Here is a 144,179-nt window from a genome sequence, read left to right on the forward strand (position 1 = left end):
CAAGATTAATCCAGTCTCTACCATCATACCCCACCTCCCTCAAATCCATTTTAATATTATCCTCCCATCCACGTCTCGACCTCCCAATACGTCTTTTTCCATCCGACCTTCCAACTGACACTCTATATGCATTTCTGGGTTCGTCGATACGTGCTATATACCCTGCCCATCTCAAACGTCTGGATTTAATTTTCCTAATTATGTCAGGTGAAGAATACAATGCGTGCAGTTCTGTGTTGTGTAACTTTCTCCATTCTCCTGTAACTTCATTCCTTTTAGCCTCAAATATCTTTAAGCTCTGTTCGTCTCTCAAAGTCTTTTATAAATTCTAGCTTTCAGTTCTTTAAAGAGCAGACTGGATGACAAAAGCTTCTCAGCCGAATAATAACAGGCAGTTCCCATATTTATTCTGCGTTTAATTTCCTCCCGAGTGTCAATTATATTTGTTACTGTTGCTCCAAGATATTTGAATTTTTCTGCCTTTTAAACGATACTTTTTCCAATTTGTATATTTCCATTTCGCACTATGTTCTGGTCACGAGACAGAATCATATACTTTGTCTTTTCGGGATTTACTTTCAAACATATATCTCTTTACTTGCTTCAAGTAAAATTCCTGTGTTTTTCTTAACTGTTTGTGTATTTTCTCCAAAATATTCAAATATATAATAAGCACAATGAGTCTCATTCATTTATTCATTCATAGTGTTCTGCCCAAGGACAGGTCTTTCACTGCAAACCCAGCTTTCTCCAATCTTTCCTATTTTCTGCCTTCCTCTTTGTCTCCTCATATAATCCATATATCTTAATGTTGTCTATCATCTGATATCTTCTTCTGCCCCGAACTCTTCTCCCATTCACCATTCCTTCCAGCGCATCCTTCAGTAGATAGTTTCTTCTCAGCCAGTGACCCAACCAATTCGTTTTCCTGATCAGTTTCAGCATTATTCTTTCTACACTCACTCTTTCCAACACAGCTTCATTTCTTAATGTCTGTTCATTTCACACATTCCATTATTCTTCATATCCACATTTCAAATGCTTCTAGTTGCTTCTCTTCATTTCGTCATAATGCCCATATTTCTGCTTCATACAATGCCATACTCCACACAAAGCACTGCACTAGTCTCTTCCTTAGTTAATTTTCCAGAGGTCCGCAAAATGTGCCCCTTTTTCTATTATAAGCTTCCTTGACCATAGCTATCCTCCTTTTGACTTCCTGGCAGCAGCTCATGTTACTGCTTATAGTAGTCTACACCCCAAGTATTTGAAGCTGTTCACTTGCTCTACTGCCTCATTTAAAATTAGCAAGTTTACCTTCTTTATTTTTCTTTGTTAGACCATGATCTTCGTCTTATTTGCATTTATCTTCATCCCATACTGCTCACAGCTGTCATTTAACTAAGTAGCAAATCCCTTAGTATCATCTCCTCTTCTGCTAACAACACCATATCAGCAAATCTTAGTAGTAGCATAGTCTAGCATATACAGCCACGACACTTAAGTTGTTGACGGTACTGGAAACAATAGACTGTGCCGGTACTATTTCGTATTGTCTCTGATGAGACGATAGTAGCGATCCTAGTGGTTAGCAACTACCTATAAAGGCATATTCCCTATGTATCGAGCTTCGTGAATGTATATACACTAGACCGTGGTAGTAGTTAATAATAATAATAATAATAATAATAATAATAATAATAATAATAATAATTATTATTATTATTATTATTATTATTATTATTATTATTATTATTATTTATTTCATCTGGTTGAACCAAGGCCAGCATCCCATCCCTTACATCCAGCCAGTCTCTAATTGATTGAAACTACATCCATTACATCGATTGATTGTTTCATATTGTTTGAGCTATAATAATATTAATTACAATAATATCTAGGACGTACTACAATAACATAACAGTGAGTAATAATAGGAAATAAGAGTAAAAGTAAATAATAAGAATGTAAAACTACATTTACTGATTGTTTCATATTGTTTGAGCTATAATAATATTAATTACAATAATATATAGGACGTACTACAATAACATAACAGTGAGTAATAATAGTAAATAAGAGTAAAAGTAAATAATAAGAAGCTAGCCTGGGCAGAAGAAGATATCAGATGATAGACAACATTAATGCCCAGTTTCTGGTACACCTCAGTTAACTCTCAGTTTCTTAACTGCTCTTATAAATTTAACTACACTGATAACTTTCATGAGTTTCCGGAAAGAAATATGTAAATTTATCAGCGCTTGTGCTTAACATTTGAGGTAACTTCAAGTTTAGTATCTATTGTCGTCCATAGATGTCTCCATAGTATTTTGGTTGTGATTTTTTTGTTATTTAATTTTCGTTTCCAGCTTTGAGTAGTAGTATGGCTATACGCTCTGTTCTAGTAGGTGCAGAACCATAAACGAACAATGTACATTTACACTTCCATCTCAATTGTCATATTATTAAGAAAAGCAATAATAATTGTTGGTATTTGGCGTGAACATCGAGGTAAATAATGCTAGTGGAGAGAGGGCTAGATGTAACTACAGTCTACTCTAGTACAGAGTGATTTATATAGAACTGACACATTTCTTTCATTAATTGTTTCAAAACGAATTGTGCTAGCGACAACTTATTATACCTAAAATGTAGAGGAATTTTGGGAGATTATTTACCTGTATAGCAAATGTTGTCAAATCCGGAGATCTCGGTCGCCACAGGTTCCTGGAAATTATTCGGTCGTCACATAACCGGATAAATGGAACCATGTGATGGACAATATGGCAGGATTTTGCACAATGAACGTCTGAAACCAACGACAATAATTCAATCTTTTATCCTTATCTGGTTCCTGTAGCTGATGAACAACCGTAACCCTATATGGCTTTAGGCTCTCTGACACATTGAGTAGGTGTACCCTGTCTCCTGCGACAAACGTCTTAATTATTTTTTGGGTGACTGCTCCAGTCGTGCTCTTACGTCAACAACAACCGTGGGAAGCCTAGATGAACGATGCTTGCCCTTTTCACTCATCAGAGATCCAGTTGTTTCCAATTTGTTTACCAGTCCCAGTATTGTGTTTCTTTTGGGAGGATTGCGAATACCAAATTCTCTCTGGTATGCCCTTTGGGTAGCTGTAATTGAATTCGTAATCCAGTATTGCTTCACAATAAACAAATTGGAAACAACTGGATCTCTGGTGAGTGAAAAGGGCAAGCATCGTTCATCTAGGCTTCCCACGGTTGTTGTTGACGTAAGAGCACGACTGGAGCAGTCACCCAAAAAATCATTAAGACGTTTGTCGCAGGAGACAGGGTACACCTACTCAATGTGTCAGAGAGCCTAAAGCCATATAGGGTTACGGTTGTTCATCAGCTACAGGAACCAGATAAGGATAAAAGATTGAATTATTGTCGTTGGTTTCAGACGTTCATTGTGCAAAATCCTGCCATATTGTACATCACATGGTTCACAGATGAAGCATGGTTCCATTTATCCGGTTATGTGACGACCGAATAATTTCCAGGAACCTGTGGCCACCGAGATCTCCGGATTTGACAACGCCGGACAACATTTGCTATAGAGGTAAATAATCTCCCAAAATTCCTCTACATTTTAGGTATAATAAGTTGTCGCTAGCACAATTTGTTTTGAAACAATTAATGAAAGAAATGTGTCAGTTCTATATAAATCACTCTGTATATACAGTCACGAAGCTTGAGTTTTCTTTCTGAAAAGGAATCTTACAAAGTTATTCGGATCAAATTTCTGCATATTTAAAGAACAAAATTAATTTTTTTTTTTTTTCATTTATTTACTATCACAATACACTGCTCTCTTAAATTGACTGAGCATATCGGGAAGTAAATCAATGGCTTTCCTAAAACACGCCATGAAATATTTCATATAAAACAACTAGGACCACCCAGATCTGAAGATAGCCCACAACAGGCAGAAAATAGTCAACATGCGAAACCAATAAACTACATATTCCGAAGTGATATACTGGGTGTTCAGTTCAAAGTGTGTCATGGCTCGCTGTATGCCGTCATATGGCTAGTCGATGAGCCTAGAGAATTCCATCTTCCTACACTTCCGCAGAGGTGTATTACCTATGTGTCAGAGAAGTCGCATAGCAAGTACGGCGTTCATTCTGATATGTACGGTAACGCCGGTAGTGGCAGGAATGTGAACTGTTTGGAAACATGTACTGAGGTGGGTTTTTTCTTACTGTCGGGATATGGGGAGAGGGTTAAGACGATTTCTTACTTATTTGTTGACATTAACTTCGATGGTCAACATGGACACGGAGCATTTGATTTGTATTGTGGAATGTTGTCGTACGCAACCGATGATAACAAATACCCTGCGTACGACTTGGCCGCGCAAAACACAGTTCGAAAGAGGTTATGGTAGCACACAGACAGTACAGACCGCCATCTGTTGCTACGACGTTCAAGTTATACCGTATACGTTCTCAAGTTCAGATTGAACGCCTTGGTTAATAGGTAACTTCTCTGACATAATAGCTGAAACTCGCTTCAAATCGCTGACTCACAATAGTGACGTCATGACACACTTTGAAATGAACACCCAGTAGTGTTAGTCTTGTGTAATCAAGATGTATTACTTTTCTTTCTACTCCCAGATTTATAGGACGTTTCTTCATTGTCACATTCACAGGACACCAATATGATACGTCTCACGAACGAAAAGAGTCGTATGAAGAAGTTTCCCTTCTTGTTTGTCGGAAATCGACGCCCACGTATACAACCAGCATGGCGCAGCGATAAAGTACCGAGAAATGTCGGTATTTATAACTGTGTGTGTGCGTGTTTACAAATCTAAGTTTAGGAGGAAAATCAAGCCGCCCTCTACTGATAGATCACGCGGGAGGAGGGGAATAGTTGTCTTAAAGAGCTCTCCCGATGCTACCTTTCCTTTCCTTACTCCACAAATTTTACAGCCGTACTGTGTGTATGTAAATTTCAAACATCAGACACACAGAAGTAGTACTATTCTAATGGGACATTATTTTATTTTTACTTGCATTTTTATTAAACGACGACTTACAACTTTACATTCATTCCCGAACTTGTACAATCAATGACTCTGTGACCAGAATTAATGAAGATCTAGCATCTGTAGCTCAATGGGCGCAAAAATTTGGACTCAGACTAAACCCAGACAAATCACAAGCTATAATAATGGGCTACCAACGAGCATTAAACAAAATAGATCTAGCCACTGTATCAAATACAAAAATAAATAATACTACAATTACATATAGTAAGACAGTAAAAAATTTAGGGGTATATTTAGATTCAAATTTAAATTTTTCAAAGTCAAGTGACCTACATATGTAAGAAAACTTTTTCCATAATTCATTCCCTCAAACACTTAACCAACGTTTTATCTCTCAGCCTTAAAAAGAACCTGATCCAAACTTTAGTGATTCCCCACTTCGATTATTGCGATTCTTTATTCACGAATTTAAATACTGATCTTGCCCATAGACTACAGCGTGTTCACAATATCTGCGTTCGTTTCGTTTGTAACATTAGAAAATTCGATCATGTAACACCGTCACTAGAATTGTTGTCTTGGAGTCCACTTAAAGAAAGAAGATTCTTCAACTCTCTCTTATTACTATTTAAAATCATCCACACCTCCACACCCTCTTGCCTAGCACCTCGTTTTGTTTACCTTTCACTACCTCGAACCCGGAACATGTACCTTCTCTCTATTCCTCTGCACAGAACATCCTTCTACTCATCATCTTTCAGCATATCTATTCCACGCCTCTGGAATTCTCTCCCTGACCACGTCAGAGACTGTCGGACAATATCAAAATTCAAATTTAAATTAAAAAATCACATTCTAGTTCGTGGAATTGCTTGTTGAACACATGTCAGGTTGCGCAACTTCACCTTAACCCATGACATATAGTAAATATTGTAACTATGCTGTTGTAAAATTGAAAATTAATATGTAATGTATTTATTATTATTATTATTATTATTATTATTATTATTATTATTATTATTATTATTATTATTGTCAGTTATCAATATCATCATTGCTATCTCTGTTTTCTTTCTTTTTGTTGTATTAGCTCGATGAGAGCTCTATAATGTACTTTTGACTCTGTTGACCCTCTATAGGGCTTTAACTTAATTTGTATCATTTTCATCAGTGTTTGTATTTCTTTTTTGTATTTATATGTGCTATCTGGTAGGATGGAAGAGAAGGCCTTATGGCCTTAATCCTGTCAGATTAAATAAATTATTATTATTATTATTATTATTATTATTATTATTATTATTATTATTATTATTGTACCTGCATTTCTGAATGTACTTCACTCTCACCCCTTCACTAATGTCCTTGCTCCCGTCAGACACACAAACTTACGGCCGCTGTTGCATTCGAAGTCTTCAAACAGTGAAGTAAACACTGCAGTGTATAGTGTGTTTCATAAATATGATTGCGTTTTCTATAGAAGAAAGAATCTATATTAATAATATCGTACTAAAAAATTATATTCAAGAAACGATAAATTCAATTTCAGAGAATATGCTTCAAAATGTTTTTAATAATATGCGTATTGAATTGAAGCCTGCATTGTAATGAACGGCAACCAGTTTCAGCAACTTGTTTAAAAATTCAGATTAGCTTATTTTGAATTGAGGTGGCTACAAGCAAAGGAATGCTAGTGACATTTGTAATAACATGAGTTAAGTGCATCCAGTGTAAGCAAAGGTATCTAAAATTTTAGTGGAAAAAAGATATTTTAATCGCATCACACATTAAAATTTAAATAAACAATTTCACCGATTATACGAAAGCTTAAATATTTAAACCCCATTTTCTCAAAAGTAACTTAAGTGCACTTACAGCCCTTTACTTATGACCCCCTCAATTTAAATGCACTCTCTATATTGTATGATAACATCAATAATTAATATGCTAAATAAAGTAGACATTACATAACGAACATAGCCGCCTGAAAAGTTGAGTTTTTGAAAAAAAAAATGCTACTACTCTACTGTATTTTCATAAATTCCGTAAAAGTGATGATCAAACTGAAAATCGTAATATCGTATTTCCCTACAACATAAATGGATACACTACTTTTTTCTCTTCCTATACCTAGTAAAATGATTTGTTTACATATTGCACTAGTAACATCAAACTCCTGTAATGGAAGGGGGGAACAGTGTTTCCGAGTATAGCCAGGTTAATGTTAAAAATGTTCGTAAAAATAAAGTGATGTCCCTGTATAAGGCAGCGTTTCTCAAACTTTTTTTGAAGTGGGGACCACTTTTTTAAGTCACAACAGTTCCACGGACCACCTTACTCTTGTTCCCTTCGAAAGAAAATTTATCATTTTTGTAGTATATTTTAATATCAATATACTTGTATTTTAAAATAGAATTAAGCATTTAAAATTAATTAAATTAAATTAATTTTATATTAGTATTAACCAATTAAGCCAGGGCTGGGCACATTACGTGATTCTGAGAAATGAGCGCTATGTGCTTTTAAGAGCGGGTCTTGCGAGCGCTATGACGTATGCATACTGTACGTCATTCAGTGTCGGTGCAGTGGTGACTCTGCAGTATGATGGCGAACTTTGAAGACGGAGCTTCCGCTCATACACTAAAGCGTCCCGCTACTCCCAATGCTTTTAATGTATTATGGGAGGAGGAGTTCTTTTTGGTAGAGAGCAGTGGATTAGCAAAGTGTTTAATTTGGCATAAAACACTCCAGCTGATTAAGAGGTTCAATATCCAACGACATTATTCTTTACAACATGCTACTGAATATGACAAATATGTTGGTAATGATCGCCAACATACAACTTAAAGAAAATGTTTCTCAGGTGCATTATATTAGAGTATCTATTTGATGTTTACATTGCATTGTAAGTTATTATACATTTAGTAATATATAATTTTAAATTATACAAGTAGGCCCATTATGATATATCATAATATTTGTATAATTGAAAATTATATATTACTAAATGTTGCCAAACTTTCAGAACGGCCCCAAGGTTCACTCAGCCTTCTATAAAATTGAGCACCGGGTCTTTCCCGGGGGTAAAAGGCGGTCAGAGCGTGGTGCCGACCACACCACCTCATTATAGTGCCGAGGTCATGGAAAGCATGGGGCTCTACCTCCATGCCCCCCAAGTGCCTTCATGGCATGTTACGGGGATACCTTTACCTTTTACCTTTACCTGAGAAACATTTTCTTTAAATTGTATTAATTTATGGTCATATCATATTATATTATATTATATTATATTATATTATATTATATATATTATATTATATTATATTATATTATATTATATTATATTATATTATATTATATTATATTATATTATATTATATTATATTATATTACATTATATTATATTATATTTTAACAGGATGACAATAATGCACTTACTGAATCGGCTATGAGAATTAGCTACAAAATTTGCCACGAAATTGCAAAGGAATTGAAAACATTCAACGAAGGTGAATTCATCAAGCGATGTTTAATTATATTGGCAGATGAACTCTGTCCACAGCAAGTAGGGAAGTGGAAGCCATACGCCTGTCTCGTAGAACATTGGTGAGGAGATTGCAGTCTGTGCGTAGGTTTATATAAATAAGCCTAATGATTTGTGTGTGTGCATAGAGCGAAGTTTATTCCATTAAATTAATAAGAGTGTTATAAATCTTGTACTGCACAATGGATTGATGTAATATCCTTATAAACTATTATGCACTGACAGACTGCATGACTAGAACAACCGTGGCTCTTGTTATATTAAGGGGACACCAAATTATATTTTGGAACTTATTTCCTATTTGACCAATCTTTTTCAAATTTGGAGAAAAAGTTTAATATACACATGGAAAGTAACATACAAAATCTCAGCTCATTAGATCCAATACGTTTCAAAATAAAAAATATTTCAATTTTTAATCAATCATTAATTGAAATATCACTTTTAATTATCATTTTTTTATTTTTTGGCTTTGTGCATTTGACTGTGACTTCTCAATGAATAGGGGAAGAATTCTGCGTATTGATTTAGTTCTGTCACGTAAATTAGCGTAGAAATTAAATTTTTCATTTCTATGACACTTTTTCTCCAATTTTTAAGTTGAGTGTCCCCTTAATGCAGGGAAGGTAGCTGTAATGCGAGTCCGCCACTGCGTGAGCGTTCTGCTCCGGCTTGGAATTGAAGTGCCTTGCGGAGCGAGAGCAGCTCTGGCCGACTAAATGGAGCCGCTCTAATGCCCGGCCCTGAATTAAGCTGATGTTAATAGTTAGAAGTAAATTCATTTTTGTTTCTTTAATAATTCAAGGCTATTAGAGTTTGGATAATCTTTAACATATTAACTAAAAAAAATGTTGGTACTCACATTAATGAGCCTGCCGATTCTTGCACAGTTGTTCTATATTTTGACGTATGCTGGTAAGCTTAAGTCGGAGATCGTCACATACATCGAGTCGATTTCGGTAGCCTACTTTGTTCTTATTAGAGTTAGTGATGAAAACCTTTTCTCACACAGATACGTAGAAGCAAACTGAATTATAACCTCTAAAGCACCATTGTACAGTTCACCATGTTCTCTTTTCACTTGTGATGAGGTCCAGAAATTAACCATACCTTCCGCTTGGAATTTCATTTTAAGTCCGGTGTCATTCGAGAGTTCAGTTAACTGTTCTCTTTCACTCAATGAAAGTTTGTTAGTTTCAATATCGCAATGAAAGTGATCACGATCCGATGAAAATTCGTCATATTTACTTGAAAAATAAGTTTGTCAAATTGTGATCTCAGAGTTGTATTATTGGTGTAAGTGCCCATTTCAATGTGCAGACTGGGTATCGGCAAAACTATTAAGAAAGTCATAAATACATAAAAAGTTTCGTTCCTCTGTTATGAATTCGGGTGATCCCTGTCTGGGTTACAGGGGCGGCGCCAGATGTGTAGGGAAAAGATGGCGAGAAACACCATGTTCATAGTGCTTTAAATCCCTTGTTTGTTGTTGAGAGTAGAGTGGGAAGTCAGTAGACGGAAAGGGTAATAAATTTCATAAAATGTCAGTACTGGGAGAAAAAGTGAAAGGGGATTGCCATGTGTCATTTCCAAACTCAGAGTGGTACACAATTCGTTTGAATTTTATTTTTTCTTCTGCCTTTTTTGAAGGACCACAAGGGCAGATCTCGAGGACCATAGGTGGTCCGCGGACCATAGTTTGAGAAAAACGCTGCATAAGGCAACTATAGTCGCATGCACTGTTCTTTCAGACTAATTTATATTGCCGTAATTCAAAATTGTGTGATAAGTATCCTGTTTTTTTATTGATTTATTTTACGACACTTTATCAACTGCATTGGTTATCTAGCTCTGAGTGAAATGAAGGTGATAATGCCGGCGAAAGTAAGCGCCGAAAGTTACCCAGCATTTGCTCTTCCTGGGTTGAGAGAAAACCCCGAAAGAAACCTCAACCAGGTAACTTGTCCCAACCCGGGTCACTTGTTCCACGGTCTGGCATGCTAACCGTTATTCCACAGTGGTAGACATATACGAGTTCCCTTGAAATATTCAAATATAGCGTTGTCCTTTTTCCTGTGTTTTTGTGTAACCGAAGACATTCTTCTCTTTGAACTTTATATACAGTCTTGTAAGAATACTTACAGAATACTTTACACGTGAGTTATGTGGTACTACGTCATACTATTAACAGAGAACTCCTTCATTGTTATTTTAAGGTGCATTAATTGTAAATAGAAAATATACCTAATTTCCCCGATGTCTTTCTTCATCTTCGTACAAAATGTTTGGTTCTATATTTGGCCTCCGATTTCTAGGAAGCTCGTAGGAAAACTGTCTTGTAAGATTAATTCCACAGCGGTCGAATGATATCATGTTGGTACGCTGTGAACAGAAGAATGTGCAATGAATAAGAGAGGAAAATCTACTTAAAATGTACTCTCAAATCTAATTTTTTCTGTTAAGAAGGGAGATGGTGAAATTTCTACTACTATGTCTGGTCAAAAATCACTTTTTCGTTTTACTGTAAAACATACATGGGCACAGTTTTCGGTTACGTGAGGCACTCGATTTGAAATAGTTTGTTTACTAGGAGAGGAGACTGCAGAGTAGGATGGGGAATATAAACTGCTGTGACCTGCGTCACCTTATCGTAATCGCTAAGGCGGTCAGTGGCGAATTATTAGGAAAGCGCTTGGTTAACGTGAGATACTCGAAAACTTTTATTCAATTTGGCAAATTAATTCGGCAGCTTTAATCATAAACCTCTTTACTATTTCTCCATCATTGAATTGATTTAAATCACAGGCGAGAAATTGCGTAACTAGCCAATAATATTCCATCACGTTGTCTACGTTTATTTTATCGAATATTCTGGCGTTTCTCAAGATTACTTAATAGATTTGCATGTTCTCGACCTAAAGAATTTGAGAAAATCATATTTCGTTTTCTACGCACATTTGATATATTTTTTTTATAAATTTCTTTTGGAAATAATACGTACAAACAACATTTAATTCCTCGTACCTTTTAATGCAGCGTGATTAAGGTATAATGTCATATTTATTATACTATGCAAATGTTAAGATCATAAATTTTCTTCGGAAAAGTACGAAAAATAACATTTAATTTGTCTTACCTTCTAATTCAGCAAGTTCTTTATGACATAAGGAGTAATGTCGTTGTATATTAAATTTATTAATGCCTAATAGGATGTTCTCCCCTTCTAGACAGGAAAAAATCTCTTCCTCCCATTTCTCATGAAATAATCGTTTTCTAACGCGTACACACTGCTTTGATAATGCCATTATGCCACCACTGATATTGCTTATGAAACTGATATAGAACCTGCCCACGCCTAGGAGCTACGTGAGGGAAGAACGGGGTCTGTGAAGATGATGTCACTCAGAGCGATAAGCTCTGTGGAGCTCAGTGAGGCTAAAATGCTCAAGTGAGGCACGATGCCCAAGTATGCTGTAAAAGATAACCTTACAGACCCTAACCTATATATCACCGAAGTTTCAGGATCTCACCACACTTGGAATTGTCAGTAATGACGTCATATTTTAAATAATTCGTTATATATTTTGAAAATGATCTTTCGAATCTTTCATCTTTAGCACAATCGTATATATTGAAGGGTTCTGTAATAATTTTGAAGCCATCAAGCTGATTTTTTCCTGCATACTGTCTGTATAAAGTATAGTTAAGGGGAAATGGACGTTATCGCATGCAAATTAATGGTAAAAATAGCCTATCTTCAAGCGGTCAGAATTGTAATACTATTTATCACAGCTCTTTCATTTTTTTAGTGATATATGTATACACATTAAGCTTTAAAATGAAAGAAGAATGGTTAATCTAGTGTAAATCGTACCCTTAAATTAATTTTTGAATTTAATCATATTTTTTATATAAATTCACTACATACCTGTGATTAGGTACACTCTATTCACTTATCATAGCACACATTGAATTAAAATTTTGACCACTTACTGCTAATAGATACTAAAACATACCCTACTAAAATTATTAAAATATCTGTAATATTATGGGCATACGGCTTATACTAATCTTCAATTCCTTTTTAATTTATTGACGGTGATGATTGCTATAAGCCCTATGCCCATAATATTACAGATATATGAATAATTTTAGTAGGATATGTTTTAGTATCTATTAGCAGTAAGTGGTCAAATTTTCAATTCAATATGTGCTATAATAAGTGAATAGAATGTACCTAATCACAGACATGTAGTGGATTTATAAAAAAATTGTGCTTAATTAAAAAATTAATTTAAGGATAAACATTTACTCTAGAGTAACCATTCTTTTTCATTTCAAAGCTTAATGTGTATACATATATCACTAAAAAAATGAAAGAGCTGTGATAAATAGTATTATATTTATGACTGCTTGAAGAGAGGCTATTTTTACCATTATTTTGCATGCGATAATGACCAACTCCCCTTAATTAAAGACAGTATCGATTTTTTTATATTTCAATAACTTTTTAAAATAAATAAAGAAATAAGTAAATAATAATAATAATAATAATAATAATAATAATAATACCTATACAATTCTTCAAATACGGCATGCGCCAAACAAACAACACCGAAATTCTCGCACTGATACTGCGTATGTACGTATCATATCCATGGCCTAGATCACATATACCCAGATTGCTCGGTCTTATAGGCTTTGACGATAACAACATTTGTCAGGTTTACTATGCTGCCATCTAGTTGTTACATAAGGAGTCACGTCTTAACTCCCATTTGAATTACATTGGCGATTGTACTGCCATCTCGTATTCGATTACGGCGGACGGGTGGCGATCCTGGCGGTTGTACTCTTCAAGATGCTACCGATTTTAACATTGGGATGATCTATCTGTTATATATATATGATCTAGGTCCATGGTTGAAATGTTTAATGTTGTTTTGTTTAACGACGCTTGCAACTGCCGAAGTTACATCAGCGTCGCCGGTGTGCCGGAATTTTGTCCCGCAGGAGTTTTTTACATGCCAGTAAATCTCTTACTAAGTTACTCTTCAAGGAACGACCACTCACATAAATTGAGGGAAAAGAGACAGAGGACGGACGCTGGAAAGTTTTCTTTTCTCAATCGTACTATCAGGGACTGGAATGCTCTACCTGCAGATTTACTAAAGACTTTACCAATAACCAAAATGTATTTAAAAATAGGCTTAAGGACTTTACTAATAGACGGTAATATATTATACACACTATTTAAAGAGTGTAATTGATATTTTGTTATATGAAGTGTTGTATCAGTGAAGAAGTGTGTTGTATCAGTGAAGTGTGTTTCTGTCAGTGAAGCTTCATAGTTTATAGTGGCAGTGCAAAGTATTTCAACAGTGAAATGTTTTTGAAATGTTAGTGAAATCAGGATAGAATCAGTGAAATGTGTCGTAGTTCCAGTGCAGTGATTGAGTTGGCAGCGAAATAAGTGTAGTGCCGAAAGGTACTTGTGCAGGTATGAACCTGTCACACTCGTGGGTCTTAGTTCGAACTTAGGGTTAAGATACAAATTAGATTTACTTTAAATGTTATTTTAAGTGCTCGTGCTTCATTTAATTTAGGGTGTTCCTTGTTATTGTTATTATTATTATTATTATTATTATTATTATTATTATTATTATTATTTATTACTAGTGTTTATTATTAATTGTCTTATTGAGTGTAATTAGTTACCACTTCCACCGGGTATATGCCCATTTGCAGTGTGAATAAATACATACATACATACATACATACATACATACATACATACATACATAACATACATACATACATACATACATACATACATACATACATACATACATACATACATACATACATACATACATACATACATACATACATACATACATCTGGCATAGAAGGCTCGTATCCATGGTGAAGTTTATCAGTGCGGTTTTAGGCGTAATAGATCGACTTTTGATCAGATATTTTGTATTCGACAGATAATGGAGAAAAAATGGGAGTATAAGGGTACAGTACATCAGTTATTCATAGATTTCAAAAAGGCATATGACTCGGTTAAGAGGTAAGTATTATATGATATTCATATTGAATTTGGTATTCCCAAGAAACTAGTTCGATTAATTAAAATGTGTCTCAGTGAAACATACAGCAGAGTCCGTATAGGTCAGTTTCTATCTGATGCTTTTCCAATTCACTACGGGCTAAAGCAGGGAGATGCACTATCAACTTTACTTTTTAACTTCGCTTTAGAATATGCCATTAGGAAAGTTCAGGATAACACAGAGGGTTTGGAATTGAACGTGTTACATCAGCTTCTTGTCTATGCGGATGACGTGAATATGTTAGGAGAAAATCCACAAACGATTAGAGAAAACACGGAAATTTTACTTGAAGCAAATAAAGCGATCGGTTTGGAAGTAAATCCCGAAAAGACAAAGTATATGATTATGTCTCGTGACGAGAATATTGTACGAAATGGAAATATAAAAATTGGAGATTTATCCTTCGAAGGGGTGGAAAAATTCAAATATCTTGGAGCAACAGTAACAAATATAAATGACACTCGGGAGGAAATTAAACGCAGAATAAATATGGGAAATGCGTGTTATTATTCGGTTGAGAAGCTTTTATCATCTAGTCTGCTGTCAAAAAATCTGAAAGTTAGAATTTATGAAACAGTTATATTACCGGTTGTTCTGTATGGTTGTGAAACTTGGACTCTCTCTCTGAAAGAGGAACATAGGTTAAGGGTGTTTGAGAATAAGGTGCTTAGGAAAACATTTGGGCCTAAGCGGGATGAAGTTACAGGAAAATGGAGAAAGTTACACAATGCAGAACTGCACGCATTGTATTCTTCACCTGACATAATTAGGAACATTAAATCCAGACGTTTGAGGTGGGCAGGGCATGTAGCACGTATAGGCGAATCCAGAAATGCATATAGAGTGTTAGTTGGGAGACCAGAGGGAAAAAGACCTTTAGGGAGGTCGAGATGTAGATGGGAGGATAATATTAAAATGGATTTGAGGGAGGTGGGATATGATGATAGAGACTGGATTAATCTTGCGCAGGATAGGGACCGATGGCGGGCTTATGTGAGGGCGGCAATGAACCTTCGGGTTCCTTAAAAGCCATTTGTAAGTAAGTGTAATAATAATAATAATAATAATAATAATAATAATAATAAATACATTACATATTAATTGTCAATTTTACAACAGCATAGTTACAATATTTACTATATGTCATGGGTTAAGCCGAAGTTGCGCAACCTGACAGGTGTTCAACAAGCAATTCCGTGAACTAGAATGTGATTTTTTAATTTAAATTTGAATTTTGATACTGTCCGACATGGCCAGAGAGAGAAATGAGGGACATGCAATCGATATGCTGAAAGATATTGAGTGTTTTTTTTTGCAGTCAGCAGAAGGGGATGAAATACTGAATTCTATAGTGTAGATATATTTATGTACGATTGGCTACACTGACTGTTATCTTCGCCATCTATTCGTAGAAGTAATAATTAAAGAAACCACACATACAGTGACAAATTATCGATCACTATCGATTAGTAATGACAGGTATCTTTCAACGTCCGTATAAAAATTCAAACATGTAAAATGGATAATTAATACATTTATAGAAAAATATATTTGATGAAAATAATGTCGGCTTGATGAGAATATTACTTTAAGTTTTTTTTTTTCATTTATTTTATACTAGCCGTACCCGTGCGCTCCGCTGCACCTGTTAGGAATAAATATAAAGTAATTACATAATTAAAATAGGACATTTGATCCAGGGAACATTCGTGTTTGATAGAAGGATAAATCGTTTAATATGTTACTTAATTTAAATTGCATCCAAATAATTAAAATGCGATCATTTTGGTCCAGAGACACTCGTTTGGTGCAATGACAATTCCTTTAACATGTTTCTAATTTTTATTACATGTAACCATAGTTCAATGAACATCGACATCATTTAGATTTAATGTGTATACTTTATTTTACTTGTTATAGGTTTCCATTGAATTATGGTAATAACTTAATTTTAATCCTTGTTTTCTGCGTATTCAGTAAATGGCGTTTGGCCCACTATGGTTCTGAACCCTTCAAATAACTTAAATTATATTATATAATATTACATTACATATATTATATTATATTATATTATATTATATTATATTATATTATATTATATTATATTATGTTATATTATATTATATTATATCAGAAGTTACTGTAATATTATTATAGCATTATGTCCATCTAGAGAAACTACACTTTCCAATGGTGAAATAATAATTAATTATACAAATCGGTTAATTTAGCTTCCGATATTACTTCATACAATCACAGAAACATTCTCTTAGGCTATCTTTCATAGTTTCGATTGTTGCTGTCCAAGGCCCCTTATAGACGAAGTCATTTGTTTTTTATTTCATTATACGGCCTTAAGATGGCAGTTATTTTAATTTTAAAACTCATTTATCGCATTAAATATCAGTCCTATCAAAATTTTTCATGGAATAAAACTTATCGCAAATTATTTGTAAAGAAACTTTTGTTATGTAACATTTTTCACAAAAATCAATAATAAGCGAGATATTTCGATTTTTTAAATTCAGGCCCCCTTATAACACCCCTTTTTAAATAATGTATTTTGAATGCCATATAACCTAAAATCTAAGTTACAATGAACATAATTTTTATTCCAATTTTAATCGAAATCCGTTCATCCATTATCGCTTGAAAAGGTAACAAACATACAGACAGACAGACATACAAAGAAAAATGTCAAAAAAGCGATTTTCGGTTTCAGGGTGGTTAATTATATATGCTAGGACCAATTGTTTTTGGAAAATCGAAAATTAACAGAAAAATTTCGGCTACAGATTTATTATTAGTATAGATTAAACCAAATAAACCTTAAAAGTGTATTTTTACTGCATATATTTTAATTTTAGCGCATATTTCAACAGTTGTTACTACATAGCCGCATGCATATTTTCAGGTTTTTCAGTGTTTAAAGCCCCGTGGTGTAGTAAACACACTACAGCCCTGCTGTAACGGTTGGCAGCACTAGAATGCTTCACCAAGTTACTTACCTTCTCTCTACACACACGCTTGGAGCAGACAACTCTCTGCGACAAACAGCTGCTTCTGCGTTGAATCAATTCCGACTGAGCATCAACACAGATGACGTCACAGCACGTTCGTGCGCTTCCTCCTCTATTGCGTAACACAGATACAGACGAAAATAAACTGCTTTATAAGCAAAACAAACACAGAGTGGCTGCAATGCGAGTTAAATTAAACCTGGCCTTCCGACAGCCATGTTTCCCTTCGATTGTAGATCCGGGAGGAATCTTTCATCAAACTAACCACATTTTCATTCCCACATTTTTAACCCTTAAAATGACAAAACTTCATTTCTCACACTAGTTTATTAAACCGTCACGGACCGTAAAGAAAACAACTATCGCAATGTCCATATTTTATATGTTGTACAATATTATAGTATTGTTAAATGTTAATTTTCCTATCAATTTTTTTCTATTCTATTAAAATTGTAGCATTCTAGTGGCTTGTGCTGCAAATTCTGCAAACTAAATATTCATTAGACGTTCAAATAAACATTTTTCAGATTTATTTTCAATGAAGGATCCCAGACATTCTGAACGTATTTGCTCCCATAATAATGAAAAATACTCTCTCGAGCCAATACTGAAGAGAACTATGCATATAAATATCTACACCACACCGCCATTAAATATATGAAAAAGACCAAACCCCACTTGATTAATAACTATAAAAATATTTGATTTTTAATAATATTATTATCTTACGTAAGTTTTATAGCTATACTATACAGCCGCCACTCAGTAAAATATAGAAATCAAAATCTAATTTAAGTTATTCTCTACATTTACTTACATAACCCCAAAACTTTTCACTTTCATATCCTCAATATAGCATTAATATGTATAATTAATAAAAAAATACTCACATCACGGCATTAACTACAATAATATTTCATTTCTAATAGTAATAATGCCATCAAACCACCTCAAGTTTTGTAGTTTTTAATATCCAATAGACAGCTGTACCCAGAAAATTACACACCACAGAATCGAACCTGTAAATTATTTTTAGTAAGTTAAGTTTTTAATAACAAAATTAATTTGGGCTCTAAATATGTCAGCATTCTTGCAGATCATGGCCTTCGTGTAATATTGTTTACTGTAGTGTGTGTTTTGTTTTATACTGAAATGCAACATGGCCGACTTGATGCTCACTTCGCTTCTCCTGAATGCAATTAGCTAGTTCTCAAAACTGACGAGAGATGGATTTTGGAAAATAGGAAAATTATGTAGGAAAATTGACATTTCACTGAAAACTACTACTTTTCCGAAAAACTTTGGGTTCCAAGCTTCAAAATGAGGGGACATTTATTAAAATCCGTTCAGCCGTTTTCCCGTAATTTCCATTACCAGTTCAAATTATATATATAGATAACCTATTAACCTGTTGTATCCTATAGGATACATTGCGAATTTAAGGGTTAACGATGCAATACAATGTAAGTTACTTAGAACGTCATTCAGGACTCGAAGTGGATCGAAGCGTGAATTTCAGGAACCTTTCCGTTCCGTTTTAAGAAATGGCTACGGTCCATTCCAGATCCTTTTAATTTGGTATTAATTTATACAGGGTGGTTCACGAAAAGTTACCGCCACTTACGGATATTAAAAGTATTTATTTCAGTCACTGACTTCACAGCATGTGTTTAAGGTGTTAAACCTTTGCATTACATGTTTAAAAGACGTATGAACGTTTTCGTTGGACTTCGCCAACATCATCAGATACGACGTGCATTTCAGCAATATCAATAATCTCTAGATAATCTCTACAAATACAAAACATATTTAGTGGCATGCAAAATAAAATATACTAAAAACCAACATGGTTATGATACGCATTGACTGCCCTTATATGATATAAAAGGAATAAAAAATAATAAAATATAAAACTACTTCATTATTCCATGTCTGAAGACTTGCAAACATATATTTTGTAACCTACACGTGTATTTTACTTAATTGACAATAAGGACAGTCATACAAGAATGTCAATGCGTATCATAACCATGTTGGTTTTTAGTATGTTTTATTTTGCATGCCACTAAATATGTTTTGTACTTGTAGAGATTATTGATATTGCTGAAATGTACGTCGAATCTGATGATGTTGGCGTAGTCGAACGAAAACGTTCATACGTCTTTTAAACATGTAATGCAAAGGTTTAACACCTTAAACACATGCTGTGAAGTCAGTGACTGAAATAAATACTTTTAATATACAATACAGACTTCTCTGAAAACTATAAAAATGAATTGCAAAATGCCACTTACGGAGTTAATTTCCGAAAACATTCTGGCGAAAAATGTCATGTAAACATGGGTCCTATTCACAATATTTTCATAATTACACTAATTTGAAGTTGTTCGTAAAATACGTTCTTTTTTCTTTAGTTTTAAGGGTATAAGAATATTACAAATAGAGAATGAAGTATCCAGAACTATAATTTCTTAAATTTATTTAATTGGCTAGTGTTCTGAAGCTAAAAATGTGTTGTTAATTACTTAGTTCCTTAGTACAGATTATCTTCTTCAATTTGTAACTAAAAATTGAAGCGGTGAGATCAATAACCATTCAAGTCCATTTACACAAGTTTCGAGAAAAATGAAAAGAAAAAAAAAACTCTTTTTATTTCTTATTTAATTATTATTTTTTTGCACATAATATTTCTGGTTGTTTTCGAGATCAAGACAAAGTAGTATACCAACTTTCAAAGTCGTAACACTTGTGAAAATATCCAAAATTTAATTTCAAATTTGCAAAACATAAATGGCCAGAAGTGAACTTGAATGATAATTGATCTCACCGCTTCAATTACATTAATCTTACGCATTTATCACAACAATTGTTACAAATTACACGACTTCTAGCAACTTTATTCTTTAGAGTTCAATTTTGCATCCCATTGTACAGTCATAAAGAGTTTATAAGAGTGGCATATCACCTTCATTTCACTAAGACTAAATAACCATTGATAAAGTGTTGTGAATTTTTAAATTTTATTGGGTTATTTTACGAACGCTGTATAAACATCTCAGGTTATTTAGCGTCTGAATGAAATGAAGGTGATAATGCCGGTGAAATGAGTCCGGGGTCCAACACCGAAAGTTACCCAGCATTTGCTCTTATTGGGTTGAGGGAAAACCCCGGAAAAACCTCAACCAGATAACTTGCTCTAACCGGGATTCGAACCCGGGCCACCTGGTTTCACGGCCAGACGCGCTGACCGTTACTCCACAGGTGTGGACTGTGTCGTGAAGTAACCAATTGAAAATAGAACAGTGATAGCTCTAAAATTGAATCTTCGTCAGAACGACTAAATTTTTATATATTTCTTACTTATTACATTGTAGGTATTATCTCTAAATAAGACGAAGAACATGGTTATAGGAAGAAAAATAAAGAAGGTAAACTTGCGAATTCTAAATGAGGCAGTAGAGCAAGTGAACAGCTTCAAATACTTGGGGTGTAGACTACTATAAGCAGTAACATGAGCTGCTGCCAGGAAGTCAAAAGGAGGATAGCAATGGCCAAGGAAGCTTTTAATAGAAAAAGGACCATCTTCTACGGACCTCTGGTAAAAGAACTGACGAAGAGAGTAGTGAAGTGCTTCGTGTAGAATGTAGCACTATATCGGGAACAAACGTGGACATCACGACTAAGTGAAGAGAAATGATTAGAAACTCTTTAAATGTGGATATGAAGAATGGAGTGTGTGAAATGGACAGACGGAATAAGAAATGAAGCTGTGTTTGAAAGTAGCAGTAATAGTAGTAGTTGTTTTATTTTGCCTGGCAGAGTTAAGGCTATAAGGCCTTCTCTTCCACTCAACCAGGTTTCAATAATATACATGAAATACAAAATTACGTGATAGATTACAAAACAACACAAAAAATATACCTTAGAAATTACATAAAATATAGAAGAAAATTACAAATAGTCAAGATCAGTTACATAATATAAGGACAATATAAAATAAAGTAGAAAATTGCACATAATCAAGATCAGTTACATAACATAAGGACAATATAAAATAAAGTAGAAAATTGCACATAATCAAGATCAGTTACATAATATAAGGACAATATAAAATAAAGTAGAAAATTGCACATAATCAAGATCATTTACATAACATAAGGACAATATAAAATAAAGTACAAAATTGCACATAATCAAGATCAGTTACATAATATAAGGACAATATAAAATAAAGTAGAAAATTGCACATAATCAAGATCAGTTACATAACATAAGGACAATATAAAATAAAGTAGAAAATTGCACATAATCAAGATCAGTTACATAACATAAGGACAATATAAAATAAAGTAGAAAATTGCACATAATCAAGATCAGTCACATAACATAAGGACAATATAAAATAAAGTAGAAAATTGCACATAATCAAGATCAGTTACATAATATAAGGACAATATAAAATAAAATAGAAAATTGCACATAATCAAGATCAGTTACATAACATAAGGACAATATAAAATAAAGTAGAAAATTGCACATAATCAAGATCAGTTACATAATATAAGGACAATATAAAATAAAGTAGAAAATTGCACATAATCAAGATCAGTTACATAATATAAGGATAATATAAAATAAAGTAGAAAATTGCACATAATCAAGATCAGTTACATAATATAAGGACAATATAAAATAAAGTAGAAAATTGCACATAATCAAGATCAGTTACATAACATAAGGACAATATAAAATAAAGTAGAAAATTGCACATAATCAAGATCAGTTACATAATATAAGGACAATATAAAATAAAGTAGAAAATTGCACATAATCAAGATCAGTTACATAATATAAGGACAATATAAAATAAAGTAGAAAATTGCACATAATCAAGATAAGTTACATAACTTAAGGGGTATATATATATATATATATATATATATATATATATATATATATATACACACACACACACACACACACGGACAATTTATAAGACCTAAAATGCTCGAGATAAATTCGACGATTAATTCACTTGAGATATAGTATACAGTTAATATAGTAATAGGAAAATACATGTGGGTTACAAGACATGAAATGTTGAATAGCAAAAACGTACTAATTGGCATATGAATACAAATGATTAATATACCAAGATAATAAAAAAGGAAAAGAAAAAAAAGAAGAGAGAGGAGAAAAAATAACAACTTGGTCATTTAAGACTATTTAGAAACTTCCGCAAGAGTCTAGTTCTATTCAATAAAAACATTTCTAAGAGTGAGTGAAGAAAGAATAATACAGAAACTGATCAGGAAGAGGGAAAGAAATTGATTGAATCACTGGCTAAGAAGAAACTGCCTACTATGGGCTGCACTGGAAGGAATGGTGAACGGGAGAAGAGTTCGGGGCAGAAGAAGATATAAGATGTTAGACGACATTAAGATAAATTGATCTATGGGAGATCAGACGCAGGAAAGATTGGAGAATGCTGGGTTTGCCGTGAAAGACCTCCCCTTGGACAGAACACTATGAATGAATGAATTAATTAATTAATATCAATTCTTCTTATGCTCCCTGCTGAGGTGAGACAATAGACTGCTCCTTGTACAATGTAGCTTTGTTTTCTGATACTTCCTGCAATTTTAGATCTCATTGTCTGAGGCCTGCAAGAACCAACGTCGTAAGCAAATATTTCTATCTCTGAGACAACGGGAATTGTCCTTAGACACAACTCGTACTGGAGATGCGTTGCATACCTTCTTTAATTCCTTCTCTCCATTCCGAAACGGAAAGTTCTTCATGCTGCCAAGTCCATTTATTTGTAGGCGTGTACTCTTTATGTAAAACGACTCATTTACCCTTATGTCGAAATACACACCAAGAATCAATTTCACAATTTGGTAATATCACAGTCTACTATATACAGTCGCGAAGCTCAATATGTAGTAAAAATGCAAACATGGATAGTTGCCCACCACTAGGATCGCTACTATCGCCTCGTCATCGCAGATCCCTCTCCTAGCAGCCGACAAAATATGTTACACTTTCGTTGTGTTGTTTTGGAAAAATTAACACCTTCCTTCCATTATTGAAATATTAAATAAATAAAGTTAATTTGTTATTTTAATAAAGTATATTAAATTCCACCATAAACTCGAAGATGCCTGCAAGAAATAGATTAATATTATTTTTGTTTGCGCAAAACGAACTGAAATTTACTATAATCGCTTCACTCATTCAAGATTATAGCGATAATTAACTCTGAAACCAATAAATATTAATTTGCATTTCCCTTTACAACAATAATGATGGAAATATGAATTAATGGAGTAACTTACGTGTACCGGTACTTGTAGTGTAGGCTTACGTAGTTGAGGTTAAGCAATAATAATCACACCGGAATTGGAAATAAAACGTGATTAATAAATTTTATTGTAACAGACTTTTCTACATCTCTAGTAAAGTATCAAAAATAAAAATAACAACAAAATTAACAGCTATAATTAAAAACATATCCTTTGAAAAAAAAAAGTAGGCCTAAGCAATAATAATCCCACCAGAATTGAAAATAAAACGTTATCAATAAATTTCATTAAAGCAAACTTAATTTTTCTATGTCACTAGTAAAATATTATTATTCCAATTATTGTATTTTAGCCATTAACATTTTCATTACAACCAATAACGAACATTTCACAACCATCAATGTGAAATACGCAACGAGCTAGCACTCGATGGAAATACGATTCAGTCCAAAGTCGACCGTGGACAGTCTATTGTTTCTAGTTGCTAACCGCTTGGAGCGCTTTATCACGAGATTTGCAAAAAATCACCTCAAGCTTCGCGACTGTATATAGTAGTCTGTGGTAATATACATAGATATAATTTTTCTAGTTTTAAAATTGTTACCTTTAGTAATGTCAGACCTCGAGTGACATTTATTAGGACTATTTCGTTAATAAAATAAAAATGTAAATAATATATCCCTAAAATCGCTTACAAAATGTTAATAATTGTATATTTACGAATACTTAACCTATTCAGACATTGTGAAGTTGAAATAGATGAATCTCGATTATTGCAATAAAGTAACTCGATGTTATTATTCAGTAATGCCAATTACGAAAAGTAAAATACAGGTTTAACAATGTTAATTGCATGTACTGCACTTTTCTCTTATTGTTATAACAGAAATACATTTTCATTATTTGCTGAAATCATGATTTAATTTAAACATTTTATAATATAATTGCAAGTAATCTGATTAATACTTACTTACTTACTAGAAAATCTGAAAAAGTACAAGTCTCCAGGTATTGATCAAATTCCAGCAGAATTAATACAAGAGGGTGGAAGCGCATTATCTAGCGAAATCTATAAACTTGTACTTGCAATTTGGGTAAAGGAAGTTGTACCATCTTTTAATAAATGTGGGAAATGCCTGTTATTATTCGGTTGAGAAGCTTTTGTCATCTAGTCTGTCCCGTTCACCATTCAGGTTCATTGCCGGCCTCATATAAGCCCGCCATTGGTCCCTATCCTGAGCAAGATTAATCCAGTCCCTACCATCATATCCCACCTCCCTCAAATCCATTTTAATATTATCTTCCCATCTACGTCTCGGCCTTCCCAAAGGTCTTTTCCCCTCTGGCCTCCCAACTAACACTCTATATGCATTTCTGGATTCGCCCATACGTGCTACATGCCCAGCCCATCTCAAACGTCTGGATTTAATGTTCCTAATTATGTCAGGTGAAGGATACAATGCGTGCAGCTCTGCGTTGTGTAACTTTCTCCATTCTCCTGTAACTTCATCCCTCTTAGCACCAAATATTTTCCTAAAAACCTTATTCTCAAAAACCCTCAATCTCTGTTCCTCTCTCAAAGTGAGAGTCCAAGTTTCACAGCCATACAGAACAACCGGTAATATAACTGTTTTATAAATTCTAACTTTCAGATTTTTTGACAGCAGAGTAGATGACAAAAGCTTCTCAACCGAATAATAACAGTCATTTCCCACATTTATTAAAAGATGGTGCAACTTCCTTTACCCAAACTGCAAGTACAAGTTTATAAATTTCGCTAGATAATACGCTTCCACCCTCTTGTATTAATTCTGCTGGAATTTGATCAATACCTGGAGACTTGTACTTTTTCAGATTTTCTATCGCAATTTCGACTTCAGAAAGTGTGGGTTCCGGTATAAATGGCTCAACCTGATTAATACATTAATTAAATGAATTTCTGAAAAAAAAAACAGTTATCAAATCTGAATGAAGGAATGTAGACCTAATTTTCTTCAGATAGCCTACAATGGACATGGAATTTGAACATCTGACTTTGTATTAATTGTTTAATTTCATTGACGTTATACAAATTTGACAGGCTAAATTAGGTTAGGTTATCTGTGGGAGCGGGACCAATGTCAACCATGCCTTATTTCAACCGTTACTCCGTGCTACAGGAAAGCATTTTCCATAGATCGACAAACACATTCTCGCTGTAGTGTGTAACGGAACTAAAGCTGCATCTACACAGTTCAATATTCCAATCGCGTATGCGTGCAATCTGGGAAGAATATTGAAAGAATCAAGTTTAAAACGTACGTTCAATTAAGATGCATGAAGATTTTATGTCTACATGGTGCGCCGTTTTGAACGTCGTCTTCACTGCGTAAATATATTAATTAATATTAAATATCAATCTTGCAGTCATTGCTTTAAAGTTGAAAGAAAAGTTTAACCGTGTAGTTGCATCTTAATATATTCATGATCATCAATTTACGGGGAAACAGTTGGCGACGACTAAACAAAAGAACGACCATGCGATAAATTGATAGCGATAAATCTAGCTGCAAAAATTATCGCGATGTCTGACTGTGATTGGTTGGAATTCAAAATTTCATTACACTTCATTGGTCGAAAATGGTCGGAAATAGTTATTTTCAGTTTTGTATGCATTTACCGCTCTTATAATCTACACTGCATTTTCTAACGGCTGAAATGATTAAAATTCCAATTAAAGAAATGTGATCTCAAAAACTTTCTCAGTCTATGTGGTCATAATTTATACATAAGAGTACAAAATATGTATTTGTTTAAGCCTCTATCATATTTTAAGCTTTTTTTCTTCGAAAACAACGCCAATCCTTGTCTAAAAATTTGTGTCATTATGCACGTCACTTCAAAACTCGCAAAGTCCGTAGATCTGTGTATAAACAATTAGTCCAGTCCATTCATAAAAATTGACTTAACGGATTTTGGGATAGCACTCTTCATTTGTGATTATTAGAGGAAGGCTAAATGAGTAGACATACAATAGCAGAATAATAACAATAAGAATAACAGAGTGAAGAAACAGAAAATATATTGTTGTAATTTTATATACATTTAATGCATATGGTACAACTTATCAAAAGCGTGATCATTTGCATACGTTTTATATTTGATACCTGCAATTGTTGTCAATTCGCAGTGATGGGATTCAAAGACGTTTCCTTTCATGTGTGCTCACGATGTGGCGAAAACTAAGAGTGCCGTCGAATCGATCGGTGCCCTAGACCGTAGCAGAGGCATGAACTGGGCGCCGCTGGTCTTAAGACACTGCGCAGACTCTGGTCTGCTCTTAACCCTTTGATGCACGCATTTGGGAAGGGAATAAAAAATTGTGTTTGCAGTGAAATTAAACTTTTACTTGTCTAAGAGAAGCGCCGCAAATTTTAAAAATCTTAAAAACTCCATTTTTACACAGAAAATGGGTTGTTTCACGGTAAAACCACTATGCAATACTGCAGAACACGATGTCTTCAGACTTAATGCGAATGATACAAAAGGAAACAGTTTCTGGTTTCATTAAGGCAAGGTGCCTCTTCACATGTGTTACGTGGTAATTAGAAAGGAAAAGAATGGATCTTCTATCCTTCCACTTGAGCCAGGACACTCCAGCATAAATGACGTACGGCTATCACTGTCACCACGTTTCATGTCGCGGTCTCTTGTTTCGTTCGTATGGTAAACCAATACGCCCATGTCTATCTGTACCACATGCATAGATATTTTGCTGCCTTAGAGATCATCAGATTCAAACTTGTGAAAAAGTTGTCAAAAACAGTTTGTGATTGTCACCAACCATCTCATCCTTGTAGCCATGATGAATTAACTGACACGAAAATGGAACATTTTATTGGATATGGTGAGCATAACTACCCTGTTTGCGTAGTGGTTACGTTTTGAAACCACCACATTATTTCTATATTGATGCCAAATGTGTCGAAGAAATTACAATCTTGTTACTGAACTATGTTCTGAAAGCCCGAAAAACAAATAATCTATACTAATAATAAATCTGTAGCCGAAATTTTTCTGGTAATTTTCGATTTTCTAAAAATAATTGATCCTAACATATACAATTAACCACCCTGAAACCGAAAATCGCTTTTTTGACATTTTTGTTTGTATGTCTGTCTGTCTGTATGTATGTTTGTTACCTTTTCACGCGATAATGGCTGAACGGATTTCGATGAAAATTGGAATATAAATTAAGTTCGTTGTAACTTAGATTTTAGGCTATATGGCATTCAAAATACATTATTTAAAAGGGGGGTTATAAGGGGGCCTGAATTAAATAAATCGAAATATCTCGCTTATTATTGATTTTTGTGAAAAATGTTACATGACAAAAGTTTCTTTAAAAATAATTTCCGATAAGTTGTATTCCTTGAAAAATTTTGATAGGACTGATATTTAATGAGATAAATGAGTTTTAAAATTAAAATAACTGCCATCTAAGGCCGTGTAATGAATTAAAAAACAAATGACTTCGTCTATAAGGGGCCTTGGACAGCAACAATCGAAAGCTATGAAAGATAGCTTACAGATAATGTTTCTGTGTTTGTATGAAGTAATATCGGAAGCTAAATTAACCGATTTGTATAATTAATTATTAATTCACCACTGCAAAGTGTAGTTTCTCTAGATGGACATAATGCTATAATGTTATTACAGTAACTTCTGAGTAAATCGAGGACAGGTAAGATTAAAATAGCTTCTTATGCACAGAAAACTTGATAGGCTATTCTGTACATTCGTTTCGTGTATTTCCTAAAATAATTTTAATGACCAAATGAGTGGTCTCTGGATCAAAATGATCGCATTTTAATTATGCAAATACAATTTAAATTAAGTAACATAATAAACGATTTATCCTTATATCAAACACGAATGTTCCCTGGATCAAATGTCCTATTTTAATTATGTAATTATTTTATATTTATTTCTAACGGGTGCAGCGGAGCGCACGGGTACGACTAGTAGTAAATATAAACTTACGTAACTGTGATATTTTAGCATACAACTGAAATAGAAACACGTAGCAGTCTTCCACACCCCAACTATACACAACAACATCTGTCATCTTAGTGGAGCAACACAAATATAGGGAAAATAAAATTCTTCTACAGTTACTAGGGATCAGTGAACGCAGCACAGTAGTTTTGAAATAAAAATCACACTGTGAGTAGGCAGGAAACTCAAATTTAAAATGTGGTTATGTACTGTAACCACTGCGCTTCAAAGGGTTAAATAGCACGAAAGCAAACAACGGTTCGTACTTCCACATAATTGTCATTACGGCAGATAGTCGACGAGAGAGAGACTTTATAAATCATCAGCATTCTTTCACGATGTACATTTTAATCTCATATGATTATCCGTAGTCCTTTTCTATAAATATTTCAGATGTCTAGGAAGCCAGTTTTAGTTTGAACCTGGCCAGTCACCATAATAGGTAATACTGTTATCAATTACTTGTTATAAACTTTTTAAAATAAATATAACTACAGAAAACAAGCTAAGAATGTAAGCTATGCACATAAAATTAAAAATATAAACAGAGGGAACTACTGACATATAATATTATAATAAAGTATGATGTAAATACAGTAAGGCCAAGTAAAAAGAACTATGAAAAAAATGCAGAAACATACCTTTAACGTAATATGTAACAAAACAAATCATGATCTACTGGGTGTTCATTTCAAAGCGTGTCATGACGTCACTGTTGATGAGTCAGCGATTTGAAGCGAGTTTCAGCTTTTGTGTCAGAGAAGTTGCCTATTAATCAAGGCGTTCAATCTGAACTTGAGAACGTGTACGGTATAACTTGAACGTCGTAGCAACAGATGGCGGTCTGTACGGTCTGTGTGCTACCATAACCTCTTTCGAACTGTGTTTTGCGCGGGAAAGTCGTACGCAGGGTATTTGTTATCATCGGTTGCGTACGGCAACATTCCACAACACAAATCAAATGCTCCGTGTCCATGTTGACCGTCGAAATTAATGTCAACAAATACGTAAGTAATCGTCTTAACCCTCTCCCCATATCCCGACAGTAAGAAAAAAAACCCACCTCAGTACATGTTTCGAAACAGTTCACATTCCTGCCACTACCGGCGTTACTGTACGTATCGGTAAGTACTCTTCTGAATGAACGCCGTACTTGCTAGGCAACTTCTCTGGCACATAAGTAATACACCTCTGCGGAAGTGTAGGAAGATTGAATTTTCTAGGCTCATCGACTAGCCACATGACGGCATACAGCGAGCCATGACACACTTTGAACTGAACAACCAGTATTAAGTATGTGTCAATTAGCGTAAACTCTATGAAGTTTATATCCTGTAAATACTAAGTGAAAAGAAACGTGTTTATAACTAATTATAAAAAAATAAAATTAATAAACAGACCTTGAAAACCAAAAAACCGAGTAAGTGCATCTACAAATTATAGATTAGTTCTGGCGTATAGCAGGCATTCCGAATCTTCAACAAAACTGCAACATTTATGGGATCACAAATTAGCTGTTTACAATGAACTTGAAAGTCAACGAACGGAGTATTGACATAGCCTATGAGCCGTTCAGAGCAAAAGTGGTGTAAGTAAAAATTGGATAATGAGGTTTAAAGTAAAAATTCTGTAAAATACAGCACAAAGTAGCAATTAATATGTCCTTCCTGCTATCCACCGACTACTAATAGTTTAAATAAATTCAATATTAATTGCTACTTTGCGCTGTATTTTACAGAATGTTTACTTTAACCCTCATTACCCTATTTTGACTTACACCACTTCTGCTCTCAATGGCTCATATATAGCAGGTGAGACCCCCACAATTTGGCTAGAAAAATAATTCTTGAATTCTGATACACCACAAACCACAAGTATGACTTTAAAAATATAGTTTATAAAATATTTAATATGTGGAAGAATTGTCAATGACTCTGTCATTATTAAATTATCGGTGATTATGAATGATACATAGAAATTACATTTTAACCACGGTTACTGTTTAACCGTCGTTTCGTAACCTTGATTACTGCGTTTTTAAACGAGGTTGATGCACTTCGTCATTTGTCAACAAAACCTGTTCAGTTGGAGTTAATGGACAGCTTCTTCGGGTAGCTGACAATAAATCAATATCTGCACTGGAAACTACGTCATTCACAATAGCTTCCATGAGACGGAATCTCTCTTGAAATTCTTTTTCACTACATAGCTTTATAAAATCGGTTCACCTTCGAAGGAGTCTTGGTCTACTGATATCAATGACCATATATAAAATTTCTTTATCTGAGGATGACGATGAAGTAATTTTTCGGCTAATAACTTATCACAAAAACTAAAAAGATACTTCACATTTGACAGCTCATATTTTCATCCGCCATTTTATGTCATACTGAGCATGTGTTAAGCCATATCCTCTCGTTCACATAGGGATGAGTTAAGTAGAGATTTATAGTTAAGCGTTCCAAAAATCCAATTCTAATACTTATTGATTCAGCAAGACATTTGGATACATACGGGCTATTCCATATCAAATCGATCAGTAAAAACCTCGCATTTTTTATACTCTAATTTTTTCCCTACTTATACAAGGTGCTGAGGAGAGTGCATTTTCAAAAATATACTATCGAAAGTCAAACGGTTTTCGTATTATTGAGCGACAAATTTAGCGTATTTTATAAAAACAAGCCTCTTTCAGCGCTCAGAACTCTGGAACTATTTACTGCAGAACATTGAACGAGAGCTTATTTTGAAGCTGGCATTTGGTAGGTTATGTTAAGAAGTAATTCTTATTTTTATTATACACGGAGAGACAGATAATCTGATTTTACTTGCTTTTAGGCTTTTTGATCATTTGTAAAAACGTAAAAAAATATTGAAAAAAAAACCTTGCATTATTAAGAGGGATTCGGCATTATTTGCTTAGTGGTTCGGCAATAAGTTTCGAGGGTATTAAATATATTATTTTCACACGCCTAGACTTGAAGGGTGCAGTACCGCTCGCACTGACCGAGAGCTGAAGATAAGGTAGCGTTGGGCGTCATTTTACTCCTGTGTTTATGAAAACCTGTGATAAAGCTAGCACAGCCATGACTGCTAGACGACACATCACGTGTTTATGTCTCCTGGCCTTGCTTGTCTCGGCTAAGCTCCCGTCTCACAGTCAGCTGGTTAGTTCACGCGTGTACTATTTATTTTCTTTATTTGACATTTTCAATACTTTCTTATCAACGTGCCATCAGTAAAAAATGTGTTTATTTGTACTTTCAATGCGGAATCTAACTATGTAGTTTTAAAATATTTTTTCCTAGCCAAAGGCGTCTTAATGAGGAAAAATCTAATTTTCTCCATTTCCATAAAAAGTAAGAAAAACTGTTTACATGTCAATATAAACTTTAAATTCTCAGCATCAAAATAAACCATGATTTTGATCATTCGGTGAAAGGGTTTCGGAGCTACAACAGTTTAAAGTTCCTAATTTTATGAAACTACGATAAATTTAAATATTTTTAATTTAAACACTATGAAGTTCTGATGCCTCAACCTTTGCACAAAGCATTGTATCACAGTTGTCAACGGACAGAAAACGTTTCATTGTATTTAGAAATTGTAAGGTCAATTTTCTCTATATTTCGGTCGATTTGAGATGGAATAGCTCATACCTATCTTTAAAAAAAATAGGCCATAAGTAAAATAAGTAAGCAATTAATATTAAAACTTAAAAATAATTCAATTAATTACAAATATCAAATAATCATTAGTTCCATTATATCGAAAAAATAATAATACAGTCGTAAGTACATCCAGTTTGTACACACACTGTAAGAAAACTGTTCTCTTTCATCTGAAAGAGTAGTGGTCATATTTTCTGCTGTACATGGTCCTGTAACGAAAAAGCTAAATTAGAAACATGGTTGATATAAACTAAATCTAACACAAAACAGTACACTGTGGTCTGTTGTGACGAGAATCCAAGCCCCCGCATACCGGTAAGGCATAATGTCACAAACACGTTCACGTCTGAGTATTTCTGACGAAGTAAATATTATTCAACGCCTTGAAAACGGTGTGAATATTAAATATATTGCTGGAGAGTTTAAGGTAGTATTTATTTAATTTGTTGTTCCTTATTTATTTATTTATTTATTTATTTATTTATTTATTTATTTATTCATTTATTTATGTTTTATGTAATTTATTCACTTATTTATTAAATTATATATTTTAAACTTGTTTATTTTCTTACTTGCATATTTATTTATTTATGTTTACGTAATTTATTCTCTTATTTAATTAATTATATATTTTTAATTTTTTTATTTTCTTACTTGCATATTTATTTATTTATTTATGTTTTACGTCAATTATTCACTTATTCACTTAATTATATATTTTTATCTTGTTTATTTTCTTACTTGCATATTTATTTATTTATTTATTTGTTTATGTTTTACGTAATTTATTCACTTATTTACTTTATCATATATTTCTAACTTGCGTATTTTCTTACTTGCATATTAATTAATTAATTTATTTATTTATTTATTTGTTTATTATTTATTTATGTTTTACGTAATTTATTCACTTATTTCCTTAATTATACATTTTTAACTTGTTTATTTTCTTACTTGCATATTTACATAATTTATTTACTTATTTACTTAATTATATATTTTAACTTGTTTATTTTCTTACTTGCATATTTATTTATTTATTTATTTGATTAATTAATTAATTTATTTATTTGTTTTACGTAAGTTATTCACTTATTTACTTAATTATATATATTTTAACTTGTTTATTTTCTTACTTGCTTATTTATTTATTTATTTGATTAATTAATTTATTTATTTATTTGTTTTACGTAAGTTATTCATTTATTTACTTAATTATATATATTTTTAACCTGTTTATTTTCTTACTTGCTTATTTATTTATTTACTTATTTACTTAATTACATATTTTTACTTATTTATTTATTTAATATATTCTATAGGTGGATATATTTTATAAAATAAAATTAATTTGTATTAACGTTGTATCAGATTCGCTTTTTATAAAGGATTAACAAATCTCAAATAGGCCTACCCACTCCCATATAATCGACTTTTTACTGTCCATAATATTCCTTGACGTTCATGCTCTACCTAAACATGATGCTTGCCGATTGCAGAGGAATTGCTCCGCGTGTTATATCTAAGTAGGTAAACATTGGCTTTCTACTACATCGACGGAGAAGTGTAATTCATGTCCAGTGTAATATGGATATGAAATATACATTTTATCATAAAAGTGATAAGAATTTTATCAGAATTTCCATCCTATCAAGGTTTTCGCGTCTGCATAAACAAGCAGCAAATATCTTGTACATGTTTGGCACCACATACGTGGCGTCAAGAATAATTCTTTTTCTTTATAAACATGCCCAAATATGGCCCGAAGACGAGCACTGAATATTAAAATCAGAACAAATAACAATCACAAGTTGAACATTTAGTTCGGGATATAATGAAACATTAAAATATGAATAGTTGAGAAAGAACTGAATCCAAATTGAGTGTTAAGATCCTTGCAGAAAAGTACATCTTTAGCTTAAAAAAAAAAAAAAAAAAAAAAAAAAACCTAGAACTTAACTTATGAGGATATGTGCTTCAAATGAATAGTAATACTAGTTTTATTGAATACTTTCCATTAAAAATGTCCTTAATGTATGATATAATTTCTTACCTTCAACTTCAAAATACTCCATGTTAAAAAATTGTACAACGCGTGCCACAGAAGGGATGAGTACGCAAGGGTTGGTAGAGACTGCAAAGAAACTCATCATTAAATACAATCTACTATTCTTAATATAACCTAGAACATTAGCATTTACGAACTCTTTTCAAATTTATCTATCCTTGAATTTCAAATAAACGTAGAGTGTAAAGTTGTTTATAGTTGTTTAATTCTATAACATAATCTTACGTTTATCATTTTTGCTTATAAACGTGTTTTCTTGTTCTAAAAAATAAGTGGCGTTAATACCTTCACTGCAGGTAATAGCATCAGTATGCTTCATACTTTTATTTACTTGTATTGTTGTAAAACCTTGTCACAATTACAACTTTTGGAACGTATATTTCATAGGAAAGGTTAGAAATGATCAAGATCTAAAACAGTGATGTCAAAGCAAGTGTATTTTTCTGACCTTGACGTCGTGCGCGGGCAGCAAGCGCTAAGTATGGAAAGAGGAAGGGTTGTGTATATGAATAAGCAACCTGTTGGATTAAGAAAACAGTGGTGCACAAACTTCAGACGGAACGTGAAATTTTATGTCGTTATTTTTATATGGCTTCTTTCTGTTTAATATTATCTATATTTTCTGTAAAACAAAAGTACTAACACTGATTTCTTAATATTGCAGTTGTGTTTTAAATCTTAATAACATAATAGAGAGTTAAGAAGGAATATTCACTAAAATTCCATAGTAGTAGAATATTATACTGTATTAAGTGGATGAAATACATCATTCATAAAGAAAGTGATAATCCAAAGAAAGAGATTGAGTATGACATGATAAGTTGGAATTTATATTGATGGTATCTTTAGCCTTACAGAAATAATCAATAAACTAATCAAAACAATATTACAGTACAAAGCAAAGTTACCTAGATACTGTAACTGTTTTAAGTGTAACTAATATTACATAACAAAACTCTTATCGCATTATGCTTTTAAGTTGATATTTGTGAGCAACTTCCTATCATCAGAATATTAAATTATTTTCTCGAAATCTGCTGAAGGTATAGAGCTGACATTTTTACAACACATTGGCACGTATCTTTTGCTTATGATGTAACAGTAGTTGTTTTGTTAATTCATTTCCTTACGAACAATTTCCATGCGAATATTTTCAAAATTTTCAATACACTATCTTCAGTAATACGTATATACGGTATATTAGATTTACGAAAACATTCTGTAAGGCTACTAAATAAATAGGCCTATACCTGAAAATTTCACTTTTCTATAGAAAAAGTTGAGAAAATATTTCTTTTGAATAAAAATTCAAACTTGTGAAAAATGAGCATTAAAATTAAACCTTACATTCTTATAATGCACTTATACTTCTCAGGAAAATATAAAAATTAACACGGATACAGTTTTAATAAGTTATCTTCCCTTTATCTATTGAATCAGTGCTGGCCATCCCTGAAAATAGCTCGACCAAGCGGCATATACCAGCTCTTTCGTCTGTCTCTTTCCTTTCCGCTGTAAAGCTCTCAGGCTCTCCTGGGCTCTAACGCGCGCTTGCTCCTGTAGGCATCAATTGACATTCCTGATCTAAAAGACCAATATTATTGTCAGTATTTCTGGTCAGTTGTAACCCACTTTTTTTAATTGTTGGCGTTAATACCTTCACTTACCCTAAATAACATTTATATCTGGAGTAGTTCACAGTTGATTCATAGAAAAATAAATTATGAAAATATTACCAATAACTACTTACGAATTTCTAGACCTATTTCTTCCTACTTCTATGCTTCTCCATCTGGTTCTAAAGAGTTCATCACAATAATTCGAACACAGCTCAGAAGACACTTTGACACCGTGAAACGAGAGAAACGTCTCTGTAAGGTACAGAAAATTACTTCCGAACACTTTGATGATTCGCAGTTTCGTGCAATGCCATTCGAAATTCCTCACCACTGGCACGAGAATGTCTTCGACAGTACTTGCAATAAACAAAACCTCCAAATTCTTCAACGAATTTGACTGAAATAGTGCACCTTGAATATCTGTGTACTCCCTGAGGTTTGCGGTCAACTTAAGAAATGTCAAGTTATTACACATTGACAGTAACGCAGTAGGCGAACACCCCGATATTACTAAGTTCAGGCTTCGAAGTGATGGAAACTGCGTCACTGTTGGATCGAATTCTTTGGTTAGTTGATCTGTTCTCAAAGAAAGGCTCAATAGAACAGGACAACTTCTGGCGAGATGGCTAATATCCATTTTCTTCGCCTCCAGCACCAAACTCAGTAGAAAACCTCCAAAGTATTTAACATGTAACTCAGGACCGAAACGTGAAAACCGGCTTCTTCGATATATTTCTAATGTTTGTAAGCTTTGTAACAACGTCCTATTTGAAGTAGTTTCTTCATGAGAATCTGAGTTCAGACTTATCAAATCATGGAAGAAATTTGACGATAGCGATGAACTTTTGTCTTCAACGAAATCACAGTTCGTAGATAAACTTCTCAGATTTGGAAATTGAGCCAACATGAGTAATATATCCTGCGTTAGTTCCGAACAACCGAAGGAGTTCAATTTATACTTCTTGCAAGCTAGCAATCCCCGCAGAATGGACTTTGTACCTTTAATTGTGATAGACGTGTTTTTTATTAACAGCTTATTTAGATTTTCAAGTTCGATTACTGGCTCGACAACTGCGTCCGTTACGAACCCAGAGCCAGTTACATCCAGAGTCTGAAGGCTTCTACACCTCTTACAGACAATTGAAAGAATTCGATCAGAGCAAATATCATGTAGAATTAGTTCGCATAAGTCTGAAATGTTGTTAAAAAGTTGTTTGTTGACATTAGGGGTATATTGAAACATACATTCTGCTCTAGACCTATAAGCAAAAGATCTTCTTAAGACTTGTAATATATTTATTCCCCGTAAGCATGTATTTCCCTTCAGAAGAATCTCGCCAATGTGATACCAGTGCCAATCAATACGTAGTTCTGAAATTCCTGATGGCAGAAAAATGTGGACTATATCTTCCAGGACGTCTGTGAACTCATCTAAATCTGTTCTGTAGTCCACTTCTTGAAGATATTTATACGCTATCGCGTTGGCTACAGTAGTAGGTATATTTTTGCGTCTAATTCCCTTCTGCTTGTGACGAATTATGGAAACCTTTTTGTGATTTTCAAGTTTTGCCTCTTTACACAGTTCAGCAACTGTGTCCGTGAGATGTTTTACAGTTTTCTGCAGGGACAGAAGGAACAAGCTGTCAGGCTCAACCTGTAGAGGCATCTTGGGTACCAGTTAGTGGATTTTTTATCTGCAATGACATTCGTAAAACAAACATTACAAATAATTCTTCATAGCAATCGATTTCTTGGCTTTCAGTGCACAAAAAATGTACAAACTCAATAGAGAAATATTAACTTGAGCACGCGGAATTCGGATGAATTTATCAATATAAATGATTGGAATGATCTTTATAAATGATTGGAATGACCTTATAAATGATTGGAATGACCTTTATAAATGACTGGAATGACCTTTATAAATGATTGGAATGATCTTTATAAATGATTGGAATGACCTTATAAATGATTGGAATGACCTTTATAAATGATTGGAATGGCCTTATAAATGATTGGAATGACCTTTATAAATGATTGGAATGACCTTTATAAATGATTGGAATGACCTTATAAATGGTTGGAATGACCTTTATAAATGATTGGAATGACCTTATAAATGATTGGAATGACCTTATAAATGATTGGAATGACCTTTATGAATGATTGGAATGACCTTATAAATGATTGGAATGACCTTTATAAATGATTGGAATGACCTTTATAATTGATTGGATTGACCTTTATAAATGATTGGAATGATCTTTATAAATGATTGGAATGACCTACCTGCAGCGGTCTTTGAGGGCTGTCCTTCCTTAAGGAGATTCAAGAATAACTTAGAAAGTTGTGTATAAAGTGCAAATTAAAATTAAGGTGACATATAACATCTAATTTTTTAAGGTGACATGTATTTATTTAGCCTCACGAGTTACTCCCTTGGTTTGAATTGTAAATTATTTAAAAATAGCGTGTAAGAGGGCCTTAGACTAGAAATGTTTAGCTTAAATGTAGTTATGTTTATAAGTATGCATAAGGGTGTAATTATTTGTCTTATTTGAACTGTTGTATCAGTGAAGCGAGGTGATTCAGTGAAGTTATGGTTTTACAATGCAGTGAATAGTTCCGATCAGTGATAATTTATAGCGTCAATGAAATGTGTTTTATAGTGTCAGTGAAATGTGTTCTATAGTGTCAGTGAAATGTGTCCTAAAGTGTCAGTGAAATGCGTCATAGTGCCACTACAGTGAGTGAGATGAGAGTAAAGTGAAAGACTATTGAAACTTATGTAGGGCCTATACATATGTAGGTTGTATTGTAAAATTAGGTTATTTTATGTTTTATTATTAATTGTAATTATTATGTTAAATTTTATTGTATTGTGTATATAATTGTATTGTGTATTGTAATTTTATTGCGTATTGTTTATATTGTGAATACTACTTCCATCGGGTGCTTGCCCATTTGCAGTGTAAATGAATACATACATATTCCCAATACAGTGAAGTCTAAATGAGGTGGTAGAGCAAGTAGACAGTTTCAACTACCTTGGGATGTACTATTACCAGTAACATGAGCTGCTGCCAGGAAATCAAAAGGAGAATATCAATGGCAAAGGAAGCTTTTAATAGAAAAGGAACGTCATCTGCGGATCTCTGGAAAAACAACTAAAGAAGAGGCTAGTGAAGTGCTTTCTGTGGACTGTGGTATTGTATGGAGCAGAAACATTGACATTACAACGAAGTGAATATAGAGGAGGATGAAGCGTGTGAAATGGACAGACAGAATAAGAAATGAAACTGTGTTGCAAAAAGTAGGTGAAGAAAGGATTATACTGAAATAGATCAGAAAGAGAAAAGGAATTGGCTGGGTCACTGGTTGAAAAGAAACTGACTTCTGAAGGATGCACTGGAAGGAATGGTGAACGGCAAAAAAAGTTCGGGACAGAAGAAGATATCAGATGATAGACGACATTAAGATATATGGATCATATGCGGAGACTAAGAGGAAGGTAGAAAATAGGAAAGACTGCAGAATGTTGGATTTGCAGTGAAAGATCTGTACTTGGGTACAACACTATTAATGAATGAGTTATCAATATATTTTCGTGCATAATAAGAACTTGGAGGAAAGAATAATTATTGAGATTTTTCGGTCTCTGATCGAGTCAAAAACCCTGGTACAACTGATATTTAACCCTTGCGGTAAATGTTGATGAAGTTCTGAGGATAAAAAGTAGTCAAATCCACTCTCCTCACCTCCATGTTAGTATCCCCTGGGATCTTTTAAGATGCGAAAGAGAGAGTGGTGTGCGGAAAGGAATTGGAAGCTACCGCATTTATCTTTTTCAAGAAAAACTGCAAATGTGGCAAGATAAGTCCTTTCACGGTAAAAGATTCCGAAAGTAAACCTGCACCACATTCGGATGTCCAGGAGTGTGATAGTGTGAAAGGACTCATGACGCAACCCGACCGAGAGAAGAAAAGAAGATCGAGAACTGATACGTGGTTCATATACGGCATGAAACATTCATTATTTAAACTCTAGAGAATTGCTGAATACGACATTTTTTTTACTACAACAAAAAAATATTCAACAAAATATGTCTAAAATATGCAATCTTTATATTGAAATGGGAAAATATGCATGCAATGCCACAACACAAGAAGATACAATATTTCGCTCCCCCTCATTGAAGCAAAATGTAAGACTAAAGCAAGTCTAAGGCACAGTTCTAACTACGGTCCAAGATTATATAATGATTTTATAAAGAGGAATCTTAAACTGAAATTATTAAACAATACATTAGTCAAAAAACAAGTGCTTGAACTGTTTCTAAAATTATAATCATGTAAATTCTTATTCTTTATTTTTTTCTGTCACTCTTAACTTAGTATGTTTATGTATAAGCTATGGTACCGTTTTGTTTGTTTGTTTTTTTTTTCTTATTCTTTTTAAACTTTATGTGTAATTACATTTAATAGTTTTAATCAGATTATTATTATTATTATTATTATATATTATTTTATTATTATTTTTTCTTCTATCCAGTTTTCATTATTGGTCACACCCGACCTCAAGCATCTTGCTTTTATACAATAAATTGTAATATGTAGACTATTTGACTATGAGATTTGTAATCAATTTCGAATTTTGAAGAATAATCATATACGAGTATTACAATAGTATTGTAAAATCTTTGTTATTGTATGTAATTTTTGCTTGCAATAAAAATCTTGTAATCTTATAAAAAAAAAAGTATTTAAATCTTAAAATACGCAATTGTATACATTAACAAGTATGTACAAGTGTTTACTATTGTCATGATAATCAAAGAAAATCACGTTTCCATATGCTAAATTAGTTTGAAAGCAATATGCATTTTGTATACAAATCCGTGCTGTAATTTTCAGCGAATTCGAGATAGCAATAATTAATATTCACAGAGTTGTATTTTCTGGGGCAATCAGTTATGTTTCTTCCATCTTGTTCAACGTGTATAAAAGTGGATATCAGTATTTAAAGTATAGGGTTATAAAAATAAATTATATTTTGACGTCACCATAACCCTTTTTTTTTAGAATTAGGATACACCTAAACCAAGAACACACAAACTCATAAAGTTGTGTGGTTTAAATGTTGAATATGTCCGCAATTTTGTTTTTCAACAAGCAACAATCTTTCTTCTATGTTAATAGAACTGGTGGCATATCTTTAATTTGTTACAAAATTGCATATTTTAGTTCGTAGTGTTAGTTAAAAAAAAAGCTCGACCTTTTAAATAACCCGAGAGGCAAAAATCTGCAGCAAATGTTAGGTAAATTATATTTTGTTCTGAATTTTCGTATTAAGTATTTATTTATTTACTAGATTGATATCTAGGGGACCCGCTGTGTTGGTGTTACATAAATTATGTTTTGTTCTCAATTTTGTTATTTATATATATTTTGTATTTATTTATCTATGTCTTTACGTAATTTATTCACTTATTTACTTAATTATATATTTTAACATGTTTATTTACTTACCTAAGTATTTATTTATTTCCTTATTTACTTAATTACATATTTTTATTATTGTGATGTACCGAAGTACGTATTCAAACATTTATTTATTTATTTATATAGTTATCTACTTATTTATTTATTTATATATTTATTTACTTATTTATTTATTTATCTACTTATTTATTTATGTATTTATTTATTTATTTATCTACTTATTTATTTAGCTTCTGATTTGTTTATTTATTTATTTATCCACTTATTTATTTATTTATTTATTTATCTACTTATTTATTTAGCTACTTATTTGTTTATTTATTTATTTAGCTACTTATTTGTTTAGCTACTTATTTGTTTATTTATTATTTATCTACTTATTTATTTAGCTACTTATTTATTTAATTATTTATCCACTTATTTATTTATTTATTTATCTATCTATTTATTTATTTATCTACTTATTTATTTATTTATCTACTTATTTATTTATTTACTTATTTATTTATTTATCTACTTTATTTATTTATTTATTTATTTATTTATTTATTTATTTATCTATTTATTTATCTATTTATTTATTTATCTACTGTACTTATCTATCTATCTATCTATCTATCTATCTATCTATCTATCTATCTATCTATCTATCTATCTATCTATCTATCTATCTATCTATCTATCTATCTATCTATCTATCTATCTATGTATATATCTACCTACCTACCTACCTACCTACCTATATCAAAGTCTGTACCAAATTAGACAATGTCTAATGAACAAATTAGAAATGAAAAAATACTTATGGACTTTATTCCCAATAATTGAACGAATAAACCAATATAAACAAAATTGAAAAGAATATATCGAAAGAATGGAAGAGGCAAAAATTTCCGAAAATGACATTACAATATAGACCTGAAGAGAAGAGAAATTTGGAAAGACTATTAAAACGTTGGAATTGTGGACAGACCAGGTCGAAAGAAGGATTATTATTATTGTTATTATTATTATTATTATTATTATTATTATTATTATTATTATTATTATTATTATTATTATTATTATTATTATAACCTCGAAAATAATAATACAATAATAACCATGATTAATTCAACATACCTTATGCAATGCTCATTTGTAGCACTTTTAAATAATGACGCAAATCCCACTTCATAATGCGTACACACCAGCTATACTTCGCATCGGAAACAACACTGACCTCTTCGTGAACGTTAGCTGCTGCGAACTTCAAGGTTGCGCCACAATACTCACGTTGTTCAGTCGTACCAACCTCTGACAAATAGCTGTATACTATAAAAAGTACCATACTCTTTCGTTTAAAAAAATATATAGTATAATTGCTTTTAATATACATTTATTTTCCACAGACGTCCCAATTCCGTGCGAAATTGCTGTTACATCTTTACTTTATCTGTTGTCGCTTAGGATCTATCGGAATCTTTCAGGGGGTAACCCGGGAGGAGGGAAATTCCTCCACTCCCCTCCCAAAATGTCCCCCCACTCCGAATATTTCACACTTTTTGAATTAAAAATGTCGTTTATACAGTATTATATTTTAATTTGATATGACTTTTCAGTAACTAACATAAAAATTCTGTTTCGTACCCTTCCAAGTAGTTGTTTCCATGAATGTTGACGATATTTTTTAAGTAGGAGATTTCAGGAAAGACTGGTTGGTAAAATTTCAATCGATTGAATTTCCGGTCTTGATTTTTATACTTATAAAGAACTAGGTGTGCTGTGTTCTTATTGGCATAGTTTTTATTGTTAGTTTTGTTTAGCAACTGCAATGATTTTGTTTAATAAAATAGCTATAGCATATAGGTCTAAATTAAGTGATAGTCGAAACGATTCACAAATCCGTATGACGCCAATCAGTTGTTTGAAATTGTAATAAATAATATGTCATTACAGAGAATTGGAATCACTTTGAAATTAATAACACAATTATTAAGTACTTTAAAATTTAATTTATGTTAAATTAACTATTTCATCTTTAGCTATATTTCCCATTTGTATATGAATAATAGCTTGTGATTGAGTTAAAATGAATTTTCATATAATTATTTTTGAGCTTTTGCATGTTAAAAAAAAGTTTAAAGTAAATCTTTTCCAAGTCCATCTAATACCGAAATCACAGATGATTTACAGTAACTTTTTTAATATGGGCCTCATTGTGTAATGCTATAAATCACTAAAATAAAGAACATGAGAATGCATTAACCGATTTTTACATTAATACGTCATTTCTATTGTTGGAATTACCTGTATAAAGAGGCTACAGTCCCGGATGACTTGTTGGTTTCTTTCAGAAAATGATGCGATGCACATAACCTCTTAAAATATAGAAACAAATGAGGGTGGATTCGTCAACATAATAAGATCAGTTCTGTAACAGAAGCATAACGTGGGCCATGGATGAACAAATGAACTTGTTTAAGTAACAAATGAATTACGATTAGCTTCGACATAACTCCCATTACGGCAATGCTGTAATTTTTGTTACAATTTTTGTCGATTGGTACGCAGAAAAACGTTTCTCGTTAAAAGAGACATTAACATTGGAATATTTGAATGCCATTAAAATAATAAAATATATTTATAGACGATTGTCTCATGCGAAACAACGGAAATATAAAGCTATAGAATTAAAGTCATGACGTACCTCGATAGTGAATGCATCTTTGTCCAGATAAGGAAGTCTCGGACAAAGGCAAAGGAGGATGTTTTGAAACTCACATCGCGCGCCATGATGGCTGAACGTGACGAATGCGTACGTTTGGCAATGCTATGACACAACACGAGGTTTGATCACAGCTTGGTATTATAGTTCTTTGGTTTCGTTGTCACTGTAAATTTTCGACATTAATTTATACAGGAGTAAGTGGATATAATCAAGATTCAGGGTATTGATGTACGTAATTTATTACGGAATCCGAAATGCTATTTTGAGTTTCAGAATACCGCGTAAGTACTTATATACAAAGACTTCGCCATTTAAAATAACTTTAAAAAAAGGCATACGTGTTTTTTTATTGATGGTATAAGGGTAAATTCGAGGAGACGGCCTCCAGATATGGAGGGTAGCTGTGAATATATTGAATAAGCAGTAGCGGACAGCTGATGAGGGGTGGTCATCCAGCTTGGGGGTTGGGCGAAGGGCTAACAACCCATCACCGTAAAAAACAGCTTGTTACGAATCCTTCAAATAAGCCTCGGAATGGGACTGATTCTTTGGCACGATCACAGCAAAGGAATAAGGTTTTGAGATTTGGTACTTGGAATGTTACAAGTCTATATAGAACAGGAGGGGTAACATTAGTAGCAAAAGAACTAGCTACATATAGAATAGACTTTGTGGGAGTACAGGAGGTTAGGTTATATGGGAATGGCATAATACAAATAGGAGATTATTTGTTGTATTATGGGGAAGGAAATGATAATCACCAATTAGGAACAAGATTCTTTATTCATAGAAGAATAAGGTTGTTCTTTATGGTTGTGAAACTTAGACTCTCACTTTGAGAGAGGAACTTAGGTTAAGGGTGTTTGAGAATAAGGTGCTTAAGGAAATATTTGGGGCTAAGAGGAATGAAGTTACAGGAGAATGGAGAAAGTTATACAACACAGAACTGCACGCATTGTATTCTTCACCTGACATAATTAGGAACATTAAATCCAGACGTTTGAGATGTGCAGGGCATGTAGCACGTATGGGCGAATCCAGAAATGCATATAGAGTGTTAGTTGGGAGGCCGGAGGGAAAAAGGCCGAGACGTAGATGGGAAGATAATATTAAAGTGGATTTGAGGGAGGTGGGATATGATGATAGAGAATGGATTAATCTTGCTCAGAATAGGGACCGATGGCGGGCTTATATGATGGCGGCAATGAACCTCCGGGTTCCTTAAAGCCAGTAAGTAAGTAAGTAAGTAAGTAAGTAAGTAAGTAACTATAAGGGTAAATAAATAAATACATAAAGAAATGTTATGTGTACCAAAAATAATTAATTTAGTAATATAATAACGACGTACTTTCGCAATACTCTATTCCAATCAACAAACCTATATGTACAGTCTGATCCGTTTGGGTATGGATAATATTAATTTATTATTATAAAGCTATTATGATAGTAGGAAAAATTTTTTGCTGCTTATATTATGATTAAAAAGATGGGAGTTTTCATATATCACAATCAATAATTCTTAATCTGAAAGGACAAATGAAATCGTAGATGATTAAAATGATTACTACAAATCAACAGCGGGCACAATGTGTTCTTTGGTATGCTAAATTTGAGAGTGTTAAAAGAGTTCAAAGAGAATTTCGACGTGAGTATAGTGTGTGTAATGTACCTAAATACGATTCCATAATGTTGTGGTATCGAACATTTGTAGAAACAGGTTCTGTGTTAAAAAAAAACATGCAGGTGGTCGGAGGCGAGACCCAGTACGAGAAGCAGCTATCTCTTGGCTTGGCCCCCAAACTCCCCAGATCTAGCCCCTCCTGACTTCTTCTTGTTAAAGACATTGTCTATTCACAGAAACTGAGGAACATTGATGATCTAAGAGTAAAAATTACTCAAGCTTTTCAACAAATCACCCCTCTTATGTTACAACGGACATGGACTGAATTGCATCACCGTTATGAGTTGTGCAGGGTGCGCAATGGGGGTCATGTTGAGCTCTGAGGAATCTCCCATCTTTCAGTGTTGTATTCACAAAGCTTCAACAAACAAAGTTCGGTAGTAAATGTTTTACGGTGTTTTTATTTTATCCATATTCAAACGGATCACCCTGTAGTTAGTAAATTGACAATGTTTTGCCGCTTTATCACAGTCTAGTATATACAGTCACGAAGCTTGAGTTCTGTTCTCCTGAATTAAGTTATTTATTATAAAATTTTTCAAATATAATTTTAAATAAATATAGACTAACTACAGAAAACTAATTAAAAAGGTAAACTACGTAAAAAACTGAAAATATAAATGCTCGTTCGGAACGTCTATCAAGTATCGATATATCTACTTATGCCCCCGTTAAAAACTAATATAAAATATAATCCTTTAATAATTATCAAACTCGTAGTTTCGGCTACAATATGAACTTTTGTTGCAATGTCTGTCACACCTTGTTTCAAGTTTGTGCTCTTTGAAACTTGTGATTTATACGGAAATACGAGAAATTTAACGTATTAAAACAAGTAAACTTATGCACTTCAATGAGAACAGACATCACAATTTTATCCTATTAATCAGATTATATTTTGATTAATAACAAATATTGTAATCTTACTAACATGAATTGGAGCACGACCCTGATTTTGCTGAGGGTGAATCAGAGTTGGTTTCAGGTTTTAATGTTGAATATAGAAAAGGTGGTTTTGCATTAATTTTTTTAGCTGAATATGCCAGTATTTTTTAGTATATTATCTTCTATCCCTCTATAGGCCTTAAAATTAATTTTATTTTCGAGGCATTACACATTTGTAAGGATTTTTCTTTGTCCGATTTCACATGAAATACCCCAAACACACATGTAATAGATGTATATGCGTTAGTAAAGAAATGTAGCCTAAAAGTTAATTCAAGAGCTGATATATATGTTTGACATGCATTTTAATATTATATTTATTATACATTTTATATAAAAATATATCAATAGTTTGGTAACATTTATAATGTTGTGGTTAAATTATAATGTAAAACCTTACATTCAACTTTAAAACACTCCTCATAAAATTCTACAACACTGGTCACTTATGGAATTAAAGGTGTTGCACACCAATGGTTTCACTCATATCTCATAAATGGGAAAGAGAAAGTTGAAATCAATACAACTATGAAATCTGCATCGACATGGGAAACTATTAAGGGAACCAGGTAGTGATTAGGGGTCAAAAATTCGATTTTTATTTCGTGTTTTAAAATAAATTACAAAACTGGTCTTTAAAAACAATATAAATATTGTGGAGGGTATTTCTGCAGATAAGCCTTTTAAATGACCTCTTTAAATTTGGCGGTGCATGTAATTCATACATTCTTTTTTTTTATACAGTTTTCCATAAGTTGACATTTTCAAACTTAAGTGCATATTTCTCTGAAATTACTGAATCAATTTACATGAAATTTTTACAGTGTTTTCTGCAGCCTGTGTTCTACATAGTAGACCTAAGGGTTTAAGAATGTCACACACATAACACGAGAAAAAAACTATATATGCATTGAAAAAATTGTAAAAAATTTTAAACAAAATTCAATATTTTTTTTCTGTTTCACTAGGGGTGAAATATTTAACTAAATTTTGCTTTGGAATTTACAATACACAATAGTGGCTAACTTAAAAAAATACAAGGTATATATGAGTGAAGATAGTAGCAAGTAATGTGCACCTGAAGAATGAGGTACACCTAGCAAAGTTGAAAAACAGGTTATCAGTTACGGCCTTTCTTTTGCACTTGGATACGAAACCAATTAGTTGTCTTTTATACCACTGAATTCAGAATGATTGGTTGCATAAGCCTGAAAATTTTTATTCCTTTCTGAGCACTGGAAGCCTAGAAACATTCAACTAAACTTTTGTATTGAAATTTTTTTAATCGCACAGTATCACTACCCAGTTCCCTTAATAATTGAATTCCTCAAGGATCAATATTAGGTCCCCTACTTTTCCTAGTGTTTATAAATGATCTTGTCCCCCTAATAAAAGCTGTAGGTCATCCCATATTATTTGCAGATGACACAAGTATAGTAATTACAGCCAATAACTCCAACACATTCCAATCTTCAACAGAGGAAATTCTCTTCAAATTATGTGACTGGTTCTCAGTCAATATGTAAATCCCACAAGGGTAGCTGCCCTTCAGTAAGGGTTGCCAACAGACACAGCATACTAAACAAATAAAATAAAAATAAACATTTGCGTTATCACTATTTACGATTTTTATTTTCAAATGGAAGCTACCTTTGGGAAAGTACTTATATTCAATAATTGGTATTAAATTGTAACAAAACTAACATAATTCAATTTAAATCCTGTCCAAATTCAACATCGCAAATTTCTAGCGCAATAATTAACAATAGATCCCTATTAGAAACAACAACAACCAAATTTTTTGGCTTAAAAGTCGATAATGTGTTAAATTGGAAAAATCATAGTAAAGAAATTACCCCCAAACTAAATCAGCTTGTTTTGCTATTAGATCTATGCAAAAGATAGTAAATATCAATACCTTAAAAACAATATACTTTGCATACTTCCACTCGGTAATGAGTTTTGGAATAATATTCTGGGGAAATTCCACAGATAGTAACAGTATATATCTATTACAAAAAAGATTAATTAGAATAATAGGAGGTTCCAAATCTAGGAAATCGTGTAGGACTATTTTAAAAAAACTGCAAATAATGCCCATGGCTTGTCAGTATATCTTTTCATTAAAAATCTTCCTCATATGTAATCGTGAAAACTTTGTAACTAATTCAACAGTTCATAGCATAAATACATGTCAAGAAATGACTTTCATACTCCATCGGCAAGTCTATCGTGCTATCAAAAAGGAGTGCATTATGTATGTATGTATGTATGTATGTATGTATGTATGTATGTATGTATGTATGTATTCACACTGCAAATGGGTATATACCCGGTGGCAGTGGTAACTAATTACACTCAATAATGACAATTGATAATAAACACAACTAATAAAAAAACAATAATTAATAATTAATAATAATAATAATAATAATAATAATAATAAGTAGCATCCTAAATTAAATGAAGCATGGTCACAAAAAAAAATTTAAAGTAAATCTAATTTGTATCTTAACCCTAAGTTCGAACTAAGACCCACGAGTGTGACAGGTTCATACCTGCACAAGTACCTTTCGGCACTACACTTATTTCGCTGTCAACTCACTCAATGCACTGATTCTACTTGATTTCACTAGCACTTCTAAACATTTCACTGTTCAAATACATTGCACAGCCACTTCACTGACCCCAACACACTTCACTTGCACAATAGACTTCACTAACACTACACACTTCACTGACACAACACACTTCCTCACTGATAGAACACTTCAAATAACAAGATATCAATTACACCCTTTAAGTAGTGTGTATAATACTGGGTGTTCATTTCAAAGTGTGTCATGACGTCACTGTTGATGAGTCAGCGATTTGAAGCGAGTTTCAGCTTTTATGTCAGAGAAGTTGCCTATTAATCAAGGCGTTCAATCTGAACTTGAGAACGTGTACGGTATAACTTGAACGTCGTAGCAACAGATGGCGGTCTGTAAGATCTGTGTGCTACCATAACCTATTTCGAACTGTGTTTTTCGCGGCCAAGTCGTACGCAGGGCATTTGTTATCATCGGTTGCGTACGGCAAAATTCCACAACACAAATCAAATGCTCCGTGTCCATGTTGACCGTCGAAGTTAATGTCAACAAATACGTAAGTAATCGTCTTAACCCTCTCCCCATATCCCGACAGTAAGAAAAAACTCACCTCATTACATGTTTCGAAACAGTTCACATTCCTGCCACTACCGGCGTTACCGTACGTATCGGTAAGTATTCTTCTGAATGAACGCCGTACTTGCTAGGCAACTTCTCTGGCAGATAAGTAATACACCTCTGCGGAAGTGTAGGAAGATTGAATTCTCTAGGCTCATCGACTAGCCACATGACGGCATACAGCGAGCCATGACACACTTTGAACTGAACACCCAGTATACTACCGTATATTAGTAAAGTCCTCAAGCCTATTCATTTTTATTATATGGTAGTAAACATTTTTAATAGCCTCCCTATCGATATAAAAAATGAAACTCAAAACATAAGATTATTTAGGGCCAAATTAAAGAAGTCCCTAATTTCTCACGCCTTCTATTCTGTAGGTGAATTCTTGACATTCAGTAACACTGAATGAAATTGATATTAAAACTTTGTGTTGTACTAGTAGACTATATTGTAAATCTCGTCTGTATATATTTCATCTAGACTGTGACTATAAATTAAGATTTTATAATAGTATTAAGTTTTTTGACTTGTTCCATATTCTAGCTGTAAGCAATGTATGAATACCATGGAATGATAATAAATACAATACAATTCAATACAATACAATACAAATCACTGGCGTGGTGAGCTTGGGCTGGAGGTTCAGGCTCTGGTCGAGAGATGTCACCTTGTCTGATGTCATCATTGCGGAAGAAGTAGTATCTTAAGTAACAGTCGGGACTGGAAAAAAAGTCAAAGTGAAATGCACTAAAAATTATTAAATAGATATAAACCCTAAAATAGTACATTATGCAACGAGCCTATAATGATAGTAATTAAGAATCGAGTATGGATATTTATGAAACGAGCGCAAGCGAGTTTCATAATTTTCATACGAGCTTCTTAATTATCATTATAGGCGAGTTTCATACGACTTTTTATGCTCGACCATATTTCTAACTTGATATTATTAATTTTATTGTATCTGACCTGGAGCAATGTCCCGTATGTTGTGAGATGTGCGCAGGCGCGAAAGTATTGATTTTTTCCGAGGAACAGATGTCCACATTGACCTTGCTAGGCCATAAGAACCTACAGAGATAACATTGAAATAAAATTAGACATTGAAAAACGAGATGACAAATTGAATTTATTTGAATTTTAATTACAATTAACGCTAATTATTATAGTAACAGAACACAACCTTCTGCGACAGTATTGGATTTCCAGCCTCCGTGACTTTTCGCTAATTCTCTTTCGATTGCATATCCGAGAATAATCGATACTTGCGGTTTTATAACGGTAGAAAGCTGACCTGTCATTGGCTGAACAGTTGTAACCTGAGTCGTCATTGGCTGAAAGACCTGACCTTTAATGAGTAAGTGTACTTTAATGACATGCATTAAAGGTCTGCTACCAGGTGTATAATTACTACATTTCGGCATGGTCGAGCATAAAAACATTTTTTAAAATGGTGGCCGTTCATTTCGATACAGGCTTCAGTTCTAATGTGCATATTATCGCACTGTAGACTATTGTACGTAATTCCAATTACCAGTTTCTTCCTTCGTACCAGTAACTCATGTTGAAATAATTCTGTACCTACTCTATAAAAGAGTACCTTACATACTGTAAATTCAATCTTCACTTTTGTCCGATCCGAAAAGATAAAATTTACTCATACATGCTATCTACTGTCCGTCCAAGTGGTTTTGTCGTAGGGTCATAGAAAGGGAGGTTATCACGTGACAGTTAATTACTTAACGAGGCCCTTTTATTGAAGTTATTTTAAACAGTTGTATGGGCATAATATTACGTAGACGTCCAATTCCTAACAGAAATTAATGTTCTCAGAAAAGAGCTAAGACAGCCCAGCCACTAGCTGGCGAATAAAAGCTGGTCGGGGAAACCTGGATACGACGTAGGCAAATGATGACAGTACCTGTGCGAAAATGATTCAATATTGAAAGCTCTTTCGTCACTGGAAAACGCGAACATATTTTTGGACCGTACTGTTTACTAATCCCTTATTCATCTGTCGTAAAAAAACTTGGCTTCTTTTTTGATAATAATCTAAGTTGGAATTTTCAAGTTAAAGAAACGATAAAAAAAATCTGTTCCTCCATTCACTGTTTGAGTCGCTTGAGAAACTTCTTACCCCAGCAACTAAAACTTACCCTAGTACAAACCCTAGTAATGCCGCACTTCGATTATTGTGACGTTTTGTTAAGTGACCTAAGTTCTGAACTGTCAGTCAAGTTACAGCGAGCTCAGAATATGTGCGTCAGATACGTGTGCAACATCCGACGATATGATCACATATCACCGTCCTTCGCAAGTCTTTCGTGGCTCCGACTTAAAGAACGCAGAACTTTACATACACTCTTTGTCTTTACTCTTTCGAATTCTGCACACCTTAACACCAAATTACCTTTCGTCTCGTTTCTCTTATCTATACTCTAACCACGACATAAATACCAGATCACTTATCTGTGGCACGCTAAGTATACCTCTTCATAGAACAGCTTGTTATTCATCATCTTTTACAATATCCACCTCGCGTCAATGGAATTCCTTGTCACAAAGTATTAGGGGCTGCAAGACAACAAACACCTTTAAGAACAGCTTAAAAGATAACCTTATTAGCATTTCACTCCAATCATACTGATTTAAAATATTACTGACTACATTGTTACTTTTTTCTTAGACATCATCCTGATAGTGCTGTATTTTCAAAACTGTCTCATAATAATCTCTTTCTATTATCTAATATTATTTGAAATATATTAACATTCTATGTATTTTAGTTTAATTCTGCTACACAGTTTATTTCAGTGTTTAATTAATAGTTCATAGTATTTTGTTGTTTAATTCGTAAATAACTCTTGTATACATGTAACTCTCATCTAAATCAAATTGTTGAATTCTTTGTAAGTTCATGCATATGTATATACACTTTTTGCTGGTTTAGTGGAAGAGAAGGCCTTACGGCCTTAACTCTGCCAGCTAAAATAAATTATTATTATTATTATTATTATTATTATTATTATTATTATTATTATTATTATTATTATTTTACTATGACCGTAAGACTACTATGACTGTATATGCGGTCTTGGATCTGTGTGGAGGTCGGTTGAACATCATTAGTAGAAGGGGTGGGAGTGAAGTACATTAAAAAACTCAGATACAATAAAAATTGAAGTAAAAATAAAATGATGTTCCTGTACAAGCGCAACACTTTGCATGCAACCACTGCGTAACTTTTTATTTGGTACCTGTGAATGCTGTAACCTCGTACACAGACGTAATGTTCAAATACGTATTTCTATCCGCGTCAGCTCACGACGAGACCAGAACTGCGGGTGCCGGCTGGACCGAATCGATGCGTGATAGGCTCCACTGGTCTGAGGACGTGCGCAGAATCTGGTTTCTTACGTAAACCTCGGTCACACTCAGATCACGTGATTTCAAGTAACATGAATTCAAGTTGCAGTTCAGACATATTCAAGTTATTTTGTTTTCAAGTAGGATCACAGTTTAGTATACAGGGTGTATCTAAATTGGTGTCAAATATTTAGGGGGTGTTTTCGTAAAACAAAAATATTACAAAGGATTCATATGAACATTGGTCTCAAAATAATTTATTTCAGAGTTACAAGACAAAATTTATTATCATCATCATCATCATCATCATCATCCTTCACGAATTAGGCCTCTGTAGACCTGTTTCGCCCCATCTAGCAGTCTTCTTAAAGGTCTTCCTGGTCGACGATGTCCTCTAGGTTTATACTGCATCATAATTTTTGGGATTCTTGAATTTTCCATTCTTCTTACATGATCTAGCCAATTGAATTTGTATCTGCTGATTTTTTCTTCTACTGACTCTACTTCTAATTGTTCTAAAATTTCTTCATTCCTTTTTCGGTCTAAAAGAGTATATCCTGCTGTCCTCCTGAAAAATTTCATTTCCGTTGCTTTGATTCTGTTCATGTCTTTTTTCTTTAATGTCCAAATCTCGCTTCCGTATAAAAGGGAGGGCAATGCTAGTGTATCATATATTTTTATTCTTGTAGATTTTTGTACTAATTTATCTTTTAATGTATTGTTTATTATTCCTAGAATTTGTGTAAATTTGGTAATTTTCTTGTTCACATCTTTTTCATTTTGATAAGATATTTCACAACCCAGATAATTAAAATTTTGTACTTGTTGGTTATTGTGTATTATCTTACTTCTGACTGGGTGCTGTCCTAAAAATGCTATTAATTTTGATTTTTGTGCAGAAATTTCCATCCCAAAATCTTTTAATATTTTATTTAATGTATATAATCCTCTTTGTAAATTATCCTCTGAATTGGAAATGATGACTTGATCATCGGCATTGAGTAAGGTATTTAATGTTAGAGCACTGGTTATTTTGATTCCTGATGTGTACAATACAACATTTAATGTTAAAAAAATTGCTCGAAGTGGCTTCCTCCTGCTTCGATGTGTCCCCTAAACTTGCGTTACATGCTCTGGCGTACTCTGTTGAAAATTCCTGGAGTGTTTCGTATTTCGTGAAATCCAGTTTGGATACGCTCTCAGAATATCAACATTAAGTACAGGAGTCTCATAAACCAGGGACTTTAAATGTCCCCAGACGAAGAAATCCATTGGATTCAAATCAGGCGATCGAGCAGGCCATGCAATGAATCCCCTTCGACCAATACATCTTTGGGAAAATCGATCATTAAAAAAATTACGAACTATCAGACTGAAATGAGCTGGAGCAGCATCGTGTTAAAACACATTCGTTGGATGACGTCCAGAAGCACATCATCAATTAAATGATGCAAATCATTTCGCTCTGTTCACTCACAGAATACATTTTCTTCTGATTTCTTTGCTCTACAAAATACAAACAAACAAAAAACCATCAATCAGCTGTCAATGAAGGGACAATCCTTTAATAACTCCCTAACGAATGGTTTTCAGACCCATGTTCTTATTAACTTTTTAAAATTGTTTTGATGTTAAGAACACGTCCCCGAAATATTTGACACCAATTTAGATACACCCTGTATATACAGTTGCGAAGCTTCGGATGATTTTTTGCATTTCTAGCGATAGTTTGGAGCGCTGTGAGTACTAGGAACAATAGACTGTGTCACTGCCATCGTGATCTAATACAGGCCGTAAGACAGACCATGTGACTCGCTTAACCCGATCACGGAGGGTGGCGTTTCAACCATATAAATTAGATGCAATGCATGAAGAGTAGCATATATTTCTCTAAAATGTAGTGTAATTGCATTAATAAATTTAAAACAATTATTATGAGACACTTCAGACATAATTCACTTGCGAGTTAAGGTGTAATATTATTTTTGGTGTGAAAATTACGTTGTTCGTATGTGTAATACCTGACTTTATTTGGATTAAATATTGTGAAATTCTTGTACATTCATTTATGCACGATTCAATAATTTTCAGTTGCACCGCACGGATATTTTGATATGTTGAAATTATAGATTTTGTTTACTGTACCAGTACTTCAATATTCGCATTTATACATTATAATTAAGCATTTAAAGTTACGTGTGATAACTTGTAAATGCAATTTGTCTCTATTTCAGTTGTATTTATTCGTTTCTTACGGTACTCCAATCTGAAGTCTGATTAATGTACTATGTTAGTAGGCTAAACTAGGGCAGAGGTAGTTCCTTTGTACTCATACTCTTTGCATATACGTATCTGTAACAGGTTAAGTTTGGTTAGTTTTGGCTTTTATTATGCCTTGCTTATACGATCACCTGCATATCCACAAAAAAAATCTCTTATAAATTCAACGATTTTCACTTCCGAAATCGCAGGAACTACCTCAGCGCTAGTACCACCGCTTTATGAGTGCTGCATTATTGGCCTTCGGACACTTGACTATAATGAAAGATGGTAACTTCACAGCGCTATTACTATAGCAACTAGATTTACAAAGTTTCCAATGCCCTGCCATCACATATGTAGGCCTATGTTATGTCATATGGAAATTATAGGTTATTATTTATATTCCTGTATTCGCAATTATACATTATAATTAAGCATAATGTCCTGTATGATACGCCTCACATTCAGTTTTTCTGTATTTTAATACAACAATCGAGTACGTACTGAATTACTGTATTTATCTACTTCCTAAGAGACGAAGTAACACAATCGTATGTACACTAATTTCATAGGAGTGGTATGTTAAATTTTCTATCTACGATTAAGGAAGGTAGATGTGCTAAATTAAATATTTTTTATTAAACCACAAAATAGCTTCCATTCAAAACTTAAAATGTTGATTTTATTTTATTTTTTTGGGTTATTTTACGACGCTGTATCAACATCTAAGGTTATTTAGCGTCTGAATGAGATGAAGGTGATAATGCCGGTGAAATGAGTCCGGGGTCCAGCACCGAAAGTTACCCAGCATTTGCTCATATTGGGTTGAGGGAAAACCCCGGAAAAAACCTCAAACCAGGTAACTTGCCCCAACCAGGAATCGAACCCGGGCCACCTGGTTTCGCAGCCAGACGCGCTGACCGTTACTCCACAGGTGTGGACTTAAAATGTTGATGCGAATAGATTATGTTAACATGTAAAATTCTCTTCACATTAAAATAACACAGTTTTGTAATTATTTCTGCAACATATTATGCAACAAGAAGTAAACGGAACTTATGGATACATTACACTAAATAAAACTTAGCAATGATACGCAATAAAGTTATAATATAACATTTCACTGAGCTCCATGCACTGAAATAGAAAACCCGAACATACGAGGGGGATCCAGGAAATAACGACCGTTTTGTTGTAATAATTAAAAAAATATATTTATTTGAAAAAAAAAAAAAAACAAAGTCTGTTACATAACTGAAGCTTCCTTTACTTCTCTACATAATCACCACCTACATTTAAACATTTGTCGTATCTGTTCACTAGCTTCAGAATTCCCGTGTTATACTCCTCTGCCGCCAGTTCATTAAGCCAGGTGTTCACTGTCTTCTTCAACTCTTCATCACTTCCAAAACGCGTACCACCCAGAAAGTCTTTCAGCAATTCGTCGAGTGATGTGCGCCTGTCTTGCAAGATTCTGTCGTTCACTTTAGTCTTCAGGTCTTCTGTGATGAGTGATGGGCGTCCGGGTCGAGTTTCATCGAGGACATTTGTTCGCCCATTGTTGAACATTTCGCACCATTTTCTCACATTTCTTTCATTAATTACAGTATCACCATACACTTCTTTCAATTGCCGGTAAATTTCTGCAGGTTTCAAATGTCGGGCATTCAAAAATCGAATCACACTCCTCACCTCACAGTCTGCGGGATTATCAATCACGTCGTTCATTTTGAAGTAACACAAAATGCACAATGGCGACTTGTTGCAACCAGTACTCACAACATTATGAGAACACATCTTGAGGAAGCCAGTTGACCTTCAAACAAGGAAGGGGAGTCAGCTGCGCGGCGGGTATGCGCGAACGGTCGTTATTTCCTGGATCCCCCCCGTACATTATCGTCTGCTGGGGAAAGGATCTGTGCTGAGGCGATAGTAGCGATCCTGGTGGTCAGCAACTAGCTATGTATGCATATTTATAAAGTATTGAGTTTCGCAACTGTACTATATACTAAACTGTGGTAGGATAAAATGGCATCGATGGAAGTTATTCGAATAGGAATTTCTGTAGTTACAAGCCTCCGTGCCAAGGAAATGATAATATTGAGAGTATATATTTGATATATTTATTATAGTTCACAGACAAAAAAATATATATACATACATATAATCATTGAAGCCTTAAAGGCTCATTCACAATGAAAATTAAACATAACGTAAGCGTTAACTTAAGTATGTAAACGTTACGGTAAAATCAAGAAATCATACCATCATTCACGATGGGAACATAAACATAACAGCAAACATACTTGGTAACCATGGAAACATAACAACGACGCCAATTCCTCAAATTCTGTCGTATACTTTAGCGCTCCACGATTGTGTTCTGTTTGCAAATCACGTAAGCATAAGCATGAAAGTTTGGAGTTTGCAAACTTTCGTGTTAACGTCTTACGGCAGTCATGTCAATTGATGCCCATAGGAGCAAGCGCGCGCTTTAGAGCTCAGGAGAGCCTGAGCGCTTTAAAGCGGAAAGGAAAGAGACAGACGAAAGAGGTCGAGCTATATGCAGGGATGGCCAGCACTGATTCAATGGATGAAAGGAAGAGAATTTATTAAAACGGTATCCATGTTAATTTTTAGATTTGTCTGAGAAGTATAAGTGCATTATAAGAATGTAAGTTTTAATTTTAATGCTCATTTTTCACAAGTTTGATTTTTTTATTCAAAAGAAATAATTTCTCAACTTTTTTCTTATAGGAAAGTGAAAATTTCAGATATAGGCCTATTTATTTAGTAGCCTTAAAGAATGTTTTCGTAAATCTAATATATCGTAAATACGTATTACTGAAAATAGTGTATTGAAAATTTTGAAAATATTCGCATGGAAATTGCTTGTAAGGAATTAATTAACAAAGCAACTACTGTTACATCATAAGCAAAAGATATGTGTCCATGTGTTGTAAAAATGTGAGCTTTATAGCTTCAGCAGATTTCGAGAAAATAATTTAATATTCTGATGATAGGAAGTTGCTCACCAGTATCACCTTAAAAGCATAATGCGATAAAAGTTTTGTTAAGTAATATCAGTTACACTTAAAACATATACAGCACTTACGTAACTTTGCTTTGTAAAGTAGTATTGTTTTGATTAGTTTATTGATTACTTTTGTAAGGCTAAAGATACCATCAATATAAATTCCAGCTTATCATGTCATGCTCAATCTCTTTTTTTGGAATATCACTTTCTTTATGAATGATGTGTTTCATCCATTTAGTACAGTATAGTTGTACTACTACGGAATTTGTGTGAATATTCCTTCTTAACTCTTTATTATGTTATTAACTTTTAAAACACAACTGCAATATTAAGAAATTGGTATTAGTACTTTTGTTTTACAGACAATATAGATAATATCAAACAGAAAGAAGCCATATAAAAATAACGACATAAGATTTCATGTTGCGTTTGAAGTTTGTGCATCACTGTTTTCTTAATCCAACAGGCTGCTTATTCATATACACAACCCTTCCTCTTTCCATACTTAGCGCTTGATGCCCGCGCAAGACGTCAAGGTCAGGAAAATGCGCTTGCTTTGACATCACTGTCTTACCGTAATGTTAATATCAGTGCTTATGTGAATCATTGTGAATGATCCCATTTGGTAGCCTGGCCACAAACTTCTGTGTTTATGTTACGGTTATGTTTAATTTTCATTGTGAATGGGCCTTTACATTACATAATTTATAATTTACATATAGATAACGTCGGTTTAGAGTGTAAACCTGCTAACCGCCAAAAAGAAAATTTTACAAGGAAAGCAAAAAACTGAGTTTAAATTAAGTCTGAAACTTTAGGACCAAATCCAAAGTACAAGTGGCATTTGATGGGGCATTACAAATGTCCAATCGCCTGCCCTTATCTGTTGTAAGGACACAGAACCCACGCACAATACAAATACACTATCGCTTATCAGTTCACAGTAGTTCAGTCAGCTACTTACAGTACAGTAGTTATACAGGTACAGTTATCGGAAGTCTTAAGTTGTGTTTTTCAAGATGCCTTATAAATTTTTGACTGCAGAATAGGCCGATATTGTGTATGTTTATGGTTTGTGCGATGGAAGTTCCTTGCGTGCCGTCGCTGAATATGAACGACGCTTTCCGAACAGAAGGGTACCATATCGAAGAGTATTTACTGTCTATGGGATTGGATGATAGACTTGATATACCATAGGAAGGTGAAAGCGCTAATCGATCGTATTTTGGATGCTGCACGCCGTATAAAGAACAGCCACGTGCAAGTCTCCCGAGCGATGAGCGCGATTCACGCCCGAGCGCAACAGTGCATTGAAGCAGAAGGAGCCACCTTTGAAAATGTGCGAAAACATTGACTCCGACATCTAGAATATTAGATATATATGCATATATGAATATAAACATGAAAACTCTACTTTATCTGTCTCTAAATGCGAGTTAGTACAATGGAATCCTGCACATTTTTATGAAATCAAGGAGCCATATCTCTGTAACCGTTCGAAAATGAACCCATATTAATGTGAACTTTTTGACTCAGAATGACTTCAAAATTCACGGGTTGGGGACAACTCGCTACAGAAAATTGGCCACAGAGGCAACTCGCCACATAATTGAAATTCGTATCAAAGAGAATTAGCCACACATTAAAAGTCAAGGCAATACTCAAATTCGCAACAATTTATAATATACTAGCCGTACCCGTGCGCTCCGCTGAACCCGTTAGAAATAAATATAAAGTAATTACATAATTAAAATAGGACATTTCATCCAGGGAACATTCGTGTTTGATAGAAGGATAAATCGTTTATTATGTTACTTAATTTAAATTGTATTAAAAAAATTAAAATGCGGTCATTTTGATCTAGAAACCACTCATTTGGTCATAAAAATTATTTTAGGAAATACTGGAAACGAATGCCTATCAAGTTTTCTGTGCATAAGAAGCTATTTTAATCTTACCTGTTCTCGATTTACTCAGAAGTTACTGTAATAACATTATAGCATTATGTCCATCTAGAGAAACTACACTTTCCATTGGTGAATTAATAATTAATTATACAAATCGGTTAATTTAGCTTCCGATATTACTTCATACAAACACAGAAACATTCTCTGTAGGCTATGTTTCATAGCTTTCGATTGTTGTTGTCCAAGGCCCCTTATAGACGAAGTCATTTGTTTTTTAATTCATTACACGACCTTAGACGGCAGTTATTTTAATTTTAAAACTCATTTATCTGATTAAATATCAGTCCTATAAAAATTTTTCAAGGAATAAAACTTATCGAAAATTATTTTTAAAGAAACGTTTGTTATGTAACATTTTTCACAAAAATCAATAATAAGCGAGATATTTCGATTTATTTAATTCAGACCCCCTTATAACCCCCTTTTAAATAATGTATTTTGAATACCATATAGCCTAAAATCTAAGTTACAACGAACTTAGTTTATATTCCAATTTTCATCTAAATCCGTTCAGCCATTATCGCGTGAAAAGGTAACAAACATACAGACAGACAGACAGACATACAAACAAAAATTTCAAAAAAGCGATTTTCGGTTTCAGGATGATTAATTATACATGTTAACACCAATTATTTTTGGAAAAGCGAAAATTACCAGAAAAATTTCGCTTACAGATTTATTATTAGTATAGATTTCTATGGTAACACAAGACAAATTTAGAAGCTGTGAACTAAATAGGAACTATGGCGGAAGAAATAAACTTGACAAAATCAGAAAGAGGCTCTGACAAATTAATATATCTTGGCTACATGTACACGAGACTTAGAGAAAATAAGAATGGAGTAGTTTGGAGCTGTGACATGCTTGGCGGTGTAATGCAACAGTCACGTTATCAGAAGATGGAAGCAGTGTCGTCAAAGAACCGTCTGAACACAAGAATCATTCTGCAGACTGGGGAAGGATTAAGGCAAAGGAATGTGTAAAGAACATGAAGGCAAGGGCGGGGACTTCCCGAGAACCAACGTCTGTCATTATTCAAAATGAGTTACAGCGTATTGCAAGCGAAGCCAATGTGAATCTACCAAAGAAACCATCTATTAAAAAAACTGTGCGTCGTGCCAGGAAGCTGCACCTAACTCCTGAACCAAGGAATATTGACGAACTGAACGTTATAGCCGACAGATACACTAAGACGGTACAAGGAGAAAGGTGGTTGTTTTATTTTCAACCGGAGGACAACGTGAAAGTTATCATATTTGTCACTAATTCACATTTAAATAAATTGTTACGATCCCATTTTTGGATAATGGACGATGTGGCAATTTGTCTATCTGTGGAGAATTGTCCCTATTATCAATTTTCTGTGGCCAATTGTCCCAGTTACAAATTTTCTGTGGCCAGTTGTCCGGAACCAAAAATTCACATCCCAAATTGTTTGCCTTTCCTCCTGAATCACCTTGTATATTATATTTGCAAACGTGAACATTTATTTTGTGTCCTACTGTGATTGAATGTTTGCATGTTAAGGCAAGGAGTAACTGCACTCTCAATCTCCCATTCCTCTCGATGTACACAACACAGTGGTCAGTGCGTTCGTCACTTAATGCGTTTCGGTACACACCGCAGTCTGCTAATCACGAATATCAGGAGTTCGGGGGAGGAAGGGTGAATCTGAATTGAGAATGACTATTAAATTCCATACACAAAAGCTTTAAAATTACATGCCTTTCTAAACATACGTACAAGCTAATTTCCGAGAAAATAATACCTATGCTTTCAGCGTATTCCGAATCTCACCGGTCTGGTGGGATCAATGACGTCACGTTGCAACGAAAATAAGGAACAAAACTGCTGGAAGAATCGATGCTGCCATGGCGACCGTGTAAGTGAATATCTGTGCTACGCTAGCAAAATTTTGCGAAATTTTCGTACTGCCATCTCGTTCAAAGAAAAGAGATCATAAACAACTTATTTCTTGAACCGGTAGTAATAACTGGTCGGTTGACATGTTCGCTCATAAGCCATTAACATATTGTTTTTACGTTGTGCTCATTACAAACAATACAGCAGAACACACCGCCATGACACAACAGTGCACGATGTCATTCGTCTGCTAATTCCCGCCCTATACAAGAACCAATCAGATTCACTGATGGCGGCTGATGGAGACTGCCACCACCTCTGCAAGTTGATGGCACCGGTGCGACACCGGTGGAGCATCAATGACGTCATCGGTGGAATTCGGAACACCGTGATGCCATCGGATTGCTCACTGGTGAGATTCGGAATACGCTCTTTGCTTACTAATGTAGGCCATGCACGAAATATTATTACTGGAAGGAAATTGAAGAGGGTCACACGAAGTTTGCCTGTTTTATGACGCACGTGTTTTTCTAAGAGCTTCGACGCTGTATCACAATGGATGTCTTCGGAGAGGAAATTTGCATTTTAGAGGTCAGATTGAAATCTGGAGTCGAATGAATGTTGATTTGGGATGTTAGTGACTATGCTTCCCTCTGTCCTCAACTTTCATTTTACGTATTTATACGTAATAATGGTTATTATTATTATTATTATTATTATTATTATTATTGTTATTATTATTATTATTATTATTATTATTATTATTTTATCCAATATTCTTTTGAGAAGATTAACTCCATATGTAGATGAAATTATTGGGAACCATCAGTGTGGTTTTGGGCGTACCGGTAATAGATCCACTGTTGATCAGATATATTGTGAATAATTTCGAGGGAAAAATTGTTCCGGGGCACTCACTGTCCGTTAACAGAAAACCACAATTTAAGTCACACAGAGTTAGAGTTAGTGTTCATTATTCGGTTTAGAAGCTCTTATCATCCAGTCTGCTGTCCAAAAATCTGAAAGTTAGAATTTATAAAACAGTTATATTACCGGTTCTTCTGTATGGTTGTGAAACTTGGACTCTCACTCTGAGAGAGGAACATAGGTTAAGGGTGTTTGAGAATAAGGTGCTTAGGAAAATATTTGGGGCTAAGCGGGATGAAGTTACAGGAGAATGGAGAAAGTTACACAACACAGAACTGCACGCATTGTATTCTTCACCTGACATAATTAGGAACATTAAATCCAGACGTTTGAGATGGGCAGGGCATGTAGCACGTATGGGCGAATCCAGAAATGCACATAGAGTGTTAGTTGGGAGACCGGAGGGAAAAAGACCTTTAGGGAGGCCGAGACGTAGATGGGAGGATAATATTAAAATGGATTTGAGGGAGGTGGGGTATGATGATAGAGACTGGGTTAATCTTGCACAGGATAGGGACCGCTGGCGGGCTTATGTGAGGGCGGCAATGAACCTTTGGGTTCCTTAAAAGCCATTTGTAAGTAAGTAAGAGTTAGTGTGCACTCGAAGTTGGTTGCTTGACGGTTGTCAGCCAACTTTGAGGTCTGTGGATATAGAGGGAAAAATTGGATCGGTGCCTGGTAGAGTTCCCGCGTAGCTCAGTTGGGAGAGCGTTGGTACGTTTAACCAAAGGTCCCGGGTTCGATACCCGGCCCCGAAACAATTTTTCCCTCGAAATTATTCAAATCAACTTTACAGGCAGTTATACCTAAAAGCTTGATTTGCAGATATTTAGTATTCGACAGATAATGGAGAAAAAATGGGAGTAGAAGGGTACAGTACATCAGTTATTCATAGATTTCAAAAAGGCATATGACTCGGTTAAGAGAGAAGTTTTATATGATATTCTTATTGAATTTGGTATTCCAAAGAAACTAGTTAGATTAATTGAAATGTGTCTCAGTCAAACGTACAGCAGAGTCCATATAGATCAGTTCCTGTCAGATGCGTTTCCAATTCACTATGGGTTAAAGCAAGGAGATGCACTATCACCTTTACTTTTTAACTTTGCTCTAGAGCAGGTATGCTCGAAATTGTAAAAGCTCCGATTACACGGATGATACTGCACTGCATAACACACACAGTGTACGGACTGGGCTCCGCAACTACATTGCAGCACCGCCTGTGGCATCGCTCTCATACTCTTACAAATACGGATAATAAACTGAATTTGAAAAAGGGAAGAATATATACTGTAATATTCAGTTATTATATTGTATATTATATTTAATATAGTTATGATATTATTATTATTATTATTATTATTATTATTATTATTATTATTATTATTATTATTATTATTATTATTATTATTATTATTATTATTATTATTATTATATCATAGATAATGTTATTTTCATATTCCACCATATATTGCGGTCTGTTCAACATCTGCATTGTTTTCTGCAAGTAATCGGAAATCTATTTCCAACGAATTTACTCAATGCGCAGCTGGCTCAGAAGATGCTCATCTGTTAATCGGGACCTATGTTTGGATTTAGCAACTTTCATTCTCGAAAATAATTCTTCGCACACATATGTCGAGGCGAAGGTAGCTAACATAGTGGTAGAGAATAAGCTCATCGTGGGATATTTCGTTTTGTTAAGTTTTTAATACTTCTATGCTTGTCAAGTCATATTCTCCGCATTTAGTTCTGAATTCTACGTGACTTTGTAAATCAATTAACTCGTCCTGGAACTGCACTCCCACGGATTGTACTAAATTTACTACGAAATGATTAGCAAAAAGATTAATATCACTTTCCATACGTCTAAAATCATTAAATCTGTGTTCTGTGAATTCAAATTTGAGTTGTTCCAGTACACAGATATAATTATCTATATTTTGTTCAGGCACCATCCATCTCTTTACAAGTTCACCATCAGTGAAGGGTTTTAGTGCCTTAGCTAATTCCCAACACACTACATAACTTGCTCCTAAACATAGACTCTGAATTCTTCGACTCTCTTCATTGTTTGGCCTTTCATTATGTGCTTACAATTCTTGAAACTGCAGTGCCTCTGAAAAATTATTTTATCTTAACATGTATTTCTGTTGAAATGAAATCACCACAATAATAATAATAATAATAATAATAATAATAATAATAATAATAATAATAATAATAATATAATAGTAACAATAATAATAACGTCGGTGTATGAATACATATTACAGAAAACAGCTTCCCTGTCACTTCGGCATGTTCTGGATGGCAGAGTGTATAATGCCATTTTATGTTGCTCAGTAGTATTCCTGACAGTACTTTACATCATAGTAAACGCTTTACCAAACGCAAAACAATATGGTATATGTCGTTTGCTTACAGAAGGTTTTGACTCTGTCATTGTCCCGCACTTTTCGTACGTTTACTAAGTACTTGAACTGCCTTCCGCAGTCATCCGTCGAGCTTCGAACGAGGAACAGCACGCTCTACATTCGAAGGTTGTGATTACAGAACGTAATCGCGAGTCGGAGAATGTGCATACCTGCTCTAGAGTATGCCATTAGGAAAGTCCAGGATGACAGAGAGGATTTGGAATTGAACGGGTTACATCAGCTGCTTGTCTATGCGGAAGACGTGAATATGTTAGGAGAAAATCCACAAACGATTAGGGAAAATACGGGAATTTTACTTGAAACAAGTAAAGAGATAGGTTTGGAAGTAAATCCCGAAAAGACAAAATATAAGATTATGTCTCGTGACGAGAATATTGTACGAAACGGAAATATAAAAATTGGAAATTTATCCTTTGAAGAGGTAGAAAAATTCAAATATCTTGGAGCAACAGTAACAAATATAAATGATACCCGGGAGGAAATTAAACACAGTATAAGTATGGGAAATGCCTGTTATTATTCGGTTGAGAAGTTTTTATCATCCAGTCTGCTGTCAAAAAATCTGAAAGTTAGAATTTATAAAACAGTTATATTACCGGTTGTTCTGTATGGTTGTGAAACTTGGACTCTCACTTTGAGAGAGGAACATAGGTTAAGGGTAAAGTACTTAGGAAAATATTTGGGGCTAAGCGGGATGACATTACAGGTGACTGGAGAAAGTTACACAACACAGAATTGCACGCATTGTATTCTTCACCTGTCATAATTAGGAATATTAAATCCAGACGTTTGAGATGGGCAGGACATGTAGGACGTATAGGCGAATAGAGTGTTAGTTGGAAGGCCGGATGATTAAGACTTTTGGGGAGACCGAGACGTAGATGGGAGGATAATATTAAAATGCATTTGAGGGAGGTGGGATATGATGGTAGAGACTGGATTAATCTTGCTCAGGATAGGGATCGATGACGGACTTACGTGGGGGCGGAAATGAACCTTCGGGTTCCTTAAAAGCCATATGGACATGGACAATAATAATAATAATAATAATAATAATAATAATAATAATAATAATAATAATAATAATAATAAAATTACACTCAACAACAAGAATTTTGCTCCGACTTACAACAATGTGTCCCTTATGGTCTGGTGTGCGCTGAATCCGAAAATGCATCTCTTTTCTTCGTATCACGTAAGGTTTTTAAGATACACTTATTACGATTTCAGTTTTCTATAAGCGCTCCCCCAGGAAAAATCTTGCGCGCTTTGGGGGTTGTGAACCAAAAAAAAAAAAAGCTGATATATTTTATAAGTTTATAAGTTATTTTCGGTCTCTTATGGTTGTTGGCATGTTCTTTTGTACTTCTAATAAATAAACAGATATTGATCTCTTTCTATTCAGTAAATTTCATAACAGTTCAAAGTGAGGTCTACGTAATGAACAAACAAGGGCGTGGTTTTCAGTATTTGAAAGAAAAATTTACATTTTTGAGTGAAGGCAAATTAAAGAGCACATTTTAATCGGTACACAAATTCACAAAGTTATGGCCGACTCTTTGTTTGAGGAAAAACTTTCAGTTACAAAAAAAAATGGTATGGCGCGCTTTCAAAGATTTTGCTCAAATTTCCTTGGAAATTCTAAGGCGGACAAGTACATAGAACTTGTTATGGGAATCATGTCAAGTGCATGTGAAAAATGGGGTGTAATATGTCTCTCAAAATACACTTTTTACAGTCTCTTTTGGAGCGGTAAACGACGAGCATGGGGAAAGTTTTCATCAAGATATATCTGAAATGGAAAGGCGATATGAATGCCATATAGCCTACAATCTAAGTTACAACGAACTTAATTTACATTCCAGTTTTCATATAAATCGGTTCAGCCATTATCGCGTGAAAAGGTACCAAACATCCAGACAGACAGACAGACATACAAAATTTAAAAAAAAAACCTATTTTTGTTTTCAGAATGATTAATTATACATGTTTACAGATAATTATTTTTGAAAAATCGAAAATTACCAGAAAAATTTCGGTTACAGGTTTATTATTAGTATAGATTTGAAGAGTCCACTGCAAGAATGATGGATGTCACTTTCTTGTCGAAAATGAACCAAGACTGTCAATGCATAGCTGAAGACATATAGAATGTACATAGAGAGTTATATGGCATTAACACTGATAGTCATTGTCCAGTAATGATCGGAAAATCACAGTTAAGGTTTGAGCGCTAAGCATTTGAAACTTTCAATTGCTTCTCCTGAAAAATGTATTCCAAATGACATCCATCATTCTTGCAGTGGACTCTTCATTTGGTAGTAAATGTGTCACTGGTTTCATAACATTTGTAATGTTGTGGTTAATGTATTACATAATATTACTCCATGCCTTGAATATCAAAACACTCCGAGTTACAAAACAATACAACACAGGCCACTGAAGCGGTGCCTTTGGCCTCGAGGATCAGGTTGTGGAAAAGAGTGGTCATCTTGTTGTGTAACAGAGTGATCATCTTGTTGTGGAACAGAGTGGTCATCTTGTTGTGCTTGTTGTGGAACAGAGTGGTCATCTTGTTGTGGAACAGAGTGATCATCTTGTTGTGGAACAGAATGGTCATCTTGTTGTGCTTGTTGTGGAACAGAGTGGTCATCTTGTTGTGCTTGTTGTGGAAAAGAGTGGTCATTTTCTTCTGGAACCCACGAGATGACAGCTGATAAAGATGTAGCGCCCGGATCAGGGTTACGTCTGTACACAAACATAAAAAATTTAATGCTATTGTAAATTGTTAAATATGACATAATAGTACATTATGCAACGAGCCTATAATGAAGGTAATTAAGAAGCGAGTATGGATATTTATGAAACGAGCGCAAGCGAGTTTCATAATTTTCATACGAGCTTCTTAATTACCATTATAGGCGAGTTTCATACGACTTTTTATGCTCGACCATATTTCTAACTTGATATTATTATCTTTCTTTGTATCTGACCTTGACCAATGTCCCATATGTTGTGAGATGTGCGCAGACGCGAAAGTATTGATTTTTTCCAAGGAACAGATGTTCACATTGACCTTGCTAGGCCATAAGAACCTACAGAGATAACATTGAAATAAAATTAGACATTGAAAAACGAGATGACAAATTGAATTTATTTGAATATTATTTACAATTAACGCTAATTATTATAGTAACAGAACATAACCTTCTGCGACAGTATTGGATTTCCAGCCTCCGTGACTTTTCGCTAATTCTCTTTCGATTGCATATCCGAGAATAATCGATACTTACGGTTTTATAACGGTACAAAGCTGACCTGTCATTGGCTGAACAGTTGTAACCTGAGTCGTCATTGGCTGAAAGACCTGACCTTTAATGAGTAGGTGTACTTTAATGACATGCATTAAAGGTCTGCTACCAGGTGTATAATTACTACATTTCGGCATGGTCGAGCATAAAAAATTTTATGCTCGACCTTGCCGAAATACAGTAATTATACACCTGGTAGCAGCCCTTTAATGGACCTCATTAAAGTACACCTATTCATTAAAGTTCAGGTGTTATACAAATCATAAAATACCATTGTAGCAATATGAAAGCGCAAGTATCGATTATTCTCGGATATGCAATCGAAAGACAACAATAAATCAATAAATCGCCTATATTTGAAATAAAGTCAGTTCTGTTGTAAATAATATTCAAATAAATTCAATTTGTCATCTCGTTTTTCAATGTCAAGGCCAATTTTGACATCTGTTACTCGGAAAAAAAATCAAGACTTTTGCGTCTGCGCACATCTCACAATTTACGAGGTATTGCACAAGGTCAGTTCCGTTCCTCAGTCAGATAAGAATAACATGAATACTTATGAATAATTTTAAGTTAGAAATGTGGTCGAGCATAAAAAGTCTTATGAAACTTGACTATAAAGGTAATTAAGACGCTTGTATGAAAATTATGAAACTCACTTGCGCTCGTTTCATAAACATACTTGCGTCTTAATTACTACCATTATAGGATCGTTGCATAATGTACTATTATATTTATGAACTTCTTTCATATCTGGCATTTTATACACAGTAATTTATATAGAACTGACACATTTCTTTCATTAATTGTTTCAAAACGAATTGTGCTAGCGACAACTTATTATACCTAAAATGTAGAGGAATTTTGGGAGCTTATTTACCTCTATAGCAAATGTTGAAAATATCCTCCATCCTGCATAAGGCACAACTCAACACGTCGTCCCATAATTCAATCTTTTATCCTTATCTGGTTCCTGTAGCTGATGAACAACCGTGACGCTATATGGCTTTAGGCCTGCACTTTTTGCAGCTCTCTGACACATTGAGTAGGTGTACCCTGTCTCCTGCGACAAACGTCTTAATGATTTTTTGGGTGATTGATCCAGTCGTGCTCTTGCGTCAACAACAACCGTGGGAAGCCTAGATGAACGCTGCTTGCCCTTTTCACTCACCAGAGATCCAGTTGTTTCCAATTTGTTTACCAGTCCCAGTATTGTGTTTCTTTTGGGAGGATAGCGAACACCAAATTTTATCTGGTATGCCCTTTGAGTAGCTGTAATTGAATTCGTAATCCAGTATTGCTTCACAAGGAAGAGTCGTTGATTTAATGTGTACTGCATTTTCACGTTGACACAAAATGTCGAAAACAGCTGCCAACAATAGGAATAAAACATAAACATCAGCGCATCTAGTGCTGCCAAAAATAGGAATAAAACATAAACATCTGCGCATCTAGTGACAAGGATCGAAACTCCAGAACATTCTGCTTAATTTGGTGCTAAAATTGGGTCAGTGCTGCCAACAATAGGAATAAAACATAAACATCTGCGCATCTAGTGACAAGGAATCGAAACTCCAGAACATTCTGCTTAATTGGGTGCTAAAATTGGGTCAGTGCTGCCAACAATGGGAATAAAACATAAACATCTGCGCATCTAGTGACAAGGAATCGAAACTCCAGAACATTCTGCTTAATTTGGCGCTAAAATTGTGTCAGTGCTGCCATTAATAGGAATAAAACACAAACATCTGCGCATCTAGTGACAAGGATTCGAAACTCCAGAACATTCTGCTTAATTTGGCGCTAAAATTGGGTCAGTGCTGCCAACAGTAGGAATAAAACATAAACATCTGCGCATCTAGTGACAAGGAATCTAAACTCCAGAACATTCTGCTTAATTTGGTGCTGAAATTGGGTCAGTGCTGCCAACAATAGGAATAAGACATAAATATCTGAGCATCTAGTGACAAGGAATCGAAACTCCAGAATATTCTGCTTAATTTGGTGCTAAGATTGGGTCAGTGCTGCCAACAATAGGAATAAAAGATAAACATCTGAGCATCTAGTGACAAGGAATCGAAACTCCAGAACATTCTGCTTAATTTGGTGCTGAAATTGGGTCAGTGCTGCCAACAATAGGAATAAAACATAAATATCTGCGCATCTAGTGACAAGGAATCGAAACTCCAGAACATTCTGCTTAATTTGGTGCTAAAATTGGGTCATTGAATGAATTTCCAACGGAATAATTAAAGAAAGAAATGTGTCAGTTCTATATAGATCACTGTGTATATAGCCTACACATAGAAGATTACAAAGAACGAACTGAAGATCGACGTTTGTGATGATGATGATGATGATGATGATGATGATGATGATGATGATGATGATGATGATGATGATGAAAACAAACAAAGGCTTTGTTAATAAATATTATACTCGACTCATCTTCCTCAGCCAAGCTCGGAATAGGACGGACTGGCGGCGCTACTATAGCGAGCGCAGTGATGTCTTATTACTCCGCTAGATGGAAGACTGACCTGTTTTGTTTTGTACTGGTTCTCAGTGAAGCCGCGAATGCTGCCATGTTGGACGACAAAAAGTATAACATCACGTAACAATACCGTACAACCGATTACGACATGATGCCAATAATATTGAACTATTATAATTTTTTCTATTTTAATATTTTTTATTACAAATATAATTTGTTATCACTTGAATAATAGGCCTACATTTTGCGGGCTACCGGGGCTACCGGCTGTAGCCCAAGGAAATTACAAAAGAAAAAGTTTATAATATAACATAATGTAATAATTTTGTATTATTAGTTTTACCATAGTAATTAAAATTAAAGTAATTGTTAGATATATTTCGTGTAATAATAGGGTCAGCGGTAGCCCAAACCCTTTAACCAGTATACGCCACTGCTACAAGTATGTTGCTGAAACTTTTATAACAAAATGTTGTTTTCTGAATTAAATAAGCGAAGTGAGTGAGACGGTAACGTTTGAGACTCGCATTCGTGAGGTCCTGGTTCAAACCCCGTTATCGGGCTAATATAGTCTTATTCTGCATTGATGTTCCTTGCAGCATTCCATAATGGTGCGTCCCGTCTGCCCAACGTAGGATTTCCCGCATTCACAAGGTATTTTGTAGGCACCAGGTGTCCTAAGACCAAGGTCGTCCTTAACTGGTCTCAGCAAATTCTGAATCTTTGTGGGCGACTTATTGATGGTTTTTAATCCCGTGTATGTATGTTTTGTGTATGTATGTATGTATGTATGTATGTATGTATGTATGTATGTATGTATGTATGTATGTATTTTTTATTAAAAAACGGCATGTTCCATTACACTGAGTAGTACTACATGCACTGAGCTCTCTTGTAATATTACAATTATTTACAATCATCTATAACAATTCAAAGTTTACAATCTAATTTGAAGATCAGATGATTTTGTTTTTACCATTCACTTGTTTCTCTCGACATATATGCTGCATTTATATTGATTTTCTGCAATTTAAAATTTACAATCTGATTTGGATTATTTTCTGTATGTATGTATGTATGTATGTATGTATGTATGTATGTATGTATGTATGTATGTATGTATGTATGTATGTATGTATGTATGTATGTATGCATGCATGCATGTATGTATGTATGTATGTATGCATGCATGTATGTATTAACACTACAATTGGGTATACACCCGGTGGCAGTGATATAGAACATACAATAATACCATTACAATAATACAATAATTACAGCAATAAAAAAACAATAAAATAAACGTAAATTTATTTCTAACTATAAATAAATAGACGCAATAAACCTAGGACTATAAATAAAAACTATTCTATAATAACGCCTACGATAAGAAAAAGTAAAGCTAACTTATAAGTACTTCTATTTCACCCTACTATTACCAATTTAAGTAATAAATATCACCTTAATTAATTATATATCACCTAAATTTATTTACATATCAACTTAATTACATATCATCTTAATTAATTACATATCACCTTAATTAATTACGTATGAGCTTAATTACATATCATTTTAATTAATTACATATCACCTTAAATTATTTACATATCAACTTAATTACATATCATCTTAATTAATTATATATCACCTAAATTTATTTACATAACTTAATTACATATATTCTTAATTAATTACATATCACCTTAATTAATTACATAACATCTTAATTAATTACGAATGACCTTTATTTACATATCAACTTAATTACATAATTATCATCTTAATTAATTACATATCACCTTAATTTATTTACATATCAACTTAATTACATATCATCTTAATTAATTACACATCACCTTAATTTACTTACATATCAACTGAATTACATATCATCTTAATTAATTACATATCACTTTAATTAATTACATAACATCTTAATTAATTACGTATGATCTTAATTTATTTACATATCAACTTAATTTCATAATTATCATCTTAATTAATTACATATCACCTTAATTTATTTACATATCAACTTAATTACATATCATCTTGATTAATTACACATCACCTTAATTTACTTACATATCAACTGAATTACATATCATCTTAATTACATATCACCTTAATTAATTACATAACATCTTAATTAATTACGTATGACCTTAATTTATTTACATATTAACTTAATTACATAATTATCATCTTAATTAATTACGTATCACCTTAATTTATTTACATATCAACTTAATTACATATCATCTTAATTAATTACACATCACCTTAATTTACTTACATATCAACTGAATTACATATCGTCTTAATTAATTACATATCAACTTAATTAATTACATGACACAGCTTAGATAATTACATTGCACCTACAATTACATTACGTTTTCTTAGAAGACTGATAATGGGGCCATAGAATGGGATTATGCCATGCCACTCGTCTCCTCTTGTTCCTCGGCCGGTGGTTTGTCAGAGAAGGCCCTTCTGAGGGCCAAACTGATTTCCCTGTTGCCAAAGTTGTTCTGTTGGAACGTCTGGTGTAGGTGACGGATCTCAGAAGGGAGACTCTCTTGGTCCGAAATCCCCCTCGCCCTGTGCAGAAGAGTCGACACAACCGGGTGATGGTGACTGCTTCCACGACACTTCATTCCCTGAAGAAGATGGCAGAGCTAGCCATCGAAAGCTTGGAAGCAAATCTCCAACTCACCTGGCTGAGAACCCTAGAAGAGTTATTCCATGACTATACATGTTAAATCGTATATAAAGATATTTAGGGCCGATTGTATAAACCATTTAAACTTAGATCAGAGGTTAAATTGATCCTCGTTCTAGCTGAACTTGGAATTTTGTGTTGTATAAAGTCTAATCTGAGATTAATTTGTCTTAAACTAAAGTCAACATTGACTGAAGAAATTTCTCCGATTAAGTTATATGATCCAAGTTCATTTATTTCCTTTCTGTTTGAAATATACGAGTGGCAAACTGTGCAAAAAGAATAACCATTATTATTAATATTAATAGATATGGTAGGTACATTTATGTATATATTTTTTATTTCTTGCCTCAATACACAAACATTCTTATATTTTATAAGCCTTTATCGTGTTCAGCAGTATCAAATAACATAACCTATAATTATATTATGTTTATAACATATTCATGGATATGATAGGTACATTCATAAATTTTGAATTAATTACTAAACGAAAATTGTCGTTTTATAAAGCTTTATTATGTTTAGCAGTATCAAACACCATAACATGATAACAATTTGGAGAACAGTCAACCTTCTTCTTATTGTCCGCCATTATTTACAACGCACAACACAAACCAGTGTCTCCAACAGAGTGTGCGGAAAGTCGCCAAAAAATAGTTGGAAAGTCGCTAGATTTCTTATTATCAACAAAGAAATATTAAATTTTGTCACTTAGAGGTGCTAAAAAGGTCGCTAAATCCCTATTTAAGCAATATAAAAGTTAAAAGAAATTGTCGTCGAAAAAGAGTTAAAGTCGCTAAATTGGCGACACTGAACAAACCTGTACAACATGGCCCGCGCATCACATACTTCACCTGTTTATGCGATGTTGCCAAGTCATTTTCACGTGAACTTAGATTGCATTTGAACCTAGGTAATTTGATCGCAGAAAAGTTTTATACAATAGAAGTGTCTGAACTCGGTTCACTTTCCGATCTTCGATCAAAATTGATCTTTAGTCAGGGAGTTTTATACAATAGAGCCTTTAATTTTTTTTTTTTTTTTTTCAAATATAATGTAGTAGCATATCTAAAGAAAGTCCACAATAATTACTTGCCTATGGAAAGATTTGTTTTCTTACTTATTTTGTGTTGTCAGAATAGTTATATGAACTGCAAGATACGACCATTTTCAGTATGTAATCTTTTCTTTACAATAACATCAGTTAAACGCAGCAATTTCTCCTAACCTTGTATAAAACTACGGCCCAATTGCATAAAACTCCCTGACTAAAGATCAACTTTGATCGAAGATCGAAAAGTAAACCGAGTTCAGACACTTCTTCTATTGTATAAAATTTTTCTGCGATCAAATTACCTTGGTTCAAATGCAATCTAAATTCACGTGAAAAGGATTTGGCAACATCGCATAAACAGGTGAAATACGTGATGCGCGGACCATGTTATACAGGTTTGTTCAGTGTTGCCAATCTAGCGATTTTAACTCTTTTTCAACAACAATTTCTTTTAACTTTTATATTGCTTAAATAGGGATTTAGTGATCTTTTTAGCACCCCATAGTGACAAAATTTAATCTTTCTTTGTTGATAATCAGAAATCTAGCGACTTTACAACTACTTTTTGGCGACTTTCCGTATTACACTCTGTTGGAGACACTGGTTTTTTGTGCAATGTAAATAATGGCGGACAATAAGAAGAAGGTTGACTGTTCTCCAAGTTGTTATCATGTTATGGTGTTTGATACTGCTAAACATAATAAAGCTTTATAAAACGACGATTTTCGTTTAGTAATACACTTAATTGAACATTTATGAATGTACCTATCATATCCATTAATAATTAATGGTTGTTATAAACATAATATAATTATAGGTTATGTTATTTGATACTGCTGAACACGACAGAGCCTTATAAAATATAATAATGTTTGTGTATTAAGGCAAGAAATTGAAAGAAATATATATATCAATGTACCTAACATATCTATTAATATTAATAATAATGGATATTTTATTTGCACAATCTGTCACTCGTATATTTCAAACAGATAACTAAACTTGGATCATCTAACTTAATCGGAGAAATTTCTTCAGTCAAAGTTGACTTTAGTTTGAGACAAATTAATCTCAGATTAGACTTTATACAACACAAAATTCCAAGTTCAGCTGAAACAAGGATAAATTTAACCTCTGATCTAAGATTAAATGGTTTATACAATCGGGCCTACGTTTATTTTTGCTGTGCAAGTGTTCTCCCACGAACGGCTGCAAATTGAAGTCCAGAGTCATCTAGCGGAGTAATAAGTCATTATTGAGCGAGAGAGACGGGTGACGGCCGAAATGCAAGTGTACGAGAGTTGTCGTTCCCCAACTCACCGATTCTATTCCGAGCTTGGTTGCATAGCTAATAAGCACTACAAAATTAGAAATTTTCGTAGTCATTAATGAAAAATAATACATCGGAATATAAAGTATATACAGGGACATCATTTTATTTTTACTAACATTTCTAATATTAACCTGGCTATATCTTTGGATCAATGATTAAGAACGAGAAACACCGTTTGCTACACCCTTCCACGACTGGAGTTCAATGATACTGGCGTAATATACAAACAAATCACTTTACTAGGTATAGGAGGGAAGAAAAGTAGTTCATCCCTTTACGTAAACTAGGATATATTGCGCCTTTTAATTTAATCATTTTCATTAGGTTTTCGTTTAATCAAAATACAGTACAGTATTAACAATGAGTGTTTTTACTCACGAACTGAGCTTTCTATGCGGACATATTCATTATGCATGGAGCCTATATTATACTGTCTACTGCACATTAGCGTACACTATAGAGAATGAAGTTAAATTGAAAAATAATCATAATATGGATATTTAAACACATTTTTTAAAATGGTGGCCGTTCATTTCGATACAGGCTTCAGTTCTAATGTGCATATTATCGCACTATAGACTATTGTATGTAATTCCAATTACCAGGTTCGTACTTCGTATCAGTAACTCATGTTGAAATAATTCTGTACCTACTCTATAAAAGAGACCTTACGTACTGTAAATTCAATCTTCACTTCTGCCCGACCCGCACAGATAAAATGACTCAGACATGCTATCTACTGTCCGTCCAAATGGTTACGTCGCAGCGCCGTAGAAAGACAGGAAATCACGTGACAGTTAATACTTAACGAGGCCCTTTTATTTAAGTTATTTTAAACAATCGTATGGGTATAATATTACGTAGACGTCCAATTCCTAACAGAAATTAATGTTCTCAGAAAAGAGCTAAGACAGCTCAGTCACTAGCTCCTTCAGTGAAGCGGCGAAACCCGAAGTGAGACAAGTGGCCAAAAAGCTTGAAGCTCACATATTTACACAGCCCCAACTCCCTTGTAGGACGTAGCCCAGCCACTAGCATTTACAGAGAGGTGAGTAGAAGCAGGTGGGGGAAACCGGGATGCGACGTAGGCAAATGGAAAATGATTCAATATTGAAAGTTCTTTCGTCACTGGAAAACGCGAACATATTTTTGGAACGTACTGTTTACTATAACGTAAGGCTACTGTGACTGTATATCCGGTCTTGGATCTGTGTGGAGGACAGTTGAACTTCATTAGTAGAAGGGCTGGGAGTGAAGTACATTCAAAAACTCAGGTACAATAAAAATTGAAGTAAAAATAAAATGATGTCCCTGTATATGCTTTCACGTGTTAATTAACTAGGTTACCTTGTTGACTAGATTCGGCCTGGGGGCCATCTTCAGAACTGAGTGGTCTTCGCACCTTCTGATTCCGTTTCCGGTGGGGTTGCGTTTGTGTAGTGTAATGTGGAGTCAAGTATCGTGTGTTCTAAAATTGAGTTGTGTGTTGGGGGTTTTATGGGGATGTGTTTTTGTGTGTATATTTCTTATTGTTATAGTGTGTTTACTTTTTGGTTTCTCGGTTGGAGATGTAGAATTTCCATGTCTGTGTCTATGTTGCTGTAGGCATGGTTGGCGTTTGGGATGTGTTCTGCATATGTGGAAGTGTTTTGTGATTTGTTTATGGCTGTGATGTGTTCTTTGCAACATGTTTGAAATGATCTGCCTGTCTGTCCTATGTAGAGGTTGTCGCAGCTATTGCATGTGAGTTTGTGTACACCTGTGAGCTTGTATTTGTTTTGTTATGTTGTTTGTGTGTTGAGATGCTTTTGTAACGTGTTTTGTGTTCTGTTTTCCATGTTTTAATGTAATTTCTTCAATGAGGAAGCAATCTTCTGTGTGTTTTTGTTTTCGTATGTTAGTGTGATGTATTTTTTGTGTTCTTGTGTTTGTGTTGTATTCCTATGTTTTCTGTAATTATGTTTCGTCTTTTTTATTATGTTGTCTATTATGTTAGGGTTGTATCCGTTTTCTAGTGCTATGTATTTGATTGTGTTTAACTCTTCTTTGTAGTCTTGTTGGCTCATTGGTATGTTCAGTAGTGTGTGTATCATTGCTCGAAATGCAGCTTGTTTGTTCTGTGTTGGGTGATTGGATATGTATTGTATGTGCGTTGTTGTTGTTGTGGGTTTCCTGTATATTTTGAATGCGTGTTTGTTGTCGACATTTGTTATTGTGATGTCTAGGAAGTTTAAGGATTTTATCAAGATATATATATATATATATATATATATATATATATATATATGAAATGCTCACAAATTTGACCATATTACACCCTCGTTCAAATCTTTATCCTAGCTGCAACTTAGTAACCGTAGAACACTTCATTCGCTGTCTCTTCTGTTTCGAGTTCTCCACACTTCTACTCCAAATTATCTTCGTTCCCGGTTTAACTACTTATCCTCCAATCACAATCTAAACACCAGGTCACAGGAGAGCCAAATCTTTGCAATTCCTGCCCATAGAACATCCCACTATTCATCCTCTTTTACTGTCTCAGTCCCCCGTGAATGGAATTCTCTACCTCAGAAAATTAGGGGCTGCCAGACAATAACACTTGCAAGAAAAGGATAACCGATTTCTTATGGGCGCAGTCAAATTTAAGTTCTAATTGTGATCGAGATTAATAATTTAATTTAATTTAGGTATGACGATCATTATTATTATTATTATTATTATTATTATTATTATTATTATTATTATTTTATTGGTGTTGTGAAGATGAAAAGAATTGTCATTGTATTATATTAATTATTTATTATACTCGGTTAAGAGGGAAGTATTATATGATATTCTTATTGAATTTGGTATTCCCAAGAAACTAGTTCGATTAATTAAAATGTGTCTCAGTGAAACATACAGCAGAGTCCGTATAGGTCAGTTTCTATCTGATGCTTTTCCAATTCACTGCGGGCTAAAGCAGGGAGATGCACTATCACCTTTACTTTTTAACTTCGCTCTAGAATATGTCATTAGGAAAGTTCAGGATAACAGGCAGGGTTTGGAATTGAACGGGTTACACAGGCTTCTTGTCTATGCAGATGACGTGAATATGTTAGGAGAAAACCCTCAAACGATTAGGAAAAACACGGAAATTTTACTTGAAGCAAGTAAAGCGATCGGTTTGGAAGTAAATCCCTAAAAGACAAAGTATATGATTATGTCTCGTGACCAGAATATTATACGAAATGGAAATATAAAAATTGGAGATTTATCCTTCGAAGAGGTGGAAAAATTCAAATATCTTGGAGCAACAGGAACAAATATAAATGACACTCGGGAGGAAATTAAACGCAGAATAAATATGGGAAATGCGTGTTATTATTCGATTGAGAAGCTCTTATCATCCAGTCTGCTGTCCAAAAATCTGAAAGTTAGAATTTATAAAACAGATATATAATCGGTTGTTCTGTATGGTTGTGAAACTTGGACTCTCACTCTGAGAGAGGAACATAGGTTAAGGGTGTTTGAGAATAAGGTGCTTAGGAAAATATTTGGGGCTAAGCGGGATGAAGTTACAGGAGAATGGAGAAAGTTACACAACACAGAACTGCACGCATTGTATTCTTCACCTAACATAATTAGGAACTTAAAATCCAGACGTTTGAGATGGGCAGGGCATGTAGCACGAATGGGCGAATCCAGAAATGCATATAGAGTGTTAGTTGGGAGACCGGAGGGAAAAAGACCTTTAGGGAGGCCGAGACGTAGATGGGAGGATAATATTAAAATGGATTTGAAGGAGGTGGGGTGTGATGATAGAGACTGGATTAATCTTGCACATGATAGGTACCGATGGCGGGCTTATGTTAGGGCGGCAATGAACCTTCGGGTTCCTTAAAAGCCATTTGTAAGTAAGTAAGTATGTATTATATTGTCTTGTATTGTAGTATTGTATTGCTTTGAATTGTATTGTATTGTATTGTATTGCATTGTATTAATTATGTTATATTCATAGGATTGTAATAATTTTCTATCATACTGGTTGAGTGGAAGAGAAAGCCGAATGGCCCTAACTCTGCCAGTTAAAATAAACCATAATTATTAAACCATTATTAAAAATAATACTTCTTACTTCCACCGATTACTTACGAAATAGTAAGATACAATTTTGGAGGCATCATCGGTCTCGTCCGAGAGAGTTCGTCGGCAACCTTCAAACACAGCTCAGAAGAAACTTCAACACCCTGATACGAGCGAAACATCTCCGACAGCTCCAGGTAGTTCTCCCCGAACACTTTGATGCTTCGTAACTTCGTGCAATGCAACTCGAAGTTCTTCACCACCTCCATGGGAATGCTTTCGTCATTGCTTGCAATACACAAAACCTCCAAATCCTTCAAAACATCTCTCTGAAATATTTCATTTTGAATGTCTTTGTATTCACTAACATTGGCACATAACTGAAGAGATCTCAAGTTATTACACATTGACAGTAATGGGGTAGGTGAATATTCACTCGCCATCACTAGTGTCAGATTTCGAAGAGATGGAAATTCAGATACTGTTGAATAGAAATTTTTCTCTATACAGTTTGTCCTTAAATAAAGGCTGGTTAGCAGTGGACAGCGTTTCGCTACATGACTGATATCCACACCACAAACTTCAATCTTCAGATTCAGTAAAAGATTACCAAACCATTTTATAAAACCGATTGGATAACTTAAAAGTCTTGATTGACTTATTTCTAAGGTCTTTAAGTTTCGCAGCGAAATTTCATCTATGAGAGTCCCACCATCATCATGGAAGATATCCCGACTTTCCGAAACAGTGAAATATTTCGCACTTATATACCCAATCATATTACTGGTCATAGACAGACTATTTAGGTTTGGAAATTGAGCCAATGCTAGTAATATGCGTTCGCTTATTAGCGTACAGCCAAAAGAGTTCAATTTATATATCTTTTTCCTAGCTAGTAGTCTTTCCAAAATCAATCCTTCGTCAAATATATAAGTGTGTTTTATGATCAACTTTTCTAGATTTTTAAGTTTAATTATTGTATCGCTTATTTTACTCGTTACTTGTGTAGATCCTGTTACATCTAGAGCCTGAAGATTTTTACAGGTTTTACAGACAATTGCCAATATCTCGTCGGAGCAAATATCATGTAGACTTAATTCACATAAGTCTATAATTTTATTATTAAAAAGTCTTTTGTTGATTTGAGTAACGTCATAACTGTCTGTTACATATCTATAATTTCTTCTTGAGACTTTTAATAACTTTATTCCCTTTAAGCATGTATCTCCATTAAGAAGGATCTCACCAATGTAAATCCAGTGCCAATCAATACGTAGTTCTGAAATTCCTGAAGGCAGAAAAATGTGAATTATTTCCTTGAGGACATTTGTAAACTGAACTAAATCCTTTCGGAGGTCCAATTCCTGAAGAAATTTATACGCCAACGCGTTAGCTATGGCAGTAGGAAGTTTTTTGCACAGGATTCCCCCTTTCTTATGACTGAAACGGGCCAGATTGTTGGAATATTGAATTTTCGTCTGTTTACATACTTTAGCAAATGTGTCTATGAGAAGCTTTGTAATTATTTGAAGGGACAGTACGAACAAACTCTGAGGCTCTACGTGAAGACCCATTTTGGACAACAGTCAGTTGGCCTCCGATCTGTAAAAGAAAAAAAAAAGGAAATGAAAACCTTTCAAACTTTTAGGCAAATAGATAGATAGATAGATAGATAGATAGATAGATAGATAGATAGATAGATAGATAGATAGATAGATAGATAGATAGATAGATGGATGGATGGATGGATGGATGGATGGATGGACGGACGGACGGACGGACGGACGGACGGACGGACGGACGGACGGACGGACGGACGGACGGACGGACGGACGGACGGACGGACGGACGGACGGACGGACGGACGGACGGACAGACAGACAGACAGACAGACAGACAGACAGACAGACAGACAGACAGACAGACAGACAGATAGATAGATAGATAGATAGATAGATAGATAGATAGATAGATATTTATATAGATGGATGGATGGATGGATGGATAGATAGATAGATAGATAGATAGATAGATAGATAGATAGATAGATAGATAGATAGATAGATAGATAGATAGATAGATAGATAGATAGATAGATAGATAGATAGATAGATAGATAGATAGATAGATAGATAGATAGATAGATAGATAGATAGATAGATAGATAGATAGATAGATAGATAGATAGATAGATAGATAGATAGATAGATAGATAGATAGATAGATAGATAGATAGATAGATAGATAGATAGATAGATAGATAGATAGACAGATAGATAGATAGATAGGTAGGTAGGTAGGTAGGTAGGTAGGTAGGTAGGTAGGTAGGTAGGTAGGTAGGTAGGTAGGTAGGTGGATGGATGGATGGATGGATGGATGGATGGACGGAAACTCTGAAGATGACCCAAAATAGGTCGAAACATGCTAACAAGATACGTTAAAATTTAACACAAGAAAGTTCTTATCATACATATTCCGAAGTGAAAATTATAGGTTATGTTTACTATATTTAACTTATATTCCTAAATACGCAATTATACATTATAATTAAGCATAATATCATGTATGACACCCGTCACATTCTATTTGTCTGTATTTTAATACTAAAATTGAGTACTGAATTATTGTATTTATCTACTACTTAAGAGACGAAGTAACACAATTGTACGTACACTAATTTCATAGGAGTTGTATGGTAATGTTTTGTCTAAAATTAAGGAAGGTATATGTGTTGAATTGAAATCACCATATAAATTCTTTTTATGACACCTAAAAATAGCTTCCATTCTAAACTTAAAATGTTGACGCGAATAGATTATGTTAACATGTAAAATTCTGTTCACATTAAAATAAATAGTTTTGTAATTATTTCTGCAAAATATTATGCAACAAGAAGTAAACGGAACTTATGGATACATTACACTAAATAAAGCTTAGCAATGATACGCAATAAAGTTATAATATAATATTTCACTGAGCTCCATACACTGAAATAGAAAACCCGAACAAACATTACGGTCTAAATCGAAAAGGCATTGACTGTGCTGTATTTCGCATTTTTTTGAAAAGCTATGTAAACTGTGAAATGTTCGTTATCGGTTGTAATAACTGTAAATGGCTGAAATACAATAATTTGAATAATAATATGGGACAAGGAGACGTTTGTAGTACTATAAATTGTAAGAAAAATAGGTTTAGAGTTATCCTTCTTCCGAAATATCCAGGAAGGTGAGTTTATAGAATTTAATATATATTTTATGAAAATTGTATAAACCTTATGCATTTCACATTTCAATAGTGGAAGGAAGGTGTTAATTTTTCAAAAGAACACTATATCGAAAGTACAATACATTTTATCGTCTGCTAGGGAAAGAGTCTGTGATGAGGCGATAGTAGCGATCCTGGTGGTGAGCAACTATCTATGTTTGCATATTTAGTAAGTATTGAGCTTCGTGACTGTATATATTATACAGTGATACAGTCACGAAGCTCAATACGTAGTAAATATGCATCCATAGATGGTTGCTAACCACTAGGATCGCTAATATCGTCTCACTACAGACAATGCGAAATAGTACCGGCAAAGTCAATTGTTCCTAGCACCCTCAAAACTCAAGCTTCGTGACTGTATATACTAGACCAGTGGTTGCCAAACACACAAAAATTGTGACGTAATAGAAATGCAACCCGCACACCACTATCGCAGGGACAGGGGTGGAGTGGGTATCTCCTCAGGTAATGGAGTGAATAACATTGCAGAGACGGACTGTGATCAAGAAACGAAAGCAACATAATATTCTTCTACTTATTAACTATACACACTTTTTTCCATGTCAATTTTTTTATCTTTATATTCATTATTTTTCTATTATTAATGAAATAAAATAAATTTATTTTCTTATTTACCATAGAAAGAACATGTACTTTACATCAGCAGATATTTGAAATTATAAAAACGTACCGGGCTGATCAGGAAGTTGTAAATTACATTACATACGTAGAAAAAAACGTCGAAGTATTTTATCCTGATTAAGGCAAAGAAGCCAATACATTTTATTGTTTGTTTATTAATGAAATATTCAAGTTACAGGTAAGGGCGTGGTAGTTTTCATAACAAGAAGAATAATGACAACGTACATTATTCTTTATACTTCATTTAAAATTTTACAACAAATTAAGTATCTCATATTTTTGCCATCTGCACCAAATAAATACTTTTGCTTCCATGCTCCTTAAAATTAAGTTCTTACTTATTACCTGTTTTCGAAAAGACATCGAAACATATTATCCTACACACTTGTAACATTACATGTGTACGTCCACTGCTGATAAATGTCTTTGTGCGAGATCGTGCGTATTTGCTTGCTTTCCGCACAAAACCAATACGCGGTAAGTGTGAAATACCACATTCAGTATTCCCAACGTAACACACATAACAATTTCCCTCTTCTTACCGCTTAAGCGCGACATTCATTTTACTGCTTTAGGCTTTTAATATATTATTTTTAGAGACGTTTAACATAGTAATAATTATAAATTGGAAACTTACCACTGCAATTTCACCTAAATTGCAATGTTAATTATTGTTTTTAAATATTTGCAAAAATTAAGTAAAGTCTACTACTCCACGAAACTTATTGCATTCCTGATACAAGTAACATTAAGGAAGCCGTGAAAAAATCAACGAGATTCCAGATGCGGATGTTATTACTGCAATATGTTATATAAATAATATTGTTAAAATATTAAAATGAAAAATAAATCATTACATAACCTTACCGTTTGTTTTAAGTTCGCATTTATAGACTGAGGGGAAAAAAAAGACAGACGTATATCACGGCCTGCTGGAGTATAGCGAACACAGAAAACATTTTACAGCAACAATGTAGAAGAAAGATATTTTGGTGTTCCGAAGTTGGCGTCATTAAACAGAAACCAAGATGGAGATTTCATTGCAACTAATTAGAAATTCGTCTTTCAGGTATGTAATAAACGATCTTCGCACAAAATAATGTACGATACACGAGCGGTATGTTTGTTTTCATGTTGTCGGAAATTAAAAAAGCTCAACTACGTTTCGCTTTTTCAATCTTTTCCTCGAACATGAAAACGTCAACATACCGCTCTTGTAACGTATATTACTATTACTTATATCGAAGTGAAGGCTGTAAACGGAGGGTAAAGGCATGATGCCATGGTTACGCTTGAGTGGAGACAGGGGCATATGTCGCGACACAGTTTTTGGCGATCACTGTACTAGACTGTGTTTTAGTGTTGGTGGTGGAAAATTATAAGAGAAAAAAGAAGAATGTGATGATAATGATGATGATTTCATGGTGATAGCAGTAGTAGCAGTAGCATCAGTGGTACAATAACAAAAAGAATCAGAGAGTGAAGAAAGAGATATACCATTTTCGTAATTGTATGTAACCTGAATACAATTCCGTGCATCTTAACACAAGCGCAACACTTTGCATGTAACCACTGCGTATGTCTTTATTTGGTACCTGTGAATGCCGTCACCTCGTACAGATATGTAATTCAAAGATGCATTTGTAACTACGTCCGCTCATGACGAGATCACAACTGAGAATGTCGTCCGGACCGCACTGATACGTCATAGGCTCTGAGGGCATTGCGCAGAATCTAGTCTGCTGCTTAAGCCTCGTTCACATTTTTCAAGTAACTTGAATTCAAGTCACGTGATTTAAAGTACCTGAATTCAAGTCGCTGTTCAGACATATTCAAGTTATTTTGTTTTCAAGTAGGATAAAATGGCGTCCATGGATGTTGTGCAATTAGGAATTTGTGTAGTAGCAAGTCTTTATGCCATGGAAATGATAAATATATTGAATTGGAAGACGCGTTGTTCAGTATGGGTTTGGAATTAGATTAATAAGAGAAATACACGGCCACTGACTATTACAAATAGAAAAAATGAAATCTTCAAGCAGATTTAATAATTCTTATCGCAAATGTAATAAAACATAAGCGAGTCTGATTTACCATAATTGAAAATGATTATCTTGAAGCTGTTACAGTTCCCCCACAAAAATCTATCAACCACACTGAACCATGCCAGTTTCGGCGATAAATATCATCCCTTCAAACAACGCTCTTCTCTTCTTAATCCCTCATATCTTCCTCACTTCTTTTCTATGTACAGTTTAATAGTTTTGTATTATTTTTCATAGGCTATCTCATCTGTGTCCACGTTAAAATCTCTGCTGTTCAGTTCTTCAATGAACTCTTTCTTTCTTTGCAGCTTCCTTTGCATTTCTATACGAAACTTTGCAGTTTCTATAATCCGCAGGCCTTCGTGAATTTTATACAACTTCAGAAACTCAAATATTTGGTCATTATTTCATTTACTGCTGTTTGCTATTATTGTTACGTTCCCAGTAGAACTGAAAAACAATCAGCTGTTAATTTAACGCTCTTAAAATAGCTGTTAATTTAAATTCCCGCTCTTTTCTCCTTGAATTCAAGTTATCAAGTGACGTTCACACTTTTCAAGTCAAGTAAAAAGTAGAAAGGGATCCAACTTCACTTGAAACTTGAATTCAAGCCGTTAATTGATTTCAAGTCAACTTGAAACATAGTTCACACTTTTCAAGTTCGCCTTTCAAGTGACTTGAATTCAAGTTACTTGAAAAGTGTGAACGAGGCTTTAAAGAGCACGAACTTAAACGTCAGTTTGTATTTGTTCATTCTGTATTTTAGGTAAAAGGTAAAGGTATCCCCGTAACATGCCATGAAGGCACTTGGGGGGCATGGAGGTAGAGCCCCATGCTTTCCATGACCTCGGCACTAGAATGAGGTGGTGTGGTCGGCACCACGCTCTGACCGCCTTTTACCCCCGGGAAAGACCCGGTACTCAATTTTATAGAAGGCTGAGTGAACCGTTCTGAAAGTTTGGCAACGAGAAAAAATCCTGTCACCACTTGGGATCAAACCCCGGACCTTCCAGTCCGTAGCCAGCTGCTCTACCAACTGAGCTACCCTCTGTATTGTAGGTATTGGGTAAAATTCGTAGTTTATTGCTACAGGAATTCTACCAGAGATGAACCATCTGTTAGCAAAGGTACCGACTTCAGTGCTGCCATATTTGGCGATAAGTCGCTAAATCTAGGGAATTTTGAATCAGTCTCGGCGACAAATTTTGTAAAATGCGATTAGCGACTTTTCTGCTGATTTTTATATTTTTCCACTTTTTTCTTTCTTTTAAGTTAAAACATTCAACTGAAGTCATGCACTTCTTAGTTTTAGAAGAGGCACGGGTGCATGACTGAGTCGTCTAATGATTCATAAGTGAAAGCCCTGATCTCATATATTTGTGATCAGTGATCAGGGTGAAAGATGCTGATTCAATTATTCTCACGGGTTAGGCCTCTCTCTCAATGCTACTGCTCCAGCAACAATAAACGGCGGCAACTTTGATTGTCACGTGATGAGTCGCGAGCTCCAGCTAATTCTTGGTTCATCCCCGCAACACGGAGATTTTCCACTTCGAACCGACCCGAGGGTGTAATAGAGTTTTGGAATTTTGTGCCTACAGTTCGTGTGAAGCAAATGAGACTGTAGTTTTGCTGATTTTAATATGTTTATATATATACATGGTGTTTCAAAAATACGGGGCATAATTTCAGGCATGTATTTCCCACATGTAGACAATCAAAATAGTTCATTACAACATGTGTCCGGAAATGCTTCATTTCCGAGTTATGGCCTTCACAACATTGAAATTCACCGGAACGTTTTTCTTTCCGCAGGTCGTTGTCATTACAGATGGTGTTCAAAATGTCCACCTCCTGCTTCAATACAGACCTCACATCGATGTCTCATTGACCTGCGAACACGATCCCAAACTCCAGGAGTATTGCGTATGTCCTCAGAACATGCCACAATTCGATTCCGAAGGAATTCCAAATCAGGCACCGGAGATGAATAAACCAATGATTTTAAATGGCCCCACAAGTAGAAATCGAGAGGGTTCAGATCAGGTGAGCGTGGAGGCCAAGCAATTGGGCCACCTCTACCTATCCATCGATCAGGAAACCTTCGATCCAAGTACCGACGAGCCGTACGACTGAAGTGTGCAGGAGCGCCATCATGCAAGAAGTGAATGTGTTGACGATTGATCAGTGGAGTGTCTTCTAAAACATGAGGTATGGTGTTTTCCAGGAAGTTTGTGTACGCCTGCCCCGTAAGTCTGTTTGATTTGAATACATGTCGCACAGTCTAACGCCTACACAACACTGAATGTAACCTTCGCCTCGGAATGAACTGTCAAAATGCCCTCTTAATGTCTCCTTTGACGGCAACGACCTGCGGAAAGAAAAACGTTCCGGTGAATTTCAATGTTGTGAAGGCCATAACTCGGAAATGAAGCATTTCCGGACACATGTTGTAATGAACTATTTTGATTGTCTACATGTGGGAAATACATACCTGAAATTATGCCCCGTATTTTTTAAACACTCTGTGTGTGTGTATATATATATATATATATATATATATATATAAGATTTAAAAGGTGTTAGATTTTACAAAAAAAATTGCGGTCAAACGCTTGGGTGAAAATTTCCGCACTTACAATTTGGCAGAAAGTGTAGTGTCAATGATTGGATCAAGTGCAGTGTATTCACGATCAGCTGTTCCCACTCCTTCCACCCCAACATCACAGCCGTCAACAACACAACCAGACTCCGCAGAAGAGGGTGACGCCGAGGAAATTATATTTTTCTCCGCATATGTATGGTTTTCTTATTTTTATTTAGTGATATTTATTATTAAATTTTAGCTACATTTCTGGGGATTTTTTTAAACAAACTTTGGAGAGATTTAGCTACTTTTTGTTGAAAAGTTAGCGAGATTGTAGGGCGATATGTTGGCAACAATGGCCGACTTCTTTGAAATATTGAGGGGCAAGACTCCGCACAGCAGTCTTTTAGTCCATCGCTGTGGAGTGACGGATATCATCTCTGACCATGAAACAACAACATCCAAATTTCATGGCTTACACATCGATGATAAATTGGAAAAGTCATATTAAAGAAATTACCCCAAACTAAATATTATTATTATTATTATTATTATTATTATTATTATTATTATTATTATTATTATTATTATTAGAATTTATAAAACACTTATATTACCGGTTGTTCTTTATGGTTGTGAAACTTGGACTCTCACTTTGAGAGAGGAACATAGGTTAAGGGTGTTTGAGAATAAGGTGCTTAGGAAAATATTTGGGGCTAAGAGGGATGAAGTTACAGGAGAATGGAGAAAGTTACACAACACAGAACTGCACGCATTGTATTCTTCACCTGACATAATTAGGAACATTAAATCCAGACGTTTGAGATGGGCAGGGCATGTAGCACGTATGGGCGAATCCCGAAATGCATATACAGTGTTAGTTGGGAGGCCGGAAGGAAAAAGACCTTTGGGAAGGCCGAGACGTAGATGGGAGGATAATATTAAAATGGATTTGAGGGAGGTGGGATATGATGATAGAGACTGGATTAATCTTGCTCAGGATAGGGATCAATGGCGGGCTTATGTGAGGGCGGGAATGAACCTCCGGGTTCCTTAAAAGCCAGTAAGTAAGTAAGTAAGTATTATTATTATTATTATTATTATTATTATTATTATTATTATTATTATTACTTACAAATGGGTTTTATAGAACCCGGATGTTCATTGCCGCCCTCGCATAAGCCCGCCATCGGTCCCTATCCTGAGCAAGATTAATCCAGTACTTTAGTATCATATCCCACCTCCCTCAAATCCATTTTAATATTAATCTCCCATCTACGTTTCGGCCTCCGAAAAGGATTTTTTTCCCTCAGACTTCCCAATTAGCAATCTATATGCATTTCTGGATTCGCCCATACGTTGGCTGTCTCAAACGTCTGGATATAATGTTCCTAATTATGTCAGGTGAAGAACACAATGCGTGCAGTTCTGCGTTGTGTAACTTTCTCCATTCTGCTGTGACTTCATCCCTTTTAGCCCTAAATATTTTCCTAAGCACCTAGTTCTCGAACACCCTTAACCCCTCTTCCTCTCTCAAAGTGAAAGTCTAAGTTTCACAACCATAACTAGTAATATAACTGTTTTATAAATTCTAACTATTATTATTATCATGATTATTATCATTATCATCATCATTATTATTATTATTATTATTATTATTATTATTATTATTATTATTATTATTATTATTATTATTATCAATATCATCATCATGACTGCTCTGCACGGATTTCTATGTCTAACAATGAATAACGGTTTGTAAACGGATTTTCTTTTCCGTAGAATGCAATGCGTTTATTTCTATCACCTCAAGTTTGCTAGTAATTTGAAACATTTGAATTTCTAGACGTTATAACTGAACGCTGGTGTACACGTTAACAGTGAAACAAGGTACATACACAGAGTTAAACTGATGTTAGAAATGTAATCTGGCAACGCTGCTAGAAGAGCTCTTATCAGGCATATGGCATATAAGTAGATACCGTCGTTAGGTTGCTTTGATATTGGGGCTACTTTGATAACCACTACGATCGATAACTAAAATCGAATTCGCGCGGAAGATATCAGAATGCGGCTAACCTTGAATCTCGTGTTGGCAGCCCTGTTAAACTAGTCATAAGATGGCGACGGTGCTATGTAATCACATGTTGTAGAGAATAAATTAAATAGGGCCTATTTTGTGGTTTATAAATTGAATGAAGATTTCTCAAACCTGCAAAAGTTGGAAAATACACAGTTGAGCATAATAATAATAATAATAATAATAATAATAATAATTCTTTATTTATACTGGCAGAGTTAAGGCCATAGGGCCTTCTCTTACACTCTACCAGGTCACAAAATATACAAGCAGTTAAAATTTAACAAAAAGTTAAAGAGCAGAATACTAACATATTACAAAAAAAAATAATAATAATAATAATAATAATAATAATAGCATAATAAAATCGACACTAAACAACAGGGGCGGCATTCGAAGGGGGGCTGCGGAGCTGCAGCACCCCCAGACATTTGTGGCTCGTGTCTCGTTTTATGTTGTGAAATGCATTTAATATACAGTCTCTATTTAGCGGCTCGAATTTTTTAAAATTTCGCTCTCACTGACATGCACGCAATTATTAGTGAAGTCACTTTCTCCCCTGGTGCTGCCAGAGCGAAACCGGAGACAAAGACTATGGGTGAAGCCACTTCCTCCCCTGGAGCTGCCAGTCTCGTCTCGGATGCTTTGCGCGTTAGTTTTACCCCTCCCCCTGCTGCCCCTTGCCGTGAATCCAGAGTTTCCAGGCGCTGCAAAATTTGCAGCAGTTTGTCAGTAGCGCGCAGTTTTGAACACATTTTCTTTAATGTTGTGAGTACAACAAGTGCGACAATGTTTAATTCTGTACAATATTTACAGTCTATTCAGTTCAGTACCTTAACAATTCAGGAGAAATGTGAAATTAAGTGCCCATCAGTTGAATCTCATAATGGAAAGAGCCGCTAAACAAAATACAAAGGCTTGCATATTTTTTTGCTGATTTATCGAATCTGAAACATGTAACAACATCACGATAAATGAGGCAAGCACGGAACAGTGCACAGTTGAGCAGCGAGATCTGTGAAAATGAAAACCCTAAAAACCGTCGTAAGGTAGAAGGGTTTCAGACAAGGGTTGCGGCAGCCAAGGAAGTGTGTGACCTCATTATCACACAAGCTAACACCCGACTCCAGTTCATAGATCATCTGATATTATCTTCTCTTCTGTGTCAAGAAAAATTTGAATGCTACAAAAGCTCATTTCCTGAAAATGACCTAAATATATGTGTGAAGCTTTTTCGAATGTTCGATAAAGACAAACTAAAAACGGAACTCACTGTGTTGTACCAGAGACAAGAATTCAGAAATATCAGTGACGCAGTAAAGCTCTTGCAGTTTCTTCTATCTGAGAACTTGCAGGCCTCATTTTCAGAAGTTGTAGAACTACTACGCATAGCTATCACCATACCAATGACAACTTCCGAGCCAGAACGTTGCTTTTCGTGTTTGAATAGAGTAAAATCCTATCTCAGAAATACGATGAGAGAAGTCAACGCATTAGCTATGTTTTCCATTGTAAAGATTATGTTAAACGACATACCGGATTTTAATAAGAAGATGATTCAAAAGTTTGCAACCTACAAGACAAGGCGCATGGAACTAATCTTTAAATAAAATACGTTGCTTGATTTATTTTTGTATGCAGCTCCCCTTAATTCAATGCCCACGAGCCGCCACTGCTAAACAACATGAAAATAATACCATAATAGAAGACAAAGAAAGTATAATACATTGTAACATAGTAAAAGGTACTCATTTAGTGCAAATTGTTAATATGGAAAACGTAAGGTAGAATATAACAAAATAGAATGTAATAAAATAATATTAAAAAAGAAAAGAAATACGAAAATTAAATAAAATTCACAATAAAAGAGTTATGATAATAAATTCATCGGCTGATAAAGAGAACAAAAAGGGGAAAGGAAGGAAAGAAATATATATAGCTTGTATTTTTACAAAAATATCGCAGAGAAAAGAGCTTATAACTGAAAGGAATCTGAATTGAAAAAAATGCAATTTTAATTTATTTTTGAAACTAGACAATGTCCGACAGTCTCTGATATGTTGTGGTAGAGAATTCCAGAGATGAGCTGCAGAGACGGTGAACGATGAAGAGTAGAAGGATGTTCTGTGTTTAGGAATGGAGAGTGTGATATGGTGTTGTGAGCGAGTATCTATTTCGTGATATGAGGACAAATGTTGAAAACGAGAAGCTAAGTAGCTAGGGTTAGAGGTTTGAAGAATATTGAAGAGTAAAGTGAGAGAGTGAATAGTTCTTCGCTCTTTGAGACGGGCCCAGGACAGCATATTTAGTGAAGGTGTGATACGGTCAGATCTACGGACGTTGCAAATAAATCGAACACATGCATTGTGAACACGCTGTAGTCTGTCTGTCAGTCTCATGTTAAGGTCAGTGTAGAGAGTGTCACAGTAATCAAAATGAGGCATCAAGAGCGACTGTGCTAGATTCTTCTTGAGAAGCAACGGAAGGAAATTTCGAATTCTTTTTAGTGCGTGAATTTTCATAAAAATTATTTTACATGTGTGTGTGTGTAATTATAAATGAATATTCAATTCTATCTTCAAATAAAGTTGTTCTTTGGCATTTAAAGTATTGCTTGTCGTTTATTTGAATGTTGTAATACGCACACCAGTTACGTTGAAGAGTCAGGGGGTAACTTTGATAGTGAGGATGAGTCTAAATTGATAATCTAGTCAAACATTTAAAATTAATTGATTAACTAGTGGACTTACTCGTGTTAATTATGTAAGATTTGTCAATTAATTATATTCAAGTGTTAAAAGTAGTGTACGCAAGATTCAACATGGATTTAAAATTACTAGGGAATACCCTGTAAGTATCTGAAATATCTGGGCATCGCAGCCAATAGAAGAAAGCACCCTACAGTATTACCACAATTGAATGGGGTTCAAGGAAACAGCCCACAAATAATTTAGGTCAAAAGCACCCTCTTTCAGAGAGGTTGTAAATTATCTCCCTTTTCCAGTACTTGTAGCAATTTAGATTCTTCTAAAACTGAAATCATTCGCTAAACTGTATTTACAGTGTGTGAACCTCGTAAGTGGTTAATGTGTTTGTCTGTTTTCGTGTGTTAAAGGGTTCTAATATGCTTCCAATTAAAGGTTCCAAAACTGTACTCTTTGCACAGTGGATTAAAGGAAAGAATTGTTACAGTAAAGAGATGAGCAATGCTATTCTGTTTCAGAATATTTTATACTAACCGTACACGTGCGCCCCGCTGCACCTGTTAGAAATAAATATAAAGTAATTACATAATTAAAATAGAACGTTTGATCCAGGGAAGATTCGTGTTTGATAGAAGGATAAATAGTTTATTATGTTACTTAATTTAAATTGTATTTAAATAATTAAAATGCGATCATTTTGGTCCACAGACACTCATTTGGTGCAATGATAATTCCTTTAACATGTTTCTTATTTGTTATTACATGCAACCATAGTTTAATGAAGATTGACATATCATTTAATTTTAATGTGTAAACTTTATATTACTTGGTATATGTTTCCGTTGAATTATGGTAATAACTTAATTTTAACCATTGTTTTCTACGTCTCCAGTAAAGGCGCTTGGCCCACTGTGGTTCTGAATCCTTCAAATAACTTAAATGGTGATACAGCATATGTAGTGGTATGTAATTATATTTCTTTCTTTCGAAAATGTAAGAATTCACGATCTCCTATGTACTATTGCCATGGAATGAATAAATGTGTTTTTTTTTTCCTACTCAAAAATTTTATATTTTGCACCTTATGTGCAAAATATAAAATTACTGCAGGAACAAAAACGCTATAATCTGTGGTGGCGGTGAAAATGTATTTTAATGTTTATTTATTTATTTATTTATTTATTTATTTATTTATTTATTTATTTATTTATTTATTTATTTATTTATTTATTTATTTATTTATTTATTTATTTATGCCTATAACAGGGCAAGCCCCAATTATAATAGACAGTACAGATATTCGTTTACAAAAAAATAAAAAAAAAACATAGATAACATGGAGGAAAAAAAAGAGATGAAACAGATACAAGTGTAAATACAAATTAAAATGGAAAATGAGAAAAGGAAAGATAAAAAAAAAGAACAGACAAATAGATACTACCTAAATAAGAGATACAGATATAGATACAAAATGAAAAATACAAAATAAAATACATGAAAAATAGTTAAATATAGATATCATAGCCAAAAATGTAAAATGTAGTTATAATTGGTAAATTACAGAGTAACAAATAGCAATATTATATAAAATCAACAACCTTCAGTATATTAATAAGAAAATGTTTGTATTCCATGTAAGAAATGCAGAAATCTAGATCCCATGTTTTACATATTTCATTGAAATTTGAACACATTTTTAAACACTGGTGAATTTTTATGTGCTGAAGTGTTTGGTTTTTTATAATATAACAATTGACGATTTCTTAAATGTGATGTTCTAGCGTTAATCTGGATTTGTAATAATATTTCGCTATTATCCAGTTGTTATTTTAAAAGTCTTGTATATCCTTAAATACCAGCCCTATCAAAATTTTGCGTAGACTAAAACTTATCGGAAATCATTTTTAAAGAAACTTTCGTTATGTAACATTTTTCATAAAATGCAATAATAAGCGAGATATTTCGATTTATTTAATTCACGCCCCTTTAAATAAAGTATTTTGAATGCCAAATAGCCTAAAATCTAAGTTACAACGAACTTAATTTATATTTCAGTTTTCATCGAAATCCGTTCAGCCATTATAGCGTGAAAAGGTAACAAACATCCATCCAGAGAGACAGACAGACATACAAACAAAAATTTCAAAAAAGCGATTTTCGGTTTCAGGATGGTTAATTCTAGGCCTACATGTTAACACCAAAATTATTTTTGGAAAATCGAAAATTACCAGTAAAATTTAGGCTACAGGTTTATTATTAGTATAGATGTCAGTTGTTCTTTGTAAAACGTTACAAAACTTCTTTAAAATAATTAATTAAATTATGATGTCCGTTTTCAAATCGTAATCATAAGGTCTATTATAAATTCAGATGAAATGTATTTAAAAATTTCAAGTCGACGAGCATGATATTGCAAGAATGAAAAAAAGGAAAGAACCTGCAAAGAATTCCATAGATTCCTATCTTATGCCCGTGGGAAAGTTGGTGTAGCGGCGAAAAATAAATTGGACAGGTCATAAATGCTAACCCGGACGACGAATTCTTTTGTTCAGTGAAGAAGGTTATTTGTGGCGAAAAGTTGAATGAAGAATTCCACCTGACACTGTCACAAATACGTTCATTCAAATTTAAGGGTTTATTTACGTGAACGACCACAAACATTATCAAAAAATGCAGGTTCTAAATTTCTAAAATTTTATAAGGAAATGGAACAATTGGACAAAAATTACAAGGTACCACAACAATACTTATTAGAATACTTATTAGAACTAAATATCTGACAAAAGTATAAAAAATATTACTTCTAATATTTTTTAGAATTCACTTTTTACTTTAAATTAAACATTTTAAAACTTCCATAGATATTATTTCATAACACCACAACCATTAGAGATAGAATTCTGAAATTTTGTACACTGATAACATGCATTTATGCAAAAGGTAGACTACAATAATGCCCATTTCTTTGAAAATAGAAAAATTAGGTTACAAAAAATTATGCAAATTTTAATATATTTTATATAGGACAAATAAAAAATTAATTGTATTAAAGTCAACAAAGTATATGATTATGTCTCCTGACGAGAATATTGTACGCAATGGAAATATAAAAATTGGAAATTTATCTTCTGAAGATGTGGAGAAGTTCAAATATCTGGGAGCAACAGTAACAAATATAAATTATACTCGAGAGGAAATTAAATACAGAATAAATATGGGAAATGCCTGTTATTATTCGGTTGAGAAGCTTTTATCATTCAGTCTGCTGTCAAAAAATGTGAGAGATAGAATTTATAAAACAGTTATATTACCGGTTGTTCTTTATGGTTGTGAAACTTGGACTCCCACTTTGAGAGAGGAACGTAGCTTAAAGGTGTTTGAGAATAAGGTGCTTAGGAAAATATTTGGGGCTATGAGGGATGAAGTTACAGGAAAATGGAGAAAGTTACACAACACAGAACTGCACGCATTGTATTCTTCACCTGACATAATTAGGAACATTAAATCCAGACGTTTGAGATGGGCAGGGCATGCAGCACGTATGGGCGAATACAGAAATGCATATAGAGTGTTAGTTGGGAGGCTGGAGGGAAAAAGACCTTTGGGGAGGCCGAGACATAAATGGGAAGATAATATTAAAATGGATTTGAGGGAGGTGGGACATGATGATAGAGACTGGATTGATCTTGCTCAGGATCGGGACCTATGGCGGGCCTATGTGAGGGCGGCAATGAACCTCCGGGTTCTTTAAAAGCCATTTGTAAGTAAGTAAGTACAATATGTCTGAGAGTAGTCTACGTACTTTTCAGAAATAAGTGTTTTTAATACATGCAGGAAAAATATTCAAGATGTCAGAGAGACCATAGTTAATTGTGAATGCTCACATTTAAATAGATTTATTTTAATAATATTTCAGTTTTCGTTCTCGTTGTCGTTTCCGTTGCCGGTTTATTGTGAACTAGCCTTAATTGTCCGTCGAAGCGTAACTATCTTATTATTGCAGTGGTAATGGTATTAGTAAGAAAAACTGTAATGCCAATACAACATACCTTATGGAAGTTGATTTGTAGCACGTTTAATGAAATATAGTTCCACACTGCACTACACTTGCTTATTACTTCTCAACAGAAAGAACACTGACTCCGCTATTCCTGACCAGTGTTGCCAACACATAAATTGTATCCCCGTCAGTATAACACCTGGAAATCCGTCAGACTCCGTCAAAATAAAAAAAATAAGACCGAATATATATATATATAGGCTATATATATATATATATATATATATATATATATATATATATATATATATATATATTAACAGAACATACCAATCCTGATTAAAATAATAATTCGTGAACATTTAACTTGATTACGAGGAAATCTGAAACAGGGGATTCTTGAACATAGTACGAAACAGGCAGGGCTGTTCAAATAAAAAGTAAAATCTCCCAAAAATGAAACAATTAAAAATGACAGCAGCTAAAAATGTCAAAAGACTATGTAAATCGTAATTTCCGCCAGAAAATCCGTCACCCGTCAAAGCCATTTTTTTCCCGTCCACTACGTTGAAATTCCATCACTTTCGATGGAATTTCCGTCCAGTTGGCAACACTGTTCCTGACGATTCCGCGGCCGGTGCGCGGGCAGATGCTGCGAACTTCAAGATTACGCCACAATATGTCGACTGTAAGTCGTACCAACCTCTGACGAATAATCCTACACTGAAGAAACTACATTCGCGCTCAAACCTCCTGACGTTTGCAGGTGTGTCCGCTTATCGGCGATAGCCAATAGCGGCAGTGCTGCGTTGCAACATATGGGCACGCAGACTCGCCGCTTAGAAAGTCTCAAGATCAAACAACAAGTGCAGTCAGAAAATTGGTATGTTGTAGAGACCTTGCATATATACAGGGACAACATTTTATTTTTACTTCAATTTTTATTGTACCTGAGTTTTTGAATGTACTTCACTCCCACCCCTTCTACTAATGAAGTTCAACCGTCCTCCACACAGATCCAAGACTTCATATACAGTCATAGTACCCTTACCGTCACAGTACGTTCCAAAAATATGTTCGCGTTTTCCAACGACGAAAGAGCTTTCAATATTGCATCATTTTCGCACAGGTACTGTCGTCCATTTGCCTACGTCGCATTCCGGTTTTCCCCACCAGCTTCTGTTCGCCTCTTTGTAAAGGCTGTCTTAGCACTTTCCTGAGAACATTAATTTCTGTTAGGAATTGGACATCTACGTAATATTATACAACTGTTTAAAATAACTTAAATAAAAGGGCCTCGTTAAGTAATTAACCGTCACGTGATTTCCTCCCTTTCTACGATCCTGCGACATAAGCACTTGGACGGACAGTAGATAGCATGTTTGAGTAATTTTATCTTTTCGGATCGGGCAGAAGTGAAGATTGAATTTACAGTACGTAAGGTACTCTTTTACAGAGTAGGTGCAGAATTATTTCAACATGAGTTACTAGTACGAAGGATGAAACTGGTAATTGGAATTATACACATTAGAACTGAACCCAGTATCGAAATGAACCGCCACCATTTTGAAAAATGTGTTTAAATATCCATATTATGATTATTTTTCAATTTAACTTCATTCTCTATAGTGTACGCTAATGTGCTGTAGACAGTTAATATACACTGCATAATGAATACGTCCGTATGGACAGCTCAGTTCGTGAGTAAAAACACTTATTGTTAATACTGTACTGTATTCTGATTAAACAAAAACCTAATGAAAATTATCAAACTCAAAAGCGTGATATTTCCTGGTTTACGTAAATGGATAAACTTCTTTTCTTCCCTCGTATACCTAGTAAAGTGATTTGTTTGTATATTACGCCATCGAAATCCAGTCGTGGAAGGGTGTAGCAACCGTTGATCCAAAGGTATAGTCAGGTTAATATCAGAAATGTTAGTAAAAATAAAATGATGTCCCTGTGTATATATATATATATATATATGTTTTTTGTTGTTATGTTCTATTTAACGACGCTCGCAACTGCAGAGGTTATATCAGCGTCGCCGGATGTGCCAGAATTTTGTACCGCAGGAGTTCTTTTACATGCCAGTAAATCTACTGACATGAGCCTGTCGCATTTAAGCACATATATATATATATGATGAATGTTTAGTATTTTCTGAACAAACAGAAACAAAAATCACATTTCTACCCCCAGTGGTTAGAAAGTTATGGGTTAATACATTAAAACCCCGATAAAACGCTGTTTAAGGGACCGCGTATTAATCGGGACCTCATATTAGGCCGGTATACTCATTTTGATTTATATACAGTATCTATTAGCATTTTTTTATTGAAATACATGATTCATGGAAGGTAATACAGTATTACTCCATTATGTAATTATTGTACTGTACGTCAAAGACATTTACAATACAGTATGTAGCCTACTGTACTTATTTCTTTCGAAAAAAAACTTGTTTATAGTTGTTTGCTGTGTGCGAGTTCTCCAAGTTCTCATGTTTACCACACTTCTCTTCCCTGCGCTTACATTCTTCCGACGTCGCAGCTGCAGTGATTGAGTCGCGATTTTTTTTATCGTCCTTATTTTCGATGATGGGATTCCTAATGAATCAGACAGTTGTTTCTGATTAAGAGTAGCCCCACTGTTTTCATCCTACTTCGACAACTTTATTAAACCTAATAAAAGTAAAACTTTTACAAAAACTGATATAAACTCAGCGAGTACGACTATTTACGTCTGACTCAACTAATTGTTCTACATTTTGTGCCTTTTAATTTCATTCGATGCAATCTGAAATCTTCTAAATCTCCCTATCAAACCAATCTCAGGTAAAGGGTCGCGCTCCACAGTTTTAAAACTACTGCCGCTGAGAGACAGAGACGGAGAGGGTACTTGTGACAACGTCGCGCTCGCAAGTTACTGGCGCTCGCCAAACGTCAGGAGCAGAGTCCGTGGATATACCAGAGTAGCGCAATCACCGAGTCGGCCGCCATTGTTATTCCTTTTCAACACGCTAGGGATAGGAATATTTAAAGTAAAACTCAGATATTTTTAGTTTGGAGGGCAAAAACTTCTGAAGGATCTTCTTACATTTTAGAACATTATTGTCAGTCAACATACTAGCGTATAAAAACTTTATTTAATAATTATTACAGCATAAATATACATTTAAGTGTTCAATACACTCCTTCATAAACGTCACAGTTATAGGTATTACAGCAGCATGAACTTAATAAATTACAAGTAACAAAGGAAAACGACAATGTTGCAAATAAAATAACAATAAATCTAAACATTTCCAACTGCGTTCCTCGTGTAAACTCTCCGACTTCCGCATATAAGGGGAAACTATACTGAATTTTCTCGAAGTTTATTAGTTTTAAGAGTTCACAACAGTGAAATCAATAACTACCATACTTACGAAGCTATATTTACCAAATTTTGATCACTGGTATATCTGCTTAATAGTGACAAGTGTACAAAATTGCATCCGCCTATGATACGTGGTTTGCATTTTATTACTTATTATGTATATTAAAATATTGATCCGCTTTATATAAAAAGTCGCTTGCACTACAATTGACATTATTCTTAAGTGATTTTCACTTATTTTGCTCCTTACATGCATGGAATCAAAGCTTACTATAAGGTTTTGCTGTAAAATTAACAAGTAAATTACTAGAATTTTTTATTATGAAAAATAAAAAAAAATTAATAGTCATAAAAATTCCTAGTAATTTACCCATTCGCTGTACAGAAAATTCCAATAGTAATGTTTGTTCCAATGTATATAAAGAATCTTATAAGTGAATATCAATGAAAAATAATGTAAATTGTGACGCAAGGGACTTTTTGCATTAAGCAATACACTATATAATTAAGTTATTAATAAAATGCAAACCACTTATCATAGAGAGAGACGAAATTTTGTACATGTGTTATTATCAACCAGATATACTAGTGATAAACATTTTGTGAGTTTAGCTTTAAAAATATGGAAGTTAGTAATTTCAGTATAATGTCCCCAAGGATACACTGATGTGAGATTTTGTCATTTTTGGTAAAAAAAAATACTTTCTTTGGGCCGTATTCATAGACATTTTTAGCGCGGGCTTCCGGTGGATGATTAGTGTTTTTCGTATTCATAAACCAGTGTTAGCGATAGGATATGATTTGAATTCTGTACTAGTAACCAGTGGATAGCCGGGGCTAGCTTAGTACGCTCGTAGCACGTGCTGCGAAATGTCTATGAATACCACCAGTTTTTATCTTTAAAAATTCATTTATGATATAAAGATGCCTTCTGCCAATGTTCACGACCATACGACCGGTCTATCAGCTGTTTAGGGTCAGATTTTTAAAAGGCTGCGGGCTTTGACTATTAATTTAAATTCCCCGTCCACGACCTGCACTCTGAATTCTGCGACCATTTTGGAAATTCCGCTATATTTCATACATTATGTATTATATTAGATTTCCGATTGAGTCAGTATAGCTCCTCGAAATATTTCTTCATAGAATCCAACAGGTGTTAGACCTACTTCAAAGGCTGCAATTTTTGAAAACCTAAATTTACACAATTTAAAGTTACAAATTAAAAGTACAACATTTTATTGATCTACCTAGAATAGTTTAGAAAATTGAAATTTCACATCAGTCTAACCTTAAGGGGAGAGAATGGTATTTTTTAAAACTTTTTTCCTATTTGGTGTAAAATATTAATTTTTTCTATGTAGAGAGCTCATAGCTGTGGCAACTCAACCAAATAAAAATATTTTGAAAAAAATTATTTGGGGGCCCAACTTTGAAAAAAATATACCCAATGCAGGATTGTACTAAAACTGATATATCTAAACCGTTTTTAAAGATAGATTCAAACAGTGTTTTGCAATGTATTTGCAAAAGCATGTTCTACAAACTGTCTGTAACAGAATTGTGATATTAGTCCCTACGTTTGTAAAATAAACAATTAAAATTTAATAACAATTTCTTGATTTCCTTTCTTGCAAAGAAACGGACGTATTTTTAAAATGAAATCAATTAACAAAATTCTGTTACAGAGAAAAGTTTCCTAATAGTCTAAAGAATGTGTGTTCTAAATTTAATGCATGTATCTTTAATAGTTCAGAAATTATATCCATTTTTGTCTGGCAATGTAGCAAAAAAATGAAGTTACTGGAAACCGATAAAAGCGGGCGTGTGATTTAAAATTCCATAGCGCAGGAAGTTTAAAAATGACGTCTCAACATCCGATAAGGACAAAAATACATACAAAATGTTATGCAATGCATTCCGCACATATCAAAGGGTATTTTAAAGAAAAAATTTTTTTCTTTGAAAATTTAATTTACCGGAAACAACAATAAAAGTGGGCGAGTGATTTAAAAATCCATAACGCAGGAAGTTTAAAAATGGCGACTCAACATCCGATAAGGGCACAAATACCCACAAAATGTTATGCTATGCATTCCACACATATCACAGGGTATTTTAAAGAATTTTTTTGTTTTTTCAAAATATACTCATTTTTCACTAAAAATTACCATCCTCTCCCCTTAATAGGGTTTCTAGTTTCTACGGTCTTTGTATTTTCCAATCGAGCGAAACAATATAATCTTGTTTCAAGAATGAATTCAGAACTTTCACAAATATATTATGTCATTCTTGCAAATAGCAAATAGTATTAAATTCAGAAATGCTTGATTTGAAAGGGAGACGATGGTAAAAATTTGACACATCCTAATTGGTGCCTGATTTTCGTTTGTTTTATGTAGAAATATCATTGCTGAAACAACTTAAATTCTAGATTAGTTTTATAAAAATATTTTGGGGCCCAAATTTTGAAAAAATAAATATCAAAATACAGTCATTCATTAATCTCACAATGTATGCTCGCTTAGGTAGCGGATCGTTCCTTTTTATATTCACAGTCACTTCTTTCCTTTTTCCTTATTTCTTTCACCTTGTCACAGAGAAAACAAATGTGCGCTTTTTTCAGTTCTCTGTGAACAGTTCTGAACACAGCAGCATTGCATTTTTTCGCACTTAAATTACATTCTTTCCCTATACAACTGTATACTGCATAGCGCGCGCTGGACTAACAATGGCGGATTTGTCGGCATTTGCCGGCTCAAACGATTGCGGTACTCTGGATATCCACGGACTCTGGTCAGGAGGTTTGAGCGCAACTGTAATCTTACACTCTTCCACTTAAAAAATCATAACAAAATTACTTTTAATCAGGGCCGCCGACAGAATTTATGGGCCCCTATGCAATACTGTACTCGGACCCCCGTTGAAAAAGTAGCAATTACAAGTTACCAGTTGTTCTAACCACAATAATTATTTGCAAAATAAATAAAAGGTAACCCCATACAGAGATGCAAACTTAAAAAAATATACACTTTTATTACATTGGAAACTTTTAGCAAAACTTGACATCAGCACAATATATTATATTCATAAAACATTATTCCTAAACACCTGTAATTTCTAACTTGCAGTCCAACATCAACAAACAACTCTCCTTGACTTCATTGATGCAAAATTATCAATTATATCATCAAAATTTAAAGACCTAGCAAGATCGCTCTCCAGACTAAGGAGGCCAACGTTACTCAGTCGTTCTTGACGCATTGTTTGTCTGAGTACATTTTTTATTTCCTTCATTTTGCTGAAGGATCTTTCAGCATCAGCAACTGTCACAGGAATTGTATAGAATATTCTAATGGTTATGCAAATACTTGGAAATAAACTGTCCAGTTTTAATTCCCTCAGACTATTTAGGAGATTTCAGTGGGATTGGCCCTAAATTAGAGGCCTGAATTGGTTTTAAATATTTCGGCTCATCACTGACCTCTTTGTTAATATCTTCATAATATTTGTCACGCAGTCTAGCACCCATATTAATATCTTCCCATTTTTTTCTGCCTCTCCTTGTGCTTCTCAGCTCCCGACTTATGCCTGTACTTGTCCATTGTGCAGTTAAACTATAACCGGTAACACTAATGAACAGAATTTACTAGACAAACGACAACGAAAAGACGAAAGTTTCGACACGAAACATACAATTGAGTCGAGATCGTGATTAATATGTAAGTCTACCGTTAATATTAATTCAATATCACTACTTGTATTCTCTTAATATTAACCCTAAAATCTAGTCTACCTATTCACGACTTTGAAGGAGTCCGTGAAAATACTGTCTGCAGTGCTAATAAGTTTCAGAAGCACTGAAATGTAGGTGATAATCATATTAGAACGTTCAAGTAACAAATGCAGAACTATGATAAGAATACTTCAACCTAACCGGAAGAAATCTGTTTAGCTTTTGTAACACCTACATAGTTACGCAGAAGCACATTATGATTTCGTGGCGTAATAGTCCACAATTGTTCAATTTCTCCATGGATACGATATAATATGTAATACAGCCCATTATAACTTTACGGACCTAAAAAAAACTTTTATAGGTCCTAGGGCCAAAAAAATGTCGTTTATTTACTTATACTTATATTTAACTAGTGGATTGTGCAGCAAATGCTCCAAACTAAGTTCGTTAGACGTTCAAATAAAAAATTTTTCAGATTTATTTTCAATGAAAAGTACCAGACATTTTGAAAGTTATTTGCTTCCATAATAATGAAACATACTCCCTCTGAATGTTTTTTTATGCCAGATACTTCTTCTTGAACCTATCCATCTTCAGTTTTTGAGTTTCAACGCGAAAACCCAAGTAAAAATGTCAGGACGATCAGTGGGTTTTTCATGTGGGAGTAAAGCAATAGCTATTTTAGGTCATTGTGGATTGTAGGTGAAAGTTAAAGAAAGTCATGTTTGCTATGCTTTCGAAGAATAGACATAGCATCTTGGTATAGCTCCTGCATGTAGAGCTTGAAATGTAGAGGGTAAAATCATTTTATCCTGCTGAGAGATCTTGCTGAAATGATCGGGAGACTACAAAAATTTCTAGGCCTCTTATTTTATCAGTAAGTAATATCTTCTTTCCTTAGGAATTGTAATTTTTGCGCTCTCTCGAACAAATACATAATCTACACCTCACCGCCATTAAACATATGAAAAAAACCCAACCCCACTTGATTAATATCTATAAAAATATTTGATTTCAATAACAATATTATCTTACGCAAGTTTTGTAGTTTATATATTAACATCATGGCATTAACTATAATAATATTTCATTTCTAATGGTAATAATGTCATCAAACCACCTCAAGTTTTGTAGATTTTAATATCCAATACACAGCTGTACTCAGAAAATTACACACCGCAGAATCAGATCTGTAAATTATTTTAGTAAGTCTTGAAGTTTTTAATAACCAATTGAATTTGAATTCTAAATATGTCAGCAATCATGCAGGTCATGGCCTTCGTGTAATAGCCTATTGTTTATTGTAGTGTGTGTTTTGTTTTATTTTGAAATGCAATTAGTTCTCAAAACTGACGAAAGATGAAATTTTGGAAAAATAGGAAAATGATGTAGAAAAAGTGACATTTCACTGAAAACTACTATTTTTCTGAAAAAGTTGGGTTCCAAGCTTCAAAATGAGGGGTCATTTATTAAAATCCGTTCAGCCGTTGTCCCGTAATTTCAATTACCAGTTCAAATTATATAATATATAGATTGGCAACTTACCTTCAATATATTTAATTGGCAACAGCCTAAATTCAGCTTCAAATAAATAATAACATCATGCGTAGCTTCCTTCAACTCTTATTCTACGTATTATTTTTTTTATCATGGATTAAGTTATCTCTATTAAGTGTTGAAAGAGTGCACTAAAGAATGAAGAATGAATTACTGTTCGTGCATATGAAAATGGACCACTTGGCATATTCTAGTTACAGATATAATATAATAAAAAACAAAGAGAGTAGGTATACAATCGGTGATTTTATAATGCTTTTGGTATGTTCTGATTCTAAGATATAAACTGTATAAATGTTAAAAGTTCTGCATCAACTGGATCACGCTCAAATCACTGTTTATATCTGGAACTAGTACCCGTCAAGTGGTCTCATTTCATATGCACGCACACATTTATTTTAATATACTTGATAAAGAAATATTGAAAGTTTAAAAAATGTGATTTTATTACATAATTACAAACAGCATGTGGTACCTTAATACTTGATAAAGAAATATCAAAAGTTAAAACAATATAATTATATTAGGCCTCAGCTTAAAAAAAGTAATTTTATTAATTACAAACAGCAAATGATACTTTAGTACTTAATAAAGAAATATTCATAGTTTAAAAAATGCAATTTTATTAATTACAAATTAATGATACTTCACTACTTAATAAAGAAATATTCAAAGTTTAAAAACTTTAATTTTATGAACTACAATCACCAAATGATACTTTACTACTTAATAAAGAAATATTCAAAGTTTAAAAACTTTAATTTTATGAATTACAATCAGCAAATGATACTTCACTACTTAATAAAGAAATATTCAAAGTTTAAAAACTTTAATTTTATGAATTACAATCAGCAAATGATACTTCACTCCTTAATAAAGAAATATTCAAAGATTTGAAACTTTAATTTTATGAATTACAATCCACAAATGATATTTCACTACTTAATACAGAAATATTCAAAGTTTAAAAACTTTAATTTTATGAATTACAATCAGCAAATGACACTTTACTACTTAATAAAGAAATATTCAAAGTTTAAAAACTTTAATTTTATGAATTACAATCAGCAAATGATATTTCACTATTTAATAAAGAAATATTCAAAGTTTAAAAACTTCAATTTTATGAATTACAATCAGCAAATGATACTTTCCTACTTAATAAAGAAATATTCAAAGTTTAAAAACTTTAATTTTATGAATTACAATCAGCAAATGATACTTCACTACTTACTAAAGGAATATTCAAAGTTTAAAAACTTTAATTTTATGAATTACAATCAGCAAATGATACTTTACTACTTAATAAAGAAATATTCAAAGTTTGAAAACTTTAATTTTATGAATTACAATCAGCAAATGATACTTCACTACTTAATAAAGAAATATTCAAATTTTTGAAACTTTAATTTTATGAATTACAATCAGCAAATGATACTTTACTACTTAATAAAGAAATATTCAAAGTTTAAAAACTTTAATTTTATGAATTGCAATCAGCAAATGATACTTCACTAATTAATAAAGAAATTTTCAAAGTTTAAAAACTTTAATTTCATGAATTACAGTCAGCAAATGATACTTTACTAATTAATAAAAAAATATTCAAAGTTTAAAAACTTTAATTTTATCAATTACAATCGGCAAATGATACTTCACTACTTAATAAAGAAATATTCAAAGTTTAAAAACTTTAATTTTATGTATTACAATCAGCAAATGATACTTTACTACTTAATAAAGAAATATTCATAGTTGTAGTTCAAAAATGCATTTTTATTAATTACAAACAGCAAATGATACTTTAGTACTTAATAAAAAAATATTCAAAGTTTAAAAAATGTAATTTTATGAATTACATACAGCAAATGATAAATTACTACTTAATAAAGAAATATTCAGAGTTTAAAAAATGCATTTTTATTAATTACAAACAGCAAATGATACTTTAGTACTTAATAAAGAAATATTCAAAGTTTAAAAATGTAATTTTATGAATTACATACAGCAAATGATAATTTACTACTTAATAAAGAAATATTCAGAGTTTAAAAAAATGCATTTTTATTAATTTCAAACGGGAAATGATATTTCAGTACTTAATAAAGAAATATTCAAAGTTTAAAAAATGCATTTTTATTAATTATAAACAGCAAATGACACTTTAGTACTTAATAAAGAAATATTCAAAGTTTAATAAATGCATTTTTATTAATTACAAACAGCAAATGATATTTTAGTACTTAATAAAGAAATATTAAAAGTTTAAAAAATGCATTTTTATTAATTATAAACAGCAAATGATACTTCAGTACTGAATAAAGAAATATTCAAAGTTCAAAAAAGGCATTTTTATTAATTACAAACAGCAAATGATATTTTAGTACTTAATAAAGAAGTATTCAAAGCTTAAAAATGCATTTTTATTAATTACAAACAGCAAATGATACATCAGTACTTAATAAAGAAATATTCAAAGTTTAAAAAATGCATTTTTATTACTTACAAACAGCAAATGATACTTCAGTACTTAATAAAGAAATATTCAAAGTTTAAAAAATGCATTTTTATTAATTACAAACAGCAAATGATACCTCAGTACTTAATAAAGACATATTCAGAGCTTAAAAATGCATTTTTATTAATTACAAACAGCAAATGATACTTCAGTACTTAATAAATAAATATTCAAAGTTTAAAAAGTGCATTTTTATTAATTACAAACAGCAAATGATACTTCAGTACTTAATAAAGAAATATTCAGAGTTTAAAAAATGCATTTTTATTAATTAAAAACAGCAAATGATACTTTAGTACTTAATAAAGAAATATTCAAAGTTTAAAAAATGCATTTTTATTAATTACATACAGCAAATGATATTTCAGTACTTAATAAAGAAATATTCAAAGTTTAAAAAATGCATTTTTATTAATTACAAACAACAAATGATACTTTAGTACTTAATAAAGAAATATTCAAAGTTTAAAAAATGCATTTTTATTAATTACAAACAGCAAATGATACTTTAGTACTTAATAAAGAAATATTCTAAGTTTAAAAAATGCATTTTTATTAATTACAAACAGCAAATGATACTTTAGTACTTAATAAATAAATATTCTAAGTTTAAAAAATGCATTTTTATTAATTACATACAGCAAATGATATTTCAGTACTTAATAAAGAAATATTCAAAGTTTAAAAAATGCATTTTTATTAATTACAAACAACAAATGATACTTTAGTACTTAATAAAGAAATATTCAAAGTTTAAAAAATGCATTTTTATTAATTACAAACAGCAAATGATACTTTAGTACTTAATAAAGAAATATTCTAAGTTTAAAAAATGCATTTTTATTAATTACAAACAGCAAATGATACTTTAGTACTTAATAAAGAAATATTCTAAGTTTAAAAAATGCATTTTTATTAATTACAAACAGCAAATGATACTTTAGTACTTAATAAAGAAATATTCTAAGTTTAAAAAATGCATTTTTATTAATTAAAAACAGCAAATGATACTTTAGTACTTAATAAAGAAATATTCAAAGTTTAAAAAATGCATTTTTATTAATTACATACAGCAAATGATATTTCAGTACTTAATAAAGAAATATTCAAAGTTTAAAAAATGCATTTTTATTAATTACAAACAACAAATGATACTTTAGTACTTAATAAAGAAATATTCAAAGTTTAAAAAATGCATTTTTATTAATTACAAACAGCAAATGATACTTTAGTACTTAATAAAGAAATATTCTAAGTTTAAAAAATGCATTTTTATTAATTACAAACAGCAAATGATACTTTAGTACTTAATAAAGAAATATTCTAAGTTTAAAAAATGCATTTTTATTAATTACAAACAGCAAATGATACTTTAGTACTTAATAAAGAAATATTCTAAGTTTAAAAAATGCATTTTTATTAATTAAAAACAGCAAATGATACTTTAGTACTTAATAAAGAAATATTCAAAGTTTAAAAAATGCATTTTTATTAATTACATACAGCAAATGATATTTCAGTACTTAATAAAGAAATATTCAAAGTTTAAAAAATGCATTTTTATTAATTACAAACAACAAATGATACTTTAGTACTTAATAAAGAAATATTCAAAGTTTAAAAAATGCATTTTTATTAATTACAAACAGCAAATGATATTTTAGTACTTAATAAAGAAATATTCTAAGTTTAAAAAATGCATTTTTATTAATTACAAACAGCAAATGATACTTTAGTACTTAATAAAGAAATATTCTAAGTTTAAAAAATGCATTTTTATTAATTACAAACAGCAAATGATACTTTAGTACTTAATAAAGAAATATTCTAAGTTTAAAAAATGCATTTTTATTAATTAAAAACAGCAAATGATACTTTAGTACTTAATAAAGAAATATTCAAAGTTTAAAAAATGCATTTTTATTAATTACATACAGCAAATGATATTTCAGTACTTAATAAAGAAATATTCAAAGTTTAAAAAATGCATTTTTATTAATTACAAACAACAAATCATACTTTAGTACTTAATAAAGAAATATTCAAAGTTTAAAAAATGCATTTTTATTAATTACAAACAGCAAATGATACTTTAGTACTTAATAAAGAAATATTCAAAGTTTAAAAAATGCATTTTTATTAATTACAAACAACAAATGATACTTTAGTACTTAATAAAGAAATATTCAAAGTTTAAAAAATGCATTTTTATTAATTACATACAGCAAATGATATTTCAGTACTTAATAAAGAAATATTCTAAGTTTAAAAAATGCATTTTTATTAATTACAAACAGCAAATGATACTTTAGTACTTAATAAAGAAATATTCTAAGTTTAAAAAATGCATTTTTATTAATTACAAACAGCAAATGATACTTTAGTACTTAATAAAGAAATATTCTAAGTTTAAAAAATGCATTTTTATTAATTAAACACAGCAAATGATACTTTAGTACTTAATAAAGAAATATTCAAAGTTTAAAAAATGCATTTTTATTAATTACATACAGCAAATGATATTTCAGTACTTAATAAAGAAATATTCAAAGTTTAAAAAATGCATTTTTATTAATTACAAACAACAAATGATACTTTAGTACTTAATAAAGAAATATTCAAAGTTTAAAAAATGCTTTTTTATTAATTACATACAGCAAATGATATTTCAGTACTTAATAAAGAAATATTCAAAGTTTAAAAAATGCATTTTTATTAATTACAAACAACAAATGATACTTTAGTACTTAATAAAGAAATATTCTAAGTTTAAAAAATGCATTTTTATTAATTACAAACAGCAAATGTACTTTAGTACTTAATAAAGAAATATTCTAAGTTTAAAAAATGCATTTTTATTAATTACAAACAGCAAATGATACTTTAGTACTTAATAAAGAAATATTCTAAGTTTAAAAAATGCATTTTTATTAATTACAAACAGCAAATGATACTTTAGTACTTAATAAAGAAATATTCTAAGTTTAAAAAATGCATTTTTATTAATTAAAAACAGCAAATGATACTTTAGTACTTAATAAAGAAATATTCAAAGTTTAAAAAATGCATTTTTATTAATTACATACAGCAAATGATATTTCAGTACTTAATAAAGAAATATTCAAAGTTTAAAAAATGCATTTTTATTAATTACAAACAACAAATGATACTTTAGTACTTAATAAAGAAATATTCAAAGTTTAAAAAATGCATTTTTATTAATTACAAACAGCAAATGATACTTTAGTACTTAATAAAGAAATATTCTAAGTTTAAAAAATGCATTTTTATTAATTACAAACAGCAAATGATACTTTAGTACTTAATAAAGAAATATTCTAAGTTTAAAAAATGCATTTTTATTAATTACAAACAGCAAATGATACTTTAGTACTTAATAAAGAAATATTCTAAGTTTAAAAAATGCATTTTTATTAATTAAAAACAGCAAATGATACTTTAGTACTTAATAAAGAAATATTCTAAGTTTAAAAAATGCATTTTTATTAATTACATACAGCAAATGATATTTCAGTACTTAATAAAGAAATATTCAAAGTTTAAAAAATGCATTTTTATTAATTACAAACAACAAATGATACTTTAGTACTTAATAAAGAAATATTCAAAGTTTAAAAAATGCATTTTTATTAATTACAAACAGCAAATGATATTTTAGTACTTAATAAAGAAATATTCTAAGTTTAAAAAATGCATTTTTATTAATTACAAACAGCAAATGATACTTTAGTACTTAATAAAGAAATATTCTAAGTTTAAAAAATGCATTTTTATTAATTACAAACAGCAAATGATACTTTAGTACTTAATAAAGAAATATTCTAAGTTTAAAAAATGCATTTTTATTAATTAAAAACAGCAAATGATACTTTAGTACTTAATAAAGAAATATTCAAAGTTTAAAAAATGCATTTTTATTAATTACATACAGCAAATGATATTTCAGTACTTAATAAAGAAATATTCAAAGTTTAAAAAATGCATTTTTATTAATTACAAACAACAAATCATACTTTAGTACTTAATAAAGAAATATTCAAAGTTTAAAAAATGCATTTTTATTAATTACAAACAGCAAATGATACTTTAGTACTTAATAAAGAAATATTCAAAGTTTAAAAAATGCATTTTTATTAATTACAAACAACAAATGATACTTTAGTACTTAATAAAGAAATATTCAAAGTTTAAAAAATGCATTTTTATTAATTACATACAGCAAATGATATTTCAGTACTTAATAAAGAAATATTCTAAGTTTAAAAAATGCATTTTTATTAATTACAAACAGCAAATGATACTTTAGTACTTAATAAAGAAATATTCTAAGTTTAAAAAATGCATTTTTATTAATTACAAACAGCAAATGATACTTTAGTACTTAATAAAGAAATATTCTAAGTTTAAAAAATGCATTTTTATTAATTAAACACAGCAAATGATACTTTAGTACTTAATAAAGAAATATTCAAAGTTTAAAAAATGCATTTTTATTAATTACATACAGCAAATGATATTTCAGTACTTAATAAAGAAATATTCAAAGTTTAAAAAATGCATTTTTATTAATTACAAACAACAAATGATACTTTAGTACTTAATAAAGAAATATTCTAAGTTTAAAAAATGCATTTTTATTAATTACAAACAGCAAATGATATTTTAGTACTTAATAAAGAAATATTCTAAGTTTAAAGAATGCATTTTTATTAATTACAAACAGCAAATGATACTTTAGTACTTAATAAAGAAATATTCTAAGTTTAAAAAATGCATTTTTATTAATTACAAACAGCAAATGATACTTTAGTACTTAATAAAGAAATATTCTAAGTTTAAAAAATGCATTTTTATTAATTAAAAACAGCAAATGATACTTTAGTACTTAATAAAGAAATATTCAAAGTTTAAAAAATGCATTTTTATTAATTACATACAGCAAATGATATTTCAGTACTTAATAAAGAAATATTCAAAGTTTAAAAAATGCATTTTTATTAATTACAAACAACAAATGATACTTTAGTACTTAATAAAGAAATATTCAAAGTTTAAAAAATTCGTTTTTATTAATTAAAAACAGCAAATGATACTTTAGTACTTAATAAAGAAATATTCAAAGTTTAAAAAATGCATTTTTATTAATTACAATCAGCAAATGATACTTTAGTACTTAATAAAGAAATATTCAAAGTTTAAAAAATGTAATTTTATGAATTACAATCAGCAAATGATTAGATGTATTATATCGAAAAATATAAAAATGCATTCCAGTATAACTACAGTGCTTCCAGTTTGTACTAACACTGAAGGAAAACAGGAACCGGAAATCTTGATATTTAATTCCTTCTCACATGTGCAGAAAGCGTAGTGGTCACATTTTCTGGTGTGCATGGACCTGTTAACAAAAAAGCTAAATTAGAATAATTGTTCATAGAATAGAAATCTAAATAAAAATTTAGACAGGAGACAGACGGAAAAATTTGTATGTATGTATGTACAGTATGTATGTATTGAATTCAAACTGTAATTGGGCAAACACCCGATGGCAGTGGTAACTTAATTTCACACAGTAGTAGTAGTAGTAGTAGTAGTAGTAGTAGTAGTAGTAGTAGTAGTAGTAATAGTTAAAATAACCTAATTTATTAAAGTAAATAGAATTAATAAAATAAAACTATATCCGCATCGCAGTTACTTCCGGCGTAAATCCTTCTCTTTGTTTACATCTTAAGCTCCCCGCGTTTTTGCACATTCTATATACTTGCTTTCCGCCGAGTAGGATAGTACAGCTGTTTACTAAATGTGGCAGCAGTGTACGTAAGTGCATAAAGTCATAAGAAGCAAATGACAAAGACGCGCACATTTAAAACTATCCAAGCTGCAACGTGACTGGATGCCGGAAATAACAGCGACGCGGCTATAATTTGCCATTATAGTAACAATCCTCAGAAGAAGCATTAACGATCGAGTAATGACGAAAAAGAAAATTATTTAAATGGTATATTTGATGGGTGTACTACTTAATGTGTATGTCTTGCTTAGAAACGTAAAAGTTAAATTATGAGAAATTATGTTTTCAATAAATTGTAACATTATTTTATTAAACATTTACAGTGAAACCTCTCCTTACGGACACCCCCCAAGAATCGGACACTCCTCAAATACGGACAGATTTTTATGTCCCAACTGAAATAATATAGAAATAATGATAAATTTAACTCTCGTTTACGGACACTCTCAAACACGGACACGGACAGCTGTTTCACAGTCCTAAAGCTTGCTTTACCTCCTGACTGCGGACAGAACTTGGATTTCAAGACCTAATGTGTTACAAAAATGGAAAATTTAGTTTTTAGAGCTGTACAGAAATTCCTTAACATGAATGAAGACAATAAGGGTGCTATTCATAGTAATTTCGTTAGCCCGCGCTACAAGCGTGCTAAACTAGCCCCGGCTATCGACTGGCTACTTGTACAGGATTCATATCATATATCGCTAACACTGGTTTATGAATACGGAAAACGTTAGTTCGCTGATCATCCACCGGAAGCCCGCACTAAGAATGTCTATGAATACGGCCCTAAGGGTTTCGTAGGCTCCAACTAGCCCGGCCGGCTACCCCTTGTTAGCTGGTAGCGAGTTGATAAACAAAGTCATAAAATTTAACCTGTCTGATTGGTCCAAGGTTTCCGAAATCGTGAAATTGTATTCTACACATGATAGGGTTAGTAGGATTATTCTCTTCACTGCAATCAGTTGTCTGTTTCGAGAGACATGGCACCTGAACTTATTGGTTAAGTTGAAAACTGTAAATTACAGTACTGCATAACTGCAGACCTACAATAAAATTGCATTGCACAGTACTGTATTTTCCTGTTTCGATCTTATCTACTGTAGTTCAAAGTTCCAAAGAATTTACTGTATTTAGAATTAAACTGCAGTGATACATTTCATTTAAAGCGTGAAGGGATACATAATGCATATTATAAATTTACTGTTAGAGTGGGGAGCCTCCCTCCTAATAAAGGACACCTCCCAGATGCGGACAGATTATTATGTCCCTTTTATGTCCGTAAATGAGAGGTTTCACTGTACATCTATTTTCTTAGGTTACAAGGAAGTGTAAAATAGTAAAAAATGACATTTCTTGTTTTTAGGTCTAAAAATCACATTTCTCTAGGATTAATTTGGTATAGGGGAGAGTTGGGTAGTATCGGACATCGGGTAATATCGGACAGTGAGTTTCTTTCATCTACCACTAGATGATAGTACTGTACCTGAATGACATGGTTACGTTTCTGTGATGTCGCGTACAGAAACGTAACCATGTTATTCAGGTACTACCATCTGGTGGTAGATGAAAGAAACGCACTGTCCGATATGACCCGATGTCCGATACTACCCAACTCTCCCCTATGATTTATTGCAAAAAGATAATATTTGAAGACTCTAAGAGGTTTTTTAATTATTGGTGTGAGACATATGTATTTTAATGCACGCCCCTTTCAATCTTGAAATAGTTTTAGAATAGGATTTTCTCATCTTTATCCTGATTCTGGGTTTTGTGGTTCAAAAATAGACACTTAACAATGTATTGCATTCCTAGTAATATAATACTGATGAAGTTGTATAATTAAGGTTTATAATAAATAAATATTTCGGAATATGTATGGTAAGACTTTCCTGTGTTAAATTTAGGCGTACCTCGTTTACATATTTCGACGTATTTATGGGTCATCTTCAGAACTGGTCGTTGTTGGTCTTGGCGCCACTTGTTCTGTTTCCTGTGAGGGTGTGTTCCTGTGGTATAGTGTAGAGTCAAAGAGTGTGTGTGTTTCAAAGTTGAGTTGTGTGTTGAGAATTTCGTTGGGGTGTGTTTTTGTGTGTCTGTATATTTCATATTGTATGTATGTATGTATGTATTTATTCACACTGCAATGGGTATATACCCGGTGGCAGTGGTAACTAATTACACTCAATAATGACAATAAACTTATTAATTAAAAATACAATTAATGATAATACTAATAATTAATACTAATAATAATAATAATAACAATAATAATAACAACAACAACAGGGAATATACTAAATTAAATGAAACGATCACTTAAAATAACATTTGAAATATTCTAATTTGTATCTTAAAACTAAGATCGAACTAAAACCCACGAGTATATGTTCATATCTGCACAAGTACCTTTCAACATTACACTCATTTCGCTGTCAACTCACTCACTGCACTGGAACTACGACACATTTCACTGATTCTATCCTGATTTCACTAACACTTCAAAAACATTTCACTGTTCAAATACTTTGCACTGCCACTATAACCTATACAGCTTCACTGACAGGAACACGTTTCCCTTACACAGCACACTTCACTGACACGACATACTTCTTCACTGATACAACACACTTCACTGACACAACATAATTCTTCACTGATACAACACTTCAATAACAACATATCATTTACACCCTTTAAGTACTGTGTATAATTACCGTCTATTAGTAAGGTCCTTAAGCCTATTTTTAAATACATTTTTGGTTGTTGGTAAAGCCTTTAGTAAGTCTGCAGGTAAAGCATTCCAGTCCCTGATAGTACGATTGAGAAAAGAAAACTTTCCAGTGTCCGTCCTCTGCCTTCTTTCCCTCAATTTATATGAGTGGTCGTTCCTTGAAGAGTAATTTGGCGGCTGCAACCTATTTTTTATTTCTTTCCAGGCAGGCTCACCTCTGTATGTTTTGAACAGTGCGCATAATCGAATTCGCGTTCTCCTGTCCGTGAGTGTGTCCCATTTTAATGGTGAATTTTTCCAACAACACTTAAGAGCCCGTTTTTGAATCTTTTCCAGTGTCTTAATATGTTCTAATCTGTAAGGATCCCAACATGCAGCACCATATTCCATTACTGGACGTACTAGTGATTTATATGCAATCTCTTTGGATTTATCAGAACCTTTTCTTAGTACCCTCATCACAAAGTGTAACGCTCTCCATGCTTTTCCCGCTGTGTCTGTAACGTGTTCCCCCCAGCCGAGATCGCTGCTAAATGTTATTCCGAGGTATTTACATTTGTTAACTTCCGGAATGGTTTCACCCCCTAACGTATACGATGCGACTATTTTATTTCTTTTCCTTGTAAAGCTGATGGCTTTGCTCTTTAGAGAATTTATTTTCATTTTGTTGGCTATTGCCCAATCATTTATTCTATTGAGGTCATTCTGGAGAAGAGTAGTATCTTCATGACTTTTTATTTCCCTGTATATCATACAATCATCCGCGAATAAGCGAACCCTAGATAAGATATTAACTGGCAGATCATTTACAAAAGCCAAGAATAGAAGAGGCCCCAAGACACTCCCCTGCGGGACCCCGGAAGTAATTTCAATTGGGTTTGATAATTCCTCCCCTACCCGTACTCTCTGAGTGCGACAAGTTAAAAATTCCTTGATCCACTGGAGCACTCTGAAGTCAATCCCCGTTGATTGTAGTTTAACCAACAATATATCGTGTGGGACTACATCGAATGCGCGTGAAAAGTCAATAATCACTGCATCTACTTGGCTATTGGAATCTATTCCGTCTTCTAAATCCTGACATACCGTTACTAATTGACTCTCACATGAATAGCCCCCCCGAAATCCATGCTGACAGTTATGTAACCAATTTGAGTCATCCCAATGCTGCCTTAGATAAGCTGAAATCAAGTGTTCCATCTGTTTGCAAACCACAGAGGTAAGGCTGACCGGTCTGTAATTTTTTGTATCAGAGCGAGACCCTGACTTATAAATTGGAACCACTATTGCATCTTTCCAATCTCGCGGGACAGTACCATTGTTAATTGATATTTCAAATATACGCACTAGATAGGGAATCATGGCTTCCCCTCCCAATTTTAGTACGTCTCCGGCGATACCATCAGGTCCTACTGATTTATGAGTTTTCAATTTAGAGATCCTTCTCCTTATGTCCCTAGGCTTGATAGAAAACTGACCCGTATTTTCCACAGAAGCTAAGTGTGGTACTATTGTCCTCATCCCAAAAACAGTGGCATAATAGGAATTTAATTTTTCTGCTTTTTCGCTGTCCTGTACGATAAATTGATTGCGGTCATTTTTTAGGGGGAGGCTCGAATAATTTTCCTTGCGTCGTCTCTTCACATATTTATAAAATTCCCCCCACCCGTTTTGTTCACCTTTGAAAAGTTTGTTTAGGTAATTTTCCTGCGCTATCTTCTTCGCATTAAGCAGTTCTTTCGATAGTTGTGTGAATTTTGTTTGTTTTGCAAGGCTTTCCTTGCGCTGTCTGTAGGATTTCCTTAGTTTTCTTTTCAGTTTCCGTATGTATTTATTATAATATTCCGGATCGGGATTGTTTGATAAGCGTTTAACCGGGATAAATTTCTGCATTCCTGTTAGTATAATCTGCTTGAACTCCGCCCAGCATTCTTCTACACTACTGCCCTTTACTACCCATGATGAGTACTTTTCTCTAAGATAATTTTGGAAGCCTTCTCTGTCCGCTTTGTTATATTGCAAGATATTTTTGTTCTTTTTACCGCTTTGCTTGTACTTAGCATTCCATAATATTTCAAGAATTACCGCGTCGTGGTCACTAATACCTGGAATCACTTCAATACCTGCGACTATTTCTGAGGGTCTTAAAAGAAATATGTCTAGTAACGAATCTCCCCTTGTCGCCCTGTCTGTTACTTGAATTAAGTTATGTTTCCAGATGAGTGCGTTTACTAATGACTGGGCTTGACTCATCCCTCCCTCTATTGTACCCTGCCAGTTTACCTGAGGCAAGTTTAGGTCCCCTGCAACGATAACATACTGCCCGCGGATTTTTCTATTTTCCAACATATCTCTTATTTTATACAGTACGTTCAAGCCTTCTTTCGGGGCCCTGTATAAACCGATGATGTGTAATATGTTTCGCGAATAATCATCCTCTATGTCTACACCCAACATTTCGAACTCCGAGTCCTTAAAATTTTCAGCGCTTTGCAGGCACTCTTTTACACATATAAAAACCCCTCCCCCTGTTCCTACACGGTCGCGTCTGTATGTTACATAGTCGTTTCTAAATACTTCTGAGTCTGCTACTTCGCTGGAAAGCCATGATTCCGTTCCTATTATGACGTCAGGATTATGCGAATCTACTAGGTTCCAGAATTCAATTGATTTATTATAAATACTTCTACAATTCACCTGCAGCACCACTAAAGACTTACCATTACATGACATAATATTGGTGATCCCTGTTGTTGATCTAGTGTGTTTAGTTTCTGGCTTTTTGCTTGGATATGTAGTATTTCCATGTCTGTGTTGATGTCTCTGTGGGTGTGGTTAGCATTTGTGATGTGTTCTGCATTTGTAGAGGTATTCTGTCGTTTTGATCATTTCAAACACGTTACAAAGAACACATCACAGCCATAATAAAATTACAAAACATCTCCACATATGCAGAACACATCACAAATGCTAACCACACCCACAGAGACATCAACACAGACATGGAAATACTACATATCCAACCAAAAAGCCAGAAACTAACGCCCTAGAACAATATGGAATATACAGACACACGAAAACACACCCCAACGAAATTCTCAACACACAACTCAATTTTAGAACACACACACTCTTTGACTCTACACTATACCACAGGAATACACCCTCACAGGAAACAGAACAAGTGGCGCCAAGACCAACAACGACCAGTTCTGAAGATGACCCATAAATACGTCGAAACATGAAAACGAGGTACGTCGAAACATGAAAACGAGGTACGTCGAAATTTAACACAGGAAAGTCTTACCATACATATTCCGAAGTGATACAGTGTTAAAAGTTCAGTAATCAAGATGTAAAACAAATATTACTCCATACCTTCAATTTTAAAACGGTCCGTGTCAAATTTTACAAAACATACCACCGAAGCATTGAGCCAGATGTCGGAGGAGAGTTTCGGGGCATTAACAGGAACTTTAGATAGCGCCCACTTGTCCCTATGTGGATGGGTCTGCAAACAAACTCAAAATTAAACGCAATAGAAATTGTTAAATATATCCCAAATCTATTAAATGTTTCTCTATTCCATTAACGTGTCATTTTAAACAAACGTAGGGTAGAGTAGCATAAATCGCACCGCTTCCTAGATGGCACCACTGCTAGTTTAAAACAAGTTACTGTAGTAGTGTGGCATCAAGTGGTATTGTTACAATCTACCATATGAACTTCCACCATGTCACTTGATTTCTGCCACTTCTTTGTGTCTGCAGCGTGGTGATAGAGTATTTAATATAATCGCTCAGGTGGATGTATATTTAGCTAACATTTTGTAACTAAATAACGGATTTGTATGCAAAGGAATCCATAATCTTAAGATGTTATTGGTTAAAAGAAATATTAAAGAACATTTAACTTAGTACGATTTTCGAATATGAGGTGATTATAGGCTAGAATGAAGGAGATAATAACTTATAACGTAGTTTCTTAATTCGCACCACTTTGCAGGTGCCTAATTCGCACCGGTGCGATATGAGCAACTGTAGCAATTCTAGCCATACAAAAGAAGGCCAGAAAATTTTAACTCAACGAGGAATGCATCAGGTGGGTGCAATATCAAGTGGTGAAAGGGCGTTAATACAACAAGTGTGTGTTGTACAAGAGCACCAGATATTTTGTGCCACCTATGAACATTTTTAAACGTCAAACAGTGCATCTACATTATCAGCTGGTGTTCTTCTAAGATCGTTATTTGTTTGCTCTGATTCAGGTTACATCAACAGTGAACTATTTGTCGAATAGCTCAAACATTTTATTTTCCACTCAAACCTGGCGTAGAGAAAAGTTCTGCTTCTATATGTCCACCTATACGAACCATCCCAAAAATTTAGAAGCTAGATTATCTCGGGAAAATGATGTGCTCCTATTTCAGCTTCCTCGTCATAATACTCAAGAGGCCCAGCCTTTAGATGTTTCTATCTTCAAACCATTTCACACAGCTAAATCATGAAGCCGTTCTTAGATAGCTTCGAGATAATAGTGGAGAAAAGGTGACGCAGTTTACAGTTTGAACTGCCTGGTGAAGCACATGGCAAATGTGTAACAATAAAAACACGTTCAGGAAGTTTAAATGTTAGGTAATTTATGCTCTATTTTTTCAATTTCATTTGAAGATGCGTTACTCTCTTTCATTAATTTCAATAAACTTGTAATTTGCATTTATTACATTATTCATATTAAATACTGTTCAATATGTTCAATATTAAAAGCTTTCCTTCATCCTGTTCCCTGCAGTTAAAGAGGTGCGATTTAAGAAACCGCAGGTGCTATTTAGGAAACTAGTTGCCTAAATGGCACCACTGACAAGTGTTTCGAAAATGTCATTCTACTTAAAAAATATTAAATCAAATTCAAGGATTCTTGTTTTACATGAAAGGTAAATGTTCTGGGAATGTATTTCTGTAAAGGAATGCAGAAAATAAAAATTGTATTGTTCAATAAAAATTATAAACGCTAAAGTGGTGCGATATACGCAACGTTACCCTAAAGCGAAAAAAGATAAAGGAAGATAAATACTGTTGTGATGATGCTGATGATATCGAAAGCAATTGTGATGAAGTTGGTGATAATGTTGAAGATTATGGTGTCGAAGAAAATTGTGGCACGTAAATGGAAAATGCTGTAAGTTTTAAATATGATATAATCGTTTTTTCACTTGAAACCATTCCACTGTATGTGCTGTCGCTGTTGAAACACTGCTAGTTAATTCTCACATGCATGAAGATTGACTCAATTTTTTACAAAATTTTCAAAATAAAAGTGCGTGTTTCTATGCGTTTTTTGTGGTTCCTGAATATTTTTGTGTTTGTCACTTTATCTCTTCCAGTTACATGTCACAATTAGTAAGACCTTGTTAATTTGTATTGCACTTCACTTACTAAGTCCTGCAAAATTCGATAATTTCAAATTTTATATACAGGGTGTCCCGCAATGTAATGTCCATACCTTACATACGTGTTTCTGGGATTATTTTGAGTGAAGAAGTTCTAATCAACATGGGATCGAATTGCAATGGTATCTGCAGAGAACTCAATTCTAATTTGATAATTTTACTTGTGATTTACTTACAACAGTAAGCACCATCTTCGTAAGGATGTAGTAAAGTTAATTCTAAACAGAATGCGCGCATATCGCTCAGCTACATAACTTTGATTTATACCCATTTCACATCTAAAATGTCCAGGCTCTGCAACCAAATGATATTCCTCTTCTTATAAGAGAGAGTATGTAGCATAATTAAGCTCAAATACATAGAATGTTAATATACAGGGTGTTTAAAAAATACGGGGCATAATTTCAGGTATGTATTTCCCACATATAGACAATCAAAATAGTTCATTACAACATGTGTCCGGAAATGCTTCATTTCCGAGTTATGGCCTCCACAACATTGAAATTCACCGGAACGTTTTTCTTTCCGCAGGTCGTTATGAATATGATTGCAACGCTACCCTTCGTGTGCTGATAGAAGGAGTCATGTTCACAGCCTCCAGAATCTCCTCCTGTACTTCTGGAGTTGTAGATCTTGGTCGTCCCCTTCCCAAACCAGGAGAGTTAAATTTTCCATACTCGCACGGACGGTAATGGAGACGTACAAACGTCTTCCGATCTGGACATTGTCGCTGTGGGTACCTCTCCTGGTACAAACGACGAGCCAGCGCAGCATTGCCGTCCGCCTTACCGTACATGAAGTGTATCTCTGTCAGCTCTTGATTTGAATACATGTCGCACAGTCTAACGCCTACACAACACTGAATGTAACCTTCGCCTCGGAATGAACTGTCAGAGTGCCCTCTTAATGTCTCCTTTGACGGCGACCTGCGGAAAGAAAAACGTTCCGGTGAATTTCAATGTTGTGAAGGCCATAACTCGGAAATAAAGCATTTCCGGACACATGTTGTAATGAACTATTTTGATTGTCTACATGTGGGAAATACATACCTGAAATTATGCCCCGTATTTTTAAACACTCTGTATTTCAAATAACGTTAGATAATAGAAAGAGATTATTATGAGACAATTTTGAAAATACAGCACTATCAGTATGCATGTCTAAAGGAAGGAGTAACAATGTAGACAGTGACAGTGTAAGTCAGTATGATTGGAGTGAAATGCTAACAAGGTTATCTTTTAAGCTGTTTTTAAAAGTGTTTATTGTCTTGCAGCCCCTAATACTTTGTGACAGGGAATTCCATTGTCGCGAGGTGGATACTGTAAAAGAGGGCTGGGCATGAGAGCGGCTCCATTTAGTCTGCCAGAGCTGCTCTCGCTCCGCAAGGCACTTCAATTCCAAGCCGGAGCAGAACGCTCACGCAGTGGCGGACTCGCATTACAGGTACCTTCCCTGCATTAATGTAACAAGAGCCACGGTTGTTCTAGTCATTCAGTCTGTCAGTACATAACAGTTTATAAGGATATTACATCAGTCCATTGTACATTACAGAATTTATAACACTCTTATTAATTTAATGAAACAAACTTCGCTCTATGCACACACACAAATCATTAGGCTTATTTACATAACCCATACGCACAGACTGCAACCTCCTCACCACGGTTCTACGAGACAGGCGTATGGCTTCCACTTTCCCTACTTCCTGTGGACAGAGTTCATCTGCCAATATAATTAAACATCGCTTGATGAATTCACCTTCGTTGAATGTTTTCAATTCCTTTGCAATTTCGTGGCAAATTTTGTAGCTAATTCTCATAGCCGATTCAGTAAGTGCATTATTGTCATCCTGTTAATACATAATGTATAATATAACATGACATAATATAATATGATATGATATGATATGATATGATATGATATGATATGATATGATATGATATGATATGATATATGATATGATATGATATGATATGATATGATATGATATGATATGATATGATATGATATGATATGATATGATATGATATGATATGATATGACCATAAATTAATACCACTTAAAGAAAATTTTCTCAGGTATATTATATTAGAGTATCTATTCGATATTTACATTGCATTATAAGTTATTATAGTACATTTAGTAATATATAATTTTAAATTATACGAATATTATGTTATATCATAGTATAGTATATCATAATACTTGTATAATTTAAAATTATATATTACTAAATGTATAATAACTTACAATGCAATGTAAATATCAAATAGATACTGTAATATAATGTACCTGAGAAACATTTTCTTTAAGTTGTATTAATTTATGGCGTTCATTACCAACATATTTGTCATATTCAGTAGCATGTTGTAAAGAATAATGTCGTTGGATATTGAACTTCTTAATCAGTTGGAGTGTTTTATGCCAAATTAAACACTTTGCTAATCCACTGCTCTCTACCAAAAATAACTCCTCCTCCCATGATACATTAAAAGCATTGGGAGTAGCGGGACGCTTTAGTGTATGAGCGGAAGCTCCGTCTTCAAAGTTCGCCATCATACTGTAGTCACCACTGCACCGACACTGAATGACGTACAGTATGCATACGTCACAGCGCTCGCAAGACCCGCTCTTTAAAGAACACAGCGCTCATTTCTCAGAATCACGTATTGTGCCCAGCCCTGCTGTAGAAGATAATGAATAACGATATGTTCTATGAAGAGGTATACTTAACGCGCCACAGATAAGAGATCTGGTATTTACGTCGAGGTTAGAGTATAGGTAAGAGAAACGAGACGAAAGGTAATTTGGTGTTGAAATGTGCAGAATTCGAAAGAGTAAAGACAAAGAGTGTAAAGTTCTACGTTCTTTAAGTCGAAGCCACGAAAGACTTGCGAAGGACGGTGATAATGCGGCACTGTGAACAATGTTTTATATATTTTTTCTTGAACATTAAACAGTGGACTTTTTCTGACTAGACATTTTTCCTTTGGAATTTTACACTGGACATTTTTGCATATGGACATCTTCTTCTCTGAACAATTTGGAATGAGAATTTTAACCTGGAAGCATTCGGACCTATGTTGATTAGAATTTTTTTTTTGCAATGAAATTATTTGAGGTGTTATATTAGTTACAGCTTGTAACAGATATCTTAGTCTTACACTAACTTGCTTAGAAACGGTTATAATGCGGCACAGTGAAAAATTGTTTATATATTTTTTCTTGGACATTAAACAGTGGACATTTTTCTGACTTCACATTTTTCCTTGGGAATTTTACACTGGACATTTTTGCATATGGACATCTTCTTCTCTGAACAATTTTGATTGAGAATTTTAACCTGGAAGCATTCGGACCTATGTTGATTAGAATTTTTTTTTGCAATGAAATTATTTGAGGTGTTATATTAGTTACAGCTTGTAACAGATATCTCAGTCTTACACTAACTTGCTTAGAAACGGTTATAATGCGGCACAGTGAACAATTTTTTACATATTTTTTCTTGGACATTAAACAGTGGACATTTTTCTGACTTCACATTTTTCCTTGGGAATTTTACACTGGACATTTTTGCATATGGACATCTTCTTCTCTGAACAATTTGGAATGAGAATTTTAACCTGGAAGCATTCGGACCTATGTTGATTAGAATTTTTTTTTGCAATGAAATTATTTGAGGTGTTATATTAGTTACAGCTTGTAACAGATATCTCAGTCTTACACTAACTTGCTTAGAAACGGTTATAATGCGGCACAGTGAACAATTTTTTACATATTTTTTCTTGGACATTAAACAGTGGACATTTTTCTGACTTCACATTTTTCCTTGGGAATTTTACACTGGACATTTTTGCATATGGACATCTTCTTCTCTGAACAATTTGGAATGAGAATTTTAACCTGGAAGCATTCGGACCTATGTTGATTAGAATTTTTTTTTGCAATGAAATTATTTGAGGTGTTATATTAGTTACAGCTTGTAACAGATATCTCAGTCTTACACTAACTTGCTTAGAAACGGTTATAATGCGGCACAGTGAACAATTTTTTACATATTTTTTCTTGGACATTAAACAGTGGACATTTTTCTGACTTCACATTTTTCCTTGGGAATTTTACACTGGACATTTTTGCATATGGACATCTTCTTCTCTGAACAATTTGGAATGAGAATTTTAACCTGGAAGCATTCGGACCTATGTTGATTAGAATTTTTTTTTGCAATGAAATTATTTGAGGTGTTATATTAGTTACAGCTTGTAACAGATATCTCAGTCTTACACTAACTTGCTTAGAAACGGTTATAATGCGGCACAGTGAAAAATTGTTTATATATTTTTTCTTGGACATTAAACAGTGGACATTTTTCTGACTTCACATTTTTCCTTGGGAATTTTACACTGGACATTTTTGCATATGGACATCTTCTTCTCTGAACAATTTGGAATGAGAATTTTAACCTGGAAGCATTCGGACCTATGTTGATTAGAATTTTTTTTTGCAATGAAATTATTTGAGGTGTTATATTAGTTACAGCTTGTAACAGATATCTCAGTCTTACACTAACTTGCTTAGAAACGGTTATAATGCGGCACAGTGAAAAATTGTTTATATATTTTTTCTTGGACATTAAACAGTGGACATTTTTCTGACTTCACATTTTTCCTTGGGAATTTTACACTGGACATTTTTGCATATGGACATCTTCTTCTCTGAACAATTTGGAATGAGAATTTTAACCTGGAAGCATTCGGACCTATGTTGATTAGAATTTTTTTTTGCAATGAAATTATTTGAGGTGTTATATTAGTTACAGCTTGTAACAGATATCTCAGTCTTACACTAACTTGCTTAGAAACGGTTATAATGCGGCACAGTGAAAAATTTTTTATATATTTTTTCTTGGACATTAAACTGGACATTTTTCTGACTTCACATTTTTCCTTGGGAATTTTACACTGGACATTTTTGCATATGGACATCTTCTTCTCTGAACAATTTTGATTGAGAATTTTAACCTGGAAGCATTCGGACCTATGTTGATTAGAATTTTTTTTTGCAATGAAATTATTTGAGGTGTTATATTAGTTACAGCTTGTAACAGATATCTCAGTCTTACACTAACTTGCTTAGAAACGGTTATAATGCGGCACAGTGAACAATTTTTTACATATTTTTTCTTGGACATTAAACAGTGGACATTTTTCTGACTTCACATTTTTCCTTGGGAATTTTACACTGGACATTTTTGCATATGGACATCTTCTTCTCTGAACAATTTGGAATGAGAATTTTAACCTGGAAGCATTCGGACCTATGTTGATTAGAATTTTTTTTTGCAATGAAATTATTTGAGGTGTTATATTAGTTACAGCTTGTAACAGATATCTCAGTCTTACACTAACTTGCTTAGAAACGGTTATAATGCGGCACAGTGAAAAATTTTTTATATATTTTTTCTTGGACATTAAACAGTGGACATTTTTCTGACTTCACATTTTTCCTTGGGAATTTTACACTGGACATTTTTGCATATGGACATCTTCTTCTCTGAACAATTTGGAATGAGAATTTTAACCTGGAAGCATTCGGACCTATGTTGATTAGAATTTTTTTTTGCAATGAAATTATTTGAGGTGTTATATTAGTTACAGCTTGTAACAGATATCTCAGTCTTACACTAACTTGCTTAGAAACGGTTATAATGCGGCACAGTGAACAATTTTTTACATATTTTTTCTTGGACATTAAACAGTGGACATTTTTCTGACTTCACATTTTTCCTTGGGAATTTTACACTGGACATTTTTGCATATGGACATCTTCTTCTCTGAACAATTTGGAATGAGAATTTTAACCTGGAAGCATTCGGACCTATGTTGATTAGAATTTTTTTTTGCAATGAAATTATTTGAGGTGTTATATTAGTTACAGCTTGTAACAGATATCTCAGTCTTACACTAACTTGCTTAGAAACGGTTATAATGCGGCACAGTGAAAAATTGTTTATATATTTTTTCTTGGACATTAAACAGTGGACATTTTTCTGACTTCACATTTTTCCTTGGGAATTTTACACTGGACATTTTTGCATATGGACATCTTCTTCTCTGAACAATTTGGAATGAGAATTTTAACCTGGAAGCATTCGGACCTATGTTGATTAGAATTTTTTTTTGCAATGAAATTATTTGAGGTGTTATATTAGTTACAGCTTGTAACAGATATCTCAGTCTTACACTAACTTGCTTAGAAACGGTTATAATGCGGCACAGTGAAAAATTTTTTATATATTTTTTCTTGGACATTAAACAGTGGACTTTTTCTGACTAGACATTTTTCCTTGGGAATTTTACACTGGACATTTTTGCATATGGACATCTTCTTCTCTGAACAATTTGGAATGAGAATTTTAACCTGGAAGCATTCGGACCTATGTTGATTAGAATTTTTTTTTGCAATGAAATTATTTGAGGTGTTATATTAGTTACAGCTTGTAACAGATATCTCAGTGTTACACTAACTTGCTTAGAAACGGTTATAATGCGGCACAGTGAAAAATTGTTTATATATTTTTTCTTGGACATTAAACAGTGGACATTTTTCTGACTTCACATTTTTCCTTGGGAATTTTACACTGGACATTTTTGCATATGGACATCTTCTTCTCTGAACAATTTGGAATGAGAATTTTAACCTGGAAGCATTCGGACCTATGTTGATTAGAATTTTTTTTTGCAATGAAATTATTTGAGGTGTTATATTAGTTACAGCTTGTAACAGATATCTCAGTCTTACACTAACTTGCTTAGAAACGGTTATAATGCGGCACAGTGAAAAATTTTTTATATATTTTTTCTTGGACATTAAACTGGACATTTTTCTGACTTCACATTTTTCCTTGGGAATTTTACACTGGACATTTTTGCATATGGACATCTTCTTCTCTGAACAATTTGGAATGAGAATTTTAACCTGGAAGCATTCGGACCTATGTTGATTAGAATTTTTTTTTTGCAATGAAATTATTTGAGGTGTTATATTAGTTACAGCTTGTAACAGATATCTCAGTCTTACACTAACTTGCTTAGAAACGGTTATAATGCGGCACAGTGAAAAATTTTTTATATATTTTTTCTTGGACATTAAACTGGACATTTTTTTGACTTCACATTTTTCCTTGGGAATTTTACACTGGACATTTTTGCATATGGACATCTCTTTCTCTGAACAATTTTGATTGAGAATTTTAACCTGGAAGCATTCGGACCTATGTTGATTAGAATTTTTTTTTGCAATGAAATTATTTGAGGTGTTATATTAGTTACAGCTTGTAACAGATATCTCAGTCTTACACTAACTTGCTTAGAAACGGTTATAATGCGGCACAGTGAACAATTTTTTACATATTTTTTCTTGGACATTAAACAGTGGACATTTTTCTGACTTCACATTTTTCCTTGGGAATTTTACACTGGACATTTTTGCATATGGACATCTTCTTCTCTGAACAATTTGGAATGAGAATTTTAACCTGGAAGCATTCGGACCTATGTTGATTAGAATTTTTTTTTGCAATGAAATTATTTGAGGTGTTATATTAGTTACAGCTTGTAACAGATATCTCAGTCTTACACTAACTTGCTTAGAAACGGTTATAATGCGGCACAGTGAAAAATTGTTTATATATTTTTTCTTGGACATTAAACAGTGGACATTTTTCTGACTTCACATTTTTCCTTGGGAATTTTACACTGGACATTTTTGCATATGGACATCTTCTTCTCTGAACAATTTGGAATGAGAATTTTAACCTGGAAGCATTCGGACCTATGTTGATTAGAATTTTTTTTTGCAATGAAATTATTTGAGGTGTTATATTAGTTACAGCTTGTAACAGATATCTCAGTCTTACACTAACTTGCTTAGAAACGGTTATAATGCGGCACAGTGAACAATTTTTTACATATTTTTTCTTGGACATTAAACAGTGGACATTTTTCTGACTTCACATTTTTCCTTGGGAATTTTACACTGGACATTTTTGCATATGGACATCTTCTTCTCTGAACAATTTGGAATGAGAATTTTAACCTGGAAGCATTCGGACCTATGTTGATTAGAATTTTTTTTGCAATGAAATTATTTGAGGTGTTATATTAGTTACAGCTTGTAACAGATATCTCAGTCTTACACTAACTTGCTTAGAAACGGTTATAATGCGGCACAGTGAACAATTTTTTACATATTTTTTCTTGGACATTAAACAGTGGACATTTTTCTGACTTCACATTTTTCCTTGGGAATTTTACACTGGACATTTTTGCATATGGACATCTTCTTCTCTGAACAATTTTGATTGAGAATTTTAACCTGGAAGCATTCGGACCTATGTTGATTAGAATTTTTTTTTGCAATGAAATTATTTGAGGTGTTATATTAGTTACAGCTTGTAACAGATATCTCAGTCTTACACTAACTTGCTTAGAAACGGTTATAATGCGGCACAGTGAAAAATTTTTTATATATTTTTTCTTGGACATTAAACTGGACATTTTTCTGACTTCACATTTTTCCTTGGGAATTTTACACTGGACATTTTTGCATATGGACATCTCTTTCTCTGAACAATTTTGATTGAGAATTTTAACCTGGAAGCATTCGGACCTATGTTGATTAGAATTTTTTTTTGCAATGAAATTATTTGAGGTGTTATATTAGTTACAGCTTGTAACAGATATCTCAGTCTTACACTAACTTGCTTAGAAACGGTTATAATGCGGCACAGTGAAAAATTGTTTATATATTTTTTCTTGGACATTAAACTGGACATTTTTTTGACTTCACATTTTTCCTTGGGAATTTTACACTGGACATTTTTGCATATGGACATCTTCTTCTCTGAACAATTTGGAATGAGAATTTTAACCTGGAAGCATTCGGACCTATGTTGATTAGAATTTTTTTTTGCAATGAAATTATTTGAGGTGTTATATTAGTTACAGCTTGTAACAGATATCTCAGTCTTACACTAACTTGCTTAGAAACGGTTATAATGCGGCACAGTGAAAAATTGTTTATATATTTTTTCTTGGACATTAAACAGTGGACATTTTTCTGACTTCACATTTTTCCTTGGGAATTTTACACTGGACATTTTTGCATATGGACATCTTCTTCTCTGAACAATTTGGAATGAGAATTTTAACCTGGAAGCATTCGGATCTATGTTGATTAGAATTTTTTTTTGCAATGAAATTATTTGAGGTGTTATATTAGTTACAGCTTGTAACAGATATCTCAGTCTTACACTAACTTGCTTAGAAACGGTTATAATGCGGCACAGTGAACAATTTTTTACATATTTTTTCTTGGACATTAAACAGTGGACATTTTTCTGACTTCACATTTTTCCTTGGGAATTTTACACTGGACATTTTTGCATATGGACATCTTCTTCTCTGAACAATTTGGAATGAGAATTTTAACCTGGAAGCATTCGGACCTATGTTGATTAGAATTTTTTTTTGCAATGAAATTATTTGAGGTGTTATATTAGTTACAGCTTGTAACAGATATCTCAGTCTTACACTAACTTGCTTAGAAACGGTTATAATGCGGCACAGTGAACAATTTTTTACATATTTTTTCTTGGACATTAAACAGTGGACATTTTTCTGACTTCACATTTTTCCTTGGGAATTTTACACTGGACATTTTTGCATATGGACATCTTCTTCTCTGAACAATTTGGAATGAGAATTTTAACCTGGAAGCATTCGGACCTATGTTGATTAGAATTTTTTTTGCAATGAAATTATTTGAGGTGTTATATTAGTTACAGCTTGTAACAGATATCTCAGTCTTACACTAACTTGCTTAGAAACGGTTATAATGCGGCACAGTGAAAAATTGTTTATATATTTTTTCTTGGACATTAAACTGGACATTTTTTTGACTTCACATTTTTCCTTGGGAATTTTACACTGGACATTTTTGCATATGGACATCTTCTTCTCTGAACAATTTGGAATGAGAATTTTAACCTGGAAGCATTCGGACCTATGTTGATTAGAATTTTTTTTTGCAATGAAATTATTTGAGGTGTTATATTAGTTACAGCTTGTAACAGATATCTCAGTCTTACACTAACTTGCTTAGAAACGGTTATAATGCGGCACAGTGAACAATTTTTTACATATTTTTTCTTGGACATTAAACAGTGGACATTTTTCTGACTTCACATTTTTCCTTGGGAATTTTACACTGGACATTTTTGCATATGGACATCTTCTTCTCTGAACAATTTGGAATGAGAATTTTAACCTGGAAGCATTCGGACCTATGTTGATTAGAATTTTTTTTTGCAATGAAATTATTTGAGGTGTTATATTAGTTACAGCTTGTAACAGATATCTCAGTCTTACACTAACTTGCTTAGAAACGGTTATAATGCGGCACAGTGAAAAATTGTTTATATATTTTTTCTTGGACATTAAACAGTGGACATTTTTCTGACTTCACATTTTTCCTTGGGAATTTTACACTGGACATTTTTGCATATGGACATCTTCTTCTCTGAACAATTTGGAATGAGAATTTTAACCTGGAAGCATTCGGACCTATGTTGATTAGAATTTTTTTTTGCAATGAAATTATTTGAGGTGTTATATTAGTTACAGCTTGTAACAGATATCTCAGTCTTACACTAACTTGCTTAGAAACGGTTATAATGCGGCACAGTGAACAATTTTTTACATATTTTTTCTTGGACATTAAACAGTGGACATTTTTCTGACTTCACATTTTTCCTTGGGAATTTTACACTGGACATTTTTGCATATGGACATCTTCTTCTCTGAACAATTTGGAATGAGAATTTTAACCTGGAAGCATTCGGACCTATGTTGATTAGAATTTTTTTTGCAATGAAATTATTTGAGGTGTTATATTAGTTACAGCTTGTAACAGATATCTCAGTCTTACACTAACTTGCTTAGAAACGGTTATAATGCGGCACAGTGAACAATTTTTTACATATTTTTTCTTGGACATTAAACAGTGGACATTTTTCTGACTTCACATTTTTCCTTGGGAATTTTACACTGGACATTTTTGCATATGGACATCTTCTTCTCTGAACAATTTTGATTGAGAATTTTAACCTGGAAGCATTCGGACCTATGTTGATTAGAATTTTTTTTTTGCAATGAAATTATTTGAGGTGTTATATTAGTTACAGCTTGTAACAGATATCTCAGTCTTACACTAACTTGCTTAGAAACGGTTATAATGCGGCACAGTGAAAAATTTTTTATATATTTTTTCTTGGACATTAAACTGGACATTTTTTTGACTTCACATTTTTCCTTGGGAATTTTACACTGGACATTTTTGCATATGGACATCTCTTTCTCTGAACAATTTTGATTGAGAATTTTAACCTGGAAGCATTCGGACCTATGTTGATTAGAATTTTTTTTTGCAATGAAATTATTTGAGGTGTTATATTAGTTACAGCTTGTAACAGATATCTCAGTCTTACACTAACTTGCTTAGAAACGGTTATAATGCGGCACAGTGAACAATTTTTTACATATTTTTTCTTGGACATTAAACAGTGGACATTTTTCTGACTTCACATTTTTCCTTGGGAATTTTACACTGGACATTTTTGCATATGGACATCTTCTTCTCTGAACAATTTGGAATGAGAATTTTAACCTGGAAGCATTCGGACCTATGTTGATTAGAATTTTTTTTTGCAATGAAATTATTTGAGGTGTTATATTAGTTACAGCTTGTAACAGATATCTCAGTCTTACACTAACTTGCTTAGAAACGGTTATAATGCGGCACAGTGAAAAATTGTTTATATATTTTTTCTTGGACATTAAACAGTGGACATTTTTCTGACTTCACATTTTTCCTTGGGAATTTTACACTGGACATTTTTGCATATGGACATCTTCTTCTCTGAACAATTTGGAATGAGAATTTTAACCTGGAAGCATTCGGACCTATGTTGATTAGAATTTTTTTTTGCAATGAAATTATTTGAGGTGTTATATTAGTTACAGCTTGTAACAGATATCTCAGTCTTACACTAACTTGCTTAGAAACGGTTATAATGCGGCACAGTGAACAATTTTTTACATATTTTTTCTTGGACATTAAACAGTGGACATTTTTCTGACTTCACATTTTTCCTTGGGAATTTTACACTGGACATTTTTGCATATGGACATCTTCTTCTCTGAACAATTTGGAATGAGAATTTTAACCTGGAAGCATTCGGACCTATGTTGATTAGAATTTTTTTTGCAATGAAATTATTTGAGGTGTTATATTAGTTACAGCTTGTAACAGATATCTCAGTCTTACACTAACTTGCTTAGAAACGGTTATAATGCGGCACAGTGAACAATTTTTTACATATTTTTTCTTGGACATTAAACAGTGGACATTTTTCTGACTTCACATTTTTCCTTGGGAATTTTACACTGGACATTTTTGCATATGGACATCTTCTTCTCTGAACAATTTTGATTGAGAATTTTAACCTGGAAGCATTCGGACCTATGTTGATTAGAATTTTTTTTTGCAATGAAATTATTTGAGGTGTTATATTAGTTACAGCTTGTAACAGATATCTCAGTCTTACACTAACTTGCTTAGAAACGGTTATAATGCGGCACAGTGAAAAATTTTTTATATATTTTTTCTTGGACATTAAACTGGACATTTTTCTGACTTCACATTTTTCCTTGGGAATTTTACACTGGACATTTTTGCATATGGACATCTCTTTCTCTGAACAATTTTGATTGAGAATTTTAACCTGGAAGCATTCGGACCTATGTTGATTAGAATTTTTTTTTGCAATGAAATTATTTGAGGTGTTATATTAGTTACAGCTTGTAACAGATATCTCAGTCTTACACTAACTTGCTTAGAAACGGTTATAATGCGGCACAGTGAAAAATTGTTTATATATTTTTTCTTGGACATTAAACTGGACATTTTTTTGACTTCACATTTTTCCTTGGGAATTTTACACTGGACATTTTTGCATATGGACATCTTCTTCTCTGAACAATTTGGAATGAGAATTTTAACCTGGAAGCATTCGGACCTATGTTGATTAGAATTTTTTTTTGCAATGAAATTATTTGAGGTGTTATATTAGTTACAGCTTGTAACAGATATCTCAGTCTTACACTAACTTGCTTAGAAACGGTTATAATGCGGCACAGTGAAAAATTGTTTATATATTTTTTCTTGGACATTAAACAGTGGACATTTTTCTGACTTCACATTTTTCCTTGGGAATTTTACACTGGACATTTTTGCATATGGACATCTTCTTCTCTGAACAATTTGGAATGAGAATTTTAACCTGGAAGCATTCGGATCTATGTTGATTAGAATTTTTTTTTGCAATGAAATTATTTGAGGTGTTATATTAGTTACAGCTTGTAACAGATATCTCAGTCTTACACTAACTTGCTTAGAAACGGTTATAATGCGGCACAGTGAACAATTTTTTACATATTTTTTCTTGGACATTAAACAGTGGACATTTTTCTGACTTCACATTTTTCCTTGGGAATTTTACACTGGACATTTTTGCATATGGACATCTTCTTCTCTGAACAATTTGGAATGAGAATTTTAACCTGGAAGCATTCGGACCTATGTTGATTAGAATTTTTTTTTGCAATGAAATTATTTGAGGTGTTATATTAGTTACAGCTTGTAACAGATATCTCAGTCTTACACTAACTTGCTTAGAAACGGTTATAATGCGGCACAGTGAACAATTTTTTACATATTTTTTCTTGGACATTAAACAGTGGACATTTTTCTGACTTCACATTTTTCCTTGGGAATTTTACACTGGACATTTTTGCATATGGACATCTTCTTCTCTGAACAATTTGGAATGAGAATTTTAACCTGGAAGCATTCGGACCTATGTTGATTAGAATTTTTTTTGCAATGAAATTATTTGAGGTGTTATATTAGTTACAGCTTGTAACAGATATCTCAGTCTTACACTAACTTGCTTAGAAACGGTTATAATGCGGCACAGTGAAAAATTGTTTATATATTTTTTCTTGGACATTAAACTGGACATTTTTTTGACTTCACATTTTTCCTTGGGAATTTTACACTGGACATTTTTGCATATGGACATCTTCTTCTCTGAACAATTTGGAATGAGAATTTTAACCTGGAAGCATTCGGACCTATGTTGATTAGAATTTTTTTTTGCAATGAAATTATTTGAGGTGTTATATTAGTTACAGCTTGTAACAGATATCTCAGTCTTACACTAACTTGCTTAGAAACGGTTATAATGCGGCACAGTGAACAATTTTTTACATATTTTTTCTTGGACATTAAACAGTGGACATTTTTCTGACTTCACATTTTTCCTTGGGAATTTTACACTGGACATTTTTGCATATGGACATCTTCTTCTCTGAACAATTTGGAATGAGAATTTTAACCTGGAAGCATTCGGACCTATGTTGATTAGAATTTTTTTTTGCAATGAAATTATTTGAGGTGTTATATTAGTTACAGCTTGTAACAGATATCTCAGTCTTACACTAACTTGCTTAGAAACGGTTATAATGCGGCACAGTGAAAAATTGTTTATATATTTTTTCTTGGACATTAAACAGTGGACATTTTTCTGACTTCACATTTTTCCTTGGGAATTTTACACTGGACATTTTTGCATATGGACATCTTCTTCTCTGAACAATTTGGAATGAGAATTTTAACCTGGAAGCATTCGGACCTATGTTGATTAGAATTTTTTTTTGCAATGAAATTATTTGAGGTGTTATATTAGTTACAGCTTGTAACAGATATCTCAGTCTTACACTAACTTGCTTAGAAACGGTTATAATGCGGCACAGTGAACAATTTTTTACATATTTTTTCTTGGACATTAAACAGTGGACATTTTTCTGACTTCACATTTTTCCTTGGGAATTTTACACTGGACATTTTTGCATATGGACATCTTCTTCTCTGAACAATTTGGAATGAGAATTTTAACCTGGAAGCATTCGGACCTATGTTGATTAGAATTTTTTTTGCAATGAAATTATTTGAGGTGTTATATTAGTTACAGCTTGTAACAGATATCTCAGTCTTACACTAACTTGCTTAGAAACGGTTATAATGCGGCACAGTGAACAATTTTTTACATATTTTTTCTTGGACATTAAACAGTGGACATTTTTCTGACTTCACATTTTTCCTTGGGAATTTTACACTGGACATTTTTGCATATGGACATCTTCTTCTCTGAACAATTTTGATTGAGAATTTTAACCTGGAAGCATTCGGACCTATGTTGATTAGAATTTTTTTTTTGCAATGAAATTATTTGAGGTGTTATATTAGTTACAGCTTGTAACAGATATCTCAGTCTTACACTAACTTGCTTAGAAACGGTTATAATGCGGCACAGTGAAAAATTGTTTATATATTTTTTCTTGGACATTAAACAGTGGACATTTTTCTGACTTCACATTTTTCCTTGGGAATTTTACACTGGACATTTTTGCATATGGACATCTTCTTCTCTGAACAATTTGGAATGAGAATTTTAACCTGGAAGCATTCGGACCTATGTTGATTAGAATTTTTTTTGCAATGAAATTATTTGAGGTGTTATATTAGTTACAGCTTGTAACAGATATCTCAGTCTTACACTAACTTGCTTAGAAACGGTTATAATGCGGCACAGTGAAAAATTTTTTATATATTTTTTCTTGGACATTAAACTGGACATTTTTCTGACTTCACATTTTTCCTTGGGAATTTTACACTGGACATTTTTGCATATGGACATCTCTTTCTCTGAACAATTTTGATTGAGAATTTTAACCTGGAAGCATTCGGACCTAAGTTGATTAGGATTTTTTCACTCAAAATAATCCCAGGAACGCATATGGACATCCCGCTGCAGGACACACTGTATATCATGTGATTTTCAGAGAGATTAATAAAAATAATAGTTCTTACTTCCACTAACTACTTACTCTTCCTTAAAACGGCAATTCGGACCGATCATCTGCGCCATTCGAATGAGTTCGTCGGCAATGTTCAAACACAGCTTAGAAGACACTTCCACTCCATGATAAGAGCGAAATTTCTCTTTGAGCTCCAGGTAGTTCTTTCCGAACACTTTGATGCTTCGTAAATTTGTACAATGCATCTGGAAATTCCTGACCACTTTCCTGGAGATACAGTCATCATTGCTCGCAATACACAAAACTTCCAAATTCTCTAAGGCGCTACTCTGAAAAATGATGTGCTGGTCATCAATGTATTCAGTAAGATTGGCACATAACTCAAGATATGTAAGGTTATTACACACCGACAGTAACGGGGTTGGTGATTTGTTACTTGCCATGACTAGCGACAAGCTTCGAAGAGATGGACATTCAAACACTGTTGAAGAGAATATGTCTACAACGTTTGTCCTTAAATGAAGACTGGATAGCAGTGGACAACGTTTGGCTACAACACTGATATCCACGAATGCAGCTGATATCTCAAATCTCTCTAAATATTTTCCAAAAATATCAAGCAAACTCGGGTAACTACCGAACTTTCCTTCGTCAATTTGTAAATCCTGTAAGTTTTGGAGCGAAATGTCGTATTCGACAGCACAATTGCGACCTGAAATCGGATCTATCGAAAAATTGCAACATTTCGACGTTATGTTTCCACTGATATCAGAGGTAATAGACAGACTCTCCAGATTTGGGAACTGAGTCAACATGAAAAGTATGTCTTGGTTTAGACGCGTACATGCGAAGGACGTCAGTTTGTACCTCTTGCGTGTTAAGAGTCCTCCCAGAATGGACTCTGTTCCTTTAATTGTGATACAGGTGTACTTTATCGACAACTTCTCTAGATTCTCAAGTTCTACAAGTGGTTCGATTATTGCATCGGTTACGTCTCTAGATCCTGTGACATCCAGAGTCTCAATATTTCTGCAGGTTTTACAGACAATTGATAATATTTCATCAGAACAAATATCGTGTAGAGTCAATTCACGCAAGTCTGTGATGTTTTCGAAGAGCAGTGTCTTGATCTGAAGAGTGTATCGCGCATTTAAATCAATTGCACGCGACTGTCTTAAGACTTCTAATGTCTTAAGTCCACTTAAATCTGTATTTCCATTGAGAATAATCTCACCAATGTGAGACCAGTGCCAATCAATGTGTAGTTCTGACATTCGTGAAGGCAGAAAAATTTGAACGATTTCTTTGAGGACGTCCCTAAACTCAAGTAAATTCTTTCGGGCATCCAATTCCTGCAGACATTCATGTGCTAATATTTTGGCTACTGGAGGAGGGACATTTTTGTATAGGATACCCTGTTCCTTGTGACGAAATATGGACATCTTGCCATCTTCTAGTTTCTCCTGTTTAACTGATTTAATAACCTCATCTACAAAAAATTCTGTAACTCCGCGAAGGGACAGTACTTCCAAACGTTGAGGCTCGGACCAGAGAGACATCCTGGACATCAGTTATAGTCTTAAACCTGCAAATAAAATCCAGAAATGCAAAGATTACAAAAATGGAAATGTTATTTCTGGCAAAGACATTTCTACAGTAATGGCTCACCAAATTCAAAACAATAATAATAATTTATTTATTTATTTATTTAATGTGCTGTACAACAGCCAGTGGCCAATTACAGTTCAGCACAAATATAACAAAAACATAAAACAAAAATAAATATTACACATAAATATAATTACAATTAATTACAATAATGACGATGAATGGATAACTAAGAATACTATGAGACAATGTTAATTGAGTATAATGCCTAAAATAATACATAAATGATAAATCGTTGCCAAGAGCAAACAAAGTCTATACATTGAAGGGATCGAATTCGCAGCCATGCATGTTGGCATTTTTAATGCATCTGGAGACTGGTGAAAGAAATTCGAATTTCTAATATAGAAAAGTTTGTGGGCTCTCATATCGTTTGTTGGAATACGTAAGGTAATATTGTTTAAGAAAGAGTCACAGGATATATCACCTTTGAGGACTTTACAAAAGAACAGATAATCTAGATCATGGCGTCTAGCATATAGATTTTGACAATTAAAATATTCACATTTTCTCTCATAACTATACCCGGAATTAATGAGCAAAAATCTGAATGAACATAAAGATATAAATTTTCTTTGTATATTTTCTAATTTAGCCGAGTCCGTAGTTGTAATAATAATAATAATAATAATAATAATAATAATAATAATAATGATAACAATAATATTAAGGGAACCAGGTAGTGATTAGGGTTCAAAAAACCGATTTTTAATTTTGTGTTTTTAAAAAAAGTCCAAAACTTGCTCTTTAAAACAATATAAATATTGTGGGGGTAGTTCTGCAGATAATCCCTTTAAATAGCCTCTTGAAATTTGACGGTGCATGTAATTCATACATCCTTCTTTTTTTTAAATGCAGTTTTCCATAAGTTGACATTTTTCAAACTTAAGTGCATTTTTCTCTGAAACTACTTAATCAGTTTACATAAAATTTTATAGTGTTTTTTGCAACCTGTGTTCTACTTAGTAACCTACGAGTTTAAGAATATCACACACATAACACGAGAAAAAAAATATATGCATTGAAAAAAAATGCAAAGAATGTTAAACAAAGTTCAATATTTTTCTATTTCATTAGGGGTGAAATATTGAATCAAATTTTGCTTTAGAATTTACAATATACATTAGTAGATAATTTAAAAAAATAGAAGTTATATAAGTAAAAATTGTAGCTAGTAATATGCACTTAAGAATGAGGTACATTTAGCAAATTGGGAAAACAGGTTATCAGTTAGGGCCTTTCTTTTGCACTTGGATAAGAAACTAATTAGTTGTCTTTTATACCCTGAATTCGGAATGATCGATTATATAAGCATGAAAATTGTTATTTTAATCTGAGTACTAAAAGCCTAGAAATATTGCACTAAACTTTTGTACTGAAATTTTTAATCGCACAGGCATCACTGCCCAGTTCCCTTAATAATAATAATAATAATAATAATAATAATAATAATAATAATAATAATAATAATTCTTTATTTATACTGGCAGAGTTAAGGCCATAGGGCCTTCTCTTACACTCTACCAGGTCACAAAGTATACAAGCAGTTAAAATTTAACAAAAAGTTAAAGAACAGAATACTAACATATTACAAAAAAAAAAAAATAATAATAATAATAATAATAATAATAATAATAATAGCATAATAAAATCGACACTAAACAACATCAAAATAATACAATACTAGAAAAAAGAATATACACCTTGATTACACAACTTTTAACACTGTATCACTTCGGAATATGTATGATAAGAACTTTCTTGTGTTAAATATTAACGTACCTTGTTAACATGTTTCGACCTATTTTCAGTCATCTTCGGAACTGGTCGTTGTTGGTCTTGGCGCCTCTTGTTTCCTGTGTGGGTGCGTTCGTAGTGTAGAGTCAAAGAGTGTATGTGTTTTGAAGTTGAGTTGTGTGTTGAGAATATCTCCTCCACATATGCAGAACACATCACATATGTCAACCACACCAACAGAGACATCAACACAGACATGGAAATACTGCACATCCAACCAAAAAGCCAGAAACTCAACACACTAGAACAATATGAAATATACAGACACACGAAAACACACCCCAACGATATTCTCAACACACAACTCAATTTCAAAACACATTCACTCTTTGACGCTACACTACGAACGCAACCATACAGGAAACAAGAGGCACCAAGACCAACAACGACCAGTTCCGAAGATGACCGAAAATAGGTCGAAACATGTTAACAAAGTACGTTAATATTTAACACAAGAAAGTTTTTTTTATCATACATATTCCGAAGAAAAAAGAAAGTAAAATACATTGCAATCGAAGCCGGGACCATGGCGTCCGCCATCGTCGACACTACTTTCGTCTTGTGTACTGTAAGTTATAACGTTTCATCATATACCAATTGCTACTAATGTCGAGAGAGAGATATATTAAATGTTACTAATGTCAGAGTAATATACCACATAGAATATAATAAGGAAATATCAGTGCTTGAAATTCAGTGAATCGTGTTTATTTCAAAGTTATATTTTGATCGCATTTATTTAAGACATAATGGATTATTCCGAGGTTTTTGAATGGTACTACCTCACGAGATATTTCGATGGACAATATTATTTTCATTATTCGGGAATCAAAGGCGAATGGCACCTGAGTCAACAAACGCCTTTGTAGATGAAAACTTTAAATGATTT

The 144,179-nt window shown here is 33.3% G+C and overlaps 4 protein-coding genes across 6 annotated transcripts in view; all 4 read right to left on the bottom strand.

The window, feature by feature from the left end:
- Positions 1 to 17,758, bottom strand: part of LOC138713859 (uncharacterized) — a 41,680-nt gene extending 23,922 nt beyond the window's left edge. Inside the window, exon 1 of the mRNA XM_069846321.1 lies at positions 17,694 to 17,758. The gene's annotated coding sequence lies outside the window, so the exon portion shown is untranslated. The remainder of the gene's footprint in view (positions 1 to 17,693) is intronic.
- Positions 17,759 to 32,733: 14,975 nt separating this feature from the next.
- LOC138713860 (uncharacterized) lies at positions 32,734 to 53,899 on the bottom strand. 3 transcript variants are annotated; one of them, XM_069846322.1, is made up of 7 exons: positions 53,715 to 53,818; positions 52,947 to 53,031; positions 51,427 to 51,528; positions 43,029 to 51,177; positions 36,537 to 38,099; positions 34,772 to 34,852; positions 32,734 to 32,927 (listed from the first exon to the last, which is right to left on the bottom strand). In XM_069846322.1, the coding sequence occupies exons 5-6, from the start codon at positions 38,069 to 38,071 to the stop codon at positions 34,795 to 34,797; spliced, it is 1,593 nt and encodes a 530-aa protein (XP_069702423.1). In that variant the 5' UTR covers positions 38,072 to 38,099; positions 43,029 to 51,177; positions 51,427 to 51,528; positions 52,947 to 53,031; positions 53,715 to 53,818; the 3' UTR covers positions 32,734 to 32,927; positions 34,772 to 34,794. The 3 variants fall into 3 exon arrangements, 2 of the variants coding, with proteins under 2 accessions (XP_069702423.1, XP_069702424.1); XR_011335999.1 differs by lacking the exon at positions 36,537 to 38,099 and having other exon boundaries at positions 53,715 to 53,899; XM_069846323.1 differs by lacking the exons at positions 43,029 to 51,177; positions 51,427 to 51,528; positions 52,947 to 53,031 and having other exon boundaries at positions 53,715 to 53,817.
- A 14,432-nt stretch (positions 53,900 to 68,331) lies between these two features.
- LOC138713858 (uncharacterized) lies at positions 68,332 to 98,790 on the bottom strand. Its single transcript, XM_069846320.1, has 3 exons — positions 98,684 to 98,790; positions 81,375 to 82,907; positions 68,332 to 69,065 (listed from the first exon to the last, which is right to left on the bottom strand). Exons 2-3 carry the CDS (start codon positions 82,877 to 82,879, stop codon positions 68,732 to 68,734), a joined length of 1,839 nt encoding a protein of 612 aa, XP_069702421.1. The 5' UTR covers positions 82,880 to 82,907; positions 98,684 to 98,790; the 3' UTR covers positions 68,332 to 68,731.
- A 16,283-nt stretch (positions 98,791 to 115,073) lies between these two features.
- LOC138713861 (uncharacterized) overlaps positions 115,074 to 144,179 on the bottom strand; it is a 63,533-nt gene continuing 34,427 nt past the window's right edge. Inside the window, exons 2-4 of the mRNA XM_069846325.1 lie at positions 139,895 to 141,410; positions 121,754 to 121,886; positions 115,074 to 115,248 (exon numbers count right to left, since the gene is read on the bottom strand). Of these exons, the coding sequence (XP_069702426.1) occupies positions 121,784 to 121,886; positions 139,895 to 141,393 (1,602 nt within the window). The 5' untranslated portion in view covers positions 141,394 to 141,410 and the 3' untranslated portion in view covers positions 115,074 to 115,248; positions 121,754 to 121,783. The remainder of the gene's footprint in view (positions 115,249 to 121,753; positions 121,887 to 139,894; positions 141,411 to 144,179) is intronic.

Source organism: Periplaneta americana, chromosome 14 (assembly GCF_040183065.1).
Source record: "Periplaneta americana isolate PAMFEO1 chromosome 14, P.americana_PAMFEO1_priV1, whole genome shotgun sequence".
Classification (NCBI taxonomy): Eukaryota; Metazoa; Arthropoda; class Insecta; order Blattodea; family Blattidae; genus Periplaneta; species Periplaneta americana.

Excerpts from the sequence above, each read along its gene's own strand:
- LOC138713858 (XM_069846320.1), bottom strand. The coding sequence starts at position 82,879 with ATGGGTCTTCACGTAGAGCCTCAGAGTTTGTTCGTACTGTCCCTTCAA. Across the intron at positions 69,066-81,374 it reads AAATTGTATCTTACTATTTC|ACGTAACCCTGATCCGGGCG; the intron begins GTAAGTAATCGG and ends GTTTGTGTACAG.
- LOC138713860 (XM_069846322.1), bottom strand. The coding sequence starts at position 38,071 with ATGCCTCTACAGGTTGAGCCTGACAGCTTGTTCCTTCTGTCCCTGCAG. Across the intron at positions 34,853-36,536 it reads AGAAATAGGTCTAGAAATTC|TCTCTACCAACCCTTGCGTA; the intron begins GTAAGTAGTTAT and ends GTTTCTTTGCAG.